General features: G+C 43.7%; 8 protein-coding genes, 2 long non-coding RNA genes, 1 other non-coding gene and 1 pseudogene across 12 annotated transcripts in view; 5 read left to right on the top strand and 7 right to left on the bottom strand.

Annotated features, from left to right (window-relative positions):
* LOC146712702 (uncharacterized) overlaps positions 1-495 on the top strand; it is a 1,357-nt gene extending 862 nt beyond the window's left edge. The window contains exon 3 of the long non-coding RNA XR_014919075.1: positions 162-495. This is a non-coding gene — a long non-coding RNA (uncharacterized LOC146712702). The remainder of the gene's footprint in view (positions 1-161) is intronic.
* Positions 496-2,384: 1,889 nt separating this feature from the next.
* Positions 2,385-4,201, top strand: LOC146712701 (uncharacterized). Its single transcript, XR_014919074.1, has 3 exons — positions 2,385-2,425; positions 3,902-3,943; positions 4,091-4,201. It is a non-coding gene; the product is annotated as an uncharacterized LOC146712701 (long non-coding RNA).
* Positions 4,202-25,216: 21,015 nt separating this feature from the next.
* On the bottom strand, positions 25,217-27,154 carry LOC146712700 (E3 ubiquitin-protein ligase TRIM21-like). Its single transcript, XM_085452137.1, has one exon. The coding sequence runs from the start codon at positions 27,134-27,136 to the stop codon at positions 25,487-25,489; it is 1,650 nt and encodes a 549-aa protein (XP_085308263.1). The 5' UTR covers positions 27,137-27,154; the 3' UTR covers positions 25,217-25,486.
* An 11,205-nt stretch (positions 27,155-38,359) lies between these two features.
* Positions 38,360-48,313, top strand: LOC146712698 (uncharacterized; annotated as a pseudogene). Its single transcript, XR_014919042.1, has 7 exons — positions 38,360-38,526; positions 42,328-42,684; positions 42,783-42,878; positions 43,189-43,512; positions 44,251-44,583; positions 46,994-47,481; positions 47,547-48,313. The product of XR_014919042.1 is annotated as an uncharacterized LOC146712698 (transcript).
* Positions 39,514-40,974, bottom strand: LOC146712699 (uncharacterized). The gene has a single exon (XM_085452596.1). The coding sequence runs from the start codon at positions 40,972-40,974 to the stop codon at positions 39,514-39,516; it is 1,461 nt and encodes a 486-aa protein (XP_085308722.1).
* A 1,145-nt stretch (positions 48,314-49,458) lies between the features above and the next one.
* Positions 49,459-49,530, top strand: trnap-agg (transfer RNA proline (anticodon AGG)). Its single transcript has one exon. It is a non-coding gene; the product is annotated as a tRNA-Pro (tRNA).
* A 1,879-nt stretch (positions 49,531-51,409) lies between these two features.
* Positions 51,410-58,560, bottom strand: LOC146712696 (uncharacterized). The gene is made up of 8 exons (XM_085436962.1): positions 58,510-58,560; positions 55,239-55,371; positions 55,057-55,098; positions 54,711-54,977; positions 54,391-54,630; positions 54,080-54,301; positions 53,792-53,917; positions 51,410-52,044 (listed from the first exon to the last, which is right to left on the bottom strand). Exons 1-8 carry the CDS (start codon positions 58,558-58,560, stop codon positions 52,007-52,009), a joined length of 1,119 nt encoding a protein of 372 aa, XP_085293088.1. The 3' UTR covers positions 51,410-52,006.
* A 332-nt stretch (positions 58,561-58,892) lies between these two features.
* LOC146712695 (E3 ubiquitin-protein ligase TRIM21-like) lies at positions 58,893-63,018 on the bottom strand. Its single transcript, XM_085452134.1, has one exon. It carries the CDS (start codon positions 62,995-62,997, stop codon positions 61,339-61,341), a length of 1,659 nt encoding a protein of 552 aa, XP_085308260.1. The 5' UTR covers positions 62,998-63,018; the 3' UTR covers positions 58,893-61,338.
* A 12,276-nt stretch (positions 63,019-75,294) lies between these two features.
* LOC146712694 (uncharacterized) lies at positions 75,295-80,198 on the bottom strand. Its single transcript, XM_085452202.1, has 7 exons — positions 80,010-80,198; positions 78,463-78,504; positions 78,117-78,383; positions 77,797-78,036; positions 77,518-77,718; positions 77,270-77,392; positions 75,295-75,338 (listed from the first exon to the last, which is right to left on the bottom strand). Exons 1-7 carry the CDS (start codon positions 80,038-80,040, stop codon positions 75,295-75,297), a joined length of 948 nt encoding a protein of 315 aa, XP_085308328.1. The 5' UTR covers positions 80,041-80,198.
* Positions 80,199-80,419: 221 nt separating this feature from the next.
* LOC146712693 (uncharacterized) lies at positions 80,420-84,729 on the bottom strand. The gene is made up of 3 exons (XM_085452095.1): positions 83,965-84,729; positions 83,291-83,371; positions 80,420-82,670 (listed from the first exon to the last, which is right to left on the bottom strand). Exons 1-3 carry the CDS (start codon positions 84,418-84,420, stop codon positions 80,526-80,528), a joined length of 2,682 nt encoding a protein of 893 aa, XP_085308221.1. The 5' UTR covers positions 84,421-84,729; the 3' UTR covers positions 80,420-80,525.
* A 6-nt stretch (positions 84,730-84,735) lies between these two features.
* On the top strand, positions 84,736-89,203 carry LOC146712692 (uncharacterized). Its single transcript, XM_085452149.1, has 9 exons — positions 84,736-84,808; positions 86,340-86,390; positions 86,537-86,655; positions 86,751-87,143; positions 87,223-87,442; positions 87,566-87,777; positions 87,890-88,037; positions 88,116-88,225; positions 88,557-89,203. The coding sequence occupies exons 2-9, from the start codon at positions 86,351-86,353 to the stop codon at positions 88,866-88,868; spliced, it is 1,554 nt and encodes a 517-aa protein (XP_085308275.1). The 5' UTR covers positions 84,736-84,808; positions 86,340-86,350; the 3' UTR covers positions 88,869-89,203.
* A 15,699-nt stretch (positions 89,204-104,902) lies between these two features.
* LOC146712691 (E3 ubiquitin-protein ligase TRIM21-like) lies at positions 104,903-107,944 on the bottom strand. The gene has a single exon (XM_085452124.1). It carries the CDS (start codon positions 106,866-106,868, stop codon positions 105,138-105,140), a length of 1,731 nt encoding a protein of 576 aa, XP_085308250.1. The 5' UTR covers positions 106,869-107,944; the 3' UTR covers positions 104,903-105,137.
* Between the last annotated feature and the right edge of the window lie 779 nt (positions 107,945-108,723).

Here is a 108,723-nt window from a genome sequence, read left to right as displayed (position 1 = left end):
GTACCGTCCTGCCAGGATAACACAGCACAGAGTCAGAGGTGATGCCTGTCGGCACCGGGCCAAGCACCATTAAACCTAAAGCCGGTCCTCCTCTGGGACTTGAACTGGAGTTGGGAGTTTGTTTAAACTGGTTGTGTTTAGTCTGTGTTCACTCGCCGCAGGACGTCCTCTGGTTTTCTCCATGGAGACGGCCCGGCTTGATGAAGAAACTCAGGAATTTGGCGAGGACTATGATGACATCGCTGCTGATGTCATCACCGAGCATGACTTCTGATCTACAGCGAGCACCGTCGCTGCATTCAGACTGCAAACATGATAGACCTGCTCCTGCTGCATGTGACCAGGTCCTCACAGGTCTCAGGTGTTGAATGAGTTCAAGGATGTTTTTATCTTATTCTGATATTTGCTTTGCTGTTAGATTTGTTATGCTTAATGTAAAATACGTTGATCTGTGTCGTCTTTAATATTCTGAATGCTGTAATAAAGTTTTCATACTTTGGGATAAACAGTCTGAGTTCTGTTCTCACGCTGTGACTTTGTGTTGCTGCAGTGTTTGCAGAGCTGTTTCACATCAGGGAGAGTTTGAGCCTCACATTGAACAACCGTAACACATCTGCCTCTCCAGTTCAGAGTTACAGGGAGGCTGTAGCATGTCCCAGCTACAGGCTGAGAGGCAGGCTTCACTCTGGACATTAACAACTACTCAGACTGGCTGATTTACATAAAATCCACCAACCAGCCAAGAAAACCTCCATTAAGTTAGCTGGACTCGATGGTTTTGAATGATTTTACATATTTGACCATGATTAGACATCTGAAAACTTAGATCACAACTACCAAAGTTCAGGTCACATTGAGAGAAACCCTCCAAGGAACCATGATCCACGTTTACATGGAAATAAAATCCAACTGTCCCACAATTCCTAGTTTTGCCCTTCGGGACCCCTGAGAGGGGGCTCTGTGGGCACTCCATGGTGAGCTCGCTCACAGGAACCCCATGTGGGGTGGGTTAGGCTAGCCTTTGTGGGCCCCACAGCAGTTATGCCCTTGTGGGTCCCTGTGGCAGGAATGCCCACTTTGGACTTTGTTATTGTTAATCTCTGGCTGTCTTCCACAGCACGTCTTTGTCCCGTCTTCCTCCCCTCGGCCCAGCCGGTCTCTCAGATGCCCCGCCCCTCCCTGAGCCTGGTGCTGCTGGAGGTTTCTTCCTGTTACAGACAAGTGTTTCCTTCATCTGATTGTTGGGTTCTCTGTGTTGTCGGAAGATCTTTACCTTAAAACATTAAGCACCTGTTGTTGTGATTTGGCACTTTATAAATAAAACTGAATAATGGTTGCTCACAGAGAACCCTGAGTGGACGCCTGTGGGTCAGCCCATGTGGGCCCACAGCGCCTCCATCATGGTTTTCTGTGGACATCACAGCGAGGAAACTCAGAGACCCCAGAGGGCAAAACTGCTGTCAGCCCTGTGTGGCCACACCCACTCACACAGCTGCACAGTTCACGCACACCTGCCCACTGTGGGCCTGCATGCACATGTACGCGGGCACATCGTTTTTAATAAGGAGACAACGAACAGGGCAATGTGACTCATGTGGAGAGGAAACATGTTTTATCACAGTGCTGCAGAGTGTGGTGGTTCACACGGTGGATCATGAAGCAAAGGTTTGCTGGTTGAAGCTTGAGAAGAATCATCAGTCCTGTTTCATCAGGAAGGGCCTGTGGTGCAAACAGCTGTCACGTGGTGACCCGTCTGCAAAGTAGCTTTGTTTTCAGCAACACTTTGGTCCACACAGACCAGCTGGTGACAGCAATGTACCGTGGGGCACATGTAGGACAGCCCACACCTAGACTGTGGCCATACTGTGGGTACGCTGCAGGCCCACACTGAGTCTGCATTAATCAGCAGCTGGCTGTGGACAGGCTGTGTGCTGGTGTGAGCCTCATGCTGTGGCTGAACTGCTCAGTGATCCCACGTCCCTCTTTGGTTTGTGTTCTCACTGATGAGCTTTTGTGTAGTTTGCCTTTCCTGACTCTTCTGTTCCTGTTATATCTGCATGTATTATTGTCGGGTCTACGAGATAAAGCACCCTGAGGCGACTGCTGTTGTGATTTGGTGCTGTGCAAATGAAACTGAATTGAATTTATATCTTCTCAGGTTCTGTATTATGTCTGACTCGTTACTGTTACACGAACACACTGACCACAGCACTGTAGAAACACACCACAGCGGTTGAACTCCGACCCTCGAGGCCTGGACACCCCTCGTTATCTGTGACAACACAGCATCATAATTTGACGCTCTGTACACTGAGCCCTTATTAGAAAGGAAGTGGTCGGACTGAGGGTGTCACTGTGTTGCTCAAACTCGCATTCATTCGTGACGCAGACGTCATGAAGGGTCCATCAGTGTATCTGCTCCTCGGTAAGTCAAACAAAGAGCTCCGACACTCCTTTGTTCAACTCTTAAATTCCAAAAACATGACTTTAGCTTCATAAATGTGCTGCTGGCTGCATATTTGTGCACATTTATCACCGCTGCCAGTAAATGACTGTAAATGACTTTGTGTGTGTCCTTAAAAGGGAAACACTCAGAGGTTTTCTTAATAAATCACACTTCCATTATGTTTTCTTTTTAAAATTATTTAAAGCTTCTATCCAAATCAAAACAGCACGTACAGCTTTGTCCTTAGTGTTACCAGTGTGTGACCTCACAGTGCTCTGATGGCAAAGTTTATACAGGAAGTCAAACAGTGTTTCTGTGCTCTGGATTCACGCTGATTAAACCTCTCAGCATGTCGTTTACATCCAACTCTGTCTCTGCGCACACGTGTGAGTGCAGGGTGTGTTACACAGGCTTTGTGGTACCTGGTTTGTGTTTGTCTGTCAGGTGTTGGCTTCACAGACTGAAGGATTTTCAGTAAATCACACAGATGCTTGTAATTATCCAGATGTTGCTGTTGCTCTGCGTAGGTCGAAGTTGCAGCAGAGCTCACCAGGAAGAGGAAGTAATGTAAAAATAATCACAGATAAAAGCTACAAACAGCAATGGGGTGATACAGAGACGTCCAGCTCTGCAGAGCTCTCCTGGAATATCTGAATCTCCACCTGACCTCAAACCCTTCATGTGAAACTGGTTAGTTCTCTCGGAGCTGGAGATAGTGGGCGGGGCTTCTTCTCACCGTGGATTCATCTTTATCACATCGGGAGAGGCTGTCACTCACACATGCTGACCAAAGTGCTGCACAGAAGCAAAGCTATCAGCAGAGAATCAAAGCAAAACAAAGAGTTTAATAATGATAAAGATAAAAGACACAAACAGTGTTAATATAAGCAGAAACAAAGTAACAATGACAAAGAAATACAGATAAAATAATGAGAGGTGTGCTGGGAAAACGCGAGCGCACGTCAGTTAGAAGATTTTGAGAAGAGTTTTCCAGCTGGGATTTGAAGACTGTGGGTGAGGAAGACAAACTGATGGGAAGAGGGAAATGACTCCAGAGATACGGAACGCCCAGCCAGCAGCACGAGCCAATCAGGAGTCTGGAATAGCTGAAAACTGCTGATCAGCAAACATGAGTGTGCAGTTTGTGACAGACAGGACTGTAAAGGAGATTTAAGCTATGTCACCAAGGACCCGGGATCTGAAGGACACTCAGCAGGGCAGCCCACACCTGTGGCACCACTGTGGATGTGCTGCAGGCCGACAGTGGGTCCCACTGTGGACCCCTCTCTGTTTAGCGTGGGCTGCGCACAGTGGGGCGTATCAGGACCCCACAGCACAGGCCTCAGATGTGCTCTGGGCGATGTTTAGTCATTTCCAATACAATGCATGCAAAACATTGTACAAACTTCCTTCAGTGACCTCTGACCTTCAGTGACCTCTGACCTCCTGTTGCAGGTGCGTGTGTGCTGCTGCTGTCTGCACTGACTGTTTCTGCAGGTGAGTCGATGGAAGTGAAAACAATCAGTGAGACTCCTACAAGAACACAAATACACTTACTGTGTGTGTGTGTGTGTGTGTGTGTGTGTGCGTGTGTGTGTGTGTGTGCGTGTGTCTGTGTGTGTGTGTGTGCCTTACCTCTTCCAGTCCTCGCCTGCCTGCCTCCATTCCTGCCGTTACAGGCTTTCCTCCACTTAGTGGTCATCATTCCGTACTTTGTCTCCACCTACCCGATGGTGTCGATCTACAAAGCAATCCTGCCAGGTATAATCTCCGTGACGCTGTGTAGCACAGCCTGGGCTGTAATTGTCCTGTAATTAATAGAATTTAAATGAATTTCATTTGAAATTCCAAAACACACAAACACTTAAAATCAGGTTTTACAGCAAGCAAAGAAATCGTTATATTCTAACTACCTTTAATTAGTGCGTAAGTTAAAGTACTGCCTCATATTCTGGTAATGCAAAAATCAAACAATGTTTTCCATCTTACATCATAAGTATGCTGCACTTTGGGCCCATGTCGTATTATTAAGTCGCTTAACTTTTACATCATTATTTAATATTTATGATGTTGACATGCATGACGGTTTTTCTGATAATAGATTGTCCTTTTTTACTTAAGCACTTCTTATGCATAATTTAAATCACTTACACAGTGTTTAAGTTTTTTTAGTTTTATTATTTATTATTATTGTTTCCTGTAAAACCTGACATGTTAGTATTTGCAGTGTACCTACTTTAAGGACCTGTAAGTGAATATAATTACATTGTGATTCTAATAAACTACATTGCTGCTCCATTTAATTAGAGGATCCTACGCTGTATTATAAAGTGCTACTGAAACGTCTCAGCTGAGTCACATGACCTGCTGGGGTCTTTACTGTCATTTTCACTGGTTCCCATTACACCGACAGAACGCTCACTGGCCATTTGCATGGATATGGCGACGCTTGAAAGAGGGAATGAAGAGGGATGCAATGAAGACTATGATGACATTGATGCTGACGTCACCACGACTTTCTGAGACTGCAGAGACTTCTGTCTGCATTTGGTTGATTTGGTGACTTCTTATATTATTATTGAAGATATGTTAAGCTCTGGTTGTTGCTATTATTAGTTAGATTTGAGTTGTAAATTCATTGTTTATGTTAAGTTCATTTAGTTATTAGCTCTTATGTTGCTCATTTTTTGTTCTTCGATCCCTTTGTGTCTTCACCCTCTGTACATGTGTCATGTTAAGTTCGTGTTGTTCTGTTTCATCTTTAATGTTGAAAGTCTTGTTTCTATGATAATCATGCTTAGTGCTAATTTCCTCTGTGGTGCCATTATGTTTATTTGGGTCAGCTGCTTCCCCATGTGTCTCCACTTCCCCTGATCACCTCCTGTGTGTATCTAGTCTGTGTGTTTTCTTTCAGTCTTTGTCGAATAGTCTGTGTTGCCTCCCTCCATGTTCACATTCATAGTCAGAGTTGTCATATTCATTTCATAGTTCTTCAGTCTTGTTGTCTCAGTTGTTTTAGTTTTCCCAGTTTAGGTTTTCAGTTACAGTGGGGCAAAAAAGTATTTAGTCAGCCACTGATTTGTGCAAGTTCCCCCACTTAAAATGATGACAGAGGTCAGTAATTTGCACCAGAGGTACACTTCAACTGTGAGAGACAGAATGTGAAAAAAAAATCCATGAATCCACATGGTAGGATTTGTAAAGAATTTATTCGTAAATCAGGGTGGAAAATAAGTATTTGGTCAATAACAAAAATACAACTCAATACTTTGTAACATAACCTTTGTTGGCAATAACAGAGGTCAAACGTTTACTATAGGTCTTTACCAGGTTTGCACACACAGTAGCTGGTATTTTGGCCCATTCCTCCATGCAGATCTTCTCGAGAGCAGTGATGTTTTGGGGCTGTCGCCGAGCAACACGGACTTTCAACTCCCGCCACAGATTTTCTATGGGGTTGAGGTCTGGAGACTGGCTAGGCCACTCCAGGACTTTCAAATGCTTCTTACGGAGCCACTCCTTTGTTGCCCGGGCGGTGTGTTTTGGATCATTGTCATGTTGGAAGACCCAGCCTCGTTTCATCTTCAAAGTTCTCACTGATGGAAGGAGGTTTTGGCTCAAAATCTCACGATACATGGCCCCATTCATTCTGTCCTTAACACGGATCAGTCGTCCTGTCCCCTTGGCAGAAAAACAGCCCCATAGCATGATGTTTCCACCCCCATGCTTCACAGTAGGTATGGTGTTCTTGGGATGCAACTCAGTATTCTTCTTCCTCCAAACACGACGAGTTGAGTTTATACCAAAAAGTTCTACTTTGGTTTCATCTGACCACATGACATTCTCCCAATCCTCTGCTGTATCATCCATGTGCTCTCTGGCAAACTTCAGACGGGCCTGGACATGCACTGGCTTCAGCAGCGGAACACGTCTGGCACTGCGGGATTTGATTCCCTGCCGTTGTAGTGTGTTACTGATGGTGACCTTTGTTACTTTGGTCCCAGCTCTCTGCAGGTCATTCACCAGGTCCCCCCGTGTGGTTCTGGGATCTTTGCTCACCGTTCTCATGGTCATTTTGACCCCACGGGATGAGATCTTGCGTGGAGCCCCAGATCGTGGGAGATTATCAGTGGTCTTGTATGTCTTCCATTTTCTGATGATTGCTCCCACAGTTGATTTTTTCACATCAAGCTGCTTGCCTATTGTAGATTCACTCTTCCCAGTCTGGTGCAGGTCTACAATACTTTTCCTGGTGTCCTTCGAAAGCTCTTTGGTCTTGGCCATGGCGGAGTTTGGAGTCTGACTGTTTGAGGCTGTGGACAGGTGTCTTTTATACAGATGATGAGTTCAAACAGGTGCCATTCATACAGGTAACGAATGGGGGACAGAAAAGCTTCTTACAGAAGACGTTACAGGTCTGTGAGAGCCAGAGATTTTCCATGTTTGAGGTGACCAAATACTTATTTTCCACCCTGATTTACGAATAAATTCTTTACAAATCCTACCATGTGGATTCATGGATTTTTTTTTCACATTCTGTCTCTCACAGTTGAAGTGTACCTCTGGTGCAAATTACTGACCTCTGTCATCATTTTAAGTGGGGGAACTTGCACAATCGGTGGCTGACTAAATACTTTTTTGCCCCACTGTAGCTCTCGCCCCCGTTTGCCTTCGTTTGAGTTGTATTCATGTTATCAGCCACATTAAAGGCTCATTTGTTTGCAACTCAGTTTCATCTCCCTCTCTGTCTGCTTTTCGGTCTGCACCTAAAACACACCGTCGTACCCCGCCGTGACAGTTGATGTCCACCAACAGCAAATCATCCAAAGGGGTAACCCTAACCATGGTGGTTACTCAGGATCATCTCTTTATAAACCCTTCAGCCCTTCAGTTTCTGACTTATTGAAGACAACTGCAGCTGGGAAATTTGGATAAACCCGTCTCACACATGGTCAATAAAAAGTATAAAGAGATCAGAACTGCCTTTAAATGGTAAATGGCCTGTATTTGTAAAGTGCTTTTCTAGTCCCTATCAGTGTTGGTCAAGTTACTTGAAAAAAGTAATCAGTAACTAATTACTGATTACTTCCCCCAAAAAGTAATCCCGTTACTTATTTTGAAAAGTAATTAATTACTTAGTTACTTAGTTACTTTTTAAAAACACGATTTACAACCTGAAGAGGTGATAAAGTGAAAGATCTTTCAGCCCAATTCTACTTTTTCTGCATAATCCATCATACAAAATGTAATCAAATGGAAAAGTCTCTTTTTTTAACTTGTTTTATCAGTTTTAATCTTTTAACTTTATGCATCAAGCAAAAATGTAATTATATGCAACATTCTCTGACTGGAAGAAATTAGTTTAACATTTAAACCTATTTTCTGCACATTCCAGCACATAAAATATTTTTTTGTGTTTACACTCACTCTTTCAAATAGATGCAAGTAAAACACCTTCCGATTACAAGGCGAACTCCCAACTCTAGAGCCACAATTTATTGTGTTCATTTGTTTAAATAAAACATGTCTGCCTGATTGACAGCCAGCACAGCGGGGAAGTAGGAAGTAAGTCAATGCTTTGTTTATGTGACACTTCACAAACCTCATTTTTCGATGACCTAATTATAAGCTGATACTTCAAAACCCAAACAAGGAGCACTGAAAGGTTAAAGAGCTGAGAGCAAAGAAAGCTTAAAGGTGGACGATCAACACGAGGAGGCAACAGAGCAACACAAACACCAGGAATCATTACAAACAGTTTCAGAAACACAAATCAGTTAATACAGGTCACAGACATCTGCAGGGAAGGAGGCTATGTGAATGTATTCATTTGAAGCATGTGCAGAACCTGAAACCAGAGCTACCAGGGTCAGAGGGGAAACCTGACAGCAGACTCTCACTGAACTGTGAATGTAGTTATCAGATTTAAATAAGAGGGAAGATGTGAAGAAGTATTGAGGCTTAGGACAGGATAACACGAGGTGGATGCTCTTTAATGAAGCCCACAAACCTTTTCACAGCACTGTGATAGAGAGTTTACGAGCACCGAGCCGAGAGCTGGCTGCACAAGAGTTTGATTTAGAAGAAGAAACACATCCTTCATTTCTGTATAAGCAGCATGTTTGTAAATGTTTAACATTCTGAGCCAGGAAAGAAAGTCCGCTCTCACATCAAATATACTCGGCGCTTTATCACTCCACAGAGTCAGTGTAAAGTTTCAAATACAGGAAAGGCAGAAGTGGACAATATCATGATTTACAAGTCTGTGATTGTAAAGTAAACAAGTCTCTACGTATGAAGCAAACAGCAGTGCACTAAAGACAGATTTGAGTATATTAGCAGTTATTTATGCACACAACACTGCACACACGCCCTGGGAACCTTCGGATAACATTTTAAAGGTCCCAGGTTGGACTGTTGAGGTTCTTTTCTTCTTGGATGCATTGGTCTCTTTGGTAGATGCAGCAGGGTGAACGTTGTGTGGCTGCAGGGTTTTGTCTTGTAGCATCTCTCACCGATATTGGTGGTGCTACAGAACCATGTCTCTGCTCACCTCAAACCACTTTATGGCTCTGTTTAATATACTCTCCATTCACTGACTGTAAGCTTTGGCTCCGTCACAAAGAGTGATGTAGCCAGCATCACTGCACTGCTCATTGGCCAGTTGGCACATCCAAAATAACCCTCATAGGACCACAATTTCTAAATATCACTCTCTGTTTTATGCTTTTCAAACTAGTGACTGAGACCAATCCATAGATCTAGACACACTCTTTTTGCCCCCCAGTGGCCATTATAAAGAACACAGTTTTATGGCACTTCACATCTTTTATACGGACCATTTCAGTTGAAACGGTTCAGGTATTTGGTTCCTTCTGGTTCCTGCTTCCCTAGAGGTGCTCCAAGCACACCCAACTGGGAAGAAACCCCAGCATAGACCCAGAACATGATGGAGAGACTGTATTTCTTCTTTGGCCCAAGAGTGCCTCAAGATCCCACCAGGAGGAACTGGAAAGTGTAGCCGGGAAGGATGTCATCGAGAAGGATATCCTGCTTAGCTTACTGCCACCATGACCTGACTTTGGATAAGCCAAGATAATGACAGGACAGCATAAAACTCCCCTTGTGTAAGCTTTCAGTTCATGGATGACCATAAATTAGGATCACTTAGCAGTCTTTGTGGCAGAAGGCTAACGTGTCTACTGAATGTGCAGCTGATTGTTTGAGCCCCATACGCAGCCCCTCCAGATTGCCTTCTAGCACTAGCATTTTGCTTCAGCAAACACAGACCGTTAGCAAACAGTTGCACTCTAACAGTTTCCTGCTGCCCGCATTTAATCCTCAATGTGACCCAAAGCCATTCACAAAAACAAAAACGTCTAGCACCGACAGATTTGTAGGTGGTTTGACTTTGGCCCCTCCTTCTTTTGGATCCCTTAGATAAGGGGTGGAGTTAGGCTGAGTCAGTGAAAGCAGCTAAACTGATTTTTAACATCTCTCTGTCTTCAAGTATTACATGTGTCGAACAGATGTTCTTCAAATCTACATGATTCAACACACACATGCATACACACACACACCTACACACACTCACCGGCTCTGTGAGTGTTTTTGCTCTTTTCAACTCCTTTTGTCCAACAGGTCATTAAACACACCGCACACACACACACCCAGGCCAACAATAACATGTATAAACCAAATCCAGCATATTTTTATGGGTGTGTGTGGGCTGGTGTTGGTATCTGTGTGAGTACCTTTCTCCTGTTTAGCAGATCTGTAGTTTTTAGTGGCTTTAGTTGTGGTTTTTGAGAGTGTAAAAGGGATTATGTTTGTGCTCTCAGCTGAACTACATTTATATTCACACTTTGACTTTTTAGTTAACTTATATGAAACACCTGTGTGTCCCCAAACACATCATCTCTGGCTGAATGGCCCAGGAAAGCATTAAACAAACCATGGTCCTCACACTGATAGAAAGGCAGGGACATGGGTAAGTGTGTGTGACTTATGGAATTTCCCTGTGGTGTGTGCGCTCATAAATACTGTGCCAAGAACACACATGCACACACACACACACACACATAAATACACACACACATTTCCCGCCTGAACAGGCCAATCAGAGGAGCCAAAATTAACTCTGACCTTTGACCCCCTCTGCTCTACTCAGACGGAAAAACATTAAAGGGCCGTTCCACTTAAACCCAAGCATTTGACCTCAACATCCACATTGTTTGAGTGCAGGCGGTCCTCCAGAGTGAGGTTAGACATTTAAATTCCTGCACAGAGTCCTGCAGCAAGGCATTCAGTCTCTACACTGAGCCTTTAGAGTCAGAGTTTCTGTTTAGATTACATCAACTTAGAACAAGAAGCTTTGGTATTTATTCTATTGATTAATAAAGTATAATAAAGTGTATAATGTGTCAGATGGAAGGAAGGAAATATGAACTTTAATGATAACTGTATTTTTATAGCATCCTTATTTCACTTTACCCCTGAATAGCTGCAAGTTTCTACTCCTGTTCTATACACTGTGTGCATAAAAACATTCTTGTGCACACTATATTTTAACATATTTGAACCATTTCAGCATTTAACATTGACAGATATGTATCAAATATTGAAATCTTTAGTTATTACAAAGTATTTATAAATAAATAATCCATCTCTCCATTCTCTTCCTCTTATTCTCTTCAGGGTTGCGGTTGGAGCCCATCCCAGCTGTCTTAGGGCGAGAGGCAGGGTACATCCTGGACAGGTCGCAGGGATAACACATAGACACAAACAACCATTCGCACTCACATTCATACCTATGGGCAATTTAGAGTACCACCCTAAATAAATAATATTTCATTTAACTGTTTGTGATATTTTTCATTTCCACCTCATGTCAGCTCAAACTCTCTGTAGTGAATGTTTACCCCGGTTTATCCCAGCTGTCATTATTCAGTAAGCTCCTGTTGGCTATTGTTAACCTGTGAAAATTTTTGTTAGCTGTGGTTACACATCATTAACCTCTGTCAGCTTTTATGAATAACCATGAGGTCTGTTAGCTCCTGCTACCTGCTACTAGCCACCAATATCCACTGTTCACCTCTGTTAGCTGCTGTTAGCCAGCGTTAGCTGCATTAGCCAGTGTTACTGAAGATTTCTTTGAAGTGGAGGTGGCGTTGTCAAACTCAGTTAGCGAATAAACTCTTATATGATATAATAATTTAATTCAACTGTTAAACAGAGAACGTGTGAGTGAACCAGTTGGTTTGTCTCTTTTATATGGTCTGTGGATTTGAGTGTGGATGCACTTTAAAGGGATCTGAGGTTGTTATGGGCTGTAAAAGTGTTCACTAAAGACTCCAAATCAAATGTGAAAGGCAGAGGAAGCCAGTGCAGAAACCAATAAGGAGACCGAGTGAAGTTTGATTTATGATAATGACACAGAAAGAGTGTTTAATTTAAGAGATTTTCAGATTTTGTGTGTTTAGTTGAAAAGTGCATGCCATGTGACACCAGTGAGAGCAACAATGAGGCCTTTTTAGGGTCCTGAGGTCATGTTTGAAGCAAAGGACACTGAAGGACACTTGTGAGGCTCGGGAATGAGAACGACCCGGATGGCCTGTGAGATAAACGAGGATCCAGTTTGAAAGTGTGAGTCACGGACAGCTCCTCGAGTGGACTCCCAGAATGAAAATGTTTCCCTGAACAAACACACACAGCGATTCGGTTTCTTCTACTGACAACACGCAGAATGGTCTCAGGGCTGATTTCTATCAGTGTGTTATTGTGAGGTCTATTTGAAGTGGTGGTTTCACTTCGGCTCTCTATAACAGAGACAGGAATGCGACAGGGAGACGAAACTGAAGGACGGATCAGAACAACAGAGCCTCCGGCTGCCACAAAACCTCAGCGACCACCTTTATTTAGACAGGAAACAAAGACTCTGTGAGTGTCGGTGTGTTTGTGCGCGGTTTCCTGACTCGCTCTTCCTCCGAGCCACAGACAGACAGACAGACAGACAGACAGGACCGACTCTCTCAGGAAACAAACCGCCATACGTCAGGCAGGGTAAACACTCTGGCTCCACTCGGCTGAGCCTAAAAACAGAAACATGTGTCATCAGAATCACGCTAAAGATGCTCGAAACCCTCCAACAGTGGGAGTGGACGTGTTTCAGCCGTGAACACAAAGTAACACCGATCAGACTAAACTCAGTGCTCAGCTCTGTCGATGTTTCTCACCACATCCTCTCAGCTGTTGTTCTATGAAACCACACATTTCTTTGTCCTGCACCTTTGTTTGTCTCCGCTGGGCTCTCTGTGAAGTCCCCAGTAGACGCCAGCCAGCGTCAGGCTTGAAAACCACAACTATTTAGAGGCAGACGCTCAGGCTGAAGCTGCAGGAATTCACCTTCACTGATGTGAGAGTGAAAAAGCATGAAGATATCACGTTTACTGTGTGAGAGCTCATGAACAGACGCCAGCGCCGGCTGTTGAACCATCAACCCTTCAGTTAGTGGGAAACCCACAATGCCACCTGAGCCACAGCTGCAGGTACAGTGTGGATCGTGATGTCAGTGTTTGTCCTTTTAAAGCATTGTTGCCATGTTAAAGCTCCATGTTTGCAGAGCAGGGTGGAGCGCTCACTGCATCCACAGACTCCATCGCACAGCTACATGCACGTCAGGGATATTTAAATATCCACATAAAATCCTGCAGGTTTTCCCATCAAGCAGAGCCTTCAGCAGCCAGTCATCTGCTTTTTCTGCTCCACAAGGACTCAGTGAAACTCCCGACCTTCTCTAAACTTCTCCATCATCACATCAAACATCCCTGAGTAGAGCTGTTTGTCAGCATGAAGGCACACTGTTGCTCTCTGATCTTCTCCTCTTCTTCACTGAGCTTCAACAGCTCTTTCTCAGATCTTCATCATCAGCTTTCCCCTTTGTAGTTCCCACAGCTCTCACTGTTCTTTAACATCAGTCCTCCCGCTCTCTATGATGTGTTTAATAGAGTGGTTAGAAAGTGCACCGTCCTCTCTCCTGCACCGCTCTGAACCTGCACAGGTTCGTTATGTGGACCACCATTCCCCTCTTCATCCTCCGCACAGCTGCCCTCACCTCCCCCTTACTGTCCTCCATCCTCCTCTCTCATTAACATCATTGATCAGCTCCTCACAGTCACTCTTCAACATTAGTAAGGTATTAACACTTAATTCATCCTTTATAAACCATTACGTAACATGTCATTTATAAACGTAGACATAAATAGTTATTTTGTTTAATAAGCTCACATGTAACATGTTTACTGACACAATGTTTTATACTTTATGACTGATTAACTATTTGTAAATAAAGTTTTACACCAAGTACAAACAGGTTGTTTAGGAGCTGTTTGTGGTTCTGAATTATTAACAGAGTTGAATCTGTTTCTTTAACACAGCTCATAATGTGCTGTCAGTGAGTGTGTTAATAAAGGTTTTATAAGTACTTGCTTCATGTTGTCGTTCATGGTTAATTCAGGCAGTTTTTAGTGTTTTGTGTGAGCTCGTCTAAACTGAGGACTGTGTATACGTGACAGTAGCGTCATAGCTAACCTGCTTCAGACTAAGTCTTGGATGCTAGTACTGCTAGTGGATCAGTGTTGTTAGTAAACATACATTTAAAAAGTGAACATTTTAAATTATTTTATTTCTAAAATTTAATAAGAGAAAAAAACTTGGATAAAACTGAATTTCCTGGAATAATAATAATGTTCTGTCTAAAACTGCAGTCGTGCGCTTCAGATTAAGTTTTACTACTAAAAGTATAAATAATTTTAAACCTGTGAGTAATCCGATTACTGCTGTAAGGTCGTATTATTTTCAGACTGTTTCTTGTATGTTGAGCTGATGTTAGACGTTCTCCTGTTTTCTGAGTTATTACTGTCATTTGTAACTGTTCATCAGTGAGTGTAAAACAAACACACTCAGTGCGTCGACACATGGAGCACCGACTGCTGTCCGGTGTGTCGGCCAGCAGCAGCTTGGATTTAGAGTCGCACACAATTAAACTTTAAACAACAGAAGAAAAATTCAGTTGTTCAGGTCAAACTTCAGATGATCCTGTTGCAGGAGTCGTACTGAGCACGTGCAGAGGAAGTTCAGCTCTTGTTTCTGATTGGAGGAGTGGAAACTACATGTAGGTGGATTTAACTGTAAATAATGAAATAAGTGAAACGCTGTGGAGTCTGAAGGAGCTGCGATGGCGTGATGGAGTTTCCAGAGCTCGGGCTCGGACCCTCAGTGGGCTGGAAATGAGCTCCCCCGCGTCCGCTCGGTAATTGGGGCGTTATTGAGCCTCCGTATGTTTCTTCCATCCAGCAGATCGTCTAATTGATCGTCTCTGCACAGTGTCTGTGACGTTTGCCTCTCCTGGTGGTCTCAGCGAGGAGGGGCGGGAGGCCCCAGAGGACTTTGTGTGTGTGTGTGTGTGTGTGTGTGTGTGTGTGTGTGTGGGAGGGGGTGTTTACAGCGTTGACTTATTTCCACGTCCAGATGAACTCAAACTCACAGCATTGGCAGAAAGACAAACTCGCTCTCGCAGCTGGAAGCACTTTGGGCTCCGTGTGGTCTCCATGGTAACGCCTGAAAGGTGAGCCCCTGATACCAGCGTGCGACCTCTGACCCCTCCCTGCCGCTGCGGGAGGAGGCTCCTCTTCCTGTTCCTGTGCTCCTCCCTGCTGCCACATTCCTGCCGTTGTTCAAAGAGGAAGTGATGTCGCTGTGCTGTCTGCTGACCTGCTCCGGGTCCAGGTTGGGGCTTCCTACGTCTCCCATCATGCCTTTCAGCACGCCGACACAGAGTCCAGTGTTTGCTGATTCGTTGCTCTTAGTTATGAATCAGTGTTTACACTCTGACCTGAGATCAGCCGAGGTGTCGACTGAAGCCCGAGTTTCACCTCAGAGGCCACAGCAAGCTGATGGCATCGAAACGAGCTTCCTGAAGGTTTACTGAATATTTTAATGGCAAATCTGGGATTCATCCAGAGCTTCTTACCCAAGTTTGTTCAAACGCTGGAAATGTGAAACACTAAAATAAAATAAAAAATCATTGGGACTTTTCTTATTTTTATATGAACTTTAATGTTTAACTGTGCAGTTTGTGCTTGTAACACATGATTCAGCACAGAGATGCAAACCTGAAACTCAAACTTGGGATCAAACTTGACTCTGGACCTTTAAATATGCTTATTTTTACAACAAAGTAAAAAGTATAAAAAACATTCACCAGCTAAAACATGCAGAGTCGTCACGGCGACGAGCAGAATTACATCCCTGCAGCTGGATCTGAAGCCCGGCCGAGCTACAAACTCCTGGGATCCAACAAATAATGACCAGCAGAGACTTCAGCGCTCACAGGGTCTCCGCTCATGCACCAGCTCACACAAGGGAAAACATTTTCACAGTAAAAGAGGTTGTGAGGTCACTTCCTGTGTGTTGTTTGGACCAGATTTTAATGAGCATGCCTCTTCCTCCTCCCTAGCTGCTGTGTGTGCTGTCATGTGACACATCTGTCTGTATCAAACCTTTGCAGGAGTTTGTATTTTCTGGTCTATAATCCTGCTAACATACATGACACACACTGATGTTGGATATCAGATGCTACAGACCTGTAGCGTCAGGCTCAACACCTGTGCAGGTGTGCCCCGCCCCTCACTCTGTGACAGCAGGGTGAGGGGCGGGGCACAATGTTAAATGTCATGACATCAGAGGTGATGTGTGGATCTGAACCGAGAAGGTTTACAGTGTTGTTGACCTGATGATGGTTGCCATAGCTGATGATGGTTGCCATAGCAATCATCACATGATTTAAAAGCAGTGAGTGTCCACATGAAATATTGATTTGATCACACGATCAATCACTGATAGGGCTCAGGTTTCAGACACACACACACACTGCAGGACTTTACATGCATTTACACGTGTCACCTCCATCTCATGTTCCTTCTCTGCTCCGCCCACATCTGGGACGAGTTACAAAAGGAATGAAGGGAGAGAGAGAGGGGGGGTTAAAGTTGGACGTCTGATGGTGACAGACAGCTCCTTGTTTTTCTGTTATTACAGAAACCAGACTGGCAGCAGGCTGAGGACACACACACACACACACACACACACACACACACGCACACACACACGCGCACACACACACACACACACACACACACATGTCAGTCGATTAGACCAAGCTGAGTTTCCACACTCAGTGAAGAATCCAGGAATTAACCTGATCCGTCCTGTAGTGTCGCTATTGTTTTGTGTACTTTGGTTTAAATCTTGTTGTTTGTTTGTTTGATGACATTGGAAAGTGATGTCATCAAACAATGACCTCATTCTGAGCTTGTGTATGTTTCAGTCATCAGGCCACTTTGACAACATTTGTTGTGTTCGACTGTGGGCAAACCTGTTTCTGTTTCTGTCATCGTATTTTATATTTTGTGGGTTTTTCTTTTGTTTATTTGTGTTTCTCGTGTATTTGTCATGTATTTGTCTCTTTGTGGTGTTTTTGTCAGCTTGTGGTCATCCTGTGTGTAACTGTGATTGAGTGCATGTCTGACTCTGCAGGTTTTTATCTTTGTTCTTGTTGTTATATCTTTTTAGATCTCCCTGCTCATTTATGGTCATGCTCTGTGTCTGTGTTTGTTTGTCTTTGTGTTCTTTTTCTCCCTTTTCTTCACTGCCTGTGTCAATTTTGTGTGTCTTCAGTTTATCTATTTTAGCATTATTTGCCTGTTTCAGATCATTTCATGCTCTTTGTGTTACTGTGTGTTGATGCTCCCGTGTGATGAGCAGCAGCTCGGTGTGTGTCTGTGTCGACAGACTAACAAATGCTGACTTTAAATAATGAAACCTGACGTGTCAGCTTTGTGTCCATGGAGAACATCATCTATTATTCTATTCTATTCTATTCTATTCTATCGCGTGCAGCTGGTCTTGCTCTCTCAGCATTATTTTTAATCATCCATGAAACAACTCGAGTGTGTGTTTGTCGTTAGCTGCACTAATATTATTTTAAACTGTTCACTGACTGCTGAGAGCTCACACACACACACACACACACACACACACACACACACACACACACACACACACACACACACACACACACACACACACACAGATGTTTGGTGCGTCTCATGAGGTGGGGTGGAGGACTCTGCAGCCAGTTTGAGTCTGGGTGAGTAAAACAAACGCTCCTCTGTAGTTTAAACTTTGATCAAATCTCATCCTAAAGCCTCGGCTTCAGGTGGAATCTGATTGGCTGCAGGTCAGAGGTAAAACACAGCGTGAGGATCAGACAGAGCTCACACCAAGCATGTGCAGTTCATGGGTCCTGAGGAGGAGACATGAACTTTATGAGTTAGGACCTCCATGACTTACGCTCACACGGACGTTTCAACGAGGAACCCTGAATGTTTGACTTCCTGGTTCACCTGTGTGAGACCATGCCCCGCCCCACAGTCACGTGACTGAATCAGACCACCTGTGAGAGGGCTTTGAAGCACCTGTAACTGGATGTCAGGACTGCACTATAGCGGCTGACCACTGGTGTGGGAAACCATGACCTCTGTCCACTGATGGCCTCTTTTACTCTCTACGTCCAAAATGTAAACATTTACATCCTCAGCGAGTGACCTTTGACCTTTAACCACAGGTGTACAGGTGAGCGTGGTGCTGTTGAGGGGACACACCCACTGTTACCACCAGGATCTCTGCAGTTTTCACAGTGAGAACTTCAACTGGGCAAGATGCGAAGAAATCCAGTCGCCTTTGTTTTCAAGCTCTGGAGACCGCTGTGACCTGGATGACTGATGGGAACATGATCTCACCTGTTGCCAGGTGTGTTTTGTGCAGGGAAGCAGCAGAGCAGCAAACTGGAGGATGTTCCTGTCTGGTGTAATCAGACCCCAGCTTAGTGACAGAGGACGGATGTGTGGGAGCTCTGCTGATGCTGAGAGGCAAACAAACTGTGCTACAGGCCCAGAATAGGAGCTCTTTATTTAAAACAGCATTGTTGTTCCACATGGAGACGAGCAGATTTTCAGTGTGGCGGTGTCACTCTGGGAATTTCATTTGTTTTTTACATGGAAAACCAAAAAAGGATAGAGCTTTGACATTAAGTCAGAGCATGAAATGGAGATGATAGGCTGGAGGTGGGTTGCAAAGCAGCTTGCAGGTCAGTGTTTAGTCAGGTCCCCATGGATACAGAATAAATTAATCGCAGGTGCTTTGAATGAACTTGGGTTTGATTTGATGTGTGCAAATCAAAATTAATCAAGAGCCAAGAGCAATAACATGGTCACACTCACGTTTGTCACACCATGATTCAGGTTTTGATCCATAACACCTGAGCAGGAAGTCGGAGCTCTCGTGTGGTCTGAAGTTTGTTTGTTTGTTTTTAGTGTGTGAGGTTTTCAGACCAAAGTAACAAACTGCAGGCATGAAAACATCCTGTGAGCAACAAACTAGGAAAACAAAAGAGGAGCTTTTGCAGACGAGCAGATAATCTGAGTTTAACCTCAGCAGCATTTATTAACGCTCACACCAACGTGACTTTAAAAAGAATGACAGGAAATCATCCTTTACTCTCTGACCTGCTGCTCTCAGGAAGTCCAACAGCAGCACGCTCTCACGTTTAAACTTTTATTCTGACAAGGGCTTCCTGTGCAGCACACACACACACACACACACACACACACACACACACACACACACTGCTGTGTTTGCGAGGTCGCTCACTGCTGGGACTCTAACCCTGAAACCAGGTCAGCAAACCCGTGAAGGTCTCTGCTGCACAGTGTCCTCACAAACACACACATATGAGGGGCTGTAGTTGATGGGTGATTATCTGAAGCCTGAACCAGACGACCCTGAAAAATGTGTGCATGTGCTTGTCTTCCTATTAGTGTGGGGACATATATCTGTTCAGACACTCATATGTCCTCATAAGAGTTTAAAATGTCAGCTTTGATTTTTGTTTGAGTTTTCTGGAAGTGAGTGTGAAGTCCTCTGAAGTGGTGAAACAGCTGTGTGTGTGTGGTGTAGACACAATGAGCATCCTTCATGGACACGCTCTCTGATATATGAAGTGTGTCGAACCACTTCCTGCTTTCTCTGAATCAAACGCACACACATGAATACCTGTGTGAGTGTGTGTGTGTGTGTGTGTGTGGGGCAGAGAGGAAGTGTTTGTGCTTCACGGTTGAACGAACTAAAGGACTTTAGATGAGGACTGAGTGTGTGTGTGTTCACTTCTGAAACTGATTCAGATGTTTCAGGGAGACGCTTCATGGCCCGGCTGCGATCAGGGTCCCTGTAAACCAACTCTCAGATTTAAATCACATCTCATTACCTTGTTTAACGTTTGTCACCTGTTAAATTATCACAGAGTACCGTGACCCATGACTGACTCACAGGTAGGAGATGCTCCTGGTGTCACATGCTGAACCTGTCCCACGAGCTAATACGAGCTTCAAAGTTTACCCACAATGCACTCTGTCAGGTTTTCTACAGTGAACGATCAGAACCAGGTCAAACATAAACGGACTGACGCTCACATGAAGCTGCTGCTGGTTTGTCTTCAGACGGTGACTCATGGCCGTAAATCTGATCTGAGTTCAGTTTCTAATAAGCTTAAATCTGTTCTTCAGCCCAGAAAGTTTCATGTGGAGATCTGCTGAACTGATGATGTCATCAGGATCAAATGAAAAAGGACCTCAGGTCTGATCCCTCACATTGCATATGAAAGAATAACGAAGGACTAGAGTGAACGTCCACAGCAGGACAGCCGTTCAGGGAGGACTTCTGTCATAATAATAATAATAATAATGTATACTTAGCTTATTATGAGACAAACAGCACGCTGGCTCGCAACATGTGTAAACACTGAAGGTGACACAGGTAGTATTTTCCTGCTGACGCTGTCTAATCAGGCAGACGTCAGCTTGTTAGAAAAGCCAAAGAAGAAGAAGTCTTCATGTTCACAGGGTTCAAAGATCTGTGGAACGCAGACCAAATGGATTCATGTTTCATAACTTATTCATACATGTTTGTGTGCTGTGGTGCTGGAAGCGGCTGCAGGCATCCAGTTGCTGCCAAGCACAGTTAGAAATCATCCTACTTTTAATCCTGTGAGTTCTCCGGGAGACAAAAAAATACTGATACAATTTAAGTGAGTCAGATTGTACTGTAACAGACCGAAACTTGATGTGACCCACTGTACACAGTGAGGACACTAACAGAGCAGTGTGCGCATCTTTAACATAACCTACAGGACGTCTGTGACAGGAAGTGAGAAGCAGAGCCCGTCCTCTTAAACCTGACGGACCTGAGCGATGGTCCTGCAGAACACATGGGTCCTGATGAAACACAGACCTGACCCGCAGACATAGATTAGGACAAATTACTGTTCACACACACACACACACACACACACACACACACACACACACACACACACACACGCACACACACACACACACACATCTGCTCACATCTGTTGGAAAAGATCTCGTCAGGCTGGATAAACGAGTGTGTGTCTAATTCAATTAGGCTGCTGTGAATTTTACACTTCATCAACACACACACATTTGCACCAGATGTGTGTGAAGAATCAGTTTGTGTTGAACATGTTTCACCTTCATGCAACCTCACAGACAAGGGAGGAGGAAACGTGGAGGCAGGAATCAAGGAGACACATGGAGGAGACAGAAAAGAAGAGATTAAAGAAGAGTGAAATTATTGAGGAGACAAGGAGAGAGGAGGTAATGAGGCAGGAGTCAAGGGTGAAGGAAACTTTGAGACAAGAACGCACAAGGAGGCAGGAGATGAGCTGAAAGAAGAAAAGGGTAAAAAGAGTAAAGAAGGAAGGAACAACCAGCTCTGTCAGGTGGCCCTGTACATCTTTAACCTGAGCCTGGAGAAGGTTCCTGAACTGTGGAAGACTTCCTGTGTGGTTCCGGTGCCAAAAATGCACAACTTCAGGCCTGTGGCCTTAACTTCTCATCTGATTAAAACCACATACGGTGTATGCTACAATTGTTTATAGTGTATTATCTTTCTTTTTTTAATTGATTGTACTTATTTGTAAAATATTTCCTTCTGATATCTGTACCTGAGCTGTCGTGGGATCAATAAAGTCTTATCTTATCTTATCTTATCTTAACAAGGAGACTGGAGACAAGAAGTGAGGATGTGTGAGTGGGGAAGACATGGTGGAAGGAGGAAGGAGAGAATGAGGCATAAAGAGGGAACAGAAATAAGGAACCTAATTTATTAAAAATTAAGGGCGCGAGGAGAGAACAAAAGAGAGGAGGCAAGAAGAGACAACAGGGATGGAGATGAGGAGTCTGTAAGTGTGAATAAAGTGATAGAAGAAGAGTCACGTGATGATGTACGTCCTTCCTTTAGAGGTTTGTGTTAAACATGCTCGGTTTGAACTCAGTTTTTTAATTCTTTAGACAAACATAGAAAATCACAGCATGACAAAAAACATCACAGCCTTTATTTTCAATCATGTGACTCTGACGCCCTCTGCTGGTCAGTGCTGACATCACATGGCTCAGAGACGAACAGTTTGTTTGGATTCAGGTTTATTTCTGCTGATGATGTCATCGCTCACCTCTGTGTCTGATAGATGGGACAGGTTACTGTTAATGTTTGTCTGACTGAAAGCCTAAACATTTATTCTTTACTGATGTTTAGTAACTTTAGTTACTTGATGTCGGTGAAATCTGTAGCTGGAGTGTCTGAGAGTCCATAAATGATCAGAGTATTGATCTGATGATGATCAGCACTCTCAGAGCGATGCCTCTTCATGAAGGAGGAAACAGGAAGTCTTCCTCATGCTCTGCCTCCACGACCCGACTCTGGATACGAGGAAGAGAAGGAAGGAGGAAGCTGCTGTGTGGAGATGTTCCGATGGTGAGGTGTCAGAGTGACACGGGATCCACAGCAGCTCTGACTGCAGTTTCCTGTTTACACATAAAGGCCTCCCACCTGTGGCTGCACATGCTGCAAATTTTTGTTGCAAAAAAGCTTGAGAACCACTGTTGTATTGTACTTTGCACACCTCTGTTGCTTGTGAAGCTTGCACACAAGAATTTCACTCACATGTGCTGTGCCGGTGTACCTGCACATGTGACGTGACAATAAAAGTGATTTGATTTGAAACAAATGTGGTTGAATTACAACACTGCACGGTGCTTTAAAAACCTACAACCACTTATGGCAAATCCTTGGTTGCAGTTGTTGCTGCTCAGTTAGCTCAACCAGTTATTATGTTTAGGGATTAATCACTTTTTCACACATGGCCATGAAGGTTTGTATTTTTCCTCTTAATAACAAACACCTTCATTTAGAAACAGAATTTTGTGTTTGCTTGTGTTATCTTTGTCTAATATTAACATTTATGTGATGATCTGAAACATTAAAGTGTGACAAGCACAAAAAAATAGAAAAACAATTTTTACTATTCTCTGTAGTACATGGAGTTCTGCCATGGACACATGCCTTCTTGTAAATCAGCTGTGTTTACATATCTAACTGAGGCCCTCATGAAGACTCGCTGATTGGTCGATTCATTGTTATGTTAGATGCAAGGATTTCCTGTGACTAACCACAAAAGCTCAAAGCCAAACTGCAACTTCTCACATTGTTACTGACTGCAGTGTGCTGCTCTCTTCACTTTCAGCCTCAGCAGAAATTCAGTGTAAGTTATTTTAATTTATCTCATGAATTAAGCTAAAGTCACTTTCTTCTTCTGGTCACCATTTTTATTCTTTAAGATAAGACACAGAAAATGTAGTTATTTTAAATAGATGTGGTAATATAATATTATTTAATAATTATACAGGTGAGGTTGCTGAATGACTTCCTGCCCCATCTGCTTGATGTGACCTTAGCTTTGGGTGTTACTTCATCATTACACAGTCTGCTGATTATTGAGCCAGTTTCAGTGCATCCGATCGTATTATATTTAGATGAATAGAGAATAACTTACATCATTTATATGTATCATGTCTAACATAATTGTTTCAGATAATCTGATCTGCTGAATGCAGGGTTTTAGTTTAAATACATTCAAGTCTGATAATAGGCATTAATAACCAAAAAAAAGTCTGACAGGAGTCACTTTTGGATTTTCACAAAATAAAAACAAATTAGCTTTTTTCAGACTGTTAAGGGACAAGATTTCTACTTTGATTGTAAATCATAATTTTACGTTTTTTTCCTTTTAAATTCATATTCAAATAATATTATTCTTCATGTCTCGGTTAGAATATTATTTACAGACACATTTGAAACTGCAGTGTGTAAATCAACTTTTATATAAATAAACCCTTTTTACCTTTTCCACTTACAGAGAGGTTGTAACAGCAGGTAACTCCTCATGTTTCCTGTGGCAGAGTTTTACACAAGATGCTCTTCTGAATGTTGCATCCAAATCATAATCCAGTTGTTCACTTTATCATATTGCTACAGGAACAAACGTGATCTTTTACACAGTTTATATCTGAATAATAAACTTTACTGAAACATCATGACAGTGGTTTTTTTTTGTGTAATCATGAATTTTAGCGCTGCTTGCAGATCAGCTGCTGTGACAGCTAACCTTCAAACATCTTTATCTGAACTTTAAACTTTTTTGTTGATAATTATCTTTTGCATCATAAGTTTAATTAAGAACAAGCATAAATGCCGTGTGATCACAAGTATGTGTATAAAACATCCTGGGTCTGCACAGAGGCGTCACGTCTGTAACAGCTCACCAAGGAGGTGCCTCCTGATCAGAAATGACCTAAACAGACTCCTTTCTATGTGGATAAAAATACAAAAACCAGTTTCTGAAACCATAAACATGTTTATGTAACTGCAGCTAAAATTAAATTTATGCTTTGAACAATATTAAAACTGCTGCCTCGTCATTAGTGCCCAGACCTACTGTAGTTTTACAATTATCACTGAGGGGAACTCTGCTGCTTAGTTAAGTTGTTGGGTAACAGTACATCTAACAATGCCCCCTGAGCTCAATCACATGGTTCAATTTGTGAGAATATATTTTATGTAAGTTATGCTGTTGTAATAATCATTTTCTATGATCATGTGACAGTCCTCATCTGTTATTACTCGTAACTTCATTATGTGGGTATATATTGTGGTTCTTCTCTGTCATTTGAGAACTACTCAGTCTATTGTTATTTCATTCTGTTATTTTCGGTCAGTATGTTAACAGAGTTTACACTGATTAAAAAACATCTCTTGGTTTGTGGTTAGGCTGTGAATGTGTTGTTGCTGCATCGTTGGCTCAGGGGGAAAGTTGTGTGTGTGTTATGCAGACTAGCAGAGACTGCAGCTGTCAGCAGCCACACACACTTTCTATTCTTCAAATCAAATCACAGTGAAACATGTTCACTGACAGCTCAGCTTCAGCATCGTCTTCATGCTGTGACTGCAGCCGTTCAACTCTGTTTGTCTTTAACCCAAATCATCACAACATGCAAATATAATCATCAAAATGATGTGACTGGAAGGATGCAGCAGTCTGTGCTCCACCTTTCTCCTCCACACCTGCAGGTGGAGAACATGGATGCATGAATCTCTACAGAGTTCTTTGAATATTATCCGTCTCATCAGTTTTCAGTGAACAAAACTCCTCACAGAGCCAAAATAAGCAGTTTGTATCCAACATAACTCAGCTGGACTCTGATGCTCCGTATAACAGCCACACATGAGTCTGGATTCACTCAAAGCATTGAACAAACTTTATTGGAAATGAAGCTTTTGGACATTTGTTCTCTGATATTTGCTCTTCAGCTCGAGTCTCCATCAGTGGGAACATTTCCTGATTCAACTTTTCTTCTGTTCAAATCAAACTCCATGAGAATCAAAGTGTGAATCAGAGTCCTGATGATCAGATTCTATAGAAACATGGAGACTGTAGAGGATTTACACTCAATATGCTCATTTGTTCCCTTCAAGAAAAATCAATCATTCATCCAATAAAATCAGTCATTGATCAGTTTGATTGACAGGACAGATGATCAGAGGTGCAGAGTTTTTACCTCCATCATTGAAACAGGGACTGAAGTATGGGTGGAGTTTGTGAGTGAAGGAGCAGCCAGTAAAGGAGTAGATCAGAGCTGCAGCACCTACATCATAAAAGGAGACCAGACCCTCCTCATAATCCACAAACACCCCCACCTTCTCAGGACCAGGATGAAGACAGAGGGGGACTGAATACTTAGCACCAGCTTTGTACTCATTTCCATTTCTCAGCCACACAGTCCAGAGACCATCCTGAGGACTCAGTGTGATGTCTCCCTTCCTGTTGATCGACTCTGTGGCCACTCCTAAAGTCCATTTAGTCTTTCCTTTAACCTGAACCTCAAAGTAAAATCTGCCTGAAGAGAAACTCTGCTCTCCTAAAACACAAGGACACTGAGAAAATCTCTCTGGGTTGTCTGGAAGTTTCTTCCTCACATCACTATGATAAACTTGTTTTCCATCATCAGACAGGATGAGTTCAGGATGAGCTGTATCAGGATCCAGAGTCACATCCACCTCATGCTGCTGCACCCTCTGCAGCTCAGCCTCAAACAGCTTCTTCTTCATGGGTTTCCAGACTGTCTCCTCCAGCTGAGCCACAGCTCTCCCCACAGTCCCCTCATATGATGGTGGATGAACTCTGACCTCTGTCCAGTCCTTGCTGGGTGGAGCAGCTTTCAGGGAGGAGAAGCTTTGGAGGAGGTGGAGGTGGTCTTCAGAGCGTGAGAGCTGCTCCACCTCAGAGCTTCTCTCCATCAGCTCAGAGATTTCCTGTTCCAGATCTTTGATGAGACCTTCAGCCTGTTTCTCTGTAGCTTCCTGTTTGTCTTCGATCTCCTTCATGAGCTCCTTCAGGCGTCTCTCAACAGACTCCATCAGAGCCGTGAGGACCTGAACACCTTCTGCTTTCTGTCTGTCTGCAGCATCTTTACTCATCTTCACCGACTCTGTGATCTCCTGAATCTTCAGTCGTCTCTTCTGGATCATCTGCTGAATCTCAGCCTCTGTCTTCTCCAGCTCTGCCTTCTTTCCTTCATATTCTTCTCTCAGAGGAACAAACTCGTGGTTCTTGTGGTCTAAAACAGGGCAGAGCATGCAGACACATGTCTGGTCGGTCTTACAGAACAGCTGCAGAAGGTTATCGTGCTTCGTGCACATCCTGCCTTCCAGGTTCTCCACAGCATCAACCAGCTGATGTCTTTTCAGACGCTTCAGTGTCAGATGAGGCTCCAGGTGAGTGTGACAGTAGGAGGTCTGACACACCAGGCAGGACTTCAGGGCCTTCAGTCTGGTTCCAGTGCAGACGTCACAGGGAACTTCTCCTGGTTTGGCAGCTTGTTGCTCTGAGCTGCTGCTGCTGGCTTTCTGCTGAGCTTCACGTCTGAACTGAGCAACCATCTCAGAGAACAAAGTGTTGATCTTCAGCTGAGGTCGAGTGTAGAAAGTCTCTTTACACATGGGACACTGACAGATGACATTCATGTCCCAGTGCTGACTGATGCAGGTTTTGCAGAAGTTGTGTCCACATGGTGTAGAGACTGGATCAGTGAACACATCCAGACAGATGGAGCACAGAAACTGATCTTCAGATCGCAGATTGCTGGCAGCAGACATGTCTGCACTCTGAGGGAGAAAGAAGAGAAACATTTGATTCAAAATTCACTTTAAATTTCATTTTACAAAGAGAGAAACAAGCGTCAGTAGTCTGAGGAGCTTGGAGAGAAAAGCGTCTGGACTTCTTTAAGTTTCTACTCATCACAGAAGCTTCTTCACCTCATCCTCAACACGGACCAAGGAATGAATACTGCACTTTTGGAAGAACTCCCTCCCCTGCAGCCTCTTATCGTCAAAGGGACGGAGGTGGAGAGGACAAACAGCCACAGATTCCTGGGACTGCAGGTTACATCAGACCTGAGCTGGACTCTCAACACTACAGCAACTGTGAAAAAAGCCCAGCAAAGGCTTTATTTCATTCGGCTGCTCAGGAAAGCTGGCATGAACCACCACCCTCTCACCCAGGCCTGCAGAGGACTGATAGACAGCATCCTCACCGCAGGCATCACTGTCTGGTATGGAAACACTACACAGACAGAGAGGAAGGCTCTGCAGAGTCAGAAAGTCTGCAGAGAGGATTATGGGAACAACACTTGCATCCATGGACCTGCACATACAAAGCTGCACATACAATCTCAGACACAACAGAGCGGACAGCAGCATCACACACAGAACACGATTCTTCAACAGCTTCTTCCCCACAACTGTCAGACTGACGGCAAACAAAAACACACTGAACACTTAAAATAACACAGCACTACTTAACCTCACTTTGAATGTATCATCGGTTCACTGACCATCGGGCAATACACTCACAACAGACTTGTGAAACAGATCTGTGGAACAAATGTGCAATACTGTGAGTGCGATAAGAGGTAGAGAACTACACACTCTCTGTACATTTTCTTCTTTGTCTTTGTATGTAGAAAATAGTACGACTACCCTACTCCGGACTTCATTTCTATCCTTCTGCTTTTTCTGTCTTTATATTGTTAAAGTGTGATTTGACTTGGAAAGCTCTGCACAAGTATTCCACTGTGCATGGACTGTTGGTCCTGTGTGCAAATGTCAAAATAAAAATCTTGAACCTTCAGTTGTCAGAGTAACTGGTGGAGACCCAGCAACACACTCAGACACAAACTGGTTCATCTGAAACACAAACTGAACAACGTCGTGTCTGCTGTACAGTGCAGCGTCCAGATGAACAGGATCAACAGGATGAACATCTTTTTAACAGTCGTTACAAAGATGTGAAGTTGTTTGGCTGACACAGACAAACAGTATCCCACATTCTTGATTTTTAGCTCACAAACACGTCTTATAAGGACTTATTGATCCTGAAATGTTGGAGGTTTTAGCTCTTTAAACAGTAAAGTTACAGGAGGATACAGATAATTATCAGGAAAATGTCCTCGGTTTGTTAAAATGATCCCGTCCGATAACACACGAGAACAATAAATGTATAATTTTCTGTTGTAACCCACAAACTGAACGGTCACACTCATCTTTCATGTTGTCACTAAAACATCACTCCTTCCACGTCTAGTTGGTCGTGATGGAGGCGGAGTGCGTTGGGTCCGCTTTCCCTGCCCAGCCGATGTTCCTGACGCAGGGAAACAGATCCTGTTGGGGATCCCTACCTCGGCACAACACCTGCCATGGTCTTTGCACACTCACCACAGTAAATGCATCATGTTGTCAGCTTTACAGTATCATAGTCAGAGAAACTGGTCAGGCCGCTCTCTTCCAAATGTCTACACTTCACCCTTTTACTGTCAGTGGGCTCAGAGTCCATCTAATGTGGCTCATTATCTGATGCCGTCTGCAGACCAGTGTTAGACACTGAGAGGTTGATGGCTCCGTGTCAGAGCACCGGCCTTAACGAAAAAGTTATCAATCGTTCTTTTCATCTTTTCTCATTACCCACAGCTACATCCACTCCTATCACGCTGCTCACCTCTGCTGCGACGATTCAAACAGCCGGAAAGTAAATAATTTGGAGACGGTGCGTTTGTGTCACAGTGAAGAGTGAAAACAGAGACTTTCTAAAACGATGATGCATGTTAGTCATGTGATGCAGGCATGTGACCAATTAAACAAAGATAGTGGAGAGCATTATACAGCAGCAGTTTTGACAGTCCTATTAAAGATGAATATCAGTCTGCACATGCTCCACAGAGCTTTTCTTCAAATTCTTTATTTCTCTCTCGCTTTTGCAACTTTGTACTTTTGTGTTACTCGCAGCAACAACTCCACCTCATTGTTAGTCCATTTTAAAACTCGGTGCTTTTCCTCCACCTCTGCTGCGACGTTTCAAACAGCTGGAAAGTGAATAAGCGGCAGACAGAAATGAGACCGGTCGAATCGTCTTGCGTTTCACGCATGCGCAGGACTGGAACGTAAGCGTTTTCAGCCGTCTTAATGTGGACGCACAACTCTGTGAAAACGACTGAAAACACTAGCGTGGACGCGGAGCGCTGTTTTCAAATCTATCCGGGCGAGTGTGGACGTAGCCTAAGTGGCACCATGGAGAAATGAGGTGGCGCTCTAGACCCTGATGAAGTGAACAGAGTGAAGATTTGTGTAGAAGCAGGAAGTGTGATCAGCTGCACTCACCACTGTTGCTGAGAGAAACCTGATGGACTCCAGTGAATCTTCTTTTAGAGACAAACAGGACTCGACTGCAGCTCTGCTGCTGCTCTCTCACACTTTCACTTCTGCAAAATGACGTTGAGCTTCTTGTTTTTCAGCTGTTGCTCCGCCTCTTCCTGCCTCTCCCTTTACAGGAATCAGCCGGTCTGTACTCAGTGACTGTGTGCAGCGGGTGGGAGGAGTGAGGAGTGGTGTGTGGGTTCACACAGTAATGACGGCCTCAGGTGATCAGGAGAAACTCACCTGGATTTCCTTTTTCCACAGCAGACTGAGAGCTTCAGGTGGACCCTGAAGGAGGTCTCAGACACAGGTGGTAAAAGTACACACAGTCTGTACTGAAGTAGAAGTACTACTGTTAAAAATACTCCAAGTACTAATTCAACTTCTTTACTCAAGTAAAAGTAAAAAGTACTGGCTGTGAAATGAGAGTAAAAAGAGCTGATTGAAGAACATTTCTAACACGTGTTTATACAAAGCTAACTGAACCATGTGCTGCATCAACGTGATAATAAAATAATATTATTCACTTTGTTTCTGTCTAAATTTGAATTCTAATAAATATTTTAGCTTGAAATAAGTGAAAAAATCTGCCAATGGAACAAGTTAAAACTCTCTATTTTTTCTCTGGTTTCAAGATTCACTGTCTTAAAAAAAAGTTCATATCCGGTGGCGGACGCCCTCAGACATCGGTGCGTTGGTGGTTCTTTGTGTCTGGGGATGGGCGTCCAGGTACACACCGGCTCACTCCTTGGTGGGTGCTTATCGGGGCCTGGAGCCTGGGGCTCGCTCGGGCCACTTCGGAGGTGGGGTGCCCCCGGCCTCTCGGCCTGGGACTCGGTCACTCAGGCACAGCTGGCTGCCGGCGGAGCTCACGGGCGCGTCACTGCAACCCCCCCCTGGCTTCTGCTCCGCGGCTGCTGAGTGAGCCCTCATCTGGGACTCTCCTCAGCTCTTTCTGGGACAGTGGCGCGGCTGCCCCTCTGTTGGTCTTCCTTGGTCTCTTGTGTTCTGGGGGCCTCTGGATGTCTGGAGTTTTGATCTCCTCCATACCTGCTTCATGCCCTGGAGGACGGGGCTGTGGCCCCCCCACACCCTCTAGCAGATCATTACATGAAGGAACCTTTTAAAAACAAGCGCGTCCATGCTCACAGGTGTACACACGGGTGCTCACACACACAAACTACACCCTTTTTGGCTCCTACCTTAAGGTCAAGGTCAAGGTCAAATTTATTTATATAGCACATTTCAAACAGCCGATGCTGCACAAAGTGCTTAACAATATAAAAATGGTATTGAAAAGCAACAATGTAATACAATAATAACAATAAAAAACAATAGGACAGTAAAAGAATTAAAACAATAACTAAACTAATTCAAATAAGACCAAAATGCTTGGGTCATAGTGTGTTAAAAGCCAGGGCATAGAAATGTGTCTTTAGTAAAGATTTAAATTGCTCAAGTGTTTGTGCAGATCCAATATTTAAGGGGAGACTATTCCAAAGTCTGGGACCTTCCACAGAGAAGGATCTATCAGCACGGGATTTGAGGTTAGTCCGTGAGATGGACAGCATTAGTTTTGAGCTAGACCTCGTGGTTTTTCCTGGAGCATAGGCAGAGAGGAGCTCAGACAGGTAAGGAGGGGCTCGGGCGTTAAGTGACTTAAAAACAAAAAGTAAAAGTTTAAATTGGATCCTGTAGGAGACAGGAAGCCAGTGTAAAGAAGCTAAAAGTGGGGTTATATGCTCTCTCCGTTTGGTACCAGTTAGCAGGTGAGCAGCTGCATTTTGAACCATCTGAAGATGATGGATGGTGGCCTGATCTAGACCATAATACAATGAATTGCAGTAGTCCAATCTGCAAGTAAGAAAAAGGTGAATAACACGCTCAAAGACGTTAGCCGGAAGGTATTTCTTTACCTTGGCTAGCTGTCTTAACTAAAAAAAACAGGACTGAACTACTGCACTCACCTGCTTATTCAATTTAAAAGAACCATCAATATAGACACCGAGGTTTTTTACATGTGTTTTACAATACGAGGAAAGTAGCCCAGAGTGCTGTCGATATGATTAAAGTTGCCAAAAATGACAACCTCAGTTTTATTTTCATTTAGCTTTAAAAAAATTAATGACAACCACTGTTTGACATCATCAAGGCAGCGTAATAAGAGCTGGGGATGGTCTGACCCTGCTTTTAAAGGTAGATAAATCTGCAAATCATCAGCAAAACAATGAAATGAAATGCTGTACCGCGAGAAGATGGAGCCCAATGGCAACAAATAGAGTACGAACAGGGCAGGACCCAAAATAGAGCCTTGAGGTACACCGTATTTAAGAGGGGCTATTTTGGAGTTGTGGGGGCCCATACTGACATAAAAAAAACCTTTCTCACAGATAGGACCGAAACTACTGTAAGGCAGATCCTTTTAGGCCAGCATGAAATTCTAGCCGTGATAACAGGATGTCATGGTCGACCGTGTCAAAAGCTGCTGACAAGTCCAACAATAAAAGGGCAGCAGGGCTGCCAGAGTCCAGAGTTAAAAGAATAGCGTTAAAAATCCTTAAAAGTGCCGCCTCAGTGCTATGTAGTGGAGGCCGGAGACAGCCCTGATGCCAAAAGATCCCAAGAAGCAAGTGGTCTCACCCGAATACCTTGGTACTTCATATAAGTTGCTGTTAGGCATAGCAACAAAGAGGAATAAGGATTAAGTATTCCAACCTGGCTGGAGCCTACAAAGCCACACCCCTCCCCCACATTGGACAATCGGACCATCTCTCCCTGTTCCTCACACCTAGGTATTCACCACTCATCCAACGTGTGAAACCTGCTGTGAGGACAATTAAAGTGTGGCCAGAGGGGACAGACGCAGTGCTCCAGGACAGATTTAAAAACACAGACTGGAATATGTTCACCCACACAGACCTGGACCAGTACGCCTCATCTGTACTGGATTACATCTCCGAAACCACAGACAGTGTCACCACCCAGAAACGGATCACCATGTACCCCAACCAGAAGCCTTGGATGAACCGGGATGTTCGTCTCCTCCTGAAGGCCCGCAACACCGCCTTTAGGTCAGGAGATGCACACGCCTACAGCACAGCCAGGGCTAATCTAAAGAAGGGCATCAAAAAAGCCAAACACCATTACAAAAAGAAGGTAGAAGAACACTTCTCCAACTCCAACCCCCGACGCATGTGGCAAGGACTCCAGACCATTACAGACTACAGGACCACCAAACCCTCCCCCGCATCCTCTGATGTCTCCTTCCTCAACGAGCTCAACAACTTTTATGCTCGTTTTGAGCGAGGGAACCCCACAACCACAACCAAAGCAGACGTGACGCCAGACCACCAACCTCTGACTCTCTCCCCCACCGATGTAGGAGCGGTGCTGAGCAGGATCAATGTCCACAAGGCTGCAGGTCCCGATGGCATCCCCGGGCGTGTTCTCAGAGCGTGTTCTGAGGAGCTTGCAGGAGTGCTCACAGACATATTCAACCTGTCCTTGGGCCACGCTGTGGTACCGGCCTGCTTCAAATCCACCTCCATCGTCCCGATACCCAAAAACTCCAACCCATCTTGCCTCAATGACTACCGCCCAGTAGCACTCACCCCCATCATCACTAAGTGCTTAGAGCAGCTGGTCCTAGCACACTTCAAATCCTGTCTCCCCCCCACCCTGGACCCCCACCAATTCGCATACCGCCAGAACAGGAGCACAGAGGATGCAGTCTCCATCGCACTGCACTCTGTCCTCTCACACCTGGACAACAACAACACCTACGCCAGAATGCTGTTTATAGACTTCAGTTCAGCATTCAATACAATCCACCCCTCACAACTCATCAGGAAACTGACAGACCTGGGCATCAGTTCCCTCATCTGCAAATGGTTACTGGACTTCCTGACCAACCGCCCCCAACATGTCCGGCTGGATAACCGCTGCTCATCTACCATCACAATGAACACCGGTGTACCACAAGGCTGTGTGATGAGCCCTTTCCTCTACTCCCTCTTCACCCACGACTGCAGACCTGCTGATGGTTCCAACACCATCATTAAGTTTGCAGATGACACCACGGTGATTGGCCTCATCAGTGACAACGATGAGGCCGCCTACAGGGAGGAGGTGGATCGTCTGGCTGAGTGGTGCGACACAAACAACCTGCTGCTTAACACCGAGAAGACCAAGGAGCTCATCGTGGACTACAGGAGGAATGCTGACCCACATCCACCCATCCACATTAAGGGGACGGCTGTGGAGCGTGTGAGCAGCTTCAAGTTCCTGGGAGTCCACATCTCCGAGGATCTCACCTGGACGACCAACTGCTCCAAGCTGGTCAAGAAGGCTCACCAGCGCCTCTTCTTCTTGAGGACTCTGAGGAAGAACCACCTGTCCTCAGACATCCTGGTGAACTTCTATCGTTGCACCATCGAGAGCATCCTGACCAACTGTATAACAGTCTGGTACGGGAACTGCTCTGCCTCGGACCGGAAGGCGTTGCAGAGGGTCGTGAAAACTGCCCAGCGCATCGCCGGAGCACCACTTCCTGCCATAAAAGACATCTACAGGAAGCGGTGTCTGAAAAGGGCTGGGAAAATCATCAGAGACCCCAGTCACCCATCACATGGACTCTTCACCCTCCTGCCCTCTGGGAGGCGCTACAGGAGCCTCCGGACTAAGACCACCAGGTACCGGAACAGCTTCTTCCCCACAGCTGTCAGACTCCTGAACTCTGCCTCCTGACATCTGACCCACGTTAACTCATGGACTGAACATACACACACACACACAATGGACAACTGTACCCTCAAACACAATAATAACATGGAGTGAACCACCACTCACAACCACTAGCACTTTATATAGCCTCTGTAGAAACTATCTACACCCTCACTTATCTTAACTGCACTACTGTATAGCTCTGTGTAAACAATCATTCTGTACATACGATAATTTTTAACCCTACAACTGTTTACAACTTGCATAGTTCCCATTTCTGTATAGCTGTATATCTCAGATTCCTGTAAAGTTATTTATTTCATATTCTGTATAGTTTTTCATATTTATATCCTGTTCATATCCTGTACATAGCTTGTACTCACTACAGCCTGTACATACTTATAGTTATAGAATATTCACAACATACTTCATACCGTGTACATTATAACATAATAGACCCATTTCTGTAATATACTTACATATCTATATTATTGCTAATATATATTGTAATATATCTATATCACTAAGCACTTCTGGATGGATGCAAACTGCATTTCGTTGCCCTGTACCTGTGCATGTGCAATGACAATAAAGTTGAATTCTATTCTATTCTATTCTAATATGTGAGTGGGGCACACAAAGGAAAACTACACTGACCAACATATGCACCACCTGCATTTACTACAAGAAAGCCTATGACTCTGTGCCTCACACAGGGATCCTGGAAGTGCGCAAGATCAACTGGACTGCAAGGACCTTCATGAGTCACCATCAAGTGCATTATTTACCAAGGAGTTGCTCTGTCCTCAAAGCTGTTTCTTGAAGACGTTTCATCCGAGAAGCTTCTTCAGTTCTAGGGTCGAAACGTGGAAAATCCCAGATTTAAGCCCTGTGGGAGTGTCCCCCCAAGAGGGACAATGGCGTGAAAACGGGTGTAGGTCACAATCAGCCAAGGTTTTTGGGTGAGTTCATTGTGAAACCTAACGCCACCCTATCATGTGATTTCCTGAGGTCAGATGGCCCAGGGTGTGAGTGGGCGTTAAGGCGTCTGGGAGGGATCTCAAAACTGGATTATAGATGGCAGAGAGTTGGTGTCGTAAACCACCGCCTCTGTTCAAAGATGGTCGCTCACAGTGGACATAGATGGCTTGTGAACTTTGGCATCCTCAAAAGAGTGACCTTTGTCCTTTAGATGCAGATGGACTGCTGAGTCTTGTCCTGTGGAGGTGGCTCTTCTATGCTGTGCCATACGTTTATGAAGTGGCTGTTGGGATTCCTTAATCTTAGATAAGTAAAAGCCATATCTGAACCATGGCTGAATGAAGGCACCTGTGAAGCCAGAAGAAAGTGTAGAGAGCTGAACGTAAACGGAAGAAGGATGAACTTCAGGTGTCAGCAAATATTACAGTATTACTGGAATTCACATCCTGAAATGACTGCAAATTACAGACCTATTTCCAAATTGAGTTTTATCTCAAAAATTCTTGAAAAGGTAGTTTACAAGCCATGAATATCCATTTTTAGAAGAATGTTGTATTTCGGAAGTTTTTCAATCTGGTTTTAAAGCTTTGCATAGTACAGAATCTGCCCTTTTAAGAGTTTTTAATAATTTTTTTAGGAACTGCATCACATGACTGTGTTATGATCGTGCTTTTAGATTTAACAGCTGCCTTTGATACAGTGGATCATAAGATTTTAATTTGCAGTTTAGAGCAGGTGGTGGGTGTTAGGAGTACTGCACTGCAGTGGTTCAGATCCTAATTGGCAGACCAAACTTTCTCTGTGAAACTTGGTGAGCTTGTATCCTCTGCTGCTTCTTTTCAATGTGGGGTTCCACAGGGTTCAGTTTTAGGCCCGCTTCTTTTCTCCTTATATCTGATACCACCCGAGTATATTTTCAAGAAACATGGGATTTCTTTCTACTGTTTTGCCGATGACTCCCAGATTTGTTTCCCACTTAAAAGATAAATGGTTTCTCAGTAGACCCTCTGCTCAGATGTCTTGATGAAATAAGGGCCTGGGTGGCTTTGAACTTTTTACATTTTAATGAGCAGAAAACAGAAGTGATGGTTTTTGGTGGCACTTCTGAGACCACTACTATGGATCTTGGTTTGCTGGCACAGTATGTTAAACCAATCACCACTAACCTGGGAGTTTAAATGGAGGCAGATGATGAAGTTGAAAGCCAGGTCAGAGCTGTTGTAAAATCTGTCTTTTTTTCATTTGAGACAACTGGCAAAAATAAAGCCCATCTTATCAGAGCAGCTTTTTGAGACAGTGATCCATGTCTTTGTTACATCTAAGATAAGAGATGAGATAAGATGTACCTTTATTAGTCCCACATGTGGGAATTTTCTAGACTCCATTATTGTAACGCACTTTATAGTGGGGTTAGTGATGCATCTGTTAGGCGTCTGCAGGTTATGAAGCGCATCTTTTAACTGGAACAAAAAGGTCTGAGCACATTACCCCCATTTTAATTTCACTCACTGGCTTCCTGTCACAAACTGGTAGTAGGAACTCAAGAGCAGAGTCTCCAAAAACAGTTTATTTACAGCACCAGTGCACGATATATACAGTGAAGGGAAAATCCAAACTCCAGGGAATCACAGGGAAGCGCTCTCACACTCGCTCACGTCTTCTTGCCCAAACTCACACACGCTCACACGACAGGGAGGTCCGGGGAGGAAAGTCTGTAGCAGAGGAAAGGGAAGTCACTCACAAATCACGAATCACAGGTATACTCAAGCACAGGTTCACAGGAGCTGGGAGAATCACTAACGTCTGTAGTACAATCATCCAGCGATGAGAGGATCTGTGTTCCAGCCTGAAATAGTGCTCCAGGTGATGACAGCTGATTGTTGTCAGGTGTGTGGGCCAAGGGCGGGAGCCCACAGTGAGCTCCGCCCAGGCAGAGAGAGAGAAAACCAAACACCACATGCAGTCTTGTGGGGCCGGCCGGGCAGGCACGGAGACCATGACACTACCTGTACATTTTAGGGTCCTTCTTAAAGTTCTCTATTTGTTTTTAAATCTCTTATAGCCTGCCCCCACCTCTCTGAGATGCAACAGCCATATACACCTTCCCACTCCCTTAGTAAGCATTAATTTGCTTTGGCTGTAGCAGCTCCAAAGTTGTGGAACGATCTGCCCTTGCACATTAGGCAGGCTTCTTCTCTTTCTGAGTTTTAAACTCTTCTTAAAACACATTTTTTTGCTGGCGTGTTCAGCATTTTGTGAACCCTGGTTTTATTTTAAAGGGCTTTATAAATAAAGATGGTATCATGCAGTATGGTAAAGTTAAATTAACACCTATAATTCACAGTTAAATAACAGTGGCCATTATGAAGTGTTACCCACTCAGTTCCTTTCTGTTACTGAATGAACTCCTACTTGTCACCATCAGCCTTTGCTGTGTTTGATTTGAGTATCACTCCCTCTGGTGGGCTGTACAGGTATTACATGTGAATGGAAGTAGATTTTTTGTTGTTGTTTTTGCTGTTTTCTTCAGTTTTGTAACTAGAATTTAAATCTATCCTATAATATTTATGATTAAAAGTTACATTTAAAGAGAAGTGAAAATAAAGATCAATCCCAGCTGTGCTTAGATGCACTTAGATGGTGGGAAAATAGTTAAAAGAGAGTGGGAATCAACAGATCCAAAACTGGAAACATTTAATTTTAGTGTTTCATGTTGAAAAAGTGTCATGATTAAAGTTATGCATAACAGATTAAAATCACAGAGTTGAAGCAGGAAGTTTTTAAATGTGCAAATAGGTTATTTAGGTTTTTACTCTAATGAATGCTTCTTTCATTCAAACAGTTTCTTCTTTACTGGCTGAGGCTTTTGTGAACACTCCTCCTCCTCCTGCTTTTAAAGAAGTGTTTCCTCTTCCTGAATGAAAGCAATCCACAGGTGTGCTGTGTGACATGGAGAGCAGCCAGAAAACACCTTTGGCTTCTTGGCAGGATTATTTAATCTCTTAGTCGGTTCAGGTTGAAGATTAACTTTGTAGATGTCTACTCTATGTATAGCAACATGAAGATTTTGGATTTGTTTGTGATCCTCCTGTACGGTAAGAAAAGTTTCTTTTAAACTTATGACACACACACATATTTACACAAGCACACACACACTGGTTTTGCTTACAGAAACAGTCAGACAGGTTTGTGCATGTTGATCTGGAAGATAAGTTCTCAAATGCCGCAGGTTATTCTCGCATAGTTAAAGCCAAAAGAGAGAATTGTTTTTTGTTTTAGGACCAAGTGTATGTTTGCACCAGACTTTTACCATAAGAAGTATGTAAATGAGAAAAAACTGAACTGTAGTCCTCTCATTTCTTTTAAAACAATGACGGGACTCAAACACAAACACACTGAAACTGAAGTCCAGCTGTAATCCAGGCCTGAGTTCTGAACAGTAAGACAGTCAGTGGGTAAAATATCACAGGCAAGGGGGAGAGATGACAGACAAAATATAAAAACAGCAAAGGTAAACACACACACGGCATTATTATTGTCAGAGATTTATAGTTAACAAACAGTCAGGTGAATAAACAACACTGAGACACTTGTTACTGATAACGTGCGGCACGGGTGAAACTCAGGGAGTAATCACACCGAACTGCAGCATTCGTTTATTTTATAGGTTACATCGTCAATATGCAAATATAATCACATTTCCTGTTACGCAGGTCCTGATGCTGTCTGTGTGTAAGCTGTGTGTGTGTGTGGTGTAAGTGTGCTACAAGTCAATTTCTAAGAATAGTATAATGCAATTCAACTTCTGCGGATGTGTATTTCTGAGCTGAGCTGAACTCTTGTCACTCTTGTCACAGGGTCAGCTTCCTGTTTCTACAGAAAGCTGTCTAGTGAAATATGTGAACATAAGTATAACATAACATGTGAAGCATAATCAAATAAAACATTAAAAACTCCCTGACATTCCCTCCTGTTGTTACCGTATTTCACCACTTCAATCATACTTTATTATCAGCCAACAATCACTTGCTTATAACACTTTCAATTGTAGCATCATTCAGTATGTGTGAGTGTGTGTGTTCCTATACTAAATCCTCTTCGTCCGGTTCATCTTCTAGTGGCAGTCCAACATAGGTGATTACTGTGGCCTGTACCATTTTGTCAATCATTGATCTGATACAGGGTAGAATGCAAGTTGAGAACATGCAAAGCAATAAAAGAAGAACTCCTATCAAGACAAGTCCTTTAATCACGAGGGTCTTCCAGCTGCCGCTCAGCAGCCAGGTCAGCCAGTCCTCTGTGTTCGTGACATAGTCTTGTTGCTCTGCATTACTCAGTTGTCGTAACTTGTCTAGGGCGGTGGTCATGGTCAAAGAGTGCACGTTGTCCGGGATATAGGTGCAGCAAGTGGTGTTGAATAAGACACAGAGGCCCTCTCTCTCAGCCAGAGTCATGTCCAGGGCGACTCTGTGTTGCATGACCACTATTCTGATCGCGTCGATCTCCTCATTCTGAGCCTTGTTTATCCTTGTTGAGCTGTTCAGGAAAAGTCCAAATCGGTAGTCAAGTGTCTCTATCCTGAGCTTGTTCTTCCCAGTTCCGACCCATGGGAACAGTGAGTGCAGGACCTTCTGTCCGGTGGTCCACAACTTGAACTCCGCTGGCACATCACTGCCCCATATTGGGTCATGGGGTTGCACGTCATCAGTGCTCCTCTTGCGTCTTGGTTGGTTCCGATGGAACATTCTGAATGTGTGGTCTGACACTAAAATTGGGGCGCAGAGTCCGGTGCTGTTGGGTGGGATGGTGAAGTATGTCTTTGAGCCACATGCCCATGCTGTACCCTGCACCCAATACGTGCCATTCAGGAAGCTTGTCTGTGCCTTTCTGTCCTGCGGCATTCGGAAAGTCTGGGAGCAGTTTTGATTCATTCCCAGCTTTCTGTTGCCGTATGCGAAGGTGAAACACATTGGATGTTGTATTCCTGGTTCCCTCCTGACGTTGAAAGATTTTCCCTTGTCATTGGTTGCATTTAAGTGTACCCAGTATCGTCCATCACAGCTGTAGTTCCAGTCTGAGATCTCTGGTGTACAGAACACTACCTCATTAGTTGTATAGTTGATCTGTGTTCCATTACACCGTGGCAAGTCGGGTTTTGAGACTTGTGTCTTTAACTGAACCTTGAAGAAGAAGATGTCTTCGGGGGAACATGTTCCGTTGATGGCTTTGTGGAATATACATAGGGCTTCGGAAAGGCTGGGTGATTTTCCATATAGGGTGGCTTGTATTGCTGTTGTTGGGAGGTGAGAACAGACATAGCAGCCAGTGTGGTTGTCTTCTGTATGTACTCGGTTGTAGACGTACCGGTACCAGGCATTGTTCAGCCAGGGGTGGTTGTGCTCTTTGTCCATATCCTTTAGGTGTGAGTTGTCATATGACCATTTCTTCTGCAGGTGGTGCTGTGGGTCTTCATCTTTCCAGGTGAATATCAGTAGGCTCACTAGGAGCACAATGCCAGCCACTATGAGGACAATTTTCTTCATGATGACCAGGCACACCTAGACTTCTGGTGAGTAGACTACCAGCGAAGTGGAGAGGCGGGATATACCCAATCAGCCCTTCCTCCACCGGTAGATCACCTGGAAGCTAGGGGAACTGGCGTCTAAACGTCTGGACTGTCACTCACTTTTTTGCAGTGGCTGTGGTGGATCCAAGATGGTCTTTCTGCAATTTTGCAGGCAGTCGGTGTGGTAAGTAAGACCTGATATGGGCCTTCCCACCTTGGTGAATACCAATTCTTTCTCTGGAGTACTTTGATCAGGATCCAATCACCTGGTTTTAACCTGCAAGAAACTGGAGAGGTATTACTCGGCAGTTTATTGTTTAGCACAATCTCTTTGTTCTCAAATAATTTAGTCATCCACTCTGCTAGGGTGGTTTCTCTTATAGACTTATTAATAGGCTCAGTAGTGAGAGGAAGCGGAAATTGCCTCCCGTGAACGATTTCAAAGGGTGTGAGCTTTTGTGACCCCTGGGTTAGTCTCATCCACATCTTAACCAGATCCAAACACTCAGGCCACGGCCTTCCTGTCTCTTCCATGCATTTTCTTAATCTCTGTTTTATTGTGCCGTTAGTTCTTTCCACTAATCCTGCACTTTGTGGATGATAGACAGGAGAAACGTCTTGGAAATAGTCTTTGAGCATGTAGAATCCACATCTGTCACTGGTGGGCAGATAAACTGAATCCGTTGATACAGCCATCCTTGGATGTGCATCTGAGGCAAATGATCAGACGGAGCAGGTGGTGGTCAACCTTCCGAGCAAACCACACCTCATCCAAAGTTTGGGCATGGAGGTGGTCACCATGTACAAGCTGCTGGGTGTTCACCTTAACAATAACAATAACCTGGACTGAAGTCTGCAGGACATTACTGAGGATGTCTGCAATCTTTTATCCAGAGCTCTGCTGTGGAGGCGGCAGCAGAGAGAGGGGCAGGTAACGGCTAAATAGGCTGGTGAAGAGGGCCAGCTCTGTCCTGGACAGTCCCCTAGACCCCATAAAGGAGGTGGGTGGGCTATTATGCACAACATCTCTCATCCCTGCATCAGACTGTGGACGGAGACTGTGGATGGAGACTGTGGACGGAGACTGTGGACGGAGCGCTATCACAGGTCCTTCATCCCGACAGAAGCCAGGCTGTAACATTATAAACAGGATAAACACTGTTTAGAAATATGTGTGTATAACTATCACTGCCTGCACTTTATGTGCACATAAAACATCTTGTGTTATTTTTCTGCACATAGCAACCATTTGCACAGAATCATTTTATTATTTATTTTTTCTATTTTTATGTGGGATCAATAAGGTCTTTGTCCATGTCTGTGTCCTCAGTTTCCCAGTGTGCCTCAGGTGTGGAGGTAGTAGAGGGGGCGGAGTTTGTTCTCCTGCCCTGTGAGTTTCCTACTTTTGAAGAAAAAGAATCCACAGCTGTGTGGAGTCGCTATGACCTCAATCCCTCCACAGTGCACCTGCGTCGACGAGAAGGCGATGACCTCCAGAACCAAAATGACCAGTTCAGCGGCCGAACATCGATGAATCCTGACGCTCTGGAAACCGGAGACCTCAGTCTCACTCTGAAAAAGCTTCAGCTGTCTGACAGCGGCAGCTACACCTGCACCGTCCGTAAGTTTGGAGTAGAACTGGGTCAGTCAAGAGTGGAACTGCAGGTTCAGCGGGTCAAAGGTGGAGGTCAGTGCAAAGAGATTCAAAATCACATGTAGTGTCACAGAGTGTTAATCATTTTATGTTAACATCATGTAATGTTCATGTTTTCATTGTGTTATAAGTTCCCATCAGTGTCCCAGTGGCTCTGGGTGTCCTGGCTGTAGTTGCAGCTGTCATCGTGGGTGTTGGAGTTCACTTCAGAGGCTATTTTAAGGAAGGTATGTTGTGTGTGTGACGTGTTTGCATTGTGAATAATCTGAATCATCCCTAAACCTCAGATTTATTTTACTTGACTTGACTTGCAGTGTTTTTTCTTCTTCTTAATCTATTAGTTATGTTAATAGGTTGTTTTAATTGTCTCCTTTCTTTCAATAAAACACAAACCAGTGCATCCCCATGTTTCATGTTCTTAAGGAATCCTCCAGCGCATTTTGCAAAACAGGCTCCCCTCACACACTTTACATGTCAAACATGGGGGCTTTGACAGACTGCGCACACAAATCATTATTTGTTGTTCTTACTTCACAGTCTCACAGGTGGATGTGGATTCGGGGGTGGAGTCTGTTCAGCTGCCCTTTATAACCACAGTTTACCGACATGAAGATGTAACTGTAGAGTGGACTGACAGCTCCAACAGGATAGTGCACGTCTTTAAAAACGGTTCTGACCACCTTGAAAAACAGCACTGGTTTTACAGAAATCGAACAATGATGAGGAAAAACCTGCAGATAGCTGTGGACCTCAGCCTGACTCTGAAATACCCGACAAACAGAGACGCACTCACCTACACCTGCACCGTCTACAGGGGGGGAAACATCCTAAAGAAGAAACAAGTGAAGCTCTACGTCAGAGGTGAGTGCTGTAGACAGAAGATGAAGATGGTGAGTCATGAATTGAAGAGCTTGGTGACCACACTGATAATCTGTCCCTGAGGTGAACAGGACTTGATGAGTGAGCTACAGTAAGATCTATTAAGTTAGGTTTTTCAACCATTACTTTTTTATCAGCTCAAACTAAAGATGTGACACTAGTCCGAGAAATTGAGGAGTTTAAGAGAAATTTATAAAATAATTTAGAATGAAAATATTATAATGATAATGTTTTTGAGTCAATGTCAGCCTGAAAGCACCAGGATTTTGAGGATCAGATGTTTTCTTAAGGAAACTCACACGAGCTTCTTCTATTTCTTCTATTCCACACTAAAACAACCTCATTAAAATGCTGCACGCTTTGTCTGGGCCTGCATAGCTCAGAATAATAGCTTATTTAACAAAAGTTCATATTAATCTGCATGTAGAGAGAAAATTCAAAGGAAATATTAAGTAGGCAAGCTCACATAACAGTCTATGAACGTTTCCAGTTTAGGGTGTAGGAAGTGAAGATAAAGACAGATGGCACCGATGATAAATTTCTTCCCATAATTGATTTAGGACACCAAAGATAACACTGTGTCTGCACAGTGGAGCAACAGGACAAATCCCAGGCTGCAGCCAGTCAAACATGTTTTCAGTGCAGATGTTTCACTTCATCCAAACAAAATGTTCTGATGATGCTGTGTTCAGCTCATTGTGGTATTTTTTCTCCTCTCAGTCCCCCAGGTGGAGGTGGAGCAGGGGGTCGAGTCTGTACAGCTGCCCTGCAAAACCAAACTTCACCTGCCTGAAGATGCTAAAGTGGAGTGGACCTGCATTTACATCCGGACCACAAAGGTCCACGTGAATGAGAACGGCTCTGACCAGCCTGAAGAACAAGACCACTTTTACAGAGACCGAACGAAGATGAATGAAGACCTGCTGAAAACTGGAGACCTCAGTCTGACCCTGAGATACCCCACAGACAGAGACAACGAAGTCTACACCTGCACCGCCTACAGCAGCGAGGGAAACATCCTGCTGAAGAGAGAAGTGAGGCTTCGAGTCAAAGGTCAGAAATGAATTTAAGTCAGTTATTTATACAGCACCAAATCACAACAACAACTGCGTCAAGGCACTTTATATTATAAGGTAGTTCCTTCAATAATACAGAGAAAACAGAGAAAAACCCAACAATCATATGAGCCCACTGTGGGTAAGTGCTTTGGTGATAGTGGGAGGAAAAACTCAGTTTTAACATGAAGAAACCTCCGTCAGAACCAGGACTGGGGCGGCCATTTCTGACCCATTCCAACAAAACGATGGCTGATAAACAGACATGCTGTGGTAGAGAGGCAGAGGTTATTAATGACTAATTATTACATTCAGAGAGGTGTATTAACACATCATCGCAACCACAATCAACACAATCATCATCTCGGCTCCTCTGACGACCTGTTTGCTGTTGCATGCTGTTGAAAGGCAGTGGGGAGAGGGGACACTCGGGCAGTGCATTTATCATGTATAATGTGTTTCCTGGATACACTGCTGCTTTTACAGCATTCAGAGATCGATGGCTCCGTGTCAGAGCTGGCTATGAACTTCAGACGGCTCAGACTTTAACTTAACAGAAAAGTTATCAGTAGTTCTTTTCATCTTTCCTTATTACCCACACCTACATCCACTCTGTCAGGCCTAGGCTGCTCACTAGGGCTGGGTATCATCGCTGATTTCTATAATCCCTTTGATTCCGATTCACGAAGTCCCGATTTGATTCAATTTAGCCTCAGACAGTCAGAAATATTATAATTTTGATCATTTATCAGCACTGATACATGTGAGACTTCATCATAATTGTGAGCATCACAGCAGATGTCTTTGTGTGAAAGTAACTGAGGATAAAACACAGAAAAACATGAAGGAGATTTTCCTGGTCTGGCGTTTTATAGCAGATAACCTTAAAAATATTCTGCAGTAGATCAAAAACTGTAGAAAACCATGAATCGACATATGAACATTACCTGATGCTGCTGAAGTTGTCATGGGCCGTGGTGCGCGGGCACGAAAGGATCCAGGCGCAGACTCCGCGCTAACAGAAAAAACACTTTATTGTACCAACGAAAGGCGACCTGGGGAAACTAGGGAGCAAAGCAAGAAACTAAAAACCCGGGGAAACAATGACACGAGGAAGCCGGGATCGGGATGGTGGGAGGCTGCAACAGAAAGGGGAGATGATTACTAGGGAGCCGGGAAGCGGGGAAAACACATCTGGACTGAGTTAGAGTAGGGGCTTACGATAGAACGGGACCGTGGGAGCTCGGGAGGGAAGTGTGGCAGTCCGTGGGGCAGGAAGTCCGTGGGAATGGCGAATGGGCCAGGTGAGCACCGCGAGATCCAGTTGAGCCGGAGGACAGGCAGGTAGCAGACGCCGAGTAGAAACCTGGACAGAAGTAGGCAGGTAAAACACAGTTCCAATCCAGAAGAGAATGCACGCTTTTCGTGGAAGTCTGGTTACCACTGTGGTGGTGACTAACGGACTGGCGTGGAGCATCTGTCAGCGCCGGGTTAAGTAGATCTCCGTGTAGTCACCGTGATGGAGAGCAGGTGTGCTGGTGATGGCCCAGCCCGGGGGTGTGGCTACCCAAGCATCACGCATTCCACAGACACAGGACCATGGACCATGACAGAAGTGAAGCAGAGCAAAGTTACAGAGGTTCTTTTTAAAAGTGGAATTAATGATGACATTTATCAAATGTGAGTTGTAGTTTGGATCTTGTCTGTGAAGCTTCTCAGTGATCCAGGTCATCGTAGTCTAAGGAGCTTGGAAAGAAAAGCGTCTGGACTTCTTTAAGTTGCTTGAAGATGTTTCACCTCTCATCCGAGAAGCTTCTTCAGTTCTAGGACCTAATTGGTCACACTCTAGGGACTCCCCGGCAGACTACACCTATTGCAGCATAACTAAGGGAGGATTTTTATGTAATCTTTCTTTTTTGGATTTTTTGTTAATAAATGGTAAATGGCCTGTATTTATATAGCGCTTTACTCAGTCCATAAGGACCCCAAAGCGCTTTACATTACACTCAGTCATCCACCCATTCACACACACAGTCACACACTGGTGATGGCAGCTACAGTGTAGCCACAGCCACCCTGGGGCGCACCGACAGAGGCGAGGTGATAATTTGTCTCCCTTTATTAAAATTAAACTACCATAAAAAATTAGAGACTCATTCTTTCTTTGTGAGCAGTCCCACTCAAATCCTACTAAAGTGGACTGAAGGCAACAATTCAAAAGAAATGAAGAACAACCAATAAAATACATTAATCCTGAATTAAATGAGTGTAGTATATTTCATCTTTAGGAAATCAACACAAGCAAAGACAAATATCATAGTTTGAGCTTAAAATTGAATATTAAAGTTCTCTTTGGAATCATTGAATAAAACTGCTGCTGTGTCATGTTGTGTTTGTTGTCCTCTCAGTCTGTCAGGTGGAGGTGGAGGAGGGGGCGGAGTCTGTCCAGCTGCCCTTCACAACCACAGAAAACCTGCCTGGAGATGCTGAAGTGGAGTGGTGGCGCTATGAACCTGAACCACCGAAGACTGTTCACAAATATCACGCCGGCTCTGACCAGCCTGATGCACGAGACCAGTTTTACAGAGAGCGAAACGAAATGACAGACGACTCACTGAAAACTGGAGACCTCAGTCTGACCCTGAAACTCCCCACAGACAGAGACTGCAGAAAGTACATCTGCAGAGTTGAGGGGAAAGGGATCAAGAGAAAGAAAACAGTTCTGCTGTGTGGTGTGGAGACCGAACGAAGATGAATGAAGACCTGCTGAAAACTGGAGACCTCAGTCTGACCCTGAAACAGCCCACAGAGAGAGACAGTGGAGAATACATCTGTAATGTCTGCAGCAAAGAAAGAAGCATTTCAAGAGAGACCACGGTGCTATTAAAGGTCAAAGGTCAGTATGAAAATATAAGTTTGTCTCTTGTTGTCTGTCCCTGTCTGACTGTCTTGTCTCTGCAGGGAGAGTTCAGGTCCAGGATCAAACAGGGGACATCAGGAACAGAAGCAGCTCCATTGATCCGACTCCTCTGATGGCTGATCAATCAGTTTGATCTGTGCTTAGTTTAGGATCAGCTTTTAGTTCAAGTTAAAATTAAAGTCCCTTTCTCATGACTACACTTTAAGAAAGGGACTGGAGCACACCAGCCTGCGTGGCAGAGTTCCAAGACTGTTGGGGAAAAAAACCCTGGACTGATGAGTGTGTGTCATTACACACTGCATTTCAGAAAAGGAACCTCATACCAACAGTAAAATATGGTGGTGATAGTCTGATAGTCTGAGGCTGTTTTGCTGCCTCGGGACCTGCAAGACTTGCCTCCCTAAATGGAACCATGAATTCGGCCCTCTTAAAGAAACAATTCTTTAGGAGACTATCTGCCATCCGTTCTCAACTGACCTGAAGCGCACTTGGTTTCTGCAGCCGGATAATTATGCAAAACACCCAAATAAGTCAAAGTTCTTACCTGAATCTGATTTATATGCTGTGACATGACCTTAAAAAGGTGGTTCATGCTTGAAAACCCAGCAATGTGGCTAAATTACAACAATTCTGCAACAGTGAGTGGGCTGAAAATCCTCCACAGTGCTGTTAAAGATTTATTGCAGGTTGTTACAAATGCTTGGTTGCAGTTATTTATTAAATTCAGGGGGCAATAGCTTTTTCTGACATGTTCATCTAGGTTTGGGTTTTTCCCCTTAATAATAAACACATTTATTTAGAAACTGCATTTTGTGTTTACTTCTGTTCTTTGTATAATATTGTAATTCAATTAATGTTTTATCACTCACCTTTGAAAGTTCAGGTCAGGGGTTAACGTGTGATAATGAGAAATAACAGAGAAAAACAAAAGGAAGAAAAGGAAGGTGCAATGAGACATAGGAAATCATGATTCATGGCAAATGAAATTTATCAATAATTGAAAGCCATCCTGACAGTTATTACAAATTAATATTAGCAGGTTCAGTCCCAACTGATAACCTATAAAGATCTGTGTCATTACCAAAGTGTCACAAAAGAAACATCTCATGATGGGTAAAACCAGTGAGCCGTCTCAAAACCTTCACAACCGTATTGTTGCAAAACATACTGAAGGTATTGGTTCTAAACTACTGAAGGTTCTAGTGAGCACTGTTGGGTTCTTAATGCAGAGGTAGAAAGAACATCATTTCACCATATATAATAATGATCAGAAGAGTCGTTGAAGAGCCAAGGTGCTAGAGAAAAACCTGGAATCAGCAGGTACAATTGTTTCAAGAAGGCATGGCATGTAGGTCACCATCCATGGTGCCATTGCTGAAGAAAAAGCATGATGAAGAGCTTTTAAAGTTTGCTGAACATTTAGAGAAGCCAGTGAAATATGGTCTGGTCAGATGATCATATGATTGTTCGGTTTTTCTCTGTAGGGTCTACCTTACAATATAAAGGTAACTGTTATTGTGATTGGTCGCTATATGAATACAATTGACTGGAAATGAAAAGATGACTTGTCCATGGATATGCAGACTGGAGCATCCAGGAAATGATCCCATCAATTTTCCAACTGGGAAATGATCTGCTTTACCTCCTGAGTTGGTAGATTAACACCCCAAGTTGCTCTCTGATGCAAAGAATGAATGTTAGCATATCTTAGCTAGAAAGCACTAAAGCATAGAAACCAGTGCTCGTCTGGTTGAATGAGGCAAGTTCTTTAAAATGACCGTTGCTCTGAGCTGATGTCCTGAAACTGTTTGTGTCCACAATGTGGAAAAACCACGGCGATGTGTTTCCAGACTTTTGACTGGCAGCTTTCAAGACAATGTTTCATATATTCAGCTTCAGCTACGTGCTCTGATGTGTGACTTTCAGAGAAGAAGTTGGTGAAGATGTTTATGTGGCTCGTTGGTCTAGGGGTATGATTCTTGCTTAGGGTGCGAGAGGTCCCGGGTTCAAATCCTGGACGAGCCCACCTCACGTCTGTAGCGTTACAGGGTAACCTCCTACATCTTCTAACGAAACCTCTTAGAAATCCGTTATCTACAGCCTGAAATCACACGTTCCCATAGTACCTCACACAGATGTAGCTGAGAGATCTGATTTCCATTCTTACAATTTTAATTCTCCAACAAGTTTTTTGAAGATAATTATTTGTCTTTCATGTTGGCCTAACAAAAGAACACAGAGTATTATTTTAGATGAAATCAGAGGGTTCAATCCAAACTTGTGCACAGAACTACAAAAATACACAGCTATCTATCAAATATTATAAATGTGTAACTCTTTGACACAACATTAACAAAATGCATGTGGAAAAATGCACATACATTTCTTCCTTTTGCACAAAGGGACCAAGATTGAACATCAGTAACAATTAATACTTTACTATCACAAAAGAATCTAGTTCAGTGCATTATGCACACATTATCTACCAACTTTAATACAAGTTTACAAATTTGATTACAGCAAAAGTCTGAAATGCCATGTCAGCTGTTATTTGGAGTGTAACTAAAGCAAAAAAACAATTAGTTAGAAAAATAATGCTGGGAAATTATTTTAGTCCTTGCCAAGCTCAATACAGGAAGGCTACACAGATAAAGGTCAGTAAAAATAGTGTTCAAGCTTGTGGTTTATTTTCCAGCTCTACATAAGAAACGCTTCAACCACGAGTGATGGCAGTTCACTGATCATCATTTATACATGTAAACTGGTTGTCTGTGTAAACGAACTGCTGCTACTGCTCTAATCCAGCTGAGCACTCAAGACTCAGCTATTCACACACTGCTTTCTAAGCACCCTTATCAAACACTCACGTTTGGATGGAGGCGTCAGAAGAAATTTGGGGTTCAGTATCTTGCCTAAGAATACTTCAGCATGCAGACAAGAAGACACATTTAGAAGACAACCCACTGCATCACATGAGCCTCAGTCAGCGTTCACAGTGCACAGAGAGATCCTGCTGGTTTGCTGTTTATGCATTACTAATGTAGATTTATTTTTGACATGCGTGTTTAAGGTTCGGTGCCCAAACTGACAGTGACTGATGGCAACATTTAGACTGAAAACAAAACAATGAAACTCTGAGAGACACAGGACGATTATCGACTCTGTCCACACAGTGGAAAATTTGTTCTTAATAGAGGAAACATCGTCTACATAACAGACCCAATCAGCAGGAGCGATGCTAAACACAGCCGCTGTGGTTTCCTGTTTGATGAAAACAGGTCGTCTGCCTTCATGTTCAGTCGTCATGTTACAGATACTAACTGAACTGAACCTTCAGCAGGTTTTGGACGTTTATGAGACAAATTTAAATCACAAACTTTCATCACTTTAATCCTGCAGGTTTGAAACTGTTTTCTATTATTAGAAAGATTCTTTGTGTATTTCAGGTAAAGTGTGATGCTCATATGTAAATAACATCTTGTTTTGTTTCCTGTCCAACTGGCCAGCTTTGAGATGAAACCAGTCATTTTTAACCAGGATATGTCCTTTAATGCACATATTAAACAAATATGTAGGACTGCTTTCTTCCATCTGAGCAACATCTCTAAAATTAGAAATATCCTGTCTCAGAGTGATGCTGAAAAACAAGTTCATGCATTTATTACTTCTAGGCTCAAAATCGTTTTCTGTGCCTGTCATGAACAGCTGTGTGGCAGGCAGAGGCAAGACCCAAATGCAGGACTTGGAAACAAAGGGGTCGGCTAAAAGAGGCAGCGTTATTAATGTTAAAAGATACTCACAGAAGAACACAGCAAAACAGGCACGAGGGAGACTGAGGACCTAAACACAGGGATGGGATTACAAACACAATGAGACAGAACACAGAGAAAACAGACGAACGCAGGTACGTGAGCGGGGAGACTGAAAGAATAACAAAACACAGAGAAGAGGCTGGCACAGACTGGACACGAAGGAAATAAACATGAACAACAAGAAATAGAGAATAAGAAATATAAATAATGACGACTCTGACAAATAAGGGAACCTGAGCTCAAGAGACACCAATATAGAACCAGAACAAAGGTCATTGAAACAAGAGAACAAATAAACACATAGTCCATAACAAACACAAAAACTAGCTCAAAGACTGAGGACCATCACAGGACACTCTGTGTCAAACATGAGTGTTCATAAGTTCAGAGTATTGATCAGTTTGAAATGATGGAAGCAGCTCCTGAAAGTGACGACTCTTCACCTCGCAGTAGACCTTTGTCAGAGTTCAAGCTGCACAGACTCAAACCAGCAGCAGGTTGATTTCTTTAGTTCCCCGTCAATCCTGGTTCCTCAGGAGGAACTTGCTCCCACAATGACATCACTGTGTGAATGAATGGGAGTGAATGAAGAAAGGAGGAAGCTGATGACTGCCTGTAAATGTTCCCACGGGGACTGACAGAGTGAGACTGTCCACAGGAAGTCTGCAGGTCTGTCCTCAGCTTCCTGTTTACACTTCTTCTGTGGTGTCTGTGGTTCCTTTAGCTTCTGTAAAAATGGGACAGTTGAGTGTGCAGTCATGGTGCAGGTCACGAGAAGGGTGAGGCATTTATTGTCCTACCAACTTTAAAACCTAATTAAAATGTATATGTATGTAACAAATATATGAAATTTTAAACCTAATTTTTAAACTGAAGCTTAAAGAGAAAAAAGTTAATGATGGATTGCATTTATATAACACTTTTCTAGGCACCCAAAGTACAGTTCCACAGTCACTCTCACACACTGGTGGAGGCAGCTACAGTTGTAGCCACAGCTGCCCGGGGACAGACTGACAGAAGCAAGGCTGCCATATCGCACCATCGGCCCCTCTGGCCATCACCAGTAGGCGGTAGGGGAAGTGTCTTGCCATAGGACACAACCACCAGGACAGAGAGAGAGCAGGAGGGATCAAACCGGCGACCTTCCACTTATAGAGGAGCTTCCCAATCCACTGAACCACAGTCGCCCCGATAGTTCAGCATGTAATAACACTGGGACATGAGTCATATAGGTGCAGCCTCCCTACCTGTGTCCTCAGGGGTCTGAGTGATGATGTCAGCATTGGTCATGTGTGTTTTTGGGATGACATCATCAAGACAAGAACATGCCAATGAGTGACTGAATATCCGGGTTTTATTTACAACTCACTGAACTTGGATTTCCCATCAACCCTGTTTGCCTGCTGAACTGAATTCAAATATATATTGTTTTCATTTAATAATAATCCTGCAGAGAAATCTTAATTCTTATGAAGACGTTGTGAGGGGCTTCATGAATCTCTCTCTGAAAAAGAACTCATTTTGTTTCACTTTAAACACTAGTCACACAAAGAGATGAAGACAAGAAACAAAGTTAAGAACATCTTTTGCTGTGTGGTAACTTTACATCTTCCTTTGTTCAGTCCTGCATCTCAGCACCGGTATCTGCTGACATGCACTCTCTCTACTCTCAGACACTGTTTACCTCTACAGAGTCCACAACATTCAAATAGCTGCTAGACTGATCTTAAACACATAAAACACTTCATGGTTTATGTGTTTTACCTTTGATCATTTCCCACTGATCTCAACAAAGAAGCTCCGTCACAGAGAGCTTCTCTCAGCAGTTAACCACACCAGCAGCACCTGTTTTGATGTGGGTGAATGAACGCTCGACTCCGGGAAATATGAACTACTGACTCAGGTGACTTCACTATTTATGTGCTTTTACATCTGATTACTGCTACTACTGTGTATAACCCTCAGATTTACATGGCAATAAAAGAAATAATGTGGTCACTGAACTAGCTTCTCTTTATTTTTGAAAAGATACATCTGGATTAAAAACAAACCAAATCCGCTCAGATTATTTTTAATCTTCAGTTCAGGCCGACAGCTCCTGTTACACTGTGTCATACACACAAACCTGAATTGACTCCCATCAAACACCGATCACATCTGTTTAAGCTGCAGAATTTCCTGTCTCAGTGCCACGTCTCTCTCTGCTGACTGCCTCATGTTATAAACACTGAACTGACCAACGAAACCACAGTACAGCTTTAATTATGAAACCAGTGACAGGTTTTACTGAGGAAACAGGAACCTGAAGAGTGAACTGCACCTGCATTCAGGTCCCACTTTCAAAACACTAGTTTGATAAATTTGAGAAGAAGATTCTCATTGTTTCATTGACCACATTTTACAAGCCCAATGAAAACTACTTTTGGGTTTATCTCTCATTGATGTCCCTCGTTAGAACACAGGTGAATGTGTACCTGCAGTGTTTGTCCTCAGACTGGAGTAAAGTACTTCAGGTTCGCTGGCTGGAGTCTTATTGGTCCAGGCTCTACTGGTGACCTCAGCATAGGTGACATCATTTACTGGAGCTGACTGGTATCTCCCTGCAAAGATGAAGTGATCTGAAAGAATACTAGTATTTGTGTCTGTGGAGTTTTAGTCTGAATCTACTTTCTAAGTGTTCTAAAAATAGAAACGCTGATGGAGGCTGTCTTGATGTGTCCAACATGATGACTTTGGATGAAAATTTGAGACAGACGCCATACCTGTGCGCTTCTTCCACAGAAGATGAAGTACAAACAGAACCAGAACCAATAGCACCAGGGAACCTATAGCAGCTACAATTGGGAATATGAGGGAGGAGGGGGGAGAGGGAGAAGGGGGAGGAGAAAGAAGTGTAGAAGAAGAGGAGATATGAGTGTTTGTCAGTGACGTTATGGTTGTTGTTTCTTCTTTTGTTGTTGTAAACAAGGCTGTGGTTGAAGGACCTGCAGGAGAGATGAGGAAGCTGGTTCAGTCAGTTTATCATCAGCTCAGCAGATTGGCTTTAAACAGGAAGTGATGTCAGTGATCTGACCTCTGACCCTCAGAAAGCTCTGAGGAGATGATCCAAACTCATCAGTAGAACACCAGTAGAGACCTTCATCAGACTGCTGCACGTTAATTGTGATGTTTTTCTCTGATTTAGGTCCAACAGGACGTCCATTAAAGTAGAAATAAGCTGCAGCTGTGCCACCAGTTTTCTTCTTACAGCGTAGAGTGACATCACTTCCTGTCCTCACAGGAAGTGCAGGGATCTCCAGGATCACATGTTTATCTAAAGAAAAGACACACAGAGTGATGTAGAGGTGGTATAACAGTCTGCTGTTAGTCTGATGAAATGAATGACTTCATTACCTGATACAGTGATGTTGACTTCTTCACTCTTCTCTCCAGCTTCACCTTCACACCAGTAACCTCCACTGATTGGCTCGAACTCATCAAACAAACAGGATGAACCATTGAACCTCCCGAAGCCCCGCCCACCTGCTCCACATGACTCAGTCCCACTTCCTGTGTCCCTCTTCACCGTCCATCCATCAGAGCCCAGCTGACCTTCACATGTCAGAGACACTGAGGCTGCTGTGAAGAACTGCTGAAGGTTTGGACTGACGCTCAGAGAGACTGGAGGACAGACGGACAGTTTCTATCAGTGTTTACACTCAGTGTTTGTCCTGGACCATGGTGCACTTCATCTACTCACCTGCACAAACAGTCAGTGCAGACAGCAGCAGCACACACACACCTGCAACAGGAGGTCAGAGGTCACTGAAAGTCAGAGGTCAATGAAGGTCATAGGATATTAAAGGTGAGAGGTCACTGAAAGAGAGTGGAAATTATGACCAGAAGGCAGTAATAGGCCTGGGAGAGCATCTTCTATGTTACCATGTTCACTCTTCACCCTGCTATGATGGAACTTGTTTAGCCATTTGTCACATAGACTCTGGATGTTATATTTCAAAGCTGCACACTGGTTATCTGTGTAGGTCACAGTTAGGTAGTGATGGCCCGCTTGAAGCTGACGCTCCGGAGCGTGTGTCGAAAAAAACAACACACTGGTTCAGAAGCACTGTGTCGAGGCTTGCTTCGTTTGGCAAAAGTCACGTGACCAGTGACGTCCGAAGCTTCATTACGCACGTAACTGCTTCGGTACCTGATTCAAACGGATATAAGGAAGTGAATCATCCACGGGATTCGTGGAGTGTGTTGATGGTGACAGAGAGCGACGAGGTGATCGTTCCACTGACAGATATGGAGCCAGCAAGGAAGAGAGGACGTTCTGGCGTGTGGGAATATTTTGAGTTGATTTTGCTCAATTCATTTTATCTGCTGAAGTGAAAAACCTGAAATGTCCAAAATCATGTTTTCATAATGTAAATATCATTACAGCATATGACTTTAGGAACACTTCCATGTGAATTAAAGCTAATGAAGACTACAAAAATGTATTTGACACTATACGTACATTACATTGCTACAGTTTAGAAAATCATTTTGTTTATTGTTGTTAGGTGATAGTCTGCAGGACCCAGGAATACCTGCATATCTACCAGCTTGCAGTGTAGTTCCTGCACTCCACAGCCTCTTCTGTTCCATGCAAGTGGATTTTCTCCAGGGCAGGAGAAACTATTTCTAAGAAAAGAAACAGACTCAGCCAGCGCACAGTAACACTAATCCTCTTTTTAAATGTAAATAACAAAAGGGCTACCTGACATAGATCATGTTTTTACTTTGCAAGTTCTTGATTAGGGGTGGGTTTTGATTATCGCTTTTCTGATTACAATCCATGCTAAATTGAATAAAGTGATATTGATTCATTAAAATCCCGTGTCGATTTGTAAATTAACGTTATTATGCCTGAAACGCCAGCATCTCAGGTTAAACCTCACAACATGTCGTCAAACACCATACAGCTAAAACAGTAACTGGGAGCAGGTTTACGGATTCTGCATACAAACGTGAACACAGAGCGCGGACCCGACGCGTCAGAGTCAGATTTTGATGTGTCGTCGGGTCCGCGCTGTGTTTGCCTCTTTTTTTTTCGCTGGCTTCTGCAGCTGCAGGTTTCATAACTCTTTGTTTACATCTCTAATTAAGGCTCACATGTGTCAGCTTTCTTTTAATAGATACGAAATTATGGATATATACTGTTAAATGATCAGAATTGTAATATTTCTGACTGAGGCAAAACTTTCCAGATTCCAATCAAATTGAATCGGACCTGTATCGAATCAAAATGATTCTACAAATCAGTGACGATGCAGCCGTACTCAGCTCCCTAAGCATTTTCCCTTTCCAGTTCACAATCAATCCCACCCCTAGGTCACAAATATGTATAGGACAATTGGCCTAATCTAATATTTTGTATGAACCTGTCCAGCTGTCCAGTGATTAAATGACAAGTAGATGGAGGCAGGACTCCACAGCAGGGGCATACTCCATAATGTGCTGTGCATTATCATATGTATATTATATATATTGCTCACTTATTGTATTTACCAACATCAAGGAGTTATGAGCAGAGAAAGGCCACACCATAGTGCATGTTTAAATAGGGAAAGTTTATTGATGAAAATGTATTACGCAAATACGCATTACATTTTTTTCAGCCCCCCAATCGAGAAAACAAAACCAATTACATGTTCAAAGCAACGGAACGGTGGCCCAATATCGGAGAGAACTCCACTCTTGAGTGAGCAGTGATGATTGAGCAGTCCGTTTTATTTTGCAGATTCAAGCTGCTCTTCAAAATTTTCACCACCAGATGTCACCGGAGAGGACTGTGTTGAAAAGCTTCGAGTAATGAACCGTCTTTCAATACAAGCTTCAGAAAGCTTCATTTGGCCATCACTACAGTTAGGTGTTGTGAGAAAGTTGGTGACACCCAGTTGGTGGGGAGGTCCTGGTGGTGAAGTCTTCTGTTCTCCTTTGTCAAGAGTGTAGACAACAGCTGTTGAAACACCTTCTCTTTTAACGTCTATTCAACTAAATGCTGTGCTATTTATCTTTAGTGACTGTGTACCTGCCCCCCTCTCTCTCTCTCGTGCTCATAAGAATAAAAATGAATAGAAAGTTGTTGATTACTTCTACTCATGTGACAAAGTGCAGGAAGACCACGCCTGGGTGCATATTTTTGGTAATAGCCCGTCACCAGTAGTAACCATCTATTACCTATGACGAGCCACCTGGGAAGGCGAGACAAACTTTGGAGCAGACACAAGACACTTTGTCGAGAGACACTTCTGCATCGATGACGGGCTGATTTCAGTTCCCACAGAGGCTGCAGCCATCGATCGGCTTAAGCACACATGTGCAGCCGAGTCTAACCTCAAACTCCACAAAATTGCCTCAAATAGTTTCTTAGTCATGCAAGCCTACACCCGGTGTGGAGTTCTCTCCGTATGTAATAGTATCTTCAACCTTTTGTATACTCCGAGTGGAAAACAGTTAAAACATAAACATGTTTAATCAATACCTTTCATAACTTGAAATGCAAATAGAAATGATACATTTTTAAAAATGATGCAAACAACAAAGTAAAATGTTGCTATTTACCCCAAAATGCAGCAAAGGCCTCAGATTTTTTGCACAATCATTTCAAACTATTTACAGAACAATCAGGTGTGTTGCATCAAATAAGAAGGCACACAAAGTATTCATGCAACTCCCAAAGAATAGGTCCTGTCCACTATAAAACAGAGGAGAACACCACAAGGTCTGACAGCAGGAGCACCTGTGACATTCACTAGTATAACTCACAAAAACCCAATAACTGCATAACACACTAACTACAGCCTCCAAACACACTAAACGTCACTAATCTCTCACATGTGAAAACTCGCTCTCTCTCTTTCTTTCGCTCTCTCTCTCTCATTGGTGTCACTCCTAAAACTTCTCCCTCTTCCTAAACAACCAAACGCCTCATGTTGCCATATCATTTTTTGATTGGTGGACATGGTACACTTCAACATGAATAAGGAAGGGAAGTGGTGCTTTTTCTTTTTCACTCGCAAGCGGAGAGCGTTTGCTAGCGCTGTCCTTAGAAAACGCAGTTGCTGAGGCGGCTGAGGTCATTTGGAGTCCAGGGAGCGCTTTGAAGACCTTCTGTGACTCTTTGGTGGCATCTGTCATTTTTTACAGTGTTGTATGTTGGTACCTCAGGTCCCACATCTCCAGATTCACTAACAGCTTCTTCCACCTGGGCCATTCGGACATTTAACAAACACCATGTCCCCTCTGTTCTAACTCTGCTGTGATCCCAACAACCTACATGTAAAGGTCGCCCAAACTAATAAAATTGTCAGGGATTATAGTGGAGAGAGAAAACAGGCGGCTCCCACCCTCTATCTGAACATCAGTTTTGAGTGGCTATACAGTATATCTGCAGAGATACGGGCAGTACAGGTGCAGCAGTTAGGTATTAAGAAATAAAAAAGAAAAGAAAAACATAAAATGAATTCATATTCAATTCCCACATTTACTAAAAGCAAACAATGTAATGATATTAAAGTAACTCCCTGATGGATGACATGAGCAATGAACAGCTTCACTGATTTTATTAGGTTCTATTTGAGTCTCAATCTGCTGCTGTTTGAAGCTCATCACCAGAAAAACAACAAAACATACAAACTCTGAGGGAAATGACCAAAACAGTCTCCAGTCTTTTGTTAGACTCTGTGTTTATAGTGGAAAACTTGCTCTTATTAAAGGAAGTGAAGGCTACATAATAGGCAGATAAGACAAACGTGTGGTGAGTGCAACTAGCAGCTGTGGTTTCCTGAATGAACGTCGATGTTCGAAGAAACGAGGTTACTACACCGGGGGACCCCATCCTTGGGGTGGACCCATTTTTGTTTTAGCGTGTTTTGGGGTTTAAAAGCCACAGAGACGTGGTGCTTAGGAAAAATGCATTTCAGCTGTGCTGATGCTCCTGACACGTATAAGACTGGGGAAACCTGCATTCAGCTGGACCTGAAAAACACTATGTCCAGATAAACACAATCAACTTTTGGAGAAAAATAAAAGATTCTTCATCAGACTAACAACTAAAAACATGACACTTACCTTAACAGTATGGGCTACATCAAATATATTCAAGACCGACAACAACACTTCTCACTGCTGCTAATTTTAACAAAACTAAACAAAAAGTAGAAAAAGGCAATTCACCAAGTCTTGAAAAGTAAAACTGAAAAATAGAAACACAGAATAAAATAAAACATCCATCCAGATCTTTACCACCAACAACATAAAATCTGTCTTAATTAAATGGCCAAATTCTCCAATAAATGAGCAATAATAAAGTAAGAAAAAATAAGACATTCAATTTATGGACGCTCAAATTAACAGAGCGACATTAAACGCACCTCATTGCCTGCCGTAGCGTTCTTCGCAGCTGCACTTCACCTCAAAGGTCGGTTAATACATCGGATTGAACTTAACCAAAGTCCAATTAAAGGAAAATAAATGTTTCTAACAAATACAATGAAGAAGATTAAAATAATTCACTGTCAGTTACTGTCGCTGTGAGTTTGACGAGGTCAGCTGCTTCATTTGGTTCTGCCTAAAGTTCTCTCAGTGATCCAGTGTTTATATGATAAGATACGTGTTTAATGCAGAGAGTTGGAATTACAAGTTGGTAAGAAGCTTTTTAACAAAGGTTTGATTTAAGCTTTAAGTTCAAAGGTGAAAGAAATTTCACCTTTGATGAAGGAAGATCAAGGCTAACAAGGACATAGGTCAAAGGTCAAAATAAGGTAAGGTGAGTAAATATAATAGATATATATAATCAATCAATAAGGTGAAAATATCAGATAAAAGGGTTTTTTGGTTATAAGGAATAAAGAGGTCAAAGGTCAAAACAAGAGTACTGTTAAATTAAAATTAAAGGGTCAAAGGTCAGATTAAACAGGTTACACAGAAAGGATCGGCAAAACTTAAACAAGGATAAAGAAATAATACATTAAACAAGGAAATAAATTAAAAGTCTGAGTTAATGAGAAATTAAACGTTTAAATCAGGTTAAGAGTTAAATTTTAAGCTTTTCTTAGTTAAACTAAATAAAATAATCAGAATAAATGATTGGAGGAAAAAAGCAAAGATGTTGTGATCAAATAGTTTGTACGGCAGAAAGAAAAACATGTTTCAGTAGATTGTATGTTGGAAACCACAGTAGACACAGTAGACTCAAATCATTGTTACTGAGGAATTCTGCCTTAAACAGTAAAGTGTTCTTTAACAGTGTGTGTGTGTCTGCAGCTGTTCTTTGTGTTGTTGCTGCATCGTTGCCTCAGGGGGAAAGTTGTGTGTGTGTTATGCAGACTAGCAGAGACTGCAGCTGTCAGCAGCCACACACACTTTCTATTCTTCAAATCAAATCACAGTGAAACATGTTCACTGACAGCTCAGCTTCAGCATCGTCTTCATGCTGTGACTGCAGCCGTTCAACTCTGTTTGTCTTTAACCCAAATCATCACAACATGCAAATATAATCATCAAAATGATGTGACTGGAAGGATGCAGCAGTCTGTGCTCCACCTTTCTCCTCCACACCTGCAGGTGGAGAACATGGATGCATGAATCTCTACAGAGTTCTTTGAATATTATCCGTCTCATCAGTTTTCAGTGAACAAAACTCCTCACAGAGCCAAAATAAGCAGTTTGTATCCAACATAACTCAGCTGGACTCTGATGCTCCGTATAACAGCCACACATGAGTCTGGATTGACTCAAAGCATTGAACAAACTTTATTGTAAATGAAGCTTTTGGACATTTGTTCTCTGATATTTGCTCTTCAGCTCGAGTCTCCATCAGTGGGAACATTTCCTGATTCAACTTTTCTTCTGTTCAAATCAAACTCCATGAGAATCAAAGTGTGAATCAGAGTCCTGATGATCAGATTCTATAGAAACATGGAGACTGTAGAGGATTTACACTCAATATGTTCATTTGTTCCCTTCAAGAAAAATCAATCAGTTCATCAAATTAAATCAGTCGTTGATCAGTTTGATTGACAGGACAGATGATCAGAGGTGCAGAGTTTTTACCTCCATAATTCAGACTGGGACTGAAGAATGGGTGGAGTTTGTGAGTGAAGGAGCAGCCAGTAAAGGAGTAGATCAGAGCTGCAGCACCTACATCATAAAAGGAGACCAGACCCTCCTCATAATCCACAAACACCCCCACCTTCTCAGGACCAGGATGAAGACAGAGATCAACTGGAGAGTCAGCACAAGCTTCGTACTCATTTCCATTTCTCAGCACTACAGTCCAGAAACCATCCTGAGGTCTCAGTGGGATTTCTCCCTTCCTGTTGATCGACTCTGTGGACACTCCTAAATCCCAGTCAGTCTTTCCTTTAACCTGAACCTCAAAGTAAAATCTGCCTGAAGAGAAACTCTGCTCTCCTAAAACATTAGCACACTGAGAAAATCTCTCTGGGTTGTCTGGAAGATTCTTCCTCACATCACTATCATACACTTGTTTTCCATCATCAGACAGGATGAGATCAGGATGAGCTGTATCAGGATCCAGAGTCACATCCACCTCATGCTGCTGCACCCTCTGCAGCTCAGCCTCAAACAGCTTCTTCTTCATGAGTTTCCTGATTGTCTCCTCCAGCTGAGCCACAGCTCTCCCCACAGTCCCCTCATATGATGGTGGATGAACTCTGACCTCTGTCCAGTCCTTGCTGGGTGGAGCAGCTTTCAGGGAGGAGAAGCTTTGGAGGAGGTGGAGGTGGTCTTCAGAGCGTGAGAGCTGCTCCACCTCAGAGCTTCTCTCCATCAGCTCAGAGATTTCCTGTTCCAGATCTTTGATGAGACCTTCAGCCTGTTTCTCTGTAGCTTCCTGTTTGTCTTCGATCTCCTTCATGAGCTCCTTCAGGCGTCTCTCAACAGACTCCATCAGAGCCGTGAGGACCTGAACACCTTCTGCTTTCTGTCTGTCTGCAGCATCTTTACTCATCTTCACCGACTCTGTGATCTCCTGAATCTTCAGTCGTCTCTTCTGGATCATCTGCTGAATCTCAGCCTCTGTCTTCTCCAGCTCTGCCTTCTTTCCTTCATATTCTTCTCTCAGAGGAACAAACTCGTGGTTCTTGTGGTCTAAAACAGAGCAGAGCATGCAGACACATGTCTGGTCGGTCTTACAGAACAGCTCCAGGAGTTTATCGTGCTTCGTGCACATCCTGCCTTCCAGGTTCTCCACAGCATCAACCAGCTGATGTCTTTTCAGACCTTTCAGTGTCAGATGAGGCTCCAGGTGAGTCTGACAGTAGGAGGTCTGACACACCAGGCAGGACTTCAGGGCCTTCAGTCTGGTTCCAGTGCAGACGTCACAGGGAACTTCTCCTGGTTTGGCAGCTTGTTGCTCTGAGCTGCTGCTGCTGGCTTTCTGCTGAGCTTCACGTCTGAACTGAGCAACCATCTCAGAGATGAAGGTGTTGATCTTCAGCTGAGGTCGAGTGTAGAAAGTCTCTTTACACATGGGACACTGACAGATGACATTCATGTCCCAGTGCTGACTGATGCAGGTTTTGCAGAAGTTGTGTCCACATGATGTAGTGACTGGATCAGTGAACACATCCAGACAGATGGAGCACAGAAACTGATCTTCAGATCGCAGATTGCTGGCAGCAGACATGTCTGCACTCTGAGGGAGAAAGAAGAGAAACATTTGATTCAAAATTCACTTTAAATTTCATTTTACAAAGAGAGAAACAAGCGTCAGTAGTCTGAGGAGCTTGGAGAGAAAAGCGTCTGGACTTCTTTAAGTTTCTACTCATCACAGAAGCTTCTTCACCTCATCCTCAACACGGACCAAGGAATGAATACTGCACTTTTGGAAGAACTCCCTCCCCTGCAGCCTCTTATCGTCAAAGGGACGGAGGTGGAGAGGGCAAACAGCCACAGATTCCTGGGACTACAGGTTACATCAGACCTGAGCTGGACTCTCAACACTACAGCAACTGTGAAAAAAGCCCAGCAAAGGCTTTATTTCATTCGGCTGCTCAGGAAAGCTGGCATGAACCACCACCCTCTCACCCAGGCCTGCAGAGGACTGATAGACAGCATCCTCACCGCAGGCATCACTGTCTGGTATGGAAACACTACACAGACAGAGAGGAAGGCTCTGCAGAGTCAGAAAGTCTGCAGAGAGGATTATGGGAACAACACTTGCATCCATGGACCTGCACATACAAAGCTGCACATACAATCTCAGACACAACAGAGCGGACAGCAGCATCACACACAGAACACGATTCTTCAACAGCTTCTTCCCCACAACTGTCAGACTGACGGCAAACAAAAACACACTGAACACTTAAAATAACACAGCACTACTTAACCTCATTTTGAATGTATCATCGGTTCACTGACCATCGGGCAATACACTCACAACAGACTTGTGAAACAGATCTGTGGAACAAATGTGCAATACTGTGAGTGCGATAAGAGGTAGAGAACTACACACTCTCTGTACATTTTCTTCTTTTTCTTTGTATATAGAAAATAGTACGACTACCCTACTCCGGACTTCATTTCTATCCTTCTGCTTTTTCTGTCTTTATATTGTTAAAGTGTGATTTGACTTGGAAAGCTCTGCACAAGTATTCCACTGTGCATGGACTGTTGGTCCTGTGTGCAAATGTCAAAATAAAAATCTTGAACCTTCAGTTGTCAGAGTAACTGGTGGAGACCCAGCAACACACTCAGACACAAACTGGTTCATCTGAAACACAAACTGAACAACGTCGTGTCTGCTGTACAGTGCAGCGTCCAGATGAACAGGATCAACAGGATGAACATCTTTTTAACAGTCGTTACAAAGATGTGAAGTTGTTTGGCTGACACAGACAAACAGTATCCCACATTCTTGATTTTTAGCTCACAAACACGTCTTATAAGGACTTATTGATCCTGAAATGTTGGAGGTTTTAGCTCTTTAAACAGTAAAGTTACAGGAGGATACAGATAATTATCAGGAAAATGTCCTCGGTTTGTTAAAATGATCCCGTCCGATAACACACGAGAACAATAAATGTATCATTTTCTGTTGTAACCCACAAACTGAACGGTCACACTCATCTTTCATGTTGTCACTAAAACATCACTCCTTCCACGTCTAGTTGGTCGTGATGGAGGCGGAGTGCGTTGGGTCCGCTTTCCCTGCCCAGCCGATGTTCCTGACGCAGGGAAACAGATCCTGTTGGGGATCCCTACCTTGGCACAACACCTGCCATGGTCTTTGCACACTCACCACAGTAAATGCATCATGTTGTCAGCTTTACAGTATCATAGTCAGAGAAACTGGTCAGGCCGCTCTCTTCCAAATGTCTACACTTCACCCTTTTACTGTCAGTGGGCTCAGAGTCCATCTAATGTGGCTCATTATCTGATGCCGTCTGCAGACCAGTGTTAGACACTGAGAGGTTGATGGCTCCGTGTCAGAGCACCGGCCTTAACGAAAAAGTTATCAATCGTTCTTTTCATCTTTTCTCATTACCCACAGCTACATCCACTCCTATCACGCTGCTCACCTCTGCTGCGACGATTCAAACAGCCGGAAAGTAAATAATTTGGAGACGGTGCGTTTGTGTCACAGTGAAGAGTGAAAACAGAGACTTTCTAAAACGATGATGCATGTTAGTCATGTGATGCAGGCATGTGACCAATTAAACAAAGATAGTGGAGAGCATTATACAGCAGCAGTTTTGACAGTCCTATTAAAGATGAATATCAGTCTGCACATGCTCCACAGAGCTTTTCTTCAAATTCTTTAATTCTCTCTCGCTTTTGCAACTTTGTACTTTTGTGTTACTCGCAGCAACAACTCCACCTCATTGTTAGTCCATTTTAAAACTCGGTGCTTTTCCTCCACCTCTGCTGCGACGTTTCAAACAGCCGGAAAGTGAATAAGCAGCAGACAGAAATGAGACCGGTCGAATCATCTTGCGTTTCACGCATGCGCAGGACTGGAACGTAAGCGTTTTCAGCCGTCTTAATGTGGACGCACAACTCTGTGAAAACGACTGAAAACACCAGTGTGGACGCGGAGCGCTGTTTTCAAATCTATCCGGGCGAGTGTGGACGTAGCCTAAGTGGCACCATGGAGAAATGAGGTGGTGCTCTAGAGCCCTGATGAAGTGAACAGAGTGAAGATTTGTGTAGAAGCAGGAAGTGTGATCAGCTGCACTCACCACTGTTGCTGAGAGAAACCTGATGGACTCCAGTGAATCTTCTTTTAGAGACAAACAGGACTCGACTGCAGCTCTGCTGCTGCTCTCTCACACTTTCACTTCTGCAAAATGACGTTGAGCTTCTTGTTTTTCAGCTGTTGCTCCGCCTCTTCCTGCCTCTCCCTTTACAGGAATCAGCCGGTCTGTACTCAGTGACTGTGTGCAGCGGGTGGGAGGTACATACAGTCTGTACTGAAGTAGAAGTACTACTGTTAAAAATACTCCAAGTACTAATTCAACTTCTTTACTCAAGTAAAAGTAAAAAGTACTGGCTGTGAAATGAGAGTAAAAAGAGCTGATTGAAGAACATTTCTAACACTTGTTCCATTGGCAGATTTTTTTCACTTATTTCAAGCTAAAATATTTATTAGAATTCAAATTTAGACAGAAACAAAGTGAATAATATTATTTTATTATCACGTTGATGCAGCACATGGTTCAGTTAGCTTTGTATAAACAAGTTAAAACTCTCTATTTTTTCTCTGGTTTCAAGATTCACTGTCTTGAAAAAAGTTCATATCCGGTGGCGGACTCCCTCAGACATCAGTGCGTTGGTGGTTCTTTGTGTCTGGGGATGGGCGTCCAGGTACACACCGGCTCACTCCTTGGTGGCTGCTTATCAGGGCCTGGAGCCTGGGGCTCGCTCGGGCCACTTCGGAGGTGGGGTGCAACCGACCTCTGGGCCTGGGGCTCGGTCACTCAGGCACAGCTGGCTGCCGGCGGAGCTCACGGGCGCGTCACTGCACCCCCCCCTGGCTTCTGCTCCGCGGCTGCTGAGTGAGCCCTCATCTGGGACTCTCCTCAGCTCTTTCTGGGACAGTGGCGCGGCTGCCCCTCTGTTGGTCTTCCTTGGTCTCTTGTGTTTTGGGGGCCTCTGGATGTCTGGAGTTTTGATCTCCTCCATACCTGCTTCATGCCCTGGAGGACGGGGCTGTGGCCCCCCCACACCCTCTAGCAGATCATTACATGAAGGAACCTTTTAAAAACAAGCGCGTCCATGCTCACAGGTGTACACACGGGTGATCACACCCACAAACTACACCCTTTTTGGCTCCTACCTCAAAGCACACTGTGTTCTGTTGATCTTACAATAATGTTTAATATTTAGTATTACTGTTATAGTCACATAGATCATCGTGATGTTGTTTATGCGATTGCTCTAGTCTTCCTCTGCTTGTTTTCTTTTTTCTTTCTCAACAGGTGATCAAGAGAAAGGAAAAAGAGAAAAAAAAGGTGATGAAGCAGATTTTCATCGTGTTTTTTCTCTCTCTCTCTCTTCTCCTTTTTCTTTCCCTCTCCTTCTGTTAACTTTCTTCTGAACTTTTCTTCTTGTTTTTCTTTCCCGTCCCCGAGTCCAGTCTGGCCTGATTACAATAACTTATAAAAATAACTAATAAAGATCAAATAAACTATGACAATCAAGTGGACCAGTATTGCAAAAGGCCCACTTGGGAAAGTAAATCTGTTGGGCATTTGTCTTGGCCTTCAGACATAATTCTGATTGCTACAGTGCCAGACAGGACGGACACACACACACACACACACACACACACACACACACACACACACACACACACAAAGAAAAAGATAGATCTGAAAAGCTCAATTGAAGGCCGGACAGCCCTGATGCCAAAGGATCCCAAGAAGCAAGTGGTCTCACCCGAATACCTCGGTACCTCATACTGAATCTTGTCCATGCCCGCTATGACTCCCCACACCCACTATCAGATCGTTACACGGAAAAACCTTTTGAATATAAGTGCACACAGGTGTGCGTCAAGATGAACCGAATCAACCTTTTGGGACTGCAGGGAGGGCACTGGCTGCCTCGAGAGCGAAATGCCGTGACCTGTTATTGGAGATACAACATCAGGAAATCTTTATATGGTATTAACCTGCTGTGCCCAGAAAATGGCACAGCTCATGGTGTGTTTGAAAAGCTGGGAAATCTAATATTGGATGCACTTAAGCTGCAACTGGGAACCAGCAAAGTAACACATTCACATTTAATGAAGTTTGGTGTGAGTGAGCAAGTATTTCACTGAGGCAATTCAGTTCAGGGGGATGTGTAGGCTGGGATATCATCCACGTAGGCTTCTAGTTGAACAGCGTTGACCAGCCTCATCAGGAATGTTGCTCGTTCACGTCTGCTAAATTTTTAAATCCAAAACTTCAATTATATTGTACGAAATGGTCAGGTGTGACAAAAGCATGTATGCATGATTACAGTTTTTACTGCCACGAGGACTGGACCGGATTCTGGACCGGAGTTTTTCCCATTTTGTGGATAAGCTGTCGGTCCACCGTTTACCTCAGCTGTCAATGCTGGAGCTGAGAAATGTCCACTTTTATTTACTCTCAAACAGGGTGTAAAACTTTGTGCAAGTTAATAAAGCTCACTGCTGACCGAGGACAGCCATGCTGAGGTGAGCTGTCGACGATATGCTAAACTGTTGGTTAGCGTTGGTATTAGCCTCTGTTAGCCTCTGCTAGCTGCAAACAGCAGCTAACAGAGGCTTTTCCACTTTCCTTGAAGTGGATCCCTCATCATTTGTTTTTATTCATGTGTTTTTGGCAGTTCTAGTAAATTGTAAACTCAGTCAAGAAAATCTGGATAAATGACAGATTTGTGTATGAAATGTTTTTAAGTATAGTTTTTAAAGTACTTCATCTGCAAACAGACTGTTTTTCAATGAGGCCTAATACTTTTCTTATGTTGAAAGCTGATAGAGGACAGGGTTTGATGAATGTCTGTGAGAGATTAGAGATTCAGAACAGAAACGCTAAGGCTGCTAGTGTTTGTCTTTATACCATTTTTCTTGTATCCACTGATATTAGCTAATAAATGTACGGTCTGCACATTTCTTCTGTGTGTGATGATGATTTATTTGTATAAAGAAAAAACTAGCTGTCACAACACAAATCAGTCAAATGTCTGATGTTCTACATATGTATATGTGTTACAGTGCTGCATTTCTGTCCTGACCTTTGACCCCATGCTCAGACTAAAGCTTCACACAGGCTGGTGTGTAAAAACAGCTAACAATGCATTTCTGTGTAAAGCATCATTTGTAGTAAACATTTAATGCCTGTTTCAGTTTTACACAACCTGATGGAAAAGAGAAGGAGAGCAAAGGTCAGTGAAGGGAACGACTGTAGTGCAAATACAGGTGATGTCAGTGAGGATGTGACCCTGCTGCCCTCTCCTAAACAGAGGAGACATTGTTACCCCACTACTGTCAGGCCAACATCAGCAATAAAACAGGGAAGATGTGGGGTTAATGCGCACTAATGTTAAAGAAGATTGTGTCACAGGGTTTTAGAGAAGCATTACATGTTAACTACAGTAGCTCCATAATGAATGAGTAACACGGGAAAAGCTGTCCTGTAAAATTCAAACAAATCAAACAGTTGGAGCTGTTTAGTAAAGGAGCCGCCTACTAATATCATGTAGAAATGTTTAAGAATTCAAGAAAATTACCGTATTTCCTGGACTACAAAGCGCACCTGAATATTAGCCGCACAAGCTAAAATCAGGGGAAAATCCTGTTTTGTACATACATTACCGCACGTGACTAAAAGCCGCAGGTGTTTCAATGTTGACTTATCATATGTAAGAGAATATGCACAAAGTGAATTGTCAGGAAAGAGATGGCTGTTTGGAGACACACCCCTTTTATTAATATTTTGAAAAACAAGTTATGGGTACATATTTGCATAACTTTTTAGGTATACGTACAAGTAGCGGTAATTACAAGTACGAAACATGTACTGTGCTTCATAAATGGGTAACAAATGTAGTACATAACAATAACCTACAGCACACCAGAAAAATAGCTTCGGACTACTGTTATGTATGAACCAAGAATTATTGTGTGCTATGCAAGCCATCGCCAGTAGGGGGCACCACGCCCAGTTATGTGTGTGTGTTACTTCTGTGTTATCCCAATAAAGAAGAAGTCAACTTGTAAACAAACTATTGTGTGTGCAGTCTGACTCGGCATAAGCTCTAATAGTGTATTGACACTACAGTGGAAATATAACAACTACCTTTTAGGCTCAGGTGCAGCGACACGGCTTTAACAAGAAGAAAAGTCAGTCATTCACCATCTTTCTCTTCTTCCTGCGCACTCAAACCACCAAAGTCCTCTTCTCCAGTGTCGGAAACGAACAGGCTCAGGATGGCTTCGTCATCCACTCTCAGTTTCTTTCCTTCGTTGTCACTTTCAAAACCAAAGAAATCCTCGTTGTCAGTGTCAGAGTCGAACACCCTCTGAAGGGCCGTGGCAGTGTCCTCCTCTCCATCATGCAGCAGTCCAGCCCTTCGAAATCCATTGGTGATCATGGATGTTTTCACACTTTTCCACGCTGTCAGAATCCACCGGTGGAGTTGAGCATAACTTGCTTCTCGCAAGTTTATCGCCGCTCATCATCCACGCCTCCTGCTGAACGCGAGGAGGAGGAGGAAGGAGGAGGAAGGAGGAGGAGGATGGGAGATATGAGTGGTGATGGTGGTTGTTGTTGTTGTTGCTCTTTCTGTTGTTGCAACAGAGATTGGTGTCACAGAACCTGCAGGAGAGATGAGGAAGCAATAAATGTATAATTTGGGGGGTCAGCGGGGGAGCTGGCCCCAAGGAGGGGTCACCTGCCCCTCCCTTCCTTCCCTCCCCATCTCCAGCTGCCTCCCTCCTCCCGCTCCACCACAACCACCCACACATGCAGGGCCTTGGAGTAGGGGTATGTCACCAGGATGCAGAGGAGGCTACCCCCCCCCCCCCCCCCCCTCTGTCCCCTTCTGGCTGCCTCTGCCTCAATTTTATCCCACAACTTAGACATTCACATTACTCACACCCTCATTACACATACATATAGGATCTTGGGGGTGGGCACGATACACGGAGTCCAAGTTACCATCAGGGTGTACACCCCACCCCTGGCATCGTTGCCCACCTCTCAATTTTAAATACATGTAGACATTGAGGGCTAACAGGAGGGACTATGCGCTTACCTGCTGCTCTCTGGCAGGTAGCTCCATGCCCTCCTGGGTTTTAATTGCACCTTAGAACACATATGCGTCAACACTACAATGAGCGGGTGGAGGGAGGTTTGGAGTCTTCTCTCACCCCCGTTCTCTGCGGCCTGCTGGAGCGGGGGGGCTAGGAGGAGTTGGCCGTCCGGCTGCGGTCTGGAGTGTGGGGCCTCCCTGCTGCTGCGGAGTCGGGGCGGTCTGCCTCTCCCCACCGCAGGGAAAAGGGTAACACCACCTGGGTCTGGGTGCAGTTCCCCCCTCCAGGGGCAAAGGTACCTAGACCCGGTTGGTAGAGTATGCTTGGGGAGTGTGATCGTGTATACAGCGTCTCTTTATATTTGTCTCCACGTCGGTTGAGTGTGAAGTGCACATGAGAGCATGAGGGTGGGAATGGATGTTTGTATCTGTGTGTGCCTGTATGTCTGTGTCTATATGTCAGGTTGGGTATCAGACGCCACCTCTCTGGGGACATCTCAGGCCCTCCAAGGTTTGGAGGCCTATCTCCACCCACCACCACTTCCCCTGCCGGTGGCGGACTCCCTCAGGTGTCGGTGCATTGGTGGTTCTTTGTATCTGGGGGTGGGCGTCCGGGTACACACCGGCTCACTCCTTGGCGGCCGCTTATTGGGGCTCGCTCGGGCCATTTGGAGGTGGGGTGCCCCCGGCCTCTCGGCCTGGGGCTCGGTCACTCAGGCACAGCTGGCTGCCGGCGGAGCTCACAGGCGCGTCACTGCAACTCCCCCTGGCTTCTGCTCCGCGGCTGCTGAGTGAGCCCTCATCTGGGACTCTCCTTAGCTCTTACTGGAACAGTGGCGCAGCTGCCCCTCTGTGGGTCTTCCTTGGTCTCTTGTGTTCTGAGGGCCTCTGGATGTCTGGAGTTTTGATCTCCTCCATACCTGCTTGATACCATGGAGGACAGGGCTGTGGCTCCGCACACTCCCTAGCAGATCATTACATGGAGAAACCTTTGGAATGCAAGCATGCTGATCCACACAGGTATGCACACATGGGTATTCACAGACGCGGACTAAAGCTTTCTTGGCTGCTGCCTCAAAGCACACTGTGCGCTGTCTATCTTGCGTGCTGAACAATATCGTTTATTATTTAGTAACTATTGATATCTATGACTAGCTAGTTTATTGTGATGGTGCTTTTTTTTTCTATTATTATGTTGCTCTTTGTTGTTTGCTGTCTCCTCTGTTTTTTTTTCTCCATACAGGTGACCCAGGAGTTTTTTTTGTTGTTTGTTTTTTTTTCTTTCTCTCTTCCCCCCCTTCTCACCGTCTCTTCTCCCCTTTGGATTTCTTTCTTTCTCTCCCTCTCTTTCTTTCATTCTTTCCCCCTGTCCTATCCTACAGCCATGTCTGTCCCGTTTGCAACTGATAATAAAATAAATTCATAATTATAATAAAGGTCAACCAAATGGACCAATATGGCAAGGCCATGATGATCCACTTGGTAAAAAAAGAAAAAAAGGAGAGATGAGGAAGCTGGTTCAGTCAGTTTATCATCAGCTCAGCAGATTGGCTTTAAACAGGAAGTGATGTCAGTGTTCTGACCTCTGACCCTCAGAACGCTCTGAGGAGATGATCCAAACTCATCAGTAGAACACCAGTAGAGACCTTCATCAGACTGCTGCACGTTAATGGTGATGTTTTTCTCTGATTTAGGTCCAACAGGACGTCCATTAAAGTAGAAATAAGCTGCGGCTGTGCCACCAATTTTCTTCTTACAGCGTAGTGTGACATCACTTCCTGTCCTCACAGGAAGTGCAGGGATCTCCAGGATCACATGTTTATCTGAGGAAAAGACACACAGAGTGATGTAGAGGTGGTATAACAGTCTGCTGTTAGTCTGATGAAATGAAAGACTTCATTACCTGATACAGTGATGTTGACTTCTTCACTCTTCTCTCCAGCTTCACCTTCACACCAGTAAACTCCACTGATTGGCTTGAACTCATCAAACAAACAGGATGAACCATTGAACCTCCCGAAGCCCCGCCCACCTGCTCCACATGACTCAGTCCCACTTCCTGTGTCCCTCTTCACCGTCCATCCATCAGAGCCCAGCTGACCGTCACATGTCAGAGACACTGAGGCTGCTGTGAAGAACTGCTGAAGGTTTGGACTGACGCTCAGAGAGACTGGAGGACAGACGGACAGTTTCTATCAGTGTTTACACTCAGTGTTTGTCCTGGACCATGGTGCACTTCATCTACTCACCTGCACAAACAGTCAGTGCAGACAGCAGCAGCACACACACACCTGCAACAGGTCAGAGGTCATTTAGAGACACTCTGATGTTATAGTCACATAGTTTTTTCTTTCAGGAAACTTTCTAATATCCTGAAGTCTCTGCATCATCGAGCTTTTCAAGTTGAGGATGAAAGGAGCTTCATCGTTTCTTTTATTTTAACACACACTCGACCATCTTTATGAAAGGAGGGTACCATCACAGGTCATCAAGCACCGCTCATGAAAACAAACCATCAGCATGGCTGACATGTGTCACCTCATGTAAATGAGGATTTGATGTTTATGCATTATTAATGCAGGCTTACATTTTACGTGCTTAATTAGAATTTGGTGCCTAAACTGACCCAAACAGTGACTTTGGCAATATTTAGATCTGAAAACAGATCAGTGAAGCTCCAGAGTCCTGAGAGACACAGGAAGATTATTGACTCTGTCCACACATTGGAAAATTTGTTCGTAATAAAGGAAATATCGTCTACACACAGACCCAATCAGAACGCAGCAGCTGTGGTTTCCTGTTTCATGAATAAGGTCGTCTGCCTTCATGTTCAGTCGTCATGTTACACACACTAACTGAAGCTTCACTGACTCAGTCGACATGCTCGACTTTCATTAGATTCAGTTCTGAGCATTCAGCAGGTTTTGGATGTTAATGAGACAAATTTGAATCATAGTAAAAACAAACTTTCATTACTATAAACCAGCAAGTTTGAAACTGTTTTCTTCACTGACTCTTTGTGTGTTCGAGTTAAAACGTGATGCTCGTACATAAATATCATCTTGTTTTGTTTCCTGTCCAGCTGACCAGCTTTAAGGTGGAACCAAATAAAGAAAGAAGCAGAGCGAAGTCTTCCTAAACGAAGCAAACCAGCAGATCTACACAGATTTGATTTCAGTGGAAGTTTCAGCTCAGTCAGTGAGAGCTGACGATGTGTTCTCCTTTACAGAGTGTGGAAGCTGCTGTACAGTAAATGAATGGATGAATATGAGTGTTCGACTCACCGAGGAGCAGAGACACACATGAAGTCTTCATGTTGTGGAGACGACGACTGACAGCAGCTTCAGCTTCACCACTTCCCTGTTAGCACCAGCAGCTTCGTCACAGTGAGGCCGAGCCGCTGCTCCAATGAACTCAAAGAGAAACTCAAAGCAAATATTTTTATCTATCGGGGCCTTTTTATTCATAATTTACACACTTCAAATCTGCCACATATATTGGAAATATAATATTAGCCTTCATTTTTATGCAGACGACACTCAGCTGTGTATTTCTTACAAACATAATTCCACCCATCTCCTGCTGCGACTGCCTCATGGAAGTTAAATCATTGTTGTCCTTAAACTTTCTCAAACTAAACATTGATAAAACTGAAGCTCTTGGTTACGACTGTAATCTGTCATGTGTGTCATCCTCTGCAGTATTTTGTCATATCAGTTTCATATTAATCACTCAAGCTGCCTCGTTCCACTTAAGCAGTACAGTCGTCTCTGTCCTTTGGGGACATGAGCTGCAGAGCCACAGCTGGCAGGACCTGGATGTGCTGTGCAGCCTTTGTTTCTCCTTTTTAATCGCATCATAATTATTACATTTTTACAGTCATTACAGAATTTCACCTTTCAAGTACGTTTCATGACAAACACTCATACACAGACACTCACAAACACACTCTGTAAAAATGTACATTTGTTTGCGTTTTGTCTGTTTTGTCTTTCAGGCGTTGTGTATGATTTAAGTGTGCTTTGTGTTGTTGGAGTGGGCCTTTTTTCCCCCTTAACCCCTGTCCACTCCAGCACAATATTCAGATACCAATAAGAATATTAAATAAATCAAAGATAACGAAGCATTCAGATTCTGCTGTCTCCAAAAACAGAACTTCCCATCTCAGAGTAAAATGCTGAAAAACTAGTTGATGCATTTATTACTGCTGGGCCCCTCCTGAAAATCACTGGCTGTACCCAAAGAGATAATTAAGTGTGCCCCCTCTCTTCCTGATATAAACAGGAAAGTTCCTGATCGATGCAGATCTGTCTGTTCATTAAATCTGTGTTAAATCACACCTGCTGAAATTATAGCAGGAGTTCAGAGTATTGATCAGATTGAAATGAAGGAAGCAGCTCCATCGTAGATGACCTTTGTCAGAGTTCAAGCTGCAGAGACTCAAACCAGCAGCAGTTTGATCTCTTCAGTTCCTCCTCCTGGTTTCTCTGGAGGAGCTGGAAACAGGACGCCTTCCTCACTTGCTGCCATCATGACTCCATTGATTGGATTAAATGTGAGTGAATGAAGAAAGGAGGAAGCTGATGACTGTCTGTAAATGTTCCCACGGTGAGCCCGACACAGTGAAACGTGTCCACAGGAGCTCTGCAGGTCTGTCCTCAGCTTCCTGTTTACACAGAGAAACTCGTCGTTTCCTTCACTTTTTAATTTCTTCTGTGGCGTCTGTGGTTCCTCCACCTTCTGTAAAAATGGGACAGTCATGCACGTTGGTCACTGCGCTGAAGGAATCAAAGACAGAAACAAGCCGCTGTGTGACCGAACATCTGGGATTCATTTTCATCTCACTGTGAACTTGGAGTTCCCATCAAACCTTGTCTGCTGAACTCAATTCAAACTATTATTTTTGTTATTGATAACACTGAAGAACAATGTGAAACAATATGATTCAGCAAAGCTTCAGGTTCAGTATCTGCTGACATGCACTCTTTGGACTCCACATCATTCAAACAGCTGTTAAACTAAAGGTAAACAGATAAAACACTTCATGGTCACAACAAGGAAGCTCTGTCACACAAAGATTTCAGCTTCTCTCATCAGCTAACCACACGAGCAGCACCTGTTCTGATGTGGGTGAAAATAAACACTCGACTCTGGGAACTACAAACTCAGGTGACTTCACCATGTACATGCTTTTACATCTGACTGCTGCCCCAACACAGTGAATCGAAACATCCTCGTCAATCAAAGTGAGTCTTCCTCAGCTCCTTTCTACTACGAGGTGTAATTCTTGAACCAATTCTTCTCTCTCTTCATCTTCTCTTTCACAGAGTCTTCATGGCCTAACCTTGTTTTTATGTGTATAACCCCAAACTTACATGCCAGTGAAACATCGGTGGCTTGTGCTTTCATGTTCCACGCTTATGTTATTGGGGCGATCGTGGCTCAAGAGTTGGGAGTTCGTCTTGTAATCAGAAGGTTGCCGGTTTGAGCCCCGGCTTGGACAGTCTCGATCGTTGTGTCCTTGGGCGAGACACTTCACCCGTTGCCTACTGGTGGTGGTCAGAGGACCCGGTGGCGCCAGTGTCCGGCAGCCTCGCCTCTGTCAGTGCGCCCCAGGGTGGCTGTGGCTACAATGTAGCTGCCATCACCTGTGTGTGAATGGGTGGATGAATGGATGTGTAAAGCGCTTTGGGGTCCTTAGGGACTAGTAAAGCGCTATATAAATACAGGCCATTTAGCTTCACCTCTGCCTTTTATTTTCAGATGTTTTTATCAGCCTTGTTAGACGGCTCCCCTTTTGTTTATCTTCTATGTTCATTCGTGTCAGGATTTTGGGTCCACTCCTCAAATTCATAGTGTGCTGCTGCATGCTGTGACAAAATCTCCCCAAATCATTTTCACACTGGAGTTCAATCAGACAGTTCGTGCTGCATGGTGTCATACACACTAATCTTCCACATCATGCACCAATCACTTCCTTCCATTTCAGCGTTCTGATTGAGCTGCAGGATTGCTGCCATGGTTTTCTCTGACACTGACCCATTTTTACAAACAGCGACTCGAGCAGTGAGACCACAGTAAGGTTCAGATGTGAAACCAGTAACATGTTTTACTGTCAGACAGGAAACTAAAGAAAGTTTATGTTTCATAAAGCTTGAAGCCGTTGAGTCACAGTTCCTCTTTGTTTTGATGCATTTGAGGAAAATATAAGTCAATGTTTCCACGACCACAGTTTACTCCAATTCTTAAAAACCACAGGGACACTGTGCAAACACAGACTGAATGATGTGCAAATCTCACAAACCTGTATTTTATCATGAGATAAGAAATAAGCTGAGATAAGAAAACCACAAAGAAGAGGCTGATTCTGGAGCATGCTCACATGTGGTTCTTCTTTGCATTATAGAGCTTCAACCTGCATTTGTGGAAGGCAGGTGAACAATGCTCACAGAAACAGTTTCAGGAAGTGTTCCTCCACCTGTTTGTCTTTGGGACCACCGGCTTTTTCTCCATTTGTGCATTCAATCCCTTTACTGTGTTCTATTTATTAAAATATGGTTTTATAAGATACACAAATCATTGCATTCTGGCTTTATTTATACAACATCACAAAAGATGTATTAACCTAAGTGTATCTCTAGTTTTCCTGCTTTTATCCCTCATTTCCGTACCTGTAGTGTTTGTCCTCAGGGTGGAGTAAACCATTTCTGGTTGGATGACTGGCATCTTATTGGATGCCTCTCTACTGGTGACCTCAGAGTAGGTGACATCATTTGAAGGAGCCTCATTGTGGACTAGGCAGAGCCATGAAGGCAGCATGAGAGTGATAAGACCAAGAATCACTGATCCCATACAACACATACATACATGTATACTGCTTCACTTACAAGTGCTCAGTTGGGTCAAACAGACTCTATACCTGTGTGTTTCTTCCAAAGGAGCCGGACCAGAACCAGAACCAGAGACGCAAGAACCAGAGAAACCACAGCAGCTACGACTGGGATGATGAAGGGCTGGAGAGGAGGAGGAGGAAGAGAAGGAGAAGGTGGATGGGAGACATCAGTGTATGTTGTTGTTGTTGTTGTTGTTGTTGTTGTTGTTGTTGTGGGAGGAAGAGGACCTGCAGGAGAGATAATGACGCTGATTCAGTTAATTTATCATCAGCTCAGCAGACGGGAAGTGATGTCAGTGTTCTGACCTCTGACCCTCAGAAAGCTCTGAGGAGATGATCCAAACTCATCAGTAGAACACCAGTAGAGACCTTCATCAGACTGCTGCACGTTAATGGTGATGTTTTTCTCTGATTTAGGTCCAACAGGACGTCCATTAAAGTAGAAATAAGCTGCGGCTGTGCCACCAATTTTCTTCTTACAGCGTAGAGTGACATCACTTCCTGTCCTCACAGGAAGTGCAGGGATCTCCAGGATCACTTCTTTATCTGAAGAAAAGACCCACAGAGTGATGTAGAGGTGGTATAACAGTGTGCTGTTAGTCTGATGAAATGAATGACTTCATTACCTGATACAGTGATGTTGACTTCTTCACTCTTCTCTCCAGCTTCACCTTTACACCAGTAAACTCCACTGATTGGCTCGAACTCATCAAACAAACAGGATGAACCATTGAACCTCCCGAAGCCCCGCCCACCTGCTCCACATGACTCAGTCCCACTTCCTGTGTCCCTCTTCACCGTCCATCCATCAGAGCCCAGCTGACCGTCACATGTCAGAGACACTGAGGCTGCTGTGAAGAACTGCTGAAGGTTTGGACTGACGCTCAGAGAGACTGGAGGACAGACGGACAGTTTCTATCAGTGTTTACACTCAGTGTTTGTCCTGGACCATGGTGCACTTCATCTACTCACCTGCACAAACAGTCAGTGCAGACAGCAGCAGCACACACACACCTGCAACAGGTCAGAGGTCACTGAAGGTCAGAGGGCAGGGAATTGTAATCTGTTCCTGTGTGGTTCTGGAAACATCATTCAAACCTGATCAAGCAGATTTGGTGTAAAATGCTCGAGCTGAATTCAAATGGACTATTTTTCCTTTTAATTTCTTTTTAGGTAGAAATTCTCAAATTACACGAACCTGCTCTCAACTCAGGCATTTTAGACTAAACCAACTTCAGAATTCTCAAAAGAACCTCAAACCTATTTTCAGCTCTGGAGACCAGAGTCACTGAATAGGAGACTTGGATTTGCACCCTTTAAAAATGTGTAGCTAGTGTTAGTGTGTTTATTTAGGAATCACAAGCCAAAACACTTTATTTATGACTATTGTTTTTTAATGCATTGGATGATTAAAAAATCGGCGTGTACATGGATCTCTTCCATTCAGAAATCCGCATGGCTGCAGCCAACTTCCCAGGAGAGAGTAACCTGTCCTAGCAGTTTTATATCAGGACCAGTTAAAACTGCTGGGGTTGACCTGCTTGTTTTGCAGGCCCTAATTCTTTTATATCGATACGTCTGCAGGTTTCTAAGTAGTTGTTCAGTAAGTAAAAAACTACGGATTCTACTAATCACAACATTAAACCCAACATTAGCAGGTTCCCATAGCCAGTGCTGGAGAAAGGTAGGTTAGGCCCAATCAGCTCTTACTGGCTAAGTAAAACAGAGACATTTAAAAAGCAATCAGAGTTAGTGAACCATCAAACCACCGAGGTCACTGGATTAAAGTTAGGCGACTTTGGCAATATCAGCTGCTGAGTGAGCAACCTGAAAAATCTGTTTAGTAAACATTACAGTCGTTTGAGTCCCGCTCGTCTAAATCGCCATCAGAAAATTAACAAAGCGTACAGAAAATGAGGAAAATCCGACGTTAATTCTGAAAAACCAACTATCTTCAGTCATTTAGTTAGACTCAGTCAATCTGGTCTGAACAGAGGAAGTGATGATTACAACAGGCAGATAAGGAGAACATGTGGTACATGCAGCTAGGAGCCGTGGTTTCCTGAGTAAAGGTTAATGTTTGATGAAAACAGGTCACTTTCCTCTCTTACAGACACGACATGAAGCTTCAGCTCTGTGAGTCAGTCCAGGTTACAGGACAGAGAAACGCAGAGTTAAACTTCTAAATTTTAAAGAGTTTATGCAATTGAAACAGTTTTCTGTCATTTGCTGTATCTTCATACACTCGAGTTAAATATGAGGTGCTTACAGGAAATACACTACTTGATTTGTGTCCAAACACACAAACAAATATCAGATACAACCAGCCTTAGATAAACAAAAGAAGTAGTGATCACTTCTTCTCACTAAGGAAACAAAACCAACAGATCTGAACAGATTTCATGTGAGAGAAACTATCAGCGAGAGCTTCCAGCTGCTGAAAATAGGCTCTTTACCTTTGACCTTTAGTGTGTGTTGGAGCTGTGATAAAGAATTGAAGAAGGGAGGGTTTGACTCACCGAGGAGCAGAGCGACAGATGAAGTCGGCATGTTGTCATGTTGGAGACCGACAGCAGAGTGATACCTTCAGCTTCACCACTTCCCTGTTAACATCATCAGCTCGTCACGCTGCTGCTTCTCCACAAGGACGAGCTGTTTCTAATACACTCGTCTTCATCAGAATCAGAGAAACTTTATTGATCTCAGAGGGAAACTGAGTTATCATAGCAGCACACTGCAAATTCCTTGTAGCTTGACAAGATTTATTGTCTTAATTTTAGCCAGATTATCTTGTCCATCTTGTTTTGAACATTACAAGCTAGTTTCCAGTCTCATGTGTTAGATGATTAGACTTGTTTCAAGTATATATTACTTTTTTTCCTTATTTAGTCTGTATATCTAAAAATGAACCATTTTACATTTATTTCAAGCAAAAATAGCTTTTAGATAGAGTGTAAAACAAAAATTATCTCAAAATAAGAAACATTCACCTTTTTCCTTGAAATAAGAAAGTCACTCATTGGAAGGTATTTATTTCAGGTTTTTAAAGAAAGGACATCTTCAAGGTTATATTTTGTCATAACATAGACACTGTTTCTGAAATTGACTGGGTAATATGACGTAAAATCAAGTAGGTCTTCAACATCAGTCAGTTCAGTTGCTTGGGCAAGGTTGGGAATTGCAATTTCATAGGCAAGAAAGTCTTTGTTGAAACCCAAGGTTTCATACACCTGGTATTCAAAACAATAAAGTACACTATTAACAATAAAAATGTTTTTTACAAGTCCAAAGATAGGGTTTAAACCATTTGCTGAAATGAGTATAAGAGACCTGTCACAGATGTATTTGTTTCCATGTAAAATAAGCCACTTTACTCTAACGGCATGATGTATAGCATCTTCAATCCCCAAAAAATCTACAACCTTTGATTGCAAATGGTCCATATTAGCAACCTCTGATACAGGACCTAGTTCTTTCTCATTTACAAATATCGGATGCTCAGTTCCTGCTTCACTTTGGCAACACTCCAGCAGCTGATTGTGGTTTACAAGAGACTTGCACACATTCTTAAAGTTTAATTTGGATGACCATTGTTTAAAAAAACTGTGTTTAGACTCGAATCTCATGCACATATGACGTATTACAGGTCCCAGGGCAATAATTTGAGAGGGAAGATGCAGCATGTAATGTTGCTTTGGTATTACATTTTTTTCTGGGAATAGTTGCCTGAATTGTTTAAGATGATCTTCTATCATTTTTTTTAGTTTGGACACAGTTTGTAAAGACACAACTGGGGCAAAAAGTATTTTAACAATTTCAATTAAATCCAAAATAAACTGGATAAAGGGATTTTTCTCTACAACACTGTATAATAAGAATGGCAAAATCTTGATCAATATAAGCATTTGTCCAGAGGATTGTTTGAGTCTGTTGTCACTTGAAGCTAAAGTAGCAATACTAATTGGTGAAGGCTTGTCACGTATGTCCACTGATGAAAAAGGAAAGTTCTGCATGGCAGAATTAAACAAGTCCAAATCCAAATTTCCAGATAAAACAAGGTATTTCAACACACACTTAATTTCCATTGGTGCCACTCCTTCAAGAATTACATGCATAATATCCTGTGGCATCTGCTCTATGAGATTAAAACCTGGGAAATCAACTAATTTGCTTTGTCTATTTATGCCAAAAGTCGTTTTGAGCGAGGATTTCAAAAATTCGGTAGTTGCCCTTTCTATTTCAATGCACTGCCTAATGTGTCCGTCCAATGTCCGTCTGGTGAAACTATGTTCATTGAAATTTTCTTGCATTTCATCAAAAGTACACTCACAATGACGACATTTGCTATACGCAAAACCAACTCCTTCCTTAAATCCTGCAAGCTCATGCTGGGCAAGAGTGTCTCCACACACAGCAACAACTGCTCCGTTTAAATAAAATTCCCCATTGACAGTGTTAATCATAACACCATCGTACAGTAACTTCAAGTCCTCATTGATTCTCCGCAGTATTATATCTACCCCACACTCATCTATGTCCCTAGACTTTGCGATTGCGAGAAGTCTGATGGAAGCCAACTTTGATCTAAACTTAGGGTCTATGTTGCCTAAGGTGTAATAAAACATTAGTAGTTTATTTACACTCGCACGTGACCCTAGGGGGTTACACATTTCTATCTCATCAGAATAGAGTATCAGTTGTAAAGCAGAGTTCTTCTTTGAAAACAGTGGGTGGGTTTTGAAAATAATTCCATCATTAATGTCATACAAAAAACTGGCGTTGGGGCAACTCTGAGGTCCAGCACTGAGCATGTCAAATAGTCTTGAATTGGATAAAAGCTGTTTCAAACTTTCAATCAAAGGAATGTAGTAGAAAGACTTGTTTTTGATTGCAAGAACTCTCGATTCTCCCTTTTTAACTCTACAGGCATAATTGGAAATGATGATCTCCTCAGGTGTGACAGGGTTGAAATGCATCTGTGTTACACGGTCCTGTAGGTTTGAAGCTGCACATATGGGAAAGGGATCCTGAAAGTTGTCCAGTGTTGAAAGAACTTCTTGTTGTAAAGGTCCATTGCTGTCAGGTTGCCTTTCAAGGATGGTCTTTATTTTTCCCCTCAAGGACGTCAGAAGAGCTGTTTGATACTGTTGGACACCAAGGACAATGTTGTTGACACTCCTCTGATGGGGGAAAAAAAAACACATCAGAGACATGAAAGCGTAAATAGAAAATATAACAGAAGCAAAATGCAACTCTATTTCTTTAGCTCAAATTAATGAGCCACTGAATGTTGTAATTTACCAGTGGAGCAGTAGAAGAAGAAATCAGCCAATAATTGGCATTGTTTTGCATGACATGCCACATGCATGACTCACGTGGCACAAACACATTGCACCGAGCAAGATGGAGGAGCATGAAAGGTTACAACAGAAAAAGTGAACAAATGATTGCCTCATTTATTTTTTTTATGTAATTCTACTTCATTTGTCTTTTATGCCTAAAAGTGAACACATTTTACACTGTTAAGCCTATTTTAAACTGTTGAGTGTGCCCAGAGTTACATACATTGCAGTGAACTGCACAACTCTTGTGCTTAACTTCTTCGTAATGTACATTTGTTCTTAATAACTTATATAGGTGAAAGTAATAGCTGAATAAAACCAGCGATGAAAAACAATCAATTAATTGCAAAGATAGTGGACAGATTATGAAAAAAAAATCATTAGTTGCAGCCTTACATTGAACCAGACTTATTAACAAGTTAACAATGACACCCCCATAATATCAGATGAAGCAGTACCTGTGATAGGTGGCATTGCTCCCGCACACCAATAGCAAATGCAGCTGCACATCTGGCAAGATCAACAGTTTCTCTTTTACCCTACAGGACAAAAAGAAAAACAATTGTGTAAGAAAAATGACTCACTCAGAATGTGTTTCAAATTCCACCAGATGCAAAACAAAACAAAGAAATATTCCAAACTGTTGTACATTTTTGCTATTAAAAGATTCATACTACAATGGATAGCTAATGAAGCTGCAAATGTTATGAACAATTTAAGAGTTATTTAATGAAACTTAACCAATCTTTATGGAATCTACTCTGAAGTTAACTGAAAGAAAAATTTGAAAGCTGCTTGGTTCATGGAGCATATAACAACAACCAAGGCAGGTACACAACACTGGTAAATAAGTTTATTTATTATGTTTAAGTATGGTAACTAAGCCTACATTGTTGTGCAAGCCTGAATTTCAGCGGATTCATGCATTTGAAATTCAGCACTGGCCTTCATACCTATTAAAATATTCTAATCAAGTAGTTTATCTTAGAAAACACATAACTTTAAAACTATAATTTTCACTTGAACTGAGTACATTTCTGAATTGGGGTAACTGTGCTTGGTTAAGGTTAAACAACACACATACATTTAAAAATTCGCGCGCGTACACACAGAAACACATAAAGTACATTACCTGATTCTGACGAGGTGTTTGAAGCTCAGCCGCGTCTTGCTCCATCACGTTCTGACTTTCCTGTCGCTCCTCCTCCAACACCTCCGATGTTACTGGGGGGTCTAGTGGTGGTGGCTCTACTTCAGTGCCATTGCCATTGCTAACAGTTTGTCTGGGTTCGGCAGTATAGTCGGCAAAAATGGCTGTACCAAAATTTTCGCCTCCTAATACATTTGCATCGGATGAAGCTGTCAGCCATCCTGTAGGCGGGTTCCCAGTGGAGATGTATTGTGGATGTGTGCGTCTGAGATGGTGGTAAAACGAGTTGAAAACACGGTAATCCTCGGCGCATCCATCGACTCCACAAATGACACGGAAATCTGGACTGCGACTGTGTGCAGTATTAATGTGACTTAAGAGAGACTTCAATGTTAACGCCACAAAGACGAAGCAAATCACACACCTCCAACAGGCCATTGTATTAGACTAAAGTCAAGCAAAAAATATGTTGCAGTGTGGAGCTGTTGCCGCGCTAGTTTGGGAAATACCAAGTTCATGGGGGGAGGGGGGTATTACAAACTGGAGCTGTAAAAACAAAAAATGGTCACAAATAAGGTAAAATGAAATAACACCTATAAGAGTTTATTTTAAATCAATGAAGAAGAAATTTACCTATCATACTGACTGTGTTTTATGAACGTACAAACCACTAAATTGTATATAGAAGCAAAAATTGAGATGTGCACCCCCTTCGTGTTCCATGTTAGTTGCTACCCAACTCCGTTTGAATTTGGAGTCACAGGAATCTTCTGCACCTGAGCATTGAAAGAAAAACTGTAAGAGAAAACTTCGTCAAGAAAGAGAGGTAAGCAATTTTAATTTTTCGAATGTAAGTAATGTGTAGTCTAATCACTGTTTTAAAGTCTAGCGGACAGAATAATAAATTTAATTTGAGCGCGGGAAGGAGTAATGTAGCATGCTAACGGATGCTAGCGTTAGCTTAGCAGCCCTCGCATGTGGTTCAGAGAACATTATTTAGTGAAGTATCTACTGTAATGTTGTGAGAATTCCTAGCTATGCTATTTATAAGGGGCAGTATTAGCCGTTTGTATTAATTTAAGTTAATAGGCACACTGAGAATTTCTTTCAATTAGCAAGAGAGCTAATTAACCACATTCAGGGTTTTCCAATTGTCTTTGACTGATTTACTAGCTGCTTGAATTCCCTCACAAGGTGTGGGTTTAAATTAATATTTTGATATTAATTGGATTTATTAAAGTGGGCTCAAAACAGTGTTATTCAGGAATCAGGCTGGTTGGTAAAACAAGTAGCGCTGTGTATCGATTCAAAATTGAAACAGAAGATGGCAGCACTGTATGTACAAGGATGCCAGCTGCCGTTAAACCCCGAAGAAGAAGCTGTATCCCAGAATTCATAGCGCGGCCTAGCTCAGTTTCCAAAAATGGCGGAAGCTAGTTAGTTTTAAAATTTCTCTTATTACTCTTTCTAGGTCACAAAATAAACATTTAACATATTTTCAGGCGAGAATGTAGCCGTGTAAACTTCAAATATCTGGACAGTTTATCAAGACACCGCATATTTTCAAAAGCGCTCCGACGTTTTCGGAGACGTCTGTTACCCACTAGCTCGATAGCTAGCCGGGGTTTAACGCTCACTAGAGCCGTGAGAACACCGGACTCCGGGTGAACCATTTTCAAAACCACCGCCGTCTTTCACTACTCAGGTGAAACATGATATATAAGTCACTTAAATAACTTAAAAATGTTATTGTTTGGCTTTTTTCAGTATTTTATTTGTTCCTGAGTAAATCGGTTTGGCTGAGATTAAAGTTATAGTTTTTACACAGCTGAATAAACGTCAAGCAGACAGCTGATTATCAGAAGTGTGAGATGCTGGAGAATATACTCCGGTGTCCTTTTATATTTTAGATAGCAATGAGCAATCTGCAAATTTCTTTAAAATGTAATAAACTATCATCTTGCCTTTATTTTTAGTTAGCACATACCTTAAACATTTAAAGCTATAAGCTAATGATCGTTATGTAAGAGCAGATACTGCTGGTGCAATAAGCTGTACATTTTACGTCCAATGGATGCATGATCTGGCAGCCCTAGTCAGCATAATCTTATTGATGAAATTCAATGACACAAATCTGGGTGAGTAAAAGTTCACCGGGCAATATTGTATAATCCTTTCAGACCTCAGCTGGGCTGTCTGGACATTTCTTTTCTATAATAGCTTTAAAAAGGGTAAAAATGTTGAACAATCAAAACGATTCTTTGACGTGAATCAATTTGATTCTCATGGGACTCAATTAAGATTCAACTTTTCAAATGTTTTTAACATAACACTAATTGTAAACATTTGTCTTGCAGGTGACTGAGCAATGGAGAAGCTGGATGATGTTACAGTATCTGTCCTTAAAGGTTATATTTGATAATATATTTGTGTGTGTGTGTGTATATATATATATATATATATATATATATATATATATATATATATATAAAAACAGTTATGTTTGTGCAGTTATGTGCTTGCACAGTTTAACTGGTGTTTGTCTTTTTGTTAGCTGCAAGCATTGACGAGCGCATGCTTTTAACATTGACCCGTGATGATCTGAGGGACCTTTTTTCTGGGCCTGAGCACTTTCTCAGAAGAAAACATGTGTGGTCAATAATTCATCCTGAGGTATTATGTAAAAAATATTTAGTTCAACTAATCTCCAGAAAGTATGCTTTTATTTTAGCAGTACTTGACATTTTTATTTTCTCACCCTAAACCAGGAAGACCATCCGCTACCACAGAAACCTGAAACAACTTCTTCACCCAGGGTAGTTGCAACAGGCCCTCCAACTGCTGATGCTAATGTAAGCCAGCTGAAAACCTTGCAGCTCCCCAGTCCTCCGGAATATGTTCTGTACACCGACAGTGAGTTGGAGCAATGCCGAAAGAGTTACCTGGAGTTGGCCTGCTCCGGCAGGGAACAGGCATGCGTCATGTCAAAAGAACTGAGATGCAGATTAGTGAGAAATACAATCACAAGTATGGTGTCCCTTTTGAGAGCAAGCCAAGGCCAAATGGAGCGATACCCCTCTAAGACCGAAATCACTGCAATGGCTAAAAAAGTTGTGGAATATTATCCTATGCTGCAGGATAATGATGCAAGCGTAAAACACGTAAGTTCTTGTATTTGTGTCTCATATATAAATCATTTTGTTTTGTTCAGGGGGCATGATATATATGTATTTTCACCAGGAGAGCATTAATGCCAAGTTACAAAAAAGGCTGCAAAATATGAAAACCCCAGTAAAAAGGCAAGGACCAACACCGGAGAGGGGACGGCCCAAGAGAAGGCTCACTGACCTCTACCCAAGGGATGAAGAAGCTGATGATGAAGATGCTGATCGCAGTTCTTCCAGTGGTGCATCTACTCTGTTATCACCTGTCAGAAATTCTGACAATGCCTCCACTTCATGTGAGTACTAGTAATTTTGTAAAATGGTTATCAACACACAGCCAGTAGTAGCTAATGTTTTGTGGAAGTCTACTTCAGTAACAATGAAAAACCAAAATGCTCTTGTACTTCTCTCTATCTTAGCTGACAAGGATAGTCGGCAAATACAAGCAAGACATTACAAAACATTACAAGAAATGTGTAAGAAGGCAAAACCAAACCAAGAAGATGTGTCCCAGCTATTAGACCTCGAGTTTGAAGCCAGAAGATCCTTCATTGACTCAGACACCATGAAAGAGGAGAACAGAGCTTGCCTCATCTTGGATGCATATCCATGCTTTAAAGAATTGCATCATGTAAGTTTTTGGAAGAGTTAATAAATAATCACTTTAATTTCAAATATATTTGGTGTGGTAGTAAAGTTATTTTGATTTTATTTGTCTACTTATTTTTTTAAACCTATTGTAGGCGTTGGGTGAGCTTCGCAGAATTTTGGATCCCCACAACAACAAGTTCATCAGTCAAGTAAAACTGAGATGGGAAGAATTCTGCTCCAGGGTAGAGTTCTACGGTGTGTCAAAGAAGGCAATGAATCCACCAATGACCATGGACAAAAGTAAGTTTTACCATTTGAATACAAAGTTCTCATCCTTTAAAATTTATGTTTATGAAGGTTTGTTTCTGCTTTGTCCAGCTGAAGCCCACCTTGCACTGATGAAGGCTCTTCCAACCCTCTTTCCCGCACCTGCCCATCCACCAAAAAAGATGGGGAATGCTTCTGAAGCATTTCTACATGTCCTGAAGGTAAGTTTTATAAAATTTGCTTATAAAGATCTACAGAAAATTTGGCAAACAAAATATTTCGGTCAAACATGACTCAAAAATGCTTTTTCAGTTTCAGCCGAAAGACTTAAATCTATAATTTATTGTTTTCATTAATTTATAACGTATTTAATGTACACGAGTGTGGTCACATAAGGAGTCGCTTGATAAACCATAAGTCAAAACTACTATAAAATGTGTGTAACCAACAAAGAACAAGATAATGACATCTCCAACGTTATGACCAATTCCCAGCAAAAAAAACATACAATTAACATAAGATGTTGACTGTCATGTCTTTTGTGTCTTGCAGCCTACAGAAGATCCAGATGCTGTCCTCCAGAAACGAAGCTTGTCATGTCCAGTAGTGATGTTCGATGGCTGCAAGTGTGTCATTGCTGTTGGTAATTTACCAGTTACAACATTTGACAAAGAAAAAATTGGTGAGGCTATGATATATGTGATGGCATACTTTTATGCACTCCATCTGACTTACCCCAAATGCGTGGCAACCCTGCTGTCTGTCATTCAGACAGAAGTTCTCCAGGATGCCATTCATGAGCATGACACTACATCATCTTACAGAAAAGCCCTGGCAGAATGGCATGCATTTATTGGAAAGTAGTGTGTAAATTTCAGATAAGATTAGGAGAGGGCACTTCTGTTTTGTTTTTGTTTGTTTTTTCAATCTGGGTCTTATTTCTAAAATGGAAAATGTTCATTTACTCACCCAGACAAGTTTTGTGGTATTTGGTGTCATTCGGAAGAAATTTGAATCTTTGTGGTCTTCCTATGTCACTCGTCAATTTTAATGGGGCAATGGCGAAACCTCTAAGGCTGTTGAAATGTTGAAACCACTTAAACAAACTCATAATGTTGGACCTGTACTGTTCAATTGTATCTTTATTATCTGCAGGTTATTGTTAAAGTGGACAAATAAAGATGGACACTTTTACTCTGTTTCAGTTTTGTTTTGTCCTTAATCAGCAATATAATCTTAAAGTAGTGTTTAGCTAAATTTAAAAAGAAGAAATTTCTTAAAAATGATTTAATGTACTAGTTTTTAGATTATTTGCCTTGATTTGTTTGTTAGAATAAGTGTTTTATGCCTATTTTCAGATTTAATTTCTTCAACATTTTACTTAGAACAAGTGGTTAAAGCTTATTTTAGGTTTCAAGCCATGATTGGTTGCCTGGAATAAGTGTAAAAGACTTATTTTTAGCTTTATTATCTTTATTTGTGGCCTACAATCAGTGGTTAAAGCTTATTTTAAGTTTCAATTGTTCTAATTTGTTGCCTGTAATAAGTGTAAAAGACTTATTTTTAGCTTTATTATCTTATTTGTGGCCTACAATAAGTGGTTAAAGCTTATTTTAAGTTTCAATGTTCTGATTTGTTCCCTGGAATGAGTGTAAAATACTTATTTTTAGCTTTATTTAAATCTAGATATTGTTCTTATTTCAAGAAATCTTATTAAGAAAAAAACACTTACCCCATGGGCAGATAATTTCACTTGTTTTAAGCAAATCTTCACCAAAAATAAGTGTATTTTTCTAGTATTAAGGAGGTGGGTTTTTGCAGTGCAAATATACAAGAAACAACATATAAAATCAGTGTAGAAACAGAGATATGATAACAAAACTATTAAGATAAACAGATGAATACAGAGACATGGGACTAAATATAAATATACATATGAACGTGAAAAGACAAGCATACAGTCCTGAGTGGACATAAGTTATAGGGCTTTGGAGCGTGATGTCACGGGGGTGGGCGTGGAAAGGATTTTGGCCCGATCCGCCATTTTGGAGGTCTGAGTGAAAAAGGAGCGAAAGCATAGCCATGGTTCAATTTTTGCTGTGTGGTCGGCTGCAATGTTCGATCGCACGACCGGCAAGAGAATAAGCTTGAAAATGGTTTATCTTTTAATTCTTTCCCAACCTGGAAGCAACATGAGCAGCTCGTGTATCGATGTTACCAAACGAAGGCGTCCAGCCTGGATAGCAGCTGTGAGACGAGCTGACGTGCAGTTCTCTTCCATCTCCAAATATCTGTTGGTGCTCCTGACATTTTCATTCCGGTAAGTTCTAAATATGTTCATATCACTCTTTATAGCCTATTAGTTTTGTTTTCTATGCGCTCTGAGCTCATAGCAAATTAGAACAAACATCCTACTGAGTGATTTTGCAGAACTACCTTCTATTTATAGAGTTGCTAATTATTTGGCATTATTGCAGCAAACCAGCCGATGAAATGGATGAAACATCGGGACTGGTTTCCAGCGCTACACAAGGGACCTGCTTCAAACATACCACCATGCCAATCAGATTACTTCTTCCATGTGAGGGTGAAGAGGTGACCCTTCTGGATAAGATGGTGAAGGTTTGCTGCGTTTTGGTGAACAGTGTCATAATAAAACCAGGGAAAATGAAACCTGCTCCTGTTAAATATTCTTAAGTCTTTTGCTGTATAAATAGCAGTATTTTTTCAAAAGATACAGTAAATAAAGTAATGTTAGTAGTGGGTGATATCATGTAAACACTCATGATTTTGTGTGAACATTTTGTCATTTGTAAACTATAAATGACATGGATTTTACACTGTAACAGATGTGATGTTCTATAAAGTGGTTTTAATAAAAAAAAAAAAGATTAGTTTGTTTCTTTATTCAACATTTGAACAGCGGGACTCAGTCAGTACATATTCAGTAAATGCAAATTATTTACACGGCAGTGCACTACAGGCATAAATCTACACCCCTAGATAAAACATTATGGCATTATAGCAGTGACAACTCCTCCACAGTAGCAGGTGGGATTTCTGTTTTGAGGCTCCTTTTACCTTTCAATACGGATGGTCTGTTTATGTTTTGATCAAGAGCCTTTTTTGGGCAGCTGAAGAGGAGAAGTCTATCTTATGGCCAACCACTGACTGTATCTTGGTCACATTACCCAGCAAAACCCAGTATGCAGGTTCATCTGTAACAGTCCTTGTGCCACGGATCAACACTGTTGCTTCTACATTAAACAGAAGAGCAGCGACGTGGCTGCAGGTCTCTGCGACTCCGGCCATACAGCTGCAGTGGGCGACTTCAACCTTCCCCGTGATGCTCACAGTGACCCATGGCTGCAATGCTGGTTCATTCAGTCTTAGAGTGCAGCACCTGAAACACACACAAAGTTCATTTAAAGACAAGAACTATGAGCCAAGGCCGACACAAATGTGTTTTATCTACTTTATCATAAATGTAACAAAGTGTTTAGAAAGTTAGCACACACATGTAATTATGCATTTCTTTATGTGTCCATCTATAGAACGCTGCATGTTATAGTGTAAATATAGTGTTATAGTGTCCTCAATTCATGCGCGGCTCAGCTGGCTGGAGTGTTCACACACATCTTCAACCTTTCCCTCTCTCTGTCTGTAGTCCCAGCCTGCTTCAAAATGGCCACCATCGTCCCTGTACCCAAATCCTCCACCATCTCCTCATTGAACGACTGGCGACCTGTAGCCCTGACCCCCATCGTGAGCAAATGCTTCGAGAAGCTGGTCAGGGACTTCATCCGCTCTGCACTACCCGACTCACTGGACCCTCTACAGTTTGCATATCGCCACAACAGGTCCACTGATGATGCCATAGCCCTGACACTACATACTGCCCTGTCACACCTGGAGAAGAGAGACACGTATGTGAGAATGCTGTTTGTAGATTACAGCTCATCATTCAATACCATCGTTCCCTCGAAGCTGGACAGGAAACTGCAGGATCTAGGACTGAGCAGCTCCCTCTGCAGCTGGATCCTTAGCTTCCTGTGGCTCAAGAGTTGGGAGTTCGCCTTGTAATCGGAAGGTTGCCGGTTCGAGCCCCGGCTTGGACAGTCTCGGTCGTTGTGTCCTTGGGCAAGACACTTCACCCGTTGCCTACTGGTGGTGGTCAGAGGGCCCGGTGGCGCCAGTGTCCGGCAGCCTCGCCTCTGTCAGTGCGCCCCAGGGTGGCTGTGGCTACAATGTAGCTTGCTATCGCCAGTGTGTGAATGTGTGTGTGAATGGGTGGATGACTGGATATGTAAAGCGCTTTGGGGTCCTTAGGGACTAGTAAAGCGCTATATAAATACAGGCCATTTACCATTCCTGTCTGACAGACGCCAAGTGGTCAGACTGCGCAGCATCACCTCATCCCCCATCACACTGAACACTGGTGCTCCACAGGGGTGTGTACTGAGCCCTCTCCTGTACTCACTCTACACCTACGACTGCACAGCCACTAACAGCTCCAACATCATTGTGAAGTTTGCGGATGACACTACAGTGGTGGGTCTTATCACCAACGGTGATGAGACGGCTTACAGGGAGGAGGTCAGCGCCCTGACCCACTGGTGTCAAGACAACCATCTCACCCTCAACGTCGCAAAGACAAAGGAGTTGATAGTGGACTTCCGGAGGTGCAGAGAAGTACACACCCCCATCACCATCAACGGCGCTGCTGTGGAGAGAGTGAGCAGCTTCCGGTTCCTTGGAGTACATCTGGCTGAGGATCTTACGTGGTCAGTACACACAAACAAAACAGTGAAGAAGGCGCAGCAGCGCCTCTTCTTTCTCAGGAGACTGAAAAGATTCGGCATGAGCCCCCGCATCCTCAGGACCTTCTATCACTGTGCCATTGAGAGGATCCTCACTGGATGCATCACCACCTGGTATGGCAACAGCACCGCCTACAACTGCAAAGCTCTCCAGCGAGTAGTGCGGTGCTCTGAACGGATAATTGGAGGTGAGCTTCCCTCCCTCCAAGACATCTACAGGAAGCGCTGCCTGAGGAAAGCGGGGAGGATCATCAAGGACTCCAGTCACCCCAGCCATAAACTGTTCAGACTGCTTCCATCAGGAAGGTTGTTCTGCAGCATCCGGTCCCGTACCAGCAGACTGAGAGACAGCTTTTTCCATCAGGCCATCAGACTGCTGAACACGTCATAGACACCTCAGCTTCACTACTGGAACTTCAACATTATGCACTACACACTGTACAGTAATGCCACTGTTTTGCACATATTCAACTCTGTATATTTTTATATATTCTATTTTATTTTATTTTATTTTTGTTTTTTTGTTTTTTTTTTACTATTTAATTTGTAAAAATGTGTATACACACACACACACACACACACACACACACACACACACACACACACACACACACACACACACTTACTTACATACAGTCCTTGTCTATGTAACCAAAGGGGGTTGCAAGGGGAGGTGTTTAGTAAACTATTGTTTGAAGTCTGTCAATAAAAGGCAGCGAGAGGAGGCCATCATCGAGGTCTTTGTCGTGCTGGACACAGATGAGAGGCCTCCCTTGCGCAAGTAATGGATCGATCGACTGTCTTGTTTTCTTCATGATGAATAAGTCTCTAGAACTAGCGGGGTTTGTGGAAACACAGACCCAACATTTAGTTGCTGCATTTAAGTTTAAAAAATTATATTGACAAAAAAGAATGTTTAAGTTTGAATAAATTGTTTGTGCAGTTAATGTTCCCACATATTTATATTACTTAATATTAAAAATAGTTACCCCCAAATCCTTGGGTGGATCGTAAAACTAGTGAATAAATGTTTGGTTTTGATTTAAAGAAAATAATTCTTTGTAAAGAAACCAATGAACGTAAAACTAACTTAAACTGGGTTGAATGGTAGTTTAAACAAAAGTATTTAGCTTAGCTATGTCTTTACTGAAGTGTATTTTGTTATTTCATCTGTCTTCTGTGTAATGCATGTAATTTATCTGAATGGCTACTGGTTAATGAAATGTCCTTTATTTTTGTGTTGAAAAGTTTTTTACCTGCTGCTACCTACCTATCTACCTGGTCAAAATAAAGTTGAGTGAAATTCAAAGTCTGGTCTTTTTCAAGTGTGGGCACCTCACAGTCAGAGAACACTTGACAGTAAAAAACCGGCCTGGCCAGTAGAGAAACCGGCCTTGACCAGTGAAGACTCCACAAAAGCTCACCATAAAGACGGAGAAGACTCCACCTGGGGGCCTGGAGGAAATCGCACGTCGTTTGCCTGTCCAATCAACAACCGAGAAAACAGCATAGCTGAGTCAAAGTCACTCGAAGAGCTGAAAATACAGCGAACCACTGCAAAGAGACTGTTTTCCAGACTCACCAACCATATAATAAGGACCCACATGGATATGTCTGTAGAGGAGCTGCAGGATTCCTTCAAGAGACTCACAGCAGAGGGCTCCAAAGTGATTCACGTGAACGAGGAGCTTGAGGCCGCCTACATCACGCAGTGTGAAGCAGAGGGCACACCGGAGCTGATGGGCCAACAGAGAGCAGACGTCGAAAAAACGGAGAAAGAATGTGAGCAGAAGTTGAAGGAGGTGAAGCATCTGATCAGAGAGACACTGTGGACATCATATGGTGAAAAAGAACTGACCCTTGCTCTAAAATCAGCAGAAATGGCGTGTGAGAACGTCACATCCACTCAGCCTGATACACCCCTGGAGGCATATGATTTTATGCTCCACCATCTAGAAGAACTGGTGAAGAAAGCTAAGCAGGCACACCAGAAATGGAACCGCTGGGTTCCACCTGCTGAGAGGCGAGATTGTGACCATCGACTGATGGAGCTCGAAACCTGCCTTCCAAAGCTGGTGTCAGGGAAGGCAGTCCTGATCAAAGCAGAGAGGATTAAAAGAGATGCCGACCAAGCAGTTGTCACAGTCTGCAACGCAGCCTCGGTCGCAGCCATAAAACTGAAAGCCACAGCTTTACCAAAGTTCACCGGCAGCCAGCGTGAGTTCTACAGATGGCGGAAGGAATGGGAGGCTCTGCAAAAGCAAGGTGAACCAACCGGGTCCGTGGAAGTAAAGAAATTCCAACTTCTCGATAGCCTCGATGATAAAGTGGCCAAAGATCTGCGCCTGTCCACATACACCTCGACCGATGAGATCTTCAGAGTCCTTGAGAACCGCTATGGAAATCAAGCCACCATCGGCATTGAAATCATTGAGGAGCTTCAAGCTATCCCTCCTGTTCGTAGCAACCAGACTAGAAGAATTATAGAGCTTATCCACGCAGTTGAAAAGGCCCTCTATGATTTGAGTGAGCTGGATGAAGCAAATGCCATAAAGAACCTCTTAGTAATAAAGTCTATTGAAAGCAAGCTGCCTGAGTCCCTAAAGAAAGACTGGCTTACCCACGCTGCTGATCCAAAGAATGCTGTGACTCATCAGAACCGGTTTGACAAGCTGCTCGCATACCTCCAATCCCAAGAGTCCATCTACGAGCAGTTAGACCAGCTGAGAGACATCGACCCTGCCAAGGACAGAACAAAGTTCCCAATAAAGTACGCCCGTACCAAGTCAGTAAAATCCAGTACTGATCCAGCAGGCTGCATCATCTGTGGGGACCCGAAACACAAGAGAAAGCTATACATCTGCAGGCGGTTTAGAACCAACGCAAAGTTACAGGAGAAAAAAGATGCAGTGCAGCAGCTTGGAGCCTGCAAGAGGTGCCTCGAGATCCACGACGAACCCTGCAGAAAGACGACTTACCTGTGTGGAAATCCAGAGTGCAAAGACCAGCATCATTACCTTCTTTGTCCCTTGCCACGACCCTTATCACATTTCAAGTCTGGTCCGGCGAGAGCTGAGGGGAGGAGGTATACGGAGGTTCAAGAAGAGTTCATCTCTAAACTATCGCCAGAGCTAGCGCAGGAGTGTCGGAAAGCTTTCTGCAACGTCTCATCATGAGCCTTCAACTCCATGGCAGCAGAGAGAGGTCTACTGGAGGAGACTGGTCTAAAAGAGTACCTGTGATCCTGATGCTACTTGACGTCATCGCCAATGATGGGCAGAGAATTGGGACACTAATTGATCTAGCATCTGACACAAACTACATAACCCATAAAGCTGCAAGTAAGCTCAACCTTCGCAGTGAAGACGTCATGCTTGTCATCCAGGGTATCGGAGGTATGAAGGTGTCTGTGGCAACCAAGCGCGACCTTCTCAAGATCCGTGTCAACACCTCAAGAGGAACTTTAAAGGCTCACCAGTTAGTCTGCTATGGTCTTGACAAGATTGCTGAAGTGGAAAGACATGTTCCACCTCAGAAGCTACAGAAGATCTTCCCTGACATCCCTCTCCAAGACCTCATCAGACCCAGAGAGATCCAGCTTCTAATCAGCCATAAAGAAGGCCAGCTGGTGCCCCAAAAGATCCGTTCCATCGGTGACCTGGTTCTCTGGGATGGTCCACTTGGCAAGACAATTGGGGGCGCACATCCAGACCTCTTTGAGGAAGTCACTTTGATGGCCCACACCTCCAAAACTCACTTCGCAAGATCAATGAGAGCTGCTGCACTCAAGTACCAAGAGTTCACTAAAGACCTAGCTTCCTGTCAGCACCCTGATCACCCTGAGACTCTATCCACCACAGCTACCAGCAGCAGAGACTTTCTGAAGTGGTGGAGGTGGGAAAGCATCGGAGCCGCTTGCCAGCCGAGATGTGGAGGGTGTCGTTGTGGGAGCTGCCAGCCAGGGGGTAAAGAAATGACGCTTGCAGAAGAGAGGGAGATGGAGATCGTGAGGAATGGCCTGACTTACTCAACTGGAGATGACCACAACAGTGAACCGCATTGGCATGCCAAATACCCATGGGTAGAAGATCCAGCAACCTTGCCAAATAACAGGAAAGCAGTAGAAGCAACATTCATCAGAACCGAGATGACGCTATCTAAAGAACCTGAATGGAAGAAGGCCTATGCTGCACAAGTTCATGAGATGGTAAACCGCAGAGCTGCAGTGAAGCTGTCCAAAGAAGTCCTGCAGAGTTGGACTGGGCCAGTATGGTATATAAGCTTCCTCATCGCGCCAAATCCACACTCTGTCTCTACCCCAGTGAGGTTGGTGTGGAACAGCAGCCAGAAGTACAGAGGCCTCAGCCTGAATGACATCCTCATCAAAGGTCCTGACGCCCTGAACCCGATAAGAGCTGTCCTGCTAAGGTTCCGAGCTGGTGCCTACGCCGCCCTTGGTGACATCCGCAAGATGTACAACTCCGTCTGGCTGGAAGATCGAGAAGTCCACTTGCACAGATTCTTGTGGCGTGACACAGAAGATGCAGACATAGAAGGCTATGCCATAACAAGAGTCAACATTGGAGACAAACCTGCTGGTTGCATAGCCCAAGTCGCCATGAGAGAAACCGCAAACCTACCTTCATTCAGTCACTTCACAGAGGAGAAACGTGTGCTGGAAGAAGATGCTTATGTCGATGACATCCTGACATCACACAATGACCTCAACCATTTGAGACGCCTAACAGCCAACATCGAGCACATCCTGAGAGCTGGAGGATTCTACATGAAGCCTTGGGTCTACTCCAGTCAAAGTGGGAGGGAGGAGTCAAAGAAAGAGTTGCCTGGATCAGAGCCAAGGACTATGATCCTGCCAAACCAGCTGACGGAAGATGACAACAAAGCCCTTGGCCTTGGCTACACCATCAATGATGACAAGCTTCATGTCATGGTTGCAGTGAACTTCTCAAAGAAAAGGAGAAAAATGCGCCTTGGTCAAGACCTGTTCAGAGAAGAAGTCAGAGAGCAAACACCTGATCCACTCACCAGGCGAGAACTGCTAAGCCAAGTCTCCGGCCTATACGACCCACTTGGTCTAGTGACTCCCGTCAAACAAAAGGGCCTGGTAAGGTGAGCTTTCCAAGAAGCAAAAGTAAGGCACTGCCTCGAAGACACATGGGACGCAGCCTTGTCTGAAGGTCTCCGAGAAGACGCTATAAAGCTTCTGGAAGAGTATGCTGACCTGAAGAAACTGCATTTCACTAGACCAGACTTGACTCCACCAGATCCTTGTCCAGAGCCCAGTGCCATCACGTTCTCTGACGGCAGTGAACATGCATATGGTGCAGTGATGTACCTTCGCTGGAGCTGCAGCCATAGTATCATTGTGAGACTAGTAGAGTCCAAAGCCAAACTGACGCCTCTCAATCACAAAGGCGATCCTGTTAAAGCAGAGATGTGTGGCGCAGTCTTTGCTGCCCATCTGAAGACCTACTTCCAGAGACACTGCAGAATCCAGGTCAAAAAATGGTACCACCTCGTCGACAGCCAGACCGTCTTGGGTGCAATCCAGCGTAAGAGCTACGGTTTCCAGACCTTCTTCGCAAACCGCGTTGGTGAAATCCAGTGTAGCACTGATGTCCAAGATTGGTGGTGGATTCCTGGGTCAACAAACATTGCAGACATCCTCACCAGAGGGGCCAGTCCGAATGCCCTAACCGAGGACTCCAAGTGGCAGTCGGGTCCAAAGTTTCTCCAACTTCCTGAAGATGAGTGGTGGAAGAAAACCGCCAGTGAAGAAGAGATCAAAGACCAGAGACCAAGAAAAGTGGGAGGTAGTACCATCTTTGGGTGTCCTCACAGTCAGCGAGAGGCGAGATGCTTTTCGAGACCTGTGCCAAGCAGCACAAGAGGGAGTCACCTTCCCAAGCACCACAACAGACAGACTAGTCGTTTACAAAGACCAAACAAATGGACTTCTAGTTTGTGGTGGCAGAATCCAGACCTTCAAAGAGGACCGAAGAGCCGTTCCTCTTCTGCCATTCCAAGCCTGGTTATCCACCCTCCTTGCCAGAGAAGCACACAGCAAGGGACATGACGGAGTGGCAGGAACCTTACTGCGGATGAGAATGAAGGCTTGGGTTGTCAAGGGAAGAATTATTGCCCAAAAGGTCGTTGGCCAGTGCATCATCTGTGAGAAGGCGAAGGCAAAGGCAGGAACTTGTAAGCAAGTAATGGGAGACTTCAAATCAAATCAAATCAAATCACTTTTATTGTCACATCACATGTGCAGGCACACTGGCACAGCACATGCGAGTGAAATTCTTGTGTGCGAGCCCCACAAGCAACAGAGATGTGCAAAACACAACAACACAAACGAGCAAAATACAAGAATGGCCAACCTGAAACTAATAAATATATGTACAATATATAATAGTGTATGCATTTCTGGATGTGTATACTAAATGTTTATCTACGTGTGTGTGTGTGTGTGTGTGTGTGTGTGTGTGTGTGTGTGTGTGTGTGTGTGTGTATACACATTTTCACAAATGAAATAGTAAAAATAATAAAATAAAATATATAAAAATATACAGAGTTGAGACATGTGCAAAACAGCGGCATTACTGTACAGTGTGGAGTGCATAATGTTGAAGTTCCAGTAGTGAAGCTGAGGTGTCTATGAAGTGTTCAGCAGTCTGATGGCCTGATGGAAGAAGCTGTCTCTCAGTCTGCTGGTACGGGACCGGATGCTGCAGAACCTCCTTCCTGATGGAAGCAGTCTGAACAGTTTATGGCTGGGGTGACTGGAGTCCTTGATGATCCTCCCCGCTTTCCTCAGGCAGCGCTTCCTGTAGATGTCTTGGAGGGAGGGAAGCTCACCTCCAATTATCCGTTCAGAGCACCGCACTACTCGCTGGGGAGCTTTGCAGTTGTAGGCGGTGCTGTTGCCATACCAGGTGGTGATGCATCCAGTGAGGATCCTCTCAATGGCACAGTGATAGAAGGTCCTGAGGATGCGGGGGCTCATGCCGAATCTTTTCAGTCTCCTGAGAAAGAAGAGGCGCTGCTGCGCCTTCTTCACTGTTTTGTTTATGTGTACTGACCACGTAAGATCCTCAGCCAGATGTACTCCAAGGAACCGGAAGCTGCTCACTCTCTCCACAGCAGCACCGCTGATGGTGATAGGGGTGTGTGCTTCTCTGCACCTCCGGAAGTCCACTATCAACTCCTTTGTCTTTGCGACGTTGAGGGTGAGATGGTTGTCTTGACACCAGTGGGTCAGGGCGCTGACCTCCTCCCTGTAAGCCGTCTCATCACCTTTGGTGATAAGACCCACCACTGTAGTGTCATCCGCAAACTTCACAATGATGTTGGAGTTGTTAGTGGCTGTGCAGTCGTAGGTGTAGAGTGAGTACAGGAGAGGGCTCAGTACACACCCCTGTGGAGCACCAGTGTTCAGTGTGATGGGGGATGAGGTGATGCTGCCCAGTCTGACCACTTGGCGTCTGTCAGACAGGAAGCTAAGGATCCAGCTGCAGAGGGAGCTGCTCAGTCCTAGATCCTGCAGTTTCCTGTCCAGCTTCGAGGGAACGATGGTATTGAATGATGAGCTGTAATCTACAAACAGCATTCTCACATACGTGTCTCTCTTCTCCAGGTGTGACAGGGCAGTATGTAGTGTCAGGGCTATGGCATCATCAGTGGACCTGTTGTGGCGGTATGCAAACTGTAGAGGGTCCAGTGAGTCGGGTAGTGCAGAACAGATGAAGTCCCTGACCAGCTTCTCGAAGCATTTGCTCACGATGGGGGTCAGGGCTACAGGTCGCCAGTCGTTCAATGAGGAGATGGTGGAGGATTTGGGTACAGGGACGATGGTGGCCATTTTGAAGCAGGCTGGGACTACAGACAGAGAGAGGGAAAGGTTGAAGATGTGCGTGAACACTCCAGCCAGCTGAGCCGCGCATGACTTGAGGACGCGGCCGGGAATCCCGTCCGGACCAGTAGCTTTGCGCGCGTTCACCTTCCTGAAGCACTTCCGCACATCCTCCTCAGACACAGTGTGCGCACTGACGTCATCCGCGGTGCGCACACTGTCCGGTCTCATGGTGTTCGCTGTGTCGAATCTAGTGTAGAATACGTTTAGATCCTCACACAGAGAGGCCGTGGTCTGTGGTGTGCTGGGTTTCCCTCTAAAGTCTGCGATCGTGTTTAGTCCCTGCCACATACTCCGAGCGTTGTCAAACTGTTGCTCCACCCTGTCCCTGTACTCACGTTTGGCTGCTTTGATCGTCTTCCAGAGTTGGTAATGTGCGTGTTTGTAGTCCGATGTGTTCGCGGAGGCAAAGGCGGTGTTCCGTGCCGCCAGTGCCGCGCGAACATCTCCGTTAATCCAGGGTTTTTGATTTGGGAAGGATTTAACTGTTCTGGATGGGACGACATCTTCCACGCATTTCCTGATAAATCCACAGACTGAGTCTGTGTACTCATCAATGTCCCTAGCGGCCACGTGAAACATTTCCCAGTCCGCGTGATCAAAACAGTCCCGCAGCCCAGACTCCGATTGGTCCGTCCAACAGTGCACCGCCCTCCGGGTTGGAGCTTCCTGTTTCAGCTTCTGCCTGTAGGCAGGCAGGAGCAGGATGGAGCAGTGATCTGATTGGCCGAATGGGGCGCGGGGGAGGGCTTTGTACGCATCCCGGAAAGAGGTGTAGCAGTGGTCGAGTAGCCGTTCTCCACGAGTGTTAAAATGGATGTGTTGATGGAGTTTGGGTGAGACTTTCTTCAGGTTTCCCTTATTAAAGTCTCCGGCTGTGATAAACGCTGCCTCTGGGTGTGCGGTTTCCTCACTGCTGATCGTGCTGTACAGTTCCCTGAGTGCTCGGTCAGTGTCGGCTTGTGGGGGAATGTAAACAGCCGTAATAATCACTGCTGTAAATTCCCTCGGTAGCCAGAATGGCCGGCACTTAATCATCAGGTACTCCAGGTCCGGTGAGCAGAAGGATTTGACCGGGTGCACGTTCGCATAATCACACCAGCTGTTGTTGATCATGAAACATACACCACCGCCTCTGCTTTTCCCAGTAAGATCCTGTGACCTGTCCGCGCGGTGCACAGAGAACCCCGGCAGTTGTATTGCGGAGTCCGGTACTTTGTCCGATAGCCAGGTTTCTGTGAGGCAGATCACGCAGCAGTCCCGCATCTCTCGCTGGAATGAGATCCGTGCCCGAAGCTCGCACAGCTTGTTCTCCAGAGACTGCACATTAGCCAGTAATAAACTGGGTAACGGTGGTCTGTTAGTGCGCCGTCTCAGTCGAACCAGAACGCCAGATCTTCTCCCTCTGCGTCGGCGTTTGCGGCCTCCAGGGACAGAGAACAAAGGCGTCTCAGGTGAGATGAATGGGGGGTCTGCAAACGGAGCGTCCGTGTTGCAAAACTTGAACTCCGGAAAGTTATAAGAAAGACCGTCTTTTATGTCCAGTAAGGTTTGTCGGTCGTACACAAGGAGACAAGTGCTGCTCGTGAAAAAATAAAGGAAAAGTAAAATTAAACACAGAAGAAAACCGTTGCTTGGGGGAGCTCGCGACGAGGCTGCCATACTCGGCGCCATCTTGCTTGCCTGAAGAGAGGTCAAATCCTGCTGCACCATTCGAATTCACATCTGTCGACCTGTTTGGACCCTATCATGTGAGGGATGATGTCAAGAGAAGAGTGACCATGAAAGTTTGGGGAGTTGTGTTTTGCTGCATGGCAAGCAGAGCCATTCATGTCGAACAAGCGAGCACACTATCAACAGAGAGCTTCGTGCTTGCCTACCAGAGGTTCACTTCTGTCCGAGGCCATCCCCGAAAAATCTGGTCAGATCCTGGCACAAACTTTTTCGGCGCCAAACCTGTATTGGAATAAATGTATGCTTACCTGAGACAACAAAACAAGGAGTCGCTTGAAGAATACTCTGCCAAAGATGAGACCACCTGGGCATGGAAGATTCTTCCCGCTGACTCACCTCACCGAAATGGGGCCGCCGAAGCTGCTGTCAGAGTTACCAAGAGAGCCCTCCATACTCTCGGCAATACAGAGGCTCTTACCTTTAGTGAGTTTCTGACAGCACTCCAGCTAGCTGCCAACCTTGCAAATGAGAGACCCATTGATGCCAGAATTCAGAGCCGGGAAGATCGCATTGACTACATCGCACCGAATAATCTGTTGCTTGGTCGAGCCACACAAAGCGGGGACTTCAAAACTGTCGACATCACAAATTATCCTTTCAAAAGGCTGAAGGAAATACAAACCACAGTCAACAACTTCTGGAGGTCCTGGAGCCAACTCGCTGGACCAAACCTGTTCATCCGCAGTAAATGGCATACTTCAGAGAGAATCATTGCTGTTGGAGACATAGTTTGGCTCTGCAACCAAAATGCCCTTAGAGGGCAGTTCAGACTCGCAAAAGTCATCAGCGTGAATCCTGATTCCAAAGGGATCGTTCGAGATGTGCATGTGAGGGTCTCTCCAAGTTCCAGCATTGCGATCAAGAGTCCAAAATCTGCTACCACAAGTCCTGAGCTGGGCACCATTTTACATCGGGACATCCGGCGTCTCGTGGTCCTTTTACCGGTGGAAGATCAAGCAAGGGACCAGCCCACCTGAGTGCGATCTTTCCAGACAGTGCTAAGCAAAGATCGAGTGGGAGGTGTCGCGCTGACCTAGTAGGTGTGGCTGTTATTCCTCTCTTCCTCCTCCTACCCACTACCTGTTCGGTGCTGCTGCTTGCGCATGGCCGCTGATTAGACCTTGGGTGCAATCAACAACTAAGCACGGCCTGGTGTGCGCCGCCCTGCCAGGTGAGCCAAATTAGAGCAATCAAGGGTGGGCGTGCCTAGTAGACCTTAAAATGCATGCAGCAGTCATTCGACCCATGCGCGACATACTGAGAGGACAGCAAACAAAGTACGATCCACTTGTCCACTGTGAGGAAGACTTTGAACAAGACGGGCTATCGGTAAGCTCTTGAGCTCAGATTTGCTGCACATATATTTGGAACTATGGAAGGTCAGTTGTGCAAATGTTTTACGCTTAGGGAAATAGTTGCTGCATTTAAGTTAAAAAAATTATATTGACAAAAAAGAATGTTTAAGTTTGAATAAATTGTTTGTGCAGTTAATGTTCCCACATATTTATATTACTTAATATTAAAAATAGTTACCCCCAAATCCTTGGGTGGATCGTAAAACTAGTGAATAAATGTTTGGTTTTGATTTAAAGAAAATAATTCTTTGTAAAGAAACCAATGAACGTAAAACTAACTTAAACTGGGTTGAATGGTAGTTTAAACAAAAGTATTTAGCTTAGCTATGTTAAATGGCTTTACTGAAGTGTATTTTGTTATTTCATCTGTCTTCTGTGTAATGCATGTAATTTATCTGAATGGCTACTGGTTAATGAAATGTCCTTTATTTTTGTGTTGAAAAGTTTTTTACCTGCTGCTACCTACCTATCTACCTGGTCAAAATAAAGTTGAGTGAAATTCAAAGTCTGGTCTTTTTCAAGTGTGGGCACCTCACAGTCAGAGAACACTTGACTGTGTGTGTGTGTGTGTGTGTGTGTGTGTGTCTGCAGCTGTTCTTTGTGTTGTTGCTGCATCGTTGCCTCAGGGGGAAAGTTGTGTGTGTGTTATGCAGACTAGCAGAGACTGCAGCTGTCAGCAGCCACACACACTTTCTATTCTTCAAATCAAATCACAGTGAAACATGTTCACTGACAGCTCAGCTTCAGCATCGTCTTCATGCTGTGACTGCAGCCGTTCAACTCTGTTTGTCTTTAACCCAAATCATCACAACATGGAAATATAATCATCAAAATGATGTGACTGGAAGGATGCAGCAGTCTGTGCTCCACCTTTCTCCTCCACACCTGCAGGTGGAGAACATGGATGCATGAATCTCTACAGAGTTCTTTGAATATTATCCGTCTCATCAGTTTTCAGTGAACAAAACTCCTCACAGAGCCAAAATAAGCAGTTTGTATCCAACATAACTCAGCTGGACTCTGATGCTCCGTATAACAGCCACACATGAGTCTGGATTCACTCAAAGCATTGAACAAACTTTATTGGAAATGAAGCTTTTGGACATTTGTTCTCTGATATTTGCTCTTCAGCTCGAGTCTCCATCAGTGGGAACATTTCCTGATTCAACTTTTCTTCTGTTCAAATCAAACTCCATGAGAATCAAAGTGTGAATCAGAGTCCTGATGATCAGATTCTATAGAAACATGGAGACTGTAGAGGATTTACACTCAATATGTTCATTTGTTCCCTTCAATCAGAATCAGAATAGAAATCAAGCGGTTCTACAAATGAAATCAGGGGTAGATTAATGTTATTGACAGGACAGATGATCAGAGGTGCAGAGTTTTCACCTCCATCATTGAAACAGGGACTGAAGTATGGGTGGAGTTTGTGAGTGAAGGAGCAGCCAGTAAAGGAGTAGATCAGAGCTGCAGCACCTACATCATAAAAGGAGACCAGACCCTCCTCATAATCCACAAACACCCCCACCTTCTCAGGACCAGGATGAAGACAGAGGGGGACTAAATACTTAGCACAAGCTTTGTACTCATTTCCATTTCTCAGCACTACAGTCCAGAAACCATCCTGAGGTCTCAGTGTGATGTTTCCCTTCCTGTTGATCGACTCTGTGGCCACTCCTAAAGTCCATTTAGTCTTTCCTTTAACCTGAACCTCAAAGTAAAATCTGCCTGAAGAGAAACTCTGCTCTCCTAAAACATCAACATAGTAAGAAAATCTCTCTGGGTTGTCTGGAAGATTCTTCCTCACATCACTATGATAAACTTGTTTTCCATCATCAGACAGGATGAGGTCAGGATGAGCTGTATCAGGATCCAGAGTCACATCCACCTCATGCTGCTGCACCCTCTGCAGCTCAGCCTCAAACAGCTTCTTCTTCATGGGTTTCCAGACTGTCTCCTCCAGCTGAGCCACAGCTCTCCCCACAGTCCCCTCATATGATGGTGGATGAACTCTGACCTCTGTCCAGTCCTTGCTGGGTGGAGCAGCTTTCAGGGAGGAGAAGCTTTGGAGGAGGTGGAGGTGGTCTTCAGAGCGTGAGAGCTGCTCCACCTCAGAGCTTCTCTCCATCAGCTCAGAGATTTCCTGTTCCAGATCTTTGATGAGACCTTCAGCCTGTTTCTCTGTAGCTTCCTGTTTGTCTTCGATCTCCTTCATGAGCTCCTTCAGGCGTCTCTCAACAGACTCCATCAGAGCCGTGAGGACCTGAACACCTTCTGCTTTCTGTCTGTCTGCAGCATCTTTACTCATCTTCACCGACTCTGTGATCTCCTGAATCTTCAGTCGTCTCTTCTGGATCATCTGCTGAATCTCAGCCTCTGTCTTCTCCAGCTCGGCCTTCTTTCCTTCATATTCTTCTCTCAGAGGAACAAACTCGTGGTTCTTGTGGTCTAAAACAGGGCAGAGCATGCAGACACATGTCTGGTCGGTCTGACAGAACAGCTCCAGGAGTTTATCGTGCTTCATGCACATCCTGCCTTCCAGGTTCTCCACAGCGTCAATCAGCTGATGTCTTTTCAGACCTTTCAGTGTCAGATGAGGCTCCAGGTGAGTCTGACAGTAGGAGGTCTGACACACCAGGCAGGACTTCAGGGCCTTCAGTCTGGTTCCAGTGCAGACGTCACAGGGAACTTCTCCTGGTTTGGCAGCTTGTTGCTCTGAGCTGCTGCTGCTGGCTTTCTGCTGAGCTTCACGTCTGAACTGAGCAACCATCTCAGAGATGAAGGTGTTGACCCTCAGCTGAGGTCGAGTGTAGAAAGTCTCTTTACACATGGGACACTGACAGCTCTGATTCATGTCCCAGTGCTGACTGATGCAGATTTTGCAGAAGTTGTGTCCACATGGTGTAGAGACTGGATCAGTGAACACATCCAGACAGATGGAGCACAGAAACTGATCTTCAGATCGCAGATTGCTGGCAGCAGACATGTCTGCACTCTGAGGGAGAAAGAAGAGAAACATTTGATTCAAAATTCACTTTAAATTTCATTTTTACAAAGAGAGAAACAAGCGTCGGTAGTCTGAGGAGCTTGGAGAGAAAAGCGTCTGGACTTCTTTAAGTTTCTTTTCATCACAGAAGCTTCTTCACCTCATCCTCAACACGGACCAAGGAATGAATACTGCACTTTTGGAAGAACTCCCTCCCCTGCAGCCTCTTATCGTCAAAGGGACGGAGGTGGAGAGGACAAACAGCCACAGATTCCTGGGACTGCAGGTTACATCAGACCTGAGCTGGACTCTCAACACCACAGCAACTGTGAAAAAAGCCCAGCAAAGGCTTTATTTCATTCGGCTGCTCAGGAAAGCTGGCATGAACCACCACCCTCTCACCCAGGCCTGCAGAGGACTGATAGACAGCATCCTCACCGCAGGCATCACTGTCTGGTATGGAAACACTACACAGACAGAGAGGAAGGCTCTGCAGAGTCAGAAAGTCTGCAGAGAGGATTATGGGAACAACACTTGCATCCATGGACCTGCACATACAAAGCTGCACATACAATCTCAGACACAACAGAGCGGACAGCAGCATCACACACAGAACACGATTCTTCAACAGCTTCTTCCCCACAACTGTCAGACTGACGGCAAACAAAAACACACTGAACACTTAAAATAACACAGCACTACTTAACCTCACTTTGAATGTATCATCGGTTCACTGACCATCGGGCAATACACTCACAACAGACTTGTGAAACAGATCTGTGGAACAAATGTGCAACACTGTGAGTGCGATAAGAGGTAGAGAACTACACACTCTCTGTACATTTTCTTCTTTTTCTTTGTATATAGAAAATAGTACGACTACCCTACTCCGGACTTCATTTCTATCCTCCTGCTTTTTCTGTCTTTATATTGTTAAAGTGTGATTTGACTTGGAAAGCTCTGCACAAGTATTCCACTGTGCATGGACTGTTGGTCCTGTGTGCAAATGTCAAAATAAAAATCTTGAACCTTCAGTTGTCAGAGTAACTGGTGGAGACCCAGCAACACACTCAGACACAAACTGGTTCATCTGAAACACAAACTGAACAACGTCGTGTCTGCTGTACAGTGCAGCGTCCAGATGAACAGGATTAACAGGATGAACATCTTTTTAACAGTCGTTACAAAGATGTGAAGTTGTTTGGCTGACACAGACAAACAGTATCCCACATTCTTGATTTTTAGCTCACAAACACGTCTTATAAGGACTTATTGATCCTGAAATGTTGGAGGTTTTAGCTCTTTAAACAGTAAAGTTACAGGAGGATACAGATAATTATCAGGAAAATGTCCTCGGTTTGTTAAAATGATCCCGTCCGATAACACACGAGAACAATAAATGTATCATTTTCTGTTGTAACCCACAAACTGAACGGTCACACTCATCTTTCATGTTGTCACTAAAACATCACTCCTTCCACGTCTAGTTGGTCGTGATGGAGGCGGAGTGCGTTGGGTCCGCTTTCCCTGCCCAGCCGATGTTCCTGACGCAGGGAAACAGATCCTGTTGGGGATCCCTACCTTGGCACAACACCTGCCATGGTCTTTGCACACTCACCACAGTAAATGCATCATGTTGTCAGCTTTACAGTATCATAGTCAGAGAAACTGGTCAGGCCGCTCTCTCTCCACAGAGCTTTTCTTCAAATTCTTTAATTCTCTCTCGCTTTTGCAACTTTGTACTTTTGTGTTACTCGCAGCAACAACTCCACCTCATTGTTAGTCCATTTTAAAACTCGGTGCTTTTCCTCCACCTCTGCCACGACGTTTCAAACAGCTGGAAAGTGAATAAGCAGCAGACAGAAATGAGACCGGTCGAATCGTCTTG

The sequence above is a fragment of the Copadichromis virginalis genome, linkage group LG3 (genome assembly GCF_057382275.1).
Source record: "Copadichromis virginalis isolate Kocher_CV1m ecotype Utaka linkage group LG3, C_Virginalis_male_GT1.1, whole genome shotgun sequence".
NCBI lineage: Eukaryota > Metazoa > Chordata > Actinopteri > Cichliformes > Cichlidae > Copadichromis > Copadichromis virginalis.
This window is presented reverse-complemented; position numbering and strand designations above follow the sequence as displayed.

What these genes read in the sequence shown, in the direction of transcription:
- LOC146712700 (XM_085452137.1), bottom strand. Translation starts at nt 27,136, where the DNA reads ATGTCTGCTGCCAGCAATCTGCGATCTGAAGATCAGTTTCTGTGCTCC.
- LOC146712699 (XM_085452596.1), bottom strand. Translation starts at nt 40,974, where the DNA reads ATGAAGAAAATTGTCCTCATAGTGGCTGGCATTGTGCTCCTAGTGAGC.
- LOC146712696 (XM_085436962.1), bottom strand. Translation starts at nt 58,560, where the DNA reads ATGGCCCAGGTGGAAGAAGCTGTTAGTGAATCTGGAGATGTGGGACCT. An exon ending in CTGGAGATGTGGGACCTGAG is followed by an intron (nt 55,372 to 58,509) that starts GTACCAACATAC and finishes CCGGAGCGTCAG; the next exon opens with CTTCAAGCGGGCCATCACTA. An exon ending in AGTCAACATCACTGTATCAG is followed by an intron (nt 54,631 to 54,710) that starts GTAATGAAGTCA and finishes TCTTTTCTTTAG; the next exon opens with ATAAACATGTGATCCTGGAG.
- LOC146712695 (XM_085452134.1), bottom strand. Translation starts at nt 62,997, where the DNA reads ATGTCTGCTGCCAGCAATCTGCGATCTGAAGATCAGTTTCTGTGCTCC.
- LOC146712694 (XM_085452202.1), bottom strand. Translation starts at nt 80,040, where the DNA reads ATGCCGACTTCATCTGTCGCTCTGCTCCTCG. An exon ending in AGTCAACATCACTGTATCAG is followed by an intron (nt 78,037 to 78,116) that starts GTAATGAAGTCA and finishes TCTTTTCTTCAG; the next exon opens with ATAAAGAAGTGATCCTGGAG. An exon ending in GAGCTTTCTGAGGGTCAGAG is followed by an intron (nt 77,719 to 77,796) that starts GTCAGAACACTG and finishes TCTCTCCTGCAG; the next exon opens with GTCCTCTTCCTCCCACAACA.
- LOC146712693 (XM_085452095.1), bottom strand. Translation starts at nt 84,420, where the DNA reads ATGGCCTGTTGGAGGTGTGTGATTTGCTTCGTCTTTGTGGCGTTAACA. An exon ending in AAACACCTCGTCAGAATCAG is followed by an intron (nt 83,372 to 83,964) that starts GTAATGTACTTT and finishes TTTGTCCTGTAG; the next exon opens with GGTAAAAGAGAAACTGTTGA. An exon ending in AGCAATGCCACCTATCACAG is followed by an intron (nt 82,671 to 83,290) that starts GTACTGCTTCAT and finishes TTCCCCCATCAG; the next exon opens with AGGAGTGTCAACAACATTGT.
- LOC146712692 (XM_085452149.1), top strand. Translation starts at nt 86,351, where the DNA reads ATGGAGAAGCTGGATGATGTTACAGTATCTGTCCTTAAAG. An exon ending in TACAGTATCTGTCCTTAAAG is followed by an intron (nt 86,391 to 86,536) that starts GTTATATTTGAT and finishes TCTTTTTGTTAG; the next exon opens with CTGCAAGCATTGACGAGCGC. An exon ending in GGTCAATAATTCATCCTGAG is followed by an intron (nt 86,656 to 86,750) that starts GTATTATGTAAA and finishes ACCCTAAACCAG; the next exon opens with GAAGACCATCCGCTACCACA.
- LOC146712691 (XM_085452124.1), bottom strand. Translation starts at nt 106,868, where the DNA reads ATGTTTCTCTTCTTTCTCCCTCAGAGTGCAGACATGTCTGCTGCCAGC.